This window comes from Mauremys mutica, chromosome 11 (assembly GCF_020497125.1).
Source record: "Mauremys mutica isolate MM-2020 ecotype Southern chromosome 11, ASM2049712v1, whole genome shotgun sequence".
In the NCBI taxonomy this organism is placed as follows: Eukaryota; Metazoa; Chordata; order Testudines; family Geoemydidae; genus Mauremys; species Mauremys mutica.
In genome coordinates, this window is record NC_059082.1 from 15,664,243 (window position 1) to 15,786,138 (window position 121,896).

Below are 121,896 nucleotides of genomic sequence, written 5' to 3' on the forward strand. Positions count from 1 at the left end.
AGAGCAACTAGCTAAGGACACAAAAACTAACAGCAACAAAATGTAAGTACATCAGAAGTAGAAAGCCTGCCAAATAGTCGAGGGGACCACTGAACAATCGAGCTGCCAAAGGAGCACTCAAGCAAGAGAAGGCCACCACGGGGAAGCTAAATGAATTCTTTGAATCAGTCTTCACTGCAGAGGATGTGGGGCGGATCCTCAGACCTGAGCGATTCGTTTTAGATGACAAATCTGAGGAACTCTCCCAGATTGAGGTGTGAGTAGAGGAAGTTGTGAAACAACTGATAAATTAGTTCCGAAGGAACTCATGAAATTGCAGAACTATTAACTGTAGTATGTATTCTGTCATTTAAATCAGCTTCTGTACCAAATGATTGTAGGGTAGCTAATGTAACGCCTATTTTTAAAATGGCTCCAGAGGAGTTCCTGGCAATTACAGCAGGCCAGTAACCATGTGGCAAGGGTGATTCAGTTCATATAGTGAACCTGAACTTTCAGAAAGCCTTTGACAAGGTCCCTCCCCAAAGGCTCTTAAGCAGAGTAAGCAGTCATGGGGTAAAAGGGAAGGGCCTCTCATGGCTCAGTAACTGGTTAAAAGTTAGGAAACAAAGGGTAGGAATAAATGGTCAGTTTTCACAATTTGAGAGAGGTAAATATCAGGGTCCCTCAAGGGTCTGTAGAGGGACCTGTGCAGTTCAGCATATTCATAAGTGATCTGGAAAAGGGAGTGGCAAAATTTGCAGACAATAAAAAATTACTCAAAATAGTTAAGTCCAAAGCTGACTGCAGAGAGTCACAAAGGGATCTCACTAAACAGGGTGACTGGCAACAAACTGGCAGATGAAATTCAATGTTGATAAATGCAAAGTAATGCATTTGGAAAACATAATCCCAACTATACAAACAAAATGATGGGGTCTAAATTAGCTGTTACCATTCAAGAAAGAGATCTTGGAGCAGAGGTGACCCATGGGCTTTTGAAGGTCCTAAGTGACTTCCCCCTCTAAATTAATGAAAACTATTAATACTTCAGAACCAACCTGTCTGAGAGCATAAATGATTAATTTATGTTATTGTCAAGCAAAAGACGGTTTGGTTTGCTCAGTGGTGTGCTGCCACCTGCCCGCAGCAAGCATTTCTGCATGCACAGAAATGTTCCAGCAGTATAGGAAATAACGTCACAGCAGTTATCTGTTCAGGGTTTCTGTGTCTTGTGTCTGTTTGTATGCACAGTGAGGAACAGCAACACAATGGTATTTGTGCTCACCCACTGCCTCTCAGTATAAATGATTAGGTGATTTTTTTATTCTTATTTTATTTTTATTTTTTGCATCTCTCAGGGTATTCAGTCAGTCTAGAAACCTTAAACACTTCAGTTCCAAAGTTTTGGGATGCTCATCTCCTTACATTTCTCTTCTCCTAATCTTTATGTGACAGAGAAATAGAAGAGGAAATAGCTGTAGTAGGGTAGCAGTTCTTAAGACAATTGAACCAGTTCACCAGACTGTGGGCAGGGGCCAGAATCTGTGCTGCACCTCTCAGGAGACGAAGCACAGATAGCACAGCCCGAGGGGTGGGGCTAGGGTGAGACCAAGCTACTCTTGCCCCATACATATTCTGGGATCAGGGGTGGCTCTACCTTTTTGGCCGCCCCAAGCAGTCATGCGCGGGAGGTGCCCCCGAGCCGCGGGAGCAGCGGACCTCCCACGGGCATGACTGCGGAGGGTCCGCTGGTCGCGCGGCTCGGCTGGACCTCCCGCAGCTGCGGACGGTTCGCAGGTCCGGCGGCTCTGCTTGAGCTGCCGCAGGCATGCCTGCGGGAGGTCCAGCCGAGCCGCGGGACCAGCGAACCGTCCGCAGTCATGCCTGCGGGAGGTCCACTGGAGCCGCGGGACGAGCGCCCCCTCCGCAGTCATGCCTGCGGCAGGTCCGGTCGTCCCGGGGCTCCGGTGGACCTCCCGCAGTCATGCCTGCGGCAGGTCCGCCGGCCCAGCCTGCCGCCCCCCCGGGAAAGGGCCGCCCCACGTGCGTGCTTGCCGCGCTGGGGTCTAGAGCCGGCCCTATCTGGGATAATGTGCAGGCCAATGTGGATCCCAGCATAGAGGGGCTCCTCGAATTTGTAACAGCTTCTGCACAGCTGCCATTGGGCTTCAGTGGAGCCCACTATTGCCAGGTGCTGAGCACTCTAGCCATTCCCCCTCCTGTCTCTGAAACAATCCATCTGCTCTCAGCATGCCCATACACCAAAGACTAAGGATGGGCAGTATAAGGCTATGTATGCTGCTCCTGTTCAGCCCCTGCACAAAAAGAATTCTCGTGCGGGTCCTCTTTGCACTGTCCCCTTTGCAACCTCTCTCCACCACTAGAATGGTATAAAGAGGCCAGGGCCCGGGGCTGGTGCTGGGTCTACTGCTCATTGCCTGCCACCTCCCACTAAACAGTATATAGCCTAACCCACAATGCAACTCATCTTTCTCCAAACCCAGCCTCATAATCATGAGGTGAGGCATGGCAACATACTGGGTCCCAGAACCAACATTCATCATTAAGATGGAGATGGAGATGGAGCTTGGTGTGGTTGGTAACCAGGGGACACTGTTCCGGAATGTTCCTCTATGTATGGCTTTGTCCCAAGCCCTCCCTCACCTTCCTTTCCAGATTTTTACTCAGCACTGAGCCAGTTTGAATGATCCCCTATATCTTACCAATGGTGAAACAAGCAATATACACATCTCTTCAAGCCCCCCTTGCAGTGAAGCACGACCGAAGCCCTGTTAGAGCCCTACAAATCCTCCACAAAGACTTCATGCGTCACTGGTAAAACCCTCAGGCTCCAGCCAAATTCATTTTGGTATTCTAAATACCCATCTCACCATGGCACTACATGGCAAAGGAAAAGGCTTGCAGGAATCAATGTCATTATAAGACACGTCTCATGTTGCAGCAAAGAGCAAGAGCAAATTTTTCAAACACCTCAAAGTTTTAAGATTCTTAGATCTTTAGTTTGGGTTTGGCCTATTATAAAAAAAAGGGAAATTTGGACACTTGCAAAGTTCACTTGCAAGTGGATCAATAGCATTGGTTCAGGTCTACATCTAACTATATTGCCAGCAGGGGAGAGAGAGTGTGTTATTGCAGTCTGAAATGCATTAGATCCGGGCTGCGTGCATGAGCATGAAGGTACTTTACATGGTGATTTGTCAATAGATAACTCCTGCCACATGTAAGCCCCATGCTTACCTTTAAGCATTGGGTGAGATTTTTCAAAGGCACAAATGGGAAGTAGGTGCACAATTCCCAAGAATTTTAAATGGGATTTGAGTGCCTAACTTCCTTACGTTTCTTTAAGAGTCCCAGCCACTGACTTCAGTGGGACTATTCACATATTTAAAGTAAGGCACGTGCTTGAGTATCTTGCTGAACTGGGCGTAAGATACTATTTCTATTTTTTTAGAACAGATTTAAATAGCCAATGCTAAAAACATAACTGAGTTTGAAATTTAATTTTACTTAATACTAAAAGTTTGTATATAAGTTGTAACAGCTTGTGATGGGGGATCAGCTCACCAGACCACATCCCGTAGTGATCCAAGTCCAGGGTTGGCAGTAGGGGAACCAAGGCCCTGATGCTCCACTGGGTTCCAACCCAGGGTCCTGGGGCAGGCAGTTCATGTGTGCAACCTACGTAAGGGTAGCACCCAGCCTACTCCCCCGGTCACTTCCTACTGCATCCCTGCCTCTCCAGAGTCATGGTGAAGGCCTGGCTATTGGCCCACAACATGTTCCACCAGAAAGAGGGTCAGGAGGTTCCTTCCCAACTCACAAGCAGATGTTCAACTCTCTTCTGCAATGGGCTGCAGTTCCGAGTTGAGGTCTGCTTTGGGGCAGCCTGGGGCTCCTGCTATATTCCAGCAGGAGCTACCAGGAAAGTCTTCTCCTTTCCACTGACCACCCAGACTGAGCTGTGCTGCACCCTTTTAAGCCCCGGCATGGCTGGACAGAGCCTCTTATGACCAGAGTTGCTCCTTGTTCCCCAGAGTGGGGTTTGTACACACCATCACACAGCTAGTGATTCAGAAATCAAATATCTTCCTTTAGAAGATAGAAAATATATTCTTTTAACAAATCCAGTCCTTCATCACTCTTCTATAATATCCTTTCTGTTCACAACACTATAAAGAGGGCTGTATCAATACCAGTACTTCCATTATAAATCAGTATTGATAGAGGTTCGTAGCTCATTCTTAAAGTGTGCTTGTTGGAAAAATTTTATAATCAGGGTTTCAGTCCAGGAGCTGTTTGTTTTAAATTGTCTTGAACTATTCTGAGTTATTAAAGAGCAGAAACATTCAAATGTACTATTTAGAGATACATCTTACTCTTTAACCCATCCAAATCTGTTTTAAATTTAAATTATGTTTAAAGAAATAAATCTAGAATGTGGTTTTACTAATTGTGGTATGTTGAAAATAAAGCATGTAGCATATTAAACTACATTCATGAACCCTAACTCAGAAAGTTTTCAAGAATTTTATTGCCTTCCTATATGTATCTTTGCATGAAAATATCAAGATGCTAATCTCTAATGTTTACATGCTCTTTTCAAAAACCTGTAATCTACCCAATAGATCAGAAACTGGTGAAACTACTTTGCACTTTCAATTTCTGTAACCCCTTTCTTCCTAGGGTCTCAAAGCATTTGAGGTGAAATTCACTCCACCCATATATAGTCTGAGAATTGAGGCTCTATATAAGCAGGATGAAATCCACAGAATAACTCATGATCTGGTTTGGGTTTTGTGCAGAAGAAACACATGCGGGGTAGTCTGCCCCCTGAGAGGCCACACCAGTTTGCCTCTGTGCTCCTTGCGTGTTGCAGAAATGATCTCTGCATCAGCCTCACATAAACTACTTCAGAAGGATGCTTTGGGGATGGGCCAGTGAACCCAATAGCTTATGCAACCATTATGGATATATTATTTTCAACATATAGAGATTATGCATAAATTGCTGCAAATAATAGCAAGAAATTGGCTATATATATTTGTATCCTTGTGTTTATTGTGATTTTCTGCTCTTCCAAAGAGCATGCTGTGATGGCACTCCTCTTTACCCAGGAGACGGTGAATACAAATAGCTAACTAATCTGTCTAGGTATTTATACTACACCCATCACTGTGTTATTGAGCACACAGAAATACTCTCAAGTTCATAAAAGTAAAAGATATCCTATAAAACAAGAGTGAAGCAAAACTGGTGCTTGATGCTTCGCTTACCAGTTACACAAACTAATGGGCATTCTTTAACTATAGCAAATGGAAATTTGCTTCAGAGCAAAAATCAAATGTCCTAACAGACCCTCTTTTTGTATCACTTAGCTTTGTTAGCCAAAAGGGCCCGTTCTCCCCGGAGCTTACCCAATTACACCAAGGAGGCACGGAGGATCAGAGAGACGAGTACCATTATCTTTATTGATCGGTCAGCTGAGCGGGTGCTCTCATCTCGGCTCGTGCCAAAGAGAGAGACACACCTTACATGGCCAGATGGGCCTACCTTTATACCCCGAAACAAACAACTTAGCCTACGTTTGTCTACGTCATTTGGTTGACCTGTAGAACCTGTACATGCATCTATTAGGGGATAATTGGATACGCAGGATACATATATCATTTTGTGGGGGCTACAAGAGACATACAGCTGTTGAGGATACATTTGTCATTCTGAAGGGGACACAAGATACATCCGTTGACCCTTTGTACTAGATACTTTGGATGCATACATGTGAACACAGCTGCATACACTTGGGGAGCCAACATATACTTGGGGAGCCAAACAAAACTGATAAGCGAAATAGCTGACTTAGGTAGATACACGGCCTTCAGTCTAATGAGTTCTGTAAGCTTTCCAACACAGTTTGGACAAGCATAACATAACTTTGGTTTACTCAGGCCTAATACAGAAAGGCTTCATTAGCACTATAATTTTCCAACAACTCCCCCCTTTGAGAATACTCACCAAACCTTTTGGCTGAGTTTTCTCACACTTTGAGGCCAAAAAGCAATGAAGCTCTGCAGAAATATTTACAACTGCTCTTTTAAGCTTAGTCACCCCCAACCCAGGAATGAATGCATGGACGAAAGAGTGGAACCTTGTTCATTTAACAACTAAGGGATCGGGGCACTGACTATAACTCAGGTAGGCATACTTAATGGTTTAATTTCCCAGATGCCTCGGTGAATAATTTAGTCCCATATGCATCCTCCCCATGGACCCGGCAGGATTCGGTATGTGGGAGCCCACATCCACCCTAACCGGTCCATATGCTTGGAAGGAGCACTGTAAATGTACACACTTTCATCCAGAAAGTGTCCAAATATGTTTCCATGACCACAGATCAGATGGTACTCCTGATATGTCTGTAAGGGCAGTGGGTCAAGTCTGGTGCTCAAGATCACTTCAAATGGCCATCAGCTGGTCATCGAGGAAATCCTGAAATTTTAAACATACTAGATCCCACTGCAATACCTTCCCAGCCTCAGTGATATTCAATACCATCTCTGTCAGTAACTTCTGGGTTATAGAACTAAGGGTGGAAATGACATGTAACTCACCAACTTCAGCCTATACTTGGGTTAGCTGAACTTCAGAAATAAGGCTAGTGGCCCTTTCTAGTCGGCCCAATTTCTTATTATGTTCTTGGCCTTTAAGAATATTCCAAATGGCTGCTACACTATTGGCCCCAGCCCACAGGGATCTGGTCAATTCCCTTTCCTTCTATAGGAAATAACCCAGGCTTTTTGTTGTGCTAATCTAATGGCAGCCCCTTGTGAGCAATCTGGGTATGTAAAAGTGATCTGAAAACTGGATAAAGGCAATGTCATTTAAAATCCAATTAGGGAGGGCAATACATACTAAAGGATTTATCCAAAACACAGGGCGCAGCCTGTAGAATAAACCCCAAAATTCAATTAATACCACATTTCCAAACAGGATCCCACAAGTTTCTTCCTGCCAGTGTAGAATTTTTGTTTCTTTACCAGGGTCAGTTCTCAATGTCCTTTTTAGTCAGGAATTCCTGGACTTTGGCAATGTCAGTGGAGTGAGTGTTTTTTTCTTCTTTCCCAAAACAATTGTAGTTTAGCATTTTACAGGGGAGAGATTATCAGCACATCACCCTGTAATGGTTTTTGATTCTTCTAGAAAAGTTCAAAGGCACAGTAGGTCTGTCAGCGGACAAGGGAGAGGTTAGCTAGCACGTCACCTTGTCCTTTTTCCCTGCTGTCCAGAAGCACAGTTGAACTAGAAGAAAGAATAGGCTAATCATATAGGAGAGTTCTCCTGATGTGGACGGGTCTTTTTGCAGTGAGAATCATGGGTCCAAGCAATCAGTCTTTGGCACATCACAGCGGTGTTGGTAGTCAGCAGGACTTAATAAGGGCCGTTCCAGCATGGAGCCAAAGCAGTCTTTCGCTGGAGGTCTTTCACATTGATCCGGTCTTCTCGTTCCATGGAGTGGCAGGGCTGCTAGGGTCTTCGGGTAGTGCGTCTTTACCTGTGTAAAAAGGAAACCTAACACATTGCATTAGTGTCTTTGCAGATTGTACAGCCCCCCTTTTCTGGTTGTTAGCCAAGTGTCCTTGAACGAAGTCAGTGTATCTCTTTTTTTTTTTTTTTTTTTTTTTTTTTTTTTTTTTTTTTTGGACTGAGCTTGCTAGTTAAAGTTTTTCTCATTTAACTCGTTCTTTTTCCTTTTCCCCTTTTTGGCTTCCTTTTTTAACCTACAAAGGAAACTTTTACTTTTTACTTATACACCTTTTGTTAACAATGAACACATACACATTGCTGTTATACAGTACATTAGTCTTATTATTTAATGTATGCCACATATACCCTTCTACTAAAATAACCTTATTACAGAGCTTTGGAACAACAAGCCAGGACAAGCACACCCACTTTGATGAGTTCATTTAATACAAGCTCTAGTTCAATAGCTTCCCACCATCCCCAGCCCTCTGGCTAGAAATCTGAGGTAGCCAGAAGGATCCCATGTACAATATGGGGAGTGGGTTAACTTTTTATGTCCTTGCTTCCAAAGACTGTTAGTATGCAGTTTGGCCAATGCAGTTTTTTTCTTTTACTTAAGAAAATACATAAGACTTTAGTATATCACATTTTTCTGATGTATCCAAACACTTTGTATTTTAAGTTGAACAAAACAAATATCTGCATTTCAATTCAAGCCTTCTGCTTTATTTCAAACCAGACCATCCCATGAAAATATTAATCACAACAATTTGGCTACAAGACAAACACCACAAGACAGAACATAGAACACAAAACTTAATTTTTACTCTGCCAGTAAATCACGATACGTTGAATGCTGTTCAGCTGGCATTAGTTTTCTTTGATTATCTGAAAGACCAAAACAGAGGTCTACCCCTTCTGGGCAGTCAATTATTGCTTAAAATATACAAATACCCTTGTTGATTTTAGGCAAAACAGGGGAATTACCCCATATTTTCTTGTATATGTTTTATAGGCAGCCCAGGTTTCAGTGGCTTTTACCTTATCAGTTAGATAATTTGCATTAATACAGATGCTTTCTGGCTTGCTTTTTACTTTTAACTCCTGCTTTTAAACACTGAAAGAAAACATCACCACTGATAGTGCCTTAGAGCCTAATAAATTTTCATTTACACAGCACTGTATACATTCTTTAGCTAATTCAACAAAATTGTTCATAGCCAAATGATTACAATCTAATAATTTCTTTGCCTGAATTTATTTACAAACATTTAAAAAAAACACCAAGAACTTTTCTCTTTAGCATTTTTACAAAGTTCAACTACTATTCCCTCCAGCAACTACAGAGTTAACTTTTCACTCTCCTTTAAAAATCACTTGCCCTTCCCTTAAATCACTTGCCTGTCTTCCAACAGCCACTTACCAATTCAAATCACCATTCCAAATATCATTCTGAGTATTTGAAATCCCCATGCTTACACTTACTTTCTCCTTCCTTCCACTAGACCCTCAAAAGTTTCCAACCTGTTCTCCAAGCTCTCTGTCTGTTGCCTGGCCGCCTGGGCCCGAACCCTTTTTTTTTTTTTTTTTTTTTTTTTTTTTTTTTTTTTTTTTTGGCGCTGAACCGTTTCTTTCATGGGCTTCTGCCCCCACCCTTCTGGTTTTTTTTCCTAAAACATTTTATTCACAAGACGACCCGAGTCCTCCCTCGTGAGGCTTGCCACCTGGGCAAAACGCATGGCCCACTGGCGTTAACTATTTAATTGCCTCTTGTAGCAAACACACTGCTGTTACGGCATATGCTGAGCACGAATGGTTACATTTTAACAAGTCCCTGAAGGACTGGTACTTGCTTAGCCAGGGCTTCCTTTTCTCCAACTACTCTATTGCCCAGTCCTGCTACGACTGGGGGTAGATCCTTTCACCTGCCACCCTTCCTGGTCAACCAGGGTGGAGAGAGGAATGCTAAACCCTTCTCCAGTTCTCAGACTTACTGCAGCTGAGAATGGGCACACCTTTAATTATGCAATCCTCAACATATAACACCAACAGAACCAAATAAAACAAACATAAAACAACAAGGGTAAAACAAATAGATGGTGTAAATTCTACAGGGTTCCCCCATTCTCTATTGCTCACCAAACTGTGACAAATTTCTGTTACCAATTTATGCCTCATGTCAGGTGATCAAACTGACACTGCAGGACGTTGCAGGAGGATAGAGAAAATACACCATATAACCAAATTTTAAAGCTTCATTAAAATGATAAAACAACAATGGAGAGTGTTGGGAATGCTTCCACATCACTCATAAAAAATACGAATGCCCCATACTTACACATATCCAGACTGGCCACGTCTGTATATAACATTCAGAAAAGGGGAATAGGTGGACGGGAGATTATCCTGTATATAGCTTGTTCAGAATTTCCAACATGCTTCCGCTCTTGGGAAGGCTGTTCTTTTACACCCTGGAATCTCCTGCGGTGTCTCTTTCAGAGATTCTAGTCCAGGTCAGCTACCTCTGGCTTCTCCAGTGTCACCAAGCCACACCAGCACCGGCATCCGTCACAAAGTCAGACTGTTGGATCTCACCAAACAGTTAAGCTTTGCAAATGTAATCTCAGTTCTGTAACTTGTACTGCCTTTGGTTTGCTTGACCTTGAGCATAAAACAACTTTCTCTTTTTATCTCTGGGCGAAGCTGAGTTTTAAATTAACCCGTTTCTAGACAAATTGCTCACACTGTGTCAGAGGCTTTTCTTTGGTGATTAAAAGCTCCTCTGAGATATATGATCTTATCTAGATTAAAGGTACCTTTTAATGGGCATTGTTTAGATGGATCTTCACGCGTATAAAGATTCCAATTCTCTAAATACCTGCAGGTTTTAGAACCATAATGTACGTACATATAATATGCTGGGGTACCCTTAGGGGGTGAGGTGGAATGTTTAGACTGTCCCTTACCCACACGGAAAAGAAGGGGGGGGGAGAGAAGATGGGTTCACACGCTCCTAGACCCGATTACAGTTTTGGCTTCCAGCATACCAATAGAACAAGAAACAAAAGTACCCCTACCAAAAAGAAAAGCCAGCCCTGGGGCTGCTCTAAGTCCCAGTAATTGTTCAGCACGGCCCACGGACTCGTGGAGTTAATGGAATTATTCATTAGCCGTGTCTGAACCTAGGTACCTTAACCAGAAAGCTTTTACCCACACTCACCTTCCTATTTGTGGGTTCCTTTACCATTAGGGGCCCAAGGTCCCAACCCTCACTCTTCGGGGGCGTTAATCCTCAAACCCAGGAGGTAACGCACTTACCACGCCCGGAGTGGCCACGTCTGGCAGGTGGACTCCCCTCTTCTGGTACTGTCTTGCCTCCGTGTCGTTTGGAGTTCTCTGTGGAGGGGGCGCAGCCGTCCCGGTCGATTGCGGCGACTCGGAGCTCGAGCAAACCAATAGCTCAAGGTGGCCACTCTCCTGAGCCGTCCTCGGCCGCCGGTCAGCGCCCCCAACAGGGAGAGAAGTCCCGGCGCGGAGTCGCCATTTGTTAGCCAAAAGGGCCCGTTCTCCCCGGAGCTTACCCAATTACACCAAGGAGGCACGGAGGATCAGAGAGACGAGTACCATTATCTTTATTGATCGGTCAGCTGAGCGGGTGCTCTCATCTCGGCTCGTGCCAAAGAGAGAGACACACCTTACATGGCCAGATGGGCCTACCTTTATACCCCGAAACAAACAACTTAGCCTACGTTTGTCTACGTCATTTGGTTGACCTGTAGAACCTGTACATGCATCTATTAGGGGATAATTGGATACGCAGGATACATATATCATTTTGTGGGGGCTACAAGAGACATACAGCTGTTGAGGATACATTTGTCATTCTGAAGGGGACACAAGATACATCCGTTGACCCTTTGTACTAGATACTTTGGATGCATACATGTGAACACAGCTGCATACACTTGGGGAGCCAACATATACTTGGGGAGCCAAACAAAACTGATAAGCGAAATAGCTGACTTAGGTAGATACACGGCCTTCAGTCTAATGAGTTCTGTAAGCTTTCCAACACAGTTTGGACAAGCATAACATAACTTTGGTTTACTCAGGCCTAATACAGAAAGGCTTCATTAGCACTATAATTTTCCAACAGCTTCAACGTGCATTATGTTTTTATCTATATTTGCCCATCACTTCATTTTCATATTTAGATCCCTATTCAGTTAGAAACTTAAGCACAAACCTAACTTTAAGCATTACAATAATGAGACTTAAGCATATGTTTGCATTTAAACTGAATTTGGGCCCCAGTGAACTTTTGTCCTTTAGAAAGGCTAGTACTTTAGGAGTTTTCTAGTCTTTTCAACATAACCCTGTTGTTGACTGTTACTATTATGTATTATTGTACAGTGACAGCACCTAGAGGCCTCAATCAGGGCCCCATTGTACTAGGCAATGGGCACTTCACAAATTTATATCTAAAAGGTGGTGCCTGCTCTGAACCACTTACAAGCCAAGGACATGAGCCTGTAATTCATTGCATGGGGACAGGCTGCTAAGCCCACAAAGAGCCCCATTGCCTTCAATGAATTGCAGGAGCAGGACCTTAGTGTTCACTCATTATGCCTCAATTGTGATTCATATTTAGTTATGAGTCAATTTTTAAATTGTTTTGATAAAGTATCAGCACCAAGTAATCTCAGTAGCAACAAAGGAATGGGTGATAATTTTGTAGTCCCACGTTAATCCACAAAATACCTATAAATCTTTTGCAAACCTGCCTTTGCACTGATTGGGGCTGGAATCTTTGCAGATTATGGAGGGGTAACACCAGATATTATTTTCAACAGATGGAGATTATGCATAAATTGCTGCAAATTATAGCAAGAAATTGGCTGTTTTTCCCCATGATTCCCCAGATTGTGCCTTTTATTGATTTCATCAGGAGTTTTACAGTAGATTTAGAGCCATGCAAGCTTCACAAACTCAAATCCAGATTAAGGCTGGAGTGGATTTTTGCACCTGTGCAGATTCCTTGACATCAAAAAAGCTCTGCACTGACTGACCCCGAGTGCCTGAGAGGTGCCACATTGACTTTAATAGCTCCAGCTGCCTGGGGACGAGTCCACTTGCATGGAGCTAAGTGGAGCCTAAAGTGATAGATATGTTAGAGAAAGGGACCTTAATTCAAGATCTTTTGTGTTTTCCCATATACTCCTGATTTTGCACTAAGACCACATCATGGCACAATATTATACTCAGCAGCCATGAGGAATAACATGTTCAGTGTTATCTGGTTTATTACAGCACAATCTGAAAGAACATGAATTATTGAACCAAACAGGCTTTTTTGCTATCTGGGTTGGACAGCTGTTAATCATCCAGTGAGAAAATACAGGTCTGATGTGCAACTACTCAAACAACTTAAATAATAGCATCATACTTGTTTCTTCTTTAGATTTAATTTTCCTTTGGAGATTTTACAATAAATGATAAATCTGCTTTGAAATGGAGATCTCTAATCCAAAAAACCCCTTAATTAGTTGGCTTTACATTTATCCTCTAGATATTCTTGAGCAAATAAATAAGCAGTGAAGTTCGGAGGGAAGTTTCTTTCTCTAGTTGTCTAAAGAGGCTGGAAAGTCTGATCTCAATTCTATACAATTGAGTGGGTAGGCTGAAGTACTGGAAGAGACTTGTGGTCTGAACAAAAGCTGGGCAGCCAGGAAATCTTGAGTTCTCATATCACACAATTGACTCTGGACATCTGGATTTATTCAATTGTCAGATTTCCTGCATGACTTTGAGCAAATCATTTCATCTCTCTCTGCCTCAGTTCCCCATCTACAAAATGAGAATACTAATATTTCTTTTCTTCCACCTTTGGCTGAAGTCAGTGAGGCTTCCTGGGGAGCTGGGGTGTGCCCACATGCCATCAGTTACAGAGTTGGGGCCTTGAAACTTCAGATCTTCCAGGCAGAGACTGTCCCTTACTAAGTTTGTCCATCCACTATGATGACACTATGGGACCCCAACCTCACTGGGACCTCTAGGTGCTACTATAAATATATAGAATAGACATTTCACTGAAGATGAAAGTGATATTCTTGGCATTTTTTCATATGTATACATTAAATCTCAATTTTCACCTCTGACACTGCATAGATTGCAGGTTGCTTTGCCACAGTGATGATGCAGAATTCCTCAAGGTTTCTTAGAGCAGTGGTTCTCAACCAGGGGTATGCGTACTCCTGGGGGTATGCAGAGGTCTTCCAGGGTACTTCAACTCATCTAGATATTTGCCTAGTTTTACAACAGGCTACATAAATAGCACTAGCAAAGGCAGTAGAAACTAAAATTTCATACAGTGACTTGTTTATACTGCTTTATATACTATACACTGAAATATAACTACAAATATTTATATTCCAGTTGATTTATTTTATAATTATATGGTAAAAATGAGAAAGAAAGCCATTTTTCAGTAATAGTGTACTGTGATACTTTTGTATTTTTATGTCTGATTTTGGAAGCAACTAGCTTTTAAGTTAAGTGAAACTTGGTTTATGCAGGACAAATCAGATTCCTGAAAGGGGTACAGAAGTCTGGAAAGGTTGAGAACCACTGTCTTAGAACATATGTTTTGGTTAAGACACCAAAGAAGACTGAACATTTAGAGGCACTCTGTAAGACAACCTTAACAAGCCCATCTTTTTAAATCACACTTCTTCCCTACTAAGGTTTACCAGCTGTAAAATTATTCTGTTAAACTGTGTTACAGCACTTTGAGGTGATTCATTCTCTTACATATTGAACTTTGCTCCAAGATGCTTGTTCCTATATAATAGCTACAAATATTCTTCTTCTGTTTAACCACTTATGGTTAAGACAGTTTTGTACAATCTGGAAATCTTTGTGGACCAATTTGTCCAGTGTAGCAACATCTGTTTTTGGTGCTATTTGGTAATCATGCCCTTTGCACAATAATGGTTCATATTCATTCAAGGTCAATTTATTTACTGGACAGCTCAATTGCTGTTGTTACCAAATTAATTTATTGGATAGCCTCCCAAGTTCAGTGAGAAAATGAGGTTTAATAAAATGACAGAAATCTTGACCAAAAAAGTGCACTGAACTAGGTACAAAGAGGACAGGTGATGAAAGCCCAAAGTTCAGTATTAAAAATAAAAGGTGACTTTGACAGAAGGCTGGATGTTTGAGGGAGGAGAAGAGGAGGAATGGAAAATTACAAAACAGACATAGGAGTAACAAGAGGGAAAACAGTGGGGGAACCTGCTCCATATCTTAGATGTCTATGCACAAATGCACCAAAATATCTGTTGGGAAAATAACACAAAACTCAGTATGTCCAATAAATTCTTGGAATGTGGTGGGGACAACTTGTTTCAGATGGTGGAGAAAGTAACCAGGGAAGGGTGCAGCCATTTTAGACTGGATTTTGACTAACAGGGAAGTGATTAGTTGTGAATCTGAAGGTGGAAGGAAACTTGGGTGAAAGTGATCATGAAACAATAGGCTTCATGATAATCTAACGCAAGGAAGGAGTGAAAGCAGAAGAGTAAGAACAAGGGAATTCAAAAAAGACTACTTTAACAAACTTGGAGTAGATTGGGTAGGTAAAGCCCATGGGAAGAAAATCTAAGGGAAACAGGAGTTCAGGAGAACTGGCAGTTTCTCGAAGAGACAATATTAGAGGCATAACAGCAAACTAACTGGTTGCAAAGGAAAGATGGGAAGAATAGCAAGAAACCAATATGACTACATCAGGAGCTCTTGAATGCCCTGAAAATCAAAAGGGAATGTTTTAAAAAGTGAAAAGATGGACAAACTGCTAAGGATGAGTACAAAAAAAAATACCACAAGCATGTAGGGACAAAATCAGAAAGGTTAAAGCACAAAATGAATTATACCTAGCTAGGGACATAAAAGGCAATAAGAAAAGGTTCTATAAATACATTAGGAACAAGAGAAAGATAAATGAAAGTGTAAGTCCACTACTTAGCAGGGAAGGAGAGCTAATAAAAGATGACACCAAGAAGGCTGAGGCGTTTAATTACTATTTTGCTTCAGTCTTCTCTTAAAACGTTAATTGTGAATGGATGTTTAAAACAATTAATATTAACAAGAAGCAGAAAGGAACACAGGTCAGAACAGGGAAAGAACAGGTTAAAGAATATTTAGGTAACTTAGATGTATTCAAGTTGGCATGGCCTGACGAAATTCATCCTAAGGTATTTAAGGAACTAGCTGAAGCAATCTCAAAAACATTAGTGATTATCTTCAAGAACTCACGGAGGATGGGTGAGGTCCTAGAGGAGTGGAGAAGGGAAAGCATAGTACATATATTTCAAAAGGGAAACAAAGATAATCCAGGGAATTGTAGACCAGTCAGCCTAACTTTGAAATTGGAAAGATAACGGAGCAAATTATTAAACAACCAATTTGTAAGCACCTTGTAATACAGTGATAAGTAATAGCCAATATGGGTATGTCAAGAACAAAGCATGCCAAACCTACCTAAGACAAGGAGACTGGCCTAGCAGGTGTGGTATGCATGAGGTATACAAGGTGGCTATTACTAATATGCAACTGGTTACTCTGCAAAGGAAATCTTGCTCTTTTGACTGTGATGCATTCATTCTCTGCAGATACAGAGCTGTACATCAACAATCTGTCTGATCGTCAGACCCAGCTCAGCCTTCATCTGAGTCCAAAGAAATATCTCTAAGCGTTCCCTGTTCCTTACTCCCTGCAAATTTAAGACCTAGTCCTGCAATCCCATACATACCCAGCTAGACCTGACTCATGTGACAATTCCCACTGACCTCAAAGGGTTCTTCTACACTACAGTAAAGGACCCGTGGCTGGGCCAGTTCCGGTGACTCACGCTCATAGGGCTTGGGCTACAGGGCTAACAATTGCCCGTAGACATTTGGGCTGAGGCTGGAGCCCAGGCTCTAAAACCCCATTGGAGGGGAGGGTCTCAACCTGAGCCCCAGTCTGTTGACCCAGGCTCTGAGACTTGGTGTTGTGGGTTTTTTATTGCAGTGTAGACATAGACAAGGAGTCTTCTTCTTGCAGAGTGAGTAAGGGATTGCAGCAGCAGGTCCTTATGTCATCCTCTGCATTTAAAACAAATGTATAAGTATCGCTACCATATTCTAAGAAAAATCGATCTGGTTAAGAATCCAGAGGCCCACACTGGAGGTTTTTTAGCTGTGACAAAGCTCTTCCATCATTTTAACAGGGTAGGCTTGCAGTCTGGGTGGACAAACATTTTACAACCCAGTAACACTTAGTGTGGCGCTGTCTCCTTGTCACAGGGTCCACTTGCTCCACCGAGTCCTCCAGCACCTTCGCCCCCAGGGTCTGAGTCCCCACTGTTCTGTGGTTCATCTCGGTGTTAGTCTCTGCATTAATTACTTTCCTTCCTGGAGTCTCTCTCCTTCTCCCCCGCCCCAGCCCCCTACTTTCACCTCACACTTCTCACCTGCCTCTTGGGCTTCTCCACCATTCTTTTGGGCTCCTTACAGGCCTCTGGCTCTTCTTTTCTCTCTTGGCTTGGACCCTTGTGCTTTTTCTGGATCTCTCTTTTCCCTGTGGGGATAATATCTATTTATATGGCCCTTTTCCACACACCCAAAGCAGGTCCTCCTCTGACCCAATTGCTTATTGAGTGGGACTCTCTGGGCCCTTGTCTCAGTCTTTGCCTCCTGGGAAGGCTCTTTCCTTCTCTCTAAATAGGGTCCTTCCCTTTTCAGGTGCTCCCTGCTCCCACAGCTGTAGCCCTTTGGGGTTGGGTCTCTGCCCTCCTAGTCCCAGAGCACCTTTCCCATTCCTGGCCCTTACGTCTCCTCCTGCTTCTTTCCTGCAGGATTCTGTACAGCTGCTGCTGTTGACCAGCTACCCACACCATACAGTTTTGCAAATACACATGGGATTCCCACAGCCTCTGCTGGTTCTCTGATATCTGTCCCCACATAGCACAGACCCGCCCCTGTTGGTTCTCCACTCCCCTCTGTGGGAGCAACAACTCCGGCATTCACCTTAGTAGGAGACAACTTCCGTCAGCCAAGAAACTCTGTGCTGGAGGCATTTCCATTTTCATCTTCCCTTAGGGGCTCCTTCTTTATTATGGCCCCCTGCATCAGGGTTCAACCTCCCCTTGTATCGGGGCAACCATGTGTCCGTTTCTTTACCACCTGTGACAGGCTGCTCCAATCACCTCTGGGATGGCCCCTCCTCCTGGTCGCTCTGAGGATGAGCTCTTGAGGTGGACATCCCCTTCCATGGTTTGCATGCCATCACTCCGACTCTGGTCTGCAGCTCCTCTCACTCCAGGACCTTCAGCATCTCCTTTGCCTCCCAGCTAAGTCACTCAGCATTCCCTCTCCATGGGTACAGTCCATCAGCAGTCCTAGGCAGTCTTCCCATTCGCTATCTCATTTCTATGCCACACCTTCAGTGGCTGGTAGGGGAACCCAGGCCCACCCTCTACTCCAGTGTCCAGTCCAGGGACCCTCAGCTCAGCAGTTCTGGGCTTCCTTGCTCTAACCTCACTGCTCCATCCCTGTCTCTCTCTGGATGTACCAGCTCCAAACCTTCCTCCCGCTTCTCAAGGAGTAACTATTGCTTGCCTTCCTGCAGCCTTTCCCAGCAGCTCCCTTCGGCGCTCAGCTTCTGGGCTTTATAGGCCCCACCTATTCCTGCCCCGCTGAGCCTCATTTAATCAACTCCCTGCTCCCTGGCTCCTCCTCCAAGTGCAGCCTGGGCAGTTAACGGGCCAATCTGGCTACCTTAACCCCTGCTAGTCCTGTGTAGGGTGGACACCCCATCACACTCCTTTTCCCCAACAACATTTGTTATTATACATTATTGTGACATCTTATGCATTTACACATCTTTTTTACTTTGAAGCTTACAACTGGGGTAAATTTTTAGGCCAAATTATTACAACAGACCCTCACTGACAACTGTGCAATCTCATTCTTCTTTGGCAAGTGTCACAAATTAGCATTCAGTAATCATATCTTTGGATCTGGCTGACCTGTGCTGGACACAAGTCTTAAGGCAGAGGAGAGGATGATTGTACGCCACCTTTGCATTCTCCCTCCTGATCCAATGTGAATAAGGGCAGCAGCATCTGTCCCTAAGTATCTGAGACTCATTAAGGGTTTGGTCTGCATCACTGAAGTCAATGAACATTTTGTGCTTGGCTGACTTCAATGGTGTCAGAACAAGGATTATAGCAAGGAAACTCGCTGTAAAAGCTAAAACCCCTGTCCTTTACTCCAGCCCCCTCACCATTTGCAAGCTTGTTTGAGTTGCAATGTGGTATTAAGATATTCTATAACCTCTCACTCTGAATAACTTAGCTTTGGAGCATTTAGTCAGACTCATAAACTAATTTTAATATAGTTTTATGTTTTCGATTACTTGTAGGATATATGTACATTATAGTTAGAGGAAAAAGGCAGAATGCTGACTCTCTGTAGGCCACAGCTCTTGGTCATGGATGGTCTGATGGTATCAGGAAGCATTTCCTAAGGAATTTGTTCGGACTTATCTTGAAACAAACAGCTGAGTTATCAACCTAGGAAGTGTTGATCAATAACAATCAGTTCTGGCTATTATTATGCTGGTAATTTGGTTCCATTATCCCTTTGACGTGAAGTCATGATTTTTTTCTAACTTAATGAACTAGCACATTTTTCTTTAGTGCCAACAATGGGAGATCAGGACCACTAGCTCCCAGGTGATAAGAAGACCAAGCAGCTTTACAGTCTGTTTATCCCTGGAAGAGGAAAAATCTATTAAGGGATAAAATTTCAGTGCAGGGGTTAGCCACACATCTCTTGGCAATGTTAATGGGGCTCTCACTACTAAATTCATGTGCACCATGCTAAACACTTTTGCTTAATGATCTTTGTTAAACACAGAAAAACAAACACAATTTAAACTTAAGTCCAATCTTGACATTCCCTGATTTAATTATAAAACGAATCTGGGTTAATCATCTGGGGCCAGCTCCTTGGTACAGCCGAAGGTCGCACCGCTCAAGTCTAGGTGGGTGAGTTGCACAGATAGTATAAAACTCACCTTTGCTCTTTCCCATTCCTGGATCTGTGCAGGGCTGGTCCCAAGACAGAACTTAGAGCAGCCCTAAACTACTCAGTAAAACAGTAGCAATAGACTAATGATGTATTTCAGTCATGACAGCATCACATATTCTACTGTATTTAGGAAACATTAGCTCTGTCTTAGATGTGCAATATTTTCACTACAACTCGAACATCAGCAAGGTGCCCGCATTACACTGGCCAAGAACTGCTCTGTTGCTGTCTGTCACGCTCATTACAGGTGAAGGTACCTTGCTTTGTAAAATTTTCTGCAGCCATATCTGATTAAGCTGTGAACTCTTTAGATCTCATAAGCTAATTGGACTTCACTGGGGTGTGGATGGGAGATTCCCAAAGGAAAAATACAGGAAGTGGTGCATTTTACTCTGTGAGTGGCACTCCCTCCTGTGAGTCAGAATGGTGTGAAATCAATGCCTTGATCACTGTGATGGTGAGGAGAATTAAGCCTGTGGAAGTCCCATCTTTCACATGAGCTATGGAACTTGGTCCATGAATACTTTGTGACTTTTTTTTTCAAGAATAAGCCTGATAACACTCATGTCCTGGCCAAATCCTAGTGAGGATAATTATACTATAGTCTGCCAATCTAAAATTCCCTGTAGTTTCAAATAGCTACATTGTTCTTTGCTTCCCTTCCTAACTATATTTTTGTAACACTGGTAGTGCAGAGCAGTCACCAGCTTTCCTAGCCATCATCAGTTACTTTTCAATGTGGGTAGCGTGACCCCATTATCAATCTAGACAGAACCTTGGGATCATTCAGGACAGATGGTACCATATAAATGTAAGGGATTCTTTAAAAACCTATTGTAAACACTTTTAGCATATTAGCCATAATAATAGTCTGATTGTTTTATCTGGCAATAATCCCATTCCTTTGTCCATGATACATCACTTGGCTTTTGTCCTCATAGACTAACCACTTGGGAGCTGGATTATTGGGTCATAAAATAGCACAATGGCAAAATTATGAAGGAAAACAATAATATGTTTTATGTCACTGTAATTTATAGCTGCATAACAAAGGGGGGGGGGAACGAAATTCCTGAGCCAGTAAGTATAAAGATGAGAGTTTTATTGTGGCTGTAAGTTCTGAAATGTGTATTTAATATAGAATGATCTTTAACCACCTGGCATGCTTTTTGTGTACTGGTGTAATGAAAATAAACGTGAACAAGATTTCAGTGGTGCTAAGAAAATATAGCAAGCCAATGTTTTTGTCAAGGTCGCCAGCCAGAGGAAAGTAATGCAAAACATCCTTAGTTGAAAGCAAAAATCTAAGGGCTGCAAAGAGTGATGGGGGTGCAAATAAAACACTGGCCCAAATTGTTCCCTGTTCTAGTTTCCTTGAAGTCAAAGGAGTTGGCCTGGATATTAATTTGACTCACTATATTTAAGGGGACCCTGCCAAGACAAGAACTTATATATATTGAAATAATAATGATACCCAGCTCTTACATAGCACATTTCATTAGTAGATCTCAGTGTTTTACAAATAAGGTCAGTATCATTGTCCCCATTTTACAGAGTGGGAAACTGAGGCATGGAGCTGTAAAGTGCCTGGCCCCAAAAGTGTGTTTATATGTAATACTAATTAGAACTGGCCGAATAAAAAAAAAATTATATTCACGTGTATTTGTCAAATAATTCCCCTCAGCTGCCTACAGATCTGACTGAATTTAAAAAAATATACTTTGATAAATGATTTGATTTAAAACGGAGCCATTCACACAGTAATGCCTTTGTTGAATGACATTCTATCAGGCGCAATAATTAATAATAATATAACGCTTGGTGCTCGTGCGATGTGTAGTTCCATTCAAGGCCCTCAGAAACCCTTACAAACACTGAGGGTTACACTGAGCTCTGAGGCAAAGCTCAAAGTCACTGCCCTGCCCCAGGAGTGCCCTCACAAAGGAATTCACAGTCATGCTCCCCCTTCGCCACTCTTGCTCCTGGGAAGTAAGTTAGGACAAAGGTGCTGCTTACTACCCCCTCCCATGTGGCCTGCTACTGTGGGCAGTGCACGTCTGCGTCTGCGTGTGGAATTAAAGCATCGTCCATTTTTCACCCCATCCCTGCCCAGTTGCTCATAGTGGGGCGCATCCAGAGGGCGAGGGCTGTGTTCCGTACCAGACCCAGACCCGGTCTGGAAAGGGCAGGGATGGGGGAAGTGAGGGCTTATTCCCTCTCACTCCCCTTTTTGGGTTAGTAAAACAAGGACATGGTCTAGGCCTAATTAATTAAGCCTCAGGACATTTCTGTGTTGTTTGTTCTCTTTCTACAGATGGGCAAACAGAGCACAAGATCAGGGTTTGACCACCTTGTATGTACGGAGTAGTACCTTACTCCTCCAGTAGACAGATTGATTTCAGTGGGGCCGTTCATGGAGTAAAGTGCTACTCAACATGAGTAAAGGGGGAAGAGAATCTGACCCTAAAAGTCCACTCTAATCTCTGCTGAAGTGAGAGTTGGATCAGGCTTAAGGGGGTGAGCCAGTGGCAGGATCAAGACTATCATGAGAATCCCTGATTGCCAGTCCTATGGTACAATCATTAGAGCACATTCCCTCCCGCTAGCCCAGAATCTCTCCCTCTGCACATTCCCAATAAGATTTTATCAGCCTGGAAATAATGTTTGGAGAATCTAGTTTACTTTTCACCATTCATGCTGCAGTACTGCCAGGGCCGGCTCCAGGGGTTTTGCTGCCCCAAGCAGCCAAAAAAAAAAAAAAAGCCGGGATCGCGATTGCGATCTGCGGCAATTCAGCGGGAGGTCCTTCGTGGGAGTGAGGGACCCTCCGCCGAATTGCCGCCGAATACCTTAAAGTGCTGCCCCGCTCCGGAGTTGCTGCCCCAAGCACCTGCTTGATAAGCTGGTGCCTGGAGCCGGCCCTGAGTACTGCCAGCTCCCAGCATTGCAAATATGTCAGTGCCCCTGGCCCCAAATCGTGAGATTGTTTTAAAGTAATAAAATTTGGATACTTCATATTTGCCTTCTGATTTCTGAGTCTTTAGAGTGCACTCGCTTCACGTTTTCAAACTTTTCTCTGCAACCATGGGGGCTAGAAGCTTAATAATATATCTAAATGAAAGCTGAAATTCTCATGTAAAAATCCGTTGGTTCCAGCACTTGGGGCTTGAGGAAAAACACCAAATATTGGGAGATTCATAATCGAATCACAAGACTTAACACTGATGCTGTCACTGAATTTAGACAGGTAACTTCCCCTTCCCATTTAAAGCGAGTTTCACTTTCCAGATTTATACATCTGTGCCTCTGTGTCTGGGTTTCTAAAACCATCGAAGGAAGTTTTAATCCAAAAATATAGACCATTTTCATTGACATTTTTTTCAATTGTGTAAATATTTCTGTTCATGTTGGGTGAAATTCAGAACTGGGCAGAGGCCAGCCGTAGGCTGGAAGAACTGCCTCAAGGGGACAACACAACTGGTCTGCATCCTGCCTTGGCTTGGGAGGTATTGATTTCAACTTTCCAACTGCCCTGCACTCCACCTGCATACAGCCTGGTTAATTGGGCCTTTTGCCATTAGTCAATTTCACCCATTAAATTTTGGAATTATTCCCCTTCCCCTTTTCTTTTTTGAACCTCATTTTTGAACCCAACACTATTTATTGAGCAAGGCACTCAATGGCCTGGGCCTAAGATACTTAAATCCAGGACGAAGGCTCTGGTTGACAACTCTGTTCCTCTGGCACAATGGATCTCTCTACAGTAAGGATAACGCTTGCCTGTGTAGGAGGCAGAACTTTGTTGGGTGTCCCTGACGGTGGAAGGAACTCTCCCAGGAACTGAGGACCATCACAAACCTCACCACATTCCATGCCAAGTGCAAGGTGCACTTCTTTGACCTGCCTTCCACAATATAAACACAGAACAGCATATACATTTTAAAAAAAACCAACAAAACACTCCATTGCACACACAATTCTTCCCCAGGGGAGAGGATGAGAGAACAAACTACACGTGACAGATATTAGTCATGCACTGCTGGAAGACACCCAGATACTACAGTGATGAGCAATATATAAAAACCTATGCAGAAAACAGCCTTGCCAACTCTCACCATTTTATTGCCAACTCTTGCTGTGATTTTTGTTTGTTTGTTTTTCTTAAAGCTCCTATTTCTGGAATCATATTATTATTCAAGAATCTCAGCTTTTAAAAAAAAAAGTCTCTAGCTTTCGTGCTTGTAGAAAAAGGTTAGAAAATGTGACTCAAAAACCAGAAGCAAAATAAAAAGACCCTCAAACTGTACTATTTGTAAAATAATTTGTAAGCCAATCACATGGTGTTTGGGGCCTGACTCATTATTTTTGAATCATTGGTGTCAGCAATCACGCAGTTTCCCTTTAACATCTGTATTTATGCTTGTGTAGCTTGGCTTACAACTCCTGCAATAAAACTACCGTCATTATTCAGATATATATTAAACTTTGTTTATCTTTCTTCTAGTTCTCGAGTCACTAACTGGAGAGATAATGCTCTGCAAGGCAATTTCTCAGACAGAGCAAGATTAAAACATGGAATATATTTCCTGGAGAAAAAAATATTTACATACTATCTACTGCACAAATGAAAAAGGGATGAAAGCTTAAACACATCCTGTTCTGAGTCCTTGCTACTCATAAAATAAAGTACACCTCTACCCCGATATAACGCTGTCCTCAGGCACCAAAAAATCTTACCATGTTATAGGTGAAACCGCATTATATTGAACTTGCTTTGATCTGCCGGAGTGCGCAGCCCCGCCCCCCCGGAGCGCTGCTTTACCGCGTTATATCCGAATTCATGTTATATCGGGTTGCTTTATATCGGGGTAGAGGTGTATGTGTTTGTTTTTTCTTCCTTGAAAGCAGAAAAATTGTTGGAAGACAAGGATTCAAAACAGGGGAGGGGAACTCACTGAGTGAGTTGTGGGGAAAACGTTTGTCATTCCTCTACTGTACATAATGTCTCGCTTCTATGAGGCTGTTGTACTGCAGGCCAAACATAATAACATAATGATGAATAAAATATTAAATATTTCTGAGTCTTTTATAGGGACTTTTTTATAGTTCTGTTTGGTACAGCAGCATTCTTCTAAGTACCCTGACACTGAGGCAGCTACATGGGAAAGCATCAATTCAGTAGTATACATTTTTGCAATAAACAAATACACAGTCACCTAGAGTAATTCAGCAGTAACTAAGGACTGTTAGAGCCTGGAGACTCTTTTCTCTGTACATAAATGTTCCTTGTGGTGTCCATCCAGATGTGTCCACAGCTATTACCCTGCCAACTTTCTGGAATACATTTTAAAAGTGATAAAATCTGTGTGTACATCACATTTCATCCTCTTTTGGGAAATGAGGATGTTGTTGATCTGGTAAACCTGGAAACTGCTGATCAGACTGATGTGACATTCAGACCAGCCGTAGAAAGACATGAATGCCAGCGTGGAACCAGTAGTGCACAACAGGACAGATCACCAGAACAACCCACTGACTGTTGAGGTCGTCCAAATAGAGAGAGAAGAGCCCCACAGATGAACATTTAGGGACACCTATTAATCAGTATCTAAATCTAACTTTTGGACTGGTGGATTGACTTCATATTTGTCCTTTGCTCTGTCAAGTGCCTATTCCTGTACTTTACCCTGCATTCTGTCCAAGTCTGAAGTAATACTGGTAAATGAAGGGTTTTATAGTTCTGGATAGTTTGTAATTATGTTAATTTAATACATTTTCTAAATAGCTTTCCGTAAGCCCAGTGACCTGGAGTTTCATAGTTATAACATTGATCATATAGGAAATTTTATTTCATAAGATAAGAATGATTATCTTTGGGGATTTCAGGTGTTTAGAACTGACTCTTTAGCTGGATAGTGGAACTAAAATTGCCACAGAAACTTTCAGCTTCATATGAAAGAAACTGAAGAGAGATGTAGAAGCTTCCACCATCAGTAAATTCTGACAGAAGAGAGACCCAAAGACTTGAGGACCACTTGTTATGAGCGGTGGAACTCATGGCTGACTGCTAATAAGTCAAATAGATGAGCTGTGTGCTATACTTTGTTAAAAGAAATGTCAGGTCACCATTACATTTATGAGGGGGGAGCATACAACTCATAACGGAATATCGGATTTAGATTGGCCTGTGCCCTGTCTCTTTAAGAATTGAAAGTCTGCTGAAAGGCTCAAAGGAGATAGCTCTGGTTTCAGCAACAGATTTGTGTGTATTCTAAAAGGACTAAGCAGCAATGAGGCTTGAGCAAGATGTAGTTGTTGGAGTTTTATGATAATTTAATAACACTCCAGTTTTAAAACTGTCCTCGGTCTGAGAGGGAACACTAACATAATGTATTTACTTTAATTTACTGGATTGTGTGTGCCACTCAGCATCTCACAACACACCTGTGAGGTTAGGAAATAGTATTACCTCTGTGGCAAAGAGAAATTAAGTGATTTGCCCAAGTTTACACAGAAAGTCTGCGCCAGAGCTGGAGGGAAAAATCAAGATTTCTTAGGTTCCAGTCTATTGCCTAAATGGCAAGACCATCCTTTTTCTATACCAGTGGAAAAGAGTTTATACAGGTTGTATTGTATGTGTATTTCAAGTGTCCTGGGGAAACATTAGTACATATTCTATATAGAGAAGACATAATTCTTCTTAGATCTAATTAAACTTAGACATGGACTAGTACAAGGACCATCGGTTTTTATGGTTCTCTCTGATATAACATGACTAAATATTGATTTTTTTAACTACACAAAGCTATACTCTTAATGCACAGCTTGCTATTTTATGGGTTTATATTACTCCCCACTCCTTTCTTCCAAGACCCAATATGTGCAACTGTATAATTAGGTACTTCAGCAAATTAACAGCAATGATACCAATCACTATATATATATAGAGAGAGAGAATTTCTGGGGTTTTTTACAATCTCACAGTGTGTGTACATATCTATCTATCTATCTATCTATCCATACACACACACACACACACACACACACACACACACACTACTCTGCACAGGTAGCGAGTGAAAAATAGGGAAGATGAGCACTACTATGCAGTTCTGAGCAGGGCCAGCTCCAGCTTTTTTGCCACCCCAAGCGGCGAAGAAAAAAAAACAAAAAAGAAAAGCCCGACTGAGCTGCCGCCGAAGTGCCGCCAAAGAGGAAGTGAGGCACTGAAGAACCCGCCACTGAATTGCAGCTGCAGAGACAGACATGCCACCCCAAGAACGAACGGATTGCCACCCCTTTCTATTGGCTGCACCAGGCACCTGCTTCCTTCACTGGTGCCTGGAGCCAGCCCTGGTTCTGAGAGGAAAGTATTATAGAGGAGAGTAATGTATACTGCAAAGCATATTTTATGAAATAATACTAGGGTTGTAGTATTTCCAAAAAACTTGATGTACTTGATATCCCAAAGTTCCTTCTGACTGAATGGGATAGATACACTGGAATCTATGATCTCTTCATTTAAGGTACACTGACTCCTAGTAATAAAAAGATCTAGCTTCCAGAAAAATTGAAGTGACCATTGGTTAAGAAAATGACAACCACCATGTGAAGGTGCGTGCATGAACTATGTGCCTGATAACTATTCTCATGCTATAAAATTTGCCACTTACAATTGTCACTCTACTAATTGGCAGTTTCCCAAAGCAGGGAAACTTTAGTAAGCCCATAAAATGTGCCCAGGCTTAGATCAAATGGCTCCTACTATGCAAATCAAAAAAGCCCTAGAACAGTACATTCATTTTGAAGCTTGCCAGCCAAATGAAGGAGGATATAATTATTCATCCACAGTCTCCAAAGATTTTTAAATGAAGGGATAAAGATGTGACCCTATATTAGTAAAGATAAACCTAATAAAGAAAGAAAGAAGGAAAGAAAGAGCGGAAAAATGGTCAGTGCAAACTGCAGAGGCACAAATATGCACTTGCAAAATGACTTCTGATAGAGCAAATCAGGAAACAACATATGCTGTTTAACACATGTGGGTTGTGTTACCATTTTGTTTGTGTTCATATCCCTGTTTATACAGCACACATTTCAACAAATAGATCTGCCAAATGCAAATAACTGAAGGAGAATGAAGCAAAAGAAACAATAGGAGAGAAGTAAGGGAGATGTGGCTTATTGCTAATGTCAAATCCTGGTCATCCTCTTGAGTAGAGAAAAAGATGAAAAGAGGTAGAGGGAGGCAAGCTGGGAGAGAGGATTGACTTGTCTCTCTGATGTCATAGTCCGATTGCTTATCAGTTATGTCACAATCCCGCTGCTCAACAGTGAGTAGTTCATAGGGCAGCAGAAGAAAGGAGAGGAATGTGAAAAGTGGAGAGGGAGGAACGATGAAGAGGGGGAGGGAAAGAGGGGAAGGAAGGAGAGGCCAAAAAGGTCTAGCATTCTAAGATGACTGACACACCTTATGAATCACTAGCTGTGCTATTTAGTGGTGGGGTTAAAACGTTTCATTGAGTGTGATGTTACGGAGAAGCCTATCTTCTACCATACAGTCTTCAGTGATCCCCTACCATAGTCTTCCTCAACAGTTACTTATGACGATCAGCTTGGCATATATTGTGGTGTAAGACTGGTAAGTGTTATGATATATATTATTATATTTTTCATATTGGGTGAGATTGTCAAAGGCACCTAGGAGAGTTAGGCAGTTAACTCTGTGCTGCATTAGGATGTAGCTAACACCCATGCAGGGCCTGATTCTCTGTTGTACCAAATTTCCACAAGGTGTAACAGAGACAGGATGGGTACGAGGGTGCTCAGGGAGCCACTTATAGTTCTCTGATTCTCTGCCCAGCCATGGCCCTAGCATAGGTTAGAGTAGCCTGGTGGCTGTTCTTACCAGCTGGCAATGGTCCCCAAGTGACTGGCCTCCAGCAGAGAATAAGCCATCCTCATCCCTGTCCTTCCTCTGCTTTCCCCACCCTCTGCCTTCTGCACTGGAGACTGCAGGGAGGGTGCTGTAGGATCTATTATCCACCAGCAGTTCCCTTAGGGAACGGCCGACAGGGGCGATAGGTCCAGGTTCTGTGCCTCTTGCATTGTCGCTATAGCACAGAGGTCCGTGTTGGTGGTAGAGTTAATGAATGGTTGTAAGCCTTTGAGATCGTTGGATGAAAAGTGCTACTCACATCCACATATTGGTATTAATTTTCAAAATCCATGAATTTCTTTTCTGAGCCAGACAGTGAGGGCAGCATTCCCCTCTGTCAGATCAACTATACACTTAAGGTATGTATAAGAAAACCCAAAACAGAAAGGATGTGGCAAAATAGATGGCAATTGATGGGAAAAATACACCATCATCTGGGTATATTAAAAGGCTTACCTCCAGAATTGCTAATGAGCACTCAGAAGGTCTCAAAAGCATTATAAATATCCATGGACCCATAGATATGTTCTGTTTTATGATTTTTCTCTAGTAATTCACTTTACCCCCCAGTCTTCCCCCTCCCCAAAAACCTGATAAATTGTTCATAGTGAAGATTAATTGGATTGCTTATGGAGACACTGATCAGATCTATTTTGCTGTAAAACTTTTTATTAATTGCTGTACATTTCAAGTCATTTCAACCCTCAATATTTTCTTATGGGGAGGAATTCAGGCAGTATAATTCACAAAAAGTAGATAACCACCTGGAGATTTTTGAAGAACAAACAGTTTACTTTGTGAGCAATCAGAGGGGCATTTTCGCCTGCCTAATGACCCAGTTCCATCATGAAGCTGGAGATTCTGACACAAGATAGTCCCTCTGTGGCTGCAGCAGACTCTTCTGTCATTGACGAATAGCATTTTTGAAACAGCAAGGTTAGAGGGACAATCACAGAACAAATGAGGGACACAGATTTCTTGTGTGCCCTTGGGCAAGTCATGTCGTGACTTTGTGCTTCATTTACCCATCTGTAAAATGGGCATAATAGCAGTGCCCTGGCTCACAGGGTTGAGGGAGGATAAATACATTAGAGATTGTGAGATGCTCAGATATTACCATGACAGGGGCCAGATAAGTACCTAGATAAGTGAGTAGGAATTTCAATTGAGGCCCACCTTTAGTGGGTTGAGCCTTTTTGTTAACAAACTTGAGGCAAAATGTCATGACTACTAAAGTGAAATTATGTGTAACGATAACTACCCCCATGTGAACCAAGCTCCAACTGTCCCTATTGCTCTTGTGTCCTGCTGAGCTGCAATCTCAGAGCCTGTCCAACCTGTTATATACAGCAAGTAGAGATGGCAAGCACTGAATAGACAAGGACATGACTGCACATTCTGATAGCAGTATTGAATAGACCAGTGTTTCTCAACGACCCATCTGTGGACTGGCACTGGTCCCTGAGATCTCTCTGACACAGTTTAGGAAGGCAGCAAATTGGTCCCCGGTATCAAAGAGGTTGAGAAAACACTGGATTACACAATGTTATGTATGGTAGACGATTACTCCATTTCATGGTAGCATTATAGGGCTACATGAGGCAGGTCCAGAGCCCGCTTTATGCTTACCAGATTTAGTAAGGAGCTGATTGTCTATATGTGACATATGCTAAACAAACATGCTAGCATTTTCAGGAAAACAATCAATGCTTTATATTCATATGACATAAAAGTCTCACTTTCTGGCTAATAATAGTTTTAAGATTAAAACTGGAGAAAAGAAAAGAGCAGAAATGAAAGAGGCAAACTAGGAAGATGATAGCATGCAACAGGCTGGGACTGCAAATGAGTGTAACAGAAAAGCAAAACAGAAAGATCACTCAATTGGAACGAGTGAATGACAAGGACAGAAGAGCGTGACAAGAAAGTCATACAGCAGTGATTCAGGGAATCTAGACAGAAAGCTACCAGCTGATGATGCCCAGGAAAAGAATTACATCAGAGGAAGAGGGAAAGAAATCTAGTAAAGGTTCCATCTACCCTATAGAAAAAGCCATGTTTAAGCAACAAGACTCCAACATGCTCATCTCACATGCTTCTATGTGTCCACATAGCATCATTTATCCTGATATATTTTTGTGCCAATTTTGTTGGCCAGTCCACGGCTACCATACGGCACACTGTGCAATTTGTGCAAGTATCCCATAATGCCTCAGCTACTAGTGTCAGAGGGCACAGGATTTTAGATATTCATGATAACTTGCAATCCATTTTGGGATAGCTTCCCATGCAGAGTTGGAAAGTAAAAGAACTGGTTAACCCAACTATTGTACACAGTCATAGGTGTATGGTTCCGTATGCTGATCAGAAGAAACATGTTGCAACCCAGTTGCAGCCTAATTGTGTTACAGCCCAGATAATGAACAGATTCAAAATGCAGTACATCCACACAGTTAGGAATCATGGATTAATATTTTGTGAGTAGATACGAACCATGAGGGGAATCAATTGTATCACAACCTAGTTGTAACTTTAGTTAAAGTGGGCAGTGTAATGTCTCATCTACATGTTAACTCCTCCCACGTTCAGGAAAGTTACAATACAGCAGTCTTCTGACAATGCTGAGATACAGTTGTGTCTTGCAGGATAGATGCAACAGCACTGTATTTTAACTGTGTTCCCAAATAGCGCTACAGCTCTTCAGAAGTTTGGGATTTCAGTCAATACATGTTAATACTGCAAGAGCAAATCATGTTTTAACCATGCCAGTGGGCTATTGTTTTTGTAACCAGCTCAACGCTGGAAAATAAGGAACAGTTGGCCCATTAGGGCCAGATCCTGCTAGGTTCTAAACTCCTGCCTGGTGTTGGAGCTTTTTATTTCCATTGAAATTAATGGGAGACAAGGGCATTCATCACCCGGCAGCAGGTGTTTAGTGCCACACAGGATCATGACTCCTAGTCCTAATTCACTAATGGTATTGGTTCCCTCACTGCTTGTTCTAAAATCCAGACTGTGACTAAATCCTATATCGGGTCCTCAGCAGTTCTCCTGCTTTTGCTTTCTCCACAGAGCTCATGGAGGAGCATGCTACACTCTTCCTTTTGAAAATCAAACTTGCTACTTTACCTCATTCTTGGGGAAAATAATAAAACAAAAAAAACAAACTACTCACTTGATATTTACCATCTCATCTTCAGTCTCTTGCGCCTCCTCAGCAATGTTTTAGAGAAAATAGATTTCTCTTTCCACCAGCTGTTTCAGTTGAGCCTTTGATCTTTTGCATCTTCACTGGCTGATTTCTGACCCTTTCTCAGGATTGAGAGCAGAAGGCCCCTCTCTCAGTGTTTAACAGTTTATTCTTTCCTCTGATCACAGATCCCTCTCTTTTCTCATTCTGCTTGACTTCAGGGCAGTTTTTTATACTACTGATGGCGCTATCCTTCTTTAGTTCCTCCAGTGAGAAAATTGGGGTTTTCTCTCTTGCTTTCAATCTTCCTTCTTTAATCACACCTTTCCCATTTGTAGTGGACCAAGATTTACACCTAGCCTCTATCTCCTCTGTTACTGTAAGACACTCTCCTTGGGCCTCTTCTCCACATAACTTCTCCCCTGGGGACAATTCACTACTGGCTTCAAATGCAGGCACTATCTATGAAGATGACCCACAACTGCGCATCTTCTATTCTCTCTCTATTTTCCATTTAGCTGCCTGTCTTGGCTCTGTCAGCTCCTAGCTACATGATAACTTCCTGAGTCTGAATGCTTCAAGGAGGAAAGTCCATGAGTCTTTGTCTCATGTTTCTGGCTCCGCTATCAGTATTACTGTCCTTAACTCACACATTTCTTCACTGTCAGAGCAGTTCTCATTTTGGTGTGTATGCACTGAATGGTTGGGGACAAACTTGGTACACAACTCCAGGAATGTGGCCTTCCACCCCTGAAAGTTCTGCATCATTCCAGGTTTCAGAGAATACCTACAGCAGCTGTCCAGTTTCATTCACTGCTGCCTCATCATCTACTCCTCCTCACTATTCTCATTTTCCCTGCTGCATGACCAGCCACTGTGGTGGTTCTGCAAATACAAAAGAATCAGTCATCTTGTCTCTGAAATAGACACAAGAGCTCCACTAATCTGTTCAGCATCAATATTTCTGATGGCGAGATGGTGAAGAGATTGAAAACCTGCACGAAGGAGAGTAGACTATGGGATGGACCAGAGAGAAACATGGGAATTTTAAAAACAGTTTGAAAAAGAGAAGATTATGGGATGGAACAGAAGAAATGGTGGGAACTTGACTCAAACTCCCCCAGTTCCCTAAGTTGTGCTGGTATCCCATAGTACACCACAAAAATTTCCCACAAAGTAGTGTGCCAGACAGTGGTTCAGGGGACACTGTGATGCCAACCCACAATACCATATATCTTCTGCCAATACAACCTGGCACTGTGAGGTAGCACTGCACTAGCAAAGGCCGACAAATGTGAATGCACTCTACAGCTATTTTGGCAGATGCTTGCCAGCAGACATTTTACCAAGAAAACTTTCTAGTGTAGACATGGTTTCCGATACCATGGCCAGAAACCTAGAAATCATCATTCACAAATCATCTTCATGCTGAACCTTTTTCACTTTTTGAATCTCCTCTGTCTATAAGTCTATTACTGGATCATCTGTATCTTGATTTTATCTCTTGTGAAATCTTGATCTATGTTCTGTCGCAATCCTCTCTTCATGGTGTTCCCAAATTCCTATTATCTAAACTCAGAGATTCTAAAATGCAGCAACCTGGCTAAACTTTCCCTCCAAGAACTGGAAACATGTCCTATCCATAATCACCTTCCCAGGCTTTCCCTCCATTTCTGAATCTACTTCAAAATTGTTCTTTCCCCCCCCAAAAAAAACTCCCCATGGGCTCACTTTACCTAACTTCTCTGACCCATCATCCAGCTATTCTCCTGTGTGTATCTCCAGTCTTGACCTCTTCCCCTCAATTTTCCACAGCTGAGGTTGCGTTTTTGCTTGTGCTGTTTCATCTATCTGGAATTCTCACCTCTCCTATCTGCCTTCAAGCTATTGAGTCATTCATGCTCTTTAAATCTCATTTTAAAACCTTCCTTTATGCTTTAATTTACAGCTGACTCTCTGTGTGGTTATGTGATACTGTGAACTGAAGACGCTATATAAAAATCACTATATAAAAATAAGATGTGGTATATTGTCTCAGCTCTCCATGGGAAAATAAAACTGGTGTGACATATTGCACAGAACTACAAGATATTCAAAATCTGGAGCTGACTTTTTATAGGGGAAATAAAGTAGCTAAACTAAACTAAAAGCAAGTGACCGCGAATGTATTTGATTAACGGACTGACATGACTATATACTTTTAATGTTCATAGAACAATAAAAAAGGCTACACAGTAAAATTTATCTCAGTTTAGTAAGCCAGAATCATTCTTGTAAACTCCAAACATCTTCCTATGCAGAAGTGGGTAGAGTGGAGAGCTGAAAAGATGAAACTGTGTAAAATCTTTGGAGCAGCAGTCACATAAATAAATAATTAAAGGGAAAAATACTAACAGATCATGCTGGTTTCAGTGAGCAAAATCTTTTAATCAGACTGACTTCAAAGGGGATGCCACAGGAATTCTCCTCTCTCTCCATAGAGCGCTCAGCTGCAAAGTTGTTTGAATATAAGGTTGCATGCGTCAGTGATTTAGTTGTGAAATATTCCTGGAATGGGAAGAAGCCGCACAAAGGTCTTGAAGCTCTGGTCCGAGGTAAATAATACGTCAGGAAACTTGTAACAAACAATGACACAAACCACAGAAACAGACCTGCCACCTCTAATTGATGTGGAAGGTGGTTCCATCCCTTACTCTGGACCAAGGCAGCTTTTGAAGGTAGCTTTTAAAGTGTGTGATTCTGCAATATGTAAGTTCCCGGACACATCTTTAAATAGCATCGCTTGTTTTTAACTCTCCCCATTTAGATGGTCACTGTTGGAGGCAGAGCTCTGCAGAGAAATATATGGAGGAGGGAGCACTGGTGCCCTGGATGGGGAGTTACTGAACATTTAATACATGGGGATGGGGGGGGGGGGGCATTTCCCTGACCTATCAATACATTTTTGTCTTGTGTTATTATGATTCATGTTACAGTTGCCACAAAACTGCTTCCTATTTGACACTTTGCCCCTTTCCTTCTTCTTCCTCCTTATCCCTCCTCCCCCATCTCCCCTTTCTCCTTCCTTCCTACCCATCAGCCCTACCCCCCGCCCCCCTTCCCCATCTCCTGTCCCACCCTCTTCTCACCCACACTTGCCGCTCGCCTCCCCTAAGCCTCTGCCACGCTCCCCCCTTACCTCACCTACTGCCCTGCCCCCCTCTGCTCTGCCCCCCCATCCCACGGCTGGGCCAGGCGGCTGCGGCGTGCTGGGTCGCTGTCCCTTTAACTCCCTCTCTGTCCAGCTCTGTGGTTCACGTCGCCGCCGTCCCCTGTAATAATTAGTTGCGGGAGCCGGTGCCACCCTCCCGGCTCCGCCAATCAGCGCCCGCCCGCGTCACTCTCAAGGCAACGAAACAGGAAAAAAAAAAGTTTAGTAAAGAGCGAGCGAGCGGGGCCGGCGGCGGCGGCCGGGCGGAGTGGGGGCTTCAGCGGGCCCTGGAGCCAGGTAAGAGCGGGTGCCAGGCTACGGGGGCCCGCTGGGCGGCTGTCTCGGAGGGGCCTGGAGCGTAAGGGGACCAGCGGCCCCGGCCGGGGGCGCCCTGACCGCAGCGGGGTGGGGGGCCCTGACCGCAGCGGGGTGGGGGGGTCCGGAGTGAGGGGGGGCCCTGACCGCAGCGGGGTGGGGGGGTCCGGAGTGAGGGGGGGCCCTGACCGCAGCGGGGTGGGGGGGCCCGTGTGAGGGGGGGCCTCACCGCAGCGGGGTGGGGGGGCCGGAGTGAGGGGGGGCCAGGCCGCAGCGGGGTGGGGGGGGTCCGGAGTGAGGGGGGATCCTGACCGCAGCGGGGTGGGGGGGGACCGGAGGGAGGGGGGGACAGCACCGCAGCGGGGTGGGGGGGACCGGAGTGAGGGGGGGCCCGGACCGCAGCGGGGTGGGGGGGTCCGGAGTGAGGGGGGGCCCTGACCGCAGCGGGGTGGGGGGCCCCGGAGTGAGGGGGGGCCCTGACCGCAGCGGGGTGGGGGGTCCGGAGTGAGGGGGGGCCCTGACCGCAGCGGGGTGGGGGGGTCCGGAGTGAGGGGGGGCCCCGACCGCAGCGGGGTGGGGGGCCCCGGAGTGAGGGGGGGCCCTGACCGCAGAAGGGGGGGCAGGAGTGAGGGGGGCCTTGCATCAGGGGGACCCCGGGAAGAGTAAAGGGAGGCGAGGGGTGGCTAAGGAGGGGCCCCCATAGGGGAATATGGAGAATACGGGGCAGGTGGGGCGCACCCCTCCCACACACAAACACGGGACGTGAGTCTCACTCAAGGAAGCTGCTGTTCTGTTGCCCCCACCCCAGTCCTGGATGTTTGTGTGGATGAGTCAGGTGAGCGTCCAGGAAGGAGCATCTGGCTATGTGGCTCAGCCTCTAGGACTTCCTGTAATTTGTGGGGCACGGGGAGAGGGGGATCTATGGGACTTGGACTCAGCCCATCAGGTACAGAGGACTGAAGGAGTCAAAATTGAGTTCCACACAGTGTGTTGTATTTAATTGTGGTTTCTCCCATTTTTGGGTTGTTTCTTCTCTCTCCCCCCCCCCCCCCCACCCCCAACACTAATAGTGTGAAAGCCCAAGGGCAACCTTATAAGGGTAGAATTTTTTACTAGTGTCCTTCAGTGACAATTCACCTTCCCTTGTTGTTACTCAATTTGTTTGCAGGTATCTTGGCTTCTGCTGTAGGGAGGCTGAATTTCAGAGGTGATAAGTTTCAGAGTGGTAGCCGTGTTAGTCTGTATCAGCAAAAACAACGAGGAGTCCTTGTTGCACCTTAGAGACTAACAAATTTATTTGGACATAATTGAATTGTCTCATTAGAATTGGTAAGGCAACCCCCATCTGTGTGTGTGTGTGTGTGTGTGCGCGTGTGTCTTCCTACTGTATTTTCCACTCCATGCATCTGATGAAGTGGGTTCTAGCCCATGAAAGCTTATGCCCAAATAAATTTGTTAGTCTCTAAGGTGCCACAAGTACTTCTCATTGTTTTTTCAGAGGTGATGTGATTCTTCTGTTTTGTAGAGTGTTATGTGATCTTTCCAAACAAAAGGTGCTATGTAGAGGTGGTCAGAATAGTTTGTTTAACCAATCCAAGATGCATTTTTGAGAGAATTTTCCTAAATTGTTTTTTCAACCAGCTCTTCTGTTATGTAAACACAGGGACTGCTGCTTCTGTTGTAAGGGTAAGGATTGAGTTTGTATGCTTGTGTGTTTTTATACAGCAGCCAGCACGCCATTGGGGGGTTAGGGCCTTAGGGCAGTACTATAATATAAATATTTACTACTAGGATGGCTTCAGTCCAGAACACCTGGCTGTTTTGGGAGTATGTGGATGAATTTTTGCTTACTGAACAACCTAAATTGTGGTACTAAGCTCCTAGTTGAACCAGTGTGTATGATTGACTTAGGATTTCATTTTAAAATATTACACTTTTTCTAGTCCTTACACTTGTGAAAATAACCTTCCCAATGTAACCTTGATGCAGTGCTCGCTCTCCAGTCTCTGAAAAGCCTGAAATGCTAGGCGTGAGTGGTGTGAACATCTCCTTTTGTCTCAGTGGGTTGTTAACTCTGAAAGAATGAGTTCCTACAGGTCAGCATTAATTATCTCACTGAACTGTTTTTACAGAAGCATGCAGTGAATGTATTTATGTAGTGACAGATACTCGCCAGGAGTGGTGGTGGCAGAAGCGGCTGCACCTCTTTTTCCCAGGGTTTATGGACGTGCACTACTAGATGTGTCTTGCACAGTTGCACTGAGGTCCTTTCCCTGACTCTTTGTCTGCACTTGTTCTGTGACTGAAATCTGTGCCCAAAAGGCCTGGGGGGAGTGGGTAGAGAAATTAGCTGGTGGGGTTTTTTTCATTCTGCTGAGGCTATATAATCTACTCTCAATTATTGTGTCAAACTTCTATTAACATTAGTGTATTGAGGGTAGTATATATCTGGAACTTTGTAGCCATGACCTTTAAAACTGAAATTCAGTCCTCTTCATTTAATCCAATTATTCCTTGTTATAGCCTTCTGGTTCCACCTTAAATAATTCCTTTCTTGGTGTGTTTACACTCTTTGAATTCTAGATGGTTAATCATACTCTCATTCCCTTAGATGATCAGCAGAGTTATATGTATCTAGTCCTAAACTTTCCTTAATTTCTTAACCATTTCCTTCAGGCTCCTTGATAACTTCTATCACGGCTCTTTGAATTCTCTCTAATCTATTGATATCTTTCTGGTACTGAGGTACATAGAAATGTACTTTGCACTAGAAATGGTCTCCAATGTGTCATATAGAAGGGGATGGTCCCCTTCTATCTAGTCCAGGGATTCCCAAACTTAATTGCATTGCGATTCCCTTCTGACAACAAAAATTACTGGGGGAGGGGGTGGGACGAAGCCTGAGCCTGCCCGAGGCCTGCCACCCCGGTGGAGGGGTGTGTGGGGCCAAAGCCTGACTGAAATCCAAGGGCTTCTGCCTCAGGCAGGAGCCCTGTAACCTGAGCCCTGCCACCCAGGGCTGAAGCCTTCAGGCTTCGGCCCCTGGCAGCGGAGCTCAGGATTCAGCTTCAGCCCTGGACCCCAGTAAGTCTTAAGCCAGCCCTGGCAACCCCATTAATATGGGGTGACGACCCACTTTTGGGGCCCGACCCACAGTTTGAGAACCCCTGATCTGCCTTTTTGTTCTTCCCAAAGTGTCATTGTGTGGTGTGTGTATAGTGGTTTTGGGGGTTTTTTGCTATATATCACTGCAAGCTTATATCTGATTTGATATTTACTACTGCCCCTCTATCACTTTTGGTGTGACTTCTTTTCAGTTATCTCCTTCACTATTGAACGGTTGTGATTTTTTTTCCCTCCAACTTTTCTTTTCTTTTCATTTTCTTTTCTTTATTTTTTAAAGAGAAAACCGAAACTATTTCCTGCATGTATTTATGTCTTCGGGTCCCTTTGTGGTGGTGGTATTATTTTTTTGTCTTCATAAGCAATTAGTTTGGTATATTATACATATGGAAATTGTCTTGTAGTTTGTCATATTGTTTTGCTCTTATAACTCAAGTGGTGTATGTTTGAAAATATAAGAACTTACGGTAGTTATAAATTCAGCATCTGACTACCTTAAACTCAAACAGTCTGCACAAAACCCCATACAAATAACTTTAAAAAGAGAGTGGTAAGTTATCAGTAGATGACAGAAATATTAACACAAGCTACTGAGAAGTTACTATGGTTACTGATTAGGGTACCTCCTGTTCCTGTGAAAATGTGTGCTTTCTTGTAGCAACTATATTAATCACTTCTCTTTAAATAACCGTAAGTACACTTGGCAGCTAATTGGGATAAAGTTATATGCACCTGGATCTTGAGTAGCCTTTTGGAATCAGGTGTTGAACAAATTTTGGCTTGTTCTATATAGGCTTACTGGACATGCTTATTTCAGTTGAGCGAAAAGGGCAAACATTGATATATACATATTCTTAGGCCGTTGAATTCAGCATGCTCAACCATACTGTAGGATGCTGCTGTCCCATCTGAGCGAGATGGCTGATGTCAAGGGAATGGTCTGGATCCTTCCACAGGGGCTGTAGCCAAAAGGCATGATGTATGATGTCTATCACCAGAGCTTTCACCTGTATAGTTCTATAATAGTCACTACTCTTTCCTGGTCTTATTGAATATCATAACCCTTCGGAGTGATTGAGACTTCTTGAAGCTGCAATTGTCAGAAAGATATAGCCAATACTCAACTGTTTATCTTCAGGAAATCTCTGTCACCCAGCATCTGGGTGAAAAACTGGCTGAAGCTACTCTGTCCTTTTTTTATGCTTCTAGGCAGAAGGAAGCACTGTGAGGTGCTTTCTGCCACGCTGACAATTTTGGACTATTGGAGACTTTAGGGTATCTAATGTATAGGGTCCTTCAGGATATTTTGTTATGCTTTCCTATAGCATCAGTCACAAAAACGCATTTGACCTTCTATGGCTAGCCAGGCATCTAAGGCCTGGCCTTGGTCATATGCACTTTTATTATTTCCAGACTTGATTTGTAGCAGTGCAATATATCTTGGATTGAAAGCATCAAGAAAAGCACTAGAAAGACTCAGAGGGGTAGCCATGTTAGTCTGGATCTGTAAAAAGCGACAGAGTCCTCATGCGTCTGATGAAGTGGGTATTCACCCACGAAAGCTTATGCTCCAATACGTCTGCTAGTCTATAAGGTGCCACAAGACTTTGTCACTTTTTACTAGAAAGAGTGTGAGGTTACCAAGAGCACATCTGTATACCACTCATTCTGCTGGCTTCCTGTGGAACAAATAGTTAGATTCAAGGTCTTGGTCCTAATCCTCTGGTTTTACCCTAGAATACGTGAAATACTGCTTAACCCTCCAGGTGCTTGACTGCCATTGACAGTTTTGCTCCTTTTGAATAATGGAATTGTATATCACTAAGGAGAAGCTCATCTGCACAGGGGAGAGTTTGTTCTTGGTGGTGGAATTCACACCCACAGGATCAAAGGATGAACACTAACTTCAAAACTTTCAGCTGAAAATGCAAATCTCCATTCTTTGATCTTTCCACACAGCTACTCATAACCTACTAGCATATCTGCAAAATGCAATCTCATGCAACTAACTCAGGGAGGAGCTGGTATACATAGAATACATCAGTGATGTAAATCACTCTGTCTTTTGAGGATGATGTCCAGATACCATGCCCATCACCATGGTATAAGAAAGTGAACAGAATAGTGTTTGGAATATACTTTTGAAAAATTGATATGTATGTTCATGTAGTCATGGCACTAGTGTACATGTAAGTCATCAGTTGAGAGAGTGGCTATTTTTATAGAATAATTTAAAGTATTCAGAGATAATCTGGTGATCAATAGGTATACTGTTTTCAAAATTATTAAGAATAGTAAAGTTTTTGTATATAGCAACTTCAAAAGCATAATCACTGTTTCAAAATTTATGAATATTTACACAAATTTGCCCGGAGTGGGAAAGAATTTGCAAGCTAAATAACTAGCACCGTAACTTAAAATTAAAAGGCAGATAACGGTGGAAAGCAGGCTAAAAGTTAGAGCTGCATTTCTTTAAAAAACACACCCAAGAATGAATCCCATAGTAGTACTGGCATATTGACAGTCCTGGAGGCTGAAGACTTTTTCCCACAGTGCAGGTACAGCACATGAAAGCTGTAGTTCCCTATGTTGCTTTACCATTTATTAACCTGTAGAAACCTAGAGGTAAGTGTCGTGTTTCCTAAGACTGCTTCACAAATGGCACCAATTTTTGGCAGGTTTTTGTGATTCACACATGTCCATAGGACCTGGACTGAGACTGACATGTTTTTACACAGATCACTGAACAGCCTTCAGATGAAAGCTTTTGATCACTACCATTCATTCTGTTCTGTTTGAACTGGAGACTTAAATGTAACAGGCTCAGTTCTTTTCCTGGGCTATCTATCTAGTCTCACTAACTTGCTGTATCTTTTATGTATCTTAATATTGCACCAGAAATAGACTTCTGGGTTTTCTACAATTAAAATAATCAAGTGAGACTAAGGCACCTTCTTTTCTTACTCTGGTCTCCAGTGCAAGTTACAGTAGCAGCTAAAATTTGAATTTGTCTTCAAGGTTGCTCATGCTCAGAGCTTCTCTAATTAAGTAGCAGATTGCAACTACGATGATCACATCAGTTTCACTCTGCTGTCTCTGCAGATGTTACAAGAGCAGCAGAGGCTTAACTTCCCGTCTGAGTTTGAAATAAAGTGAATTTCTCCAGACTCTGATCCAGAAAAATATAGGATGTGTGCAGAAATTAAACCTATAAAATTAGTGTCCTTCGTGCTGATTTTCAACAGTCCTGATTGTGGTTTTCTTTGAGGCTGGACAGGGATTTGAGCAACAAAATTTCAATCTGGATTTCTAACCCCCCTAAATTCAGCTGTATTCACACATGAACTTTGATATGTAATAAATAAGAATCCAAGCCAGTTATAGCCTTACCCCACTTCTCTGACTTTTGTGTGTGTGTGTGTGGGGGGGGGGGTCTGTTTACTTCACAAGGGCAGCAAACTATTCCCTGGCCCACTTAGTAAAAGTAGGGTATCCTTGGACAAAATTGTCTCCCCTTTCACTACTATGCAGTGTGCTATTTATTTGGATGTTGTAGATCATCTGATGGTGGCTGCATTTCTGTGGTGATGGATAGGTATGGATTTTTAAAGCACTCTGGGGTTCTTCAGGAAGAAAGGTACTATGTAAATACAATATAAGGTTGTATATGTAAGCAACAAAACTTGTTTTTAGGGCAGAAGATTGTTGCCTTTCCAGAGCAGGGTGGTTTTGATAGTAAGATTTTTTGACTGTAGCTATTGTTCTCACAGACCTACAACTTCATGAACTCCAAATTGAAAGTTAGAAGTTTGTCCTAGGTATCATTGTGACCCTTTACAAGTCTTACTCATGTTGCTTTATTTGCCTAAACTATGTTCTTGCCATCGATTCCTTAGATTGCGTGGCACTTTTATGATTTAATGCTGTCTTTTGCAATACAGCTGTGAAACTATATGAAGAGGATCTGAGTAACTTTATTCTTAATGTTCTGTGCATTCAAAGTACAGAACCCTCACAAAGCATCTTGGGATTAGGCCTCTGAATTGACTTTTTCAGTTAGTGTATTAGGCACTAGAATACATTGTGCAGCTGTAGAGCCTTCTTAAAGTTAGCCCCCCCCCCTTTTTTATTTAAAAAAAGCCTTTGTTAGAAAGTGGTGCATGCATTAAAATTCAGCCTAGTATTTTGCTGTAAATATTCCCCTCGAATGTGGGTAATAATTTAGTCACAGCAAAATACTATGTTATCTTGGACTTCTAAACTATTTTGCTATTGTGGATGAAAAGGGCCCATTGCTCTACAAATACAGTCTTGGAGACCCTATATAAAACAGTTATCCCTCAACACTGTTGAAACTGGCATCCATTTTGCAGTATAGCCTAGACCAGTGTTTCCCAAACTTGGGACGCCGCTTGTGTAGGGAAAGCCTCTGGCAGGCCGGGCCGGTTTGTTTACTTGCTATGACCGCAGGTCCAGCTGATCGCGGCTCCCACTGGCCGCGGTTCGCCGCTCCAGGCCAATAGGGGCTGCTGGAAGCAGCAGCCAGTACATCCCTTGGCCCACACTGCTTTCAGAAGCCCCCATTGGCCTGGAGCAGTGAACCATGGCCAGTGGGAGCCGCGATTGGCCGGACCCTGCGGTCATGGCAGGTAAACAAACCGGCCCGGCCCACCAGGGGCTTTCTTTACACAAGCGGCGTCACAAGTTTGAGAAACACTGGCCTAGACCTTAATTATTTCAGAAGGAAAGCTGCTGCAATGGAGTCTTGAGGAAAGAGGCGTGAGAACAAGAGGTCTGGGAATTGGCTGATCTCCCTGGAGATCCTTGTTTCCTCCTCCTGTTTCTCTCCCTCTAGCTTTTCCTTTTTATTAAAAAAAACCAAACACACACACACAAAAACCCCACCCTGTACCCCCCACCCCCAACAAAACCCGACAAAAAGTACAAATGTGCAGATAATTCACAGCTTGTACCATCCTGGGTAGAGTTTGAAATGGATGAAATATTAAACCCATGAAATACAACACTAACTGAGTAAACTGTGGTGGCACTAAAAGGGGGCAGGTGTCCTGTTCATCTGTCAGTCTGCAGATTACAGCATTTTCTGGGTTGAGTCAGGGAGAGGTCTTCCTGAAGTGATCTGTGCATTTGTGAGACCTAATGCGAGATGCCTCTTTATTCTGTGCAACTTTTTCCCCTTGAATGTCAGGCTTGTCAGTTAGGTAGACTTTTCTGTCAGGTGGGGAGGGAGCTGTTCAGATTTTTTTTTCCCCATTGATGCCTAAGATCTTGTTAATGCAAACTGACAGCATTTTGTATTATTCAGTTATGAAGTGTAAAGATCAGCCAAATAGAATATTTAATCATAAGCTAATTATCAGATCTAATTATTAAAATCAAGTCTTTTTAAAAAAATAGCTTTAAAATAGTGTTAGATAAACAAACAAAGATTGAATCAGCAAAAAATAAAAACCACTCACTGTCTCTGACACAGAAACATACCTAGACCCTGGTAACATCCAGATGTTGGCTTTCACACAACGGAAAACACTTTTGCTGAGTCATGTCTTAAATTAGCAGAAGAAAGCAGGTTGAAACAATTGACTGACTTCATATTTTCAAGTTTACACTACTAAATCATACCTTGAAAGTTACATATAGTGTACTTAATTTTTCAGTTAGTTTATTATGTGGTTTTTAAATAGTGAATTTATTCTTGGAGCTTGAATTAAATTTTATCCTATATTAAAAAGCAAGCAGCAGTTAAGCTTTATATAGATAGAATTCTTTCCATTTCACTTCATGAAGTTTTACCGTACATCTAGTTCTTTTGACAAATCTGATCAGTCTATTACTAAAGTATGTATTCTTTAACGTCACCTTTATGTTTCTAGATAAAACCCTATGAATCCATATGGTTTTGAGTGTTATGCTCAAGATCCGGGAGTAGCAAAATCTAGGCGTGTATTGTTCAGTTTTATGTAATGTTAATTGGTATCCAGCTAGTCAAAATAATGTAATAAAATACCTTAGGTTGGCACAACTAAAGGCTTGTGTGCTGTTTCTTTAAGAAACCAGCTTGTCCAGGGTGTTTTAACCAGATTAACCTAACATGCTAGCAAGGAAAAGTTCTTTAAATAATGGATATTAAGTTTTACCAATCACAGATACAAGTTTTAGTGAAAGGGTGGAGTTTTTTCCATATCAGCCAGTAGAACTAAAGAAGGTGGGGCTTTCTGTTCAGGTTAGGTTGCTCAGGAGTACAGCTTCCAGTGAAGTTAATCTGGGGTGAAGCAAACAGAAAATTGTGCAGATTTTCTTGGTAGGATTTTTTTGTTTGTTCTAATCTTGTTGTATTTCTTCATTTTACCTTCTAAGGCACTTATGCTTATGTGTGTGCCAAATTTTGTGATTTTTTTGTTTTCCAGTGCTGGCAGAATATTAAAATGTATGCGGGGAAGCAGAACAAAAGGGCTCTTTGGGCAGGAAATAAGCTGTTGAGAGATGCAAACTTGATTGAGTTTCTTTTATCATTTATTGCTAGTTTAAAGTTTGATATTTTTATTTGAAAAAGTCAAGTTGTACAACAGTATCTTACCTAGTTGTGTTAATTGTAAAAAATTGAGGATCATGCTGCTGTTTTCTATAATGTTGTGTAACTCCAAAAGAGCTTTATTTTTAACTCTGACTTCTCTGGTTCTGATGAGACTTGAATTAACTGAATGTGACAGTTGCTACTAGATTATACAATGATAACATTTGTTTAAAGTCATCTGCCTTAATTTTAAGTCATGTCCATGTTTGTCACTTAAGATTGATACTATTTATTTTTTGTGTTTATACATAAAAAGGAGAAGAACACTTTGTACAGATTTTGGTGTATTTGGAACAGTGTATGCAAAGAGGCTTAAAAGCTAGATTTAATGTTTTCTAAGTCCCCCCACCCCACACTCCCCTTTTCTCTTGATATTCTGGGAAGTTGTATTAAGGACTATCAGAGCTCTGATTTTAAAACAAACAAACAAAAACAAAAGGGGGCCAGGGGAGGAAATTCATTCCTCTTGTGCTTTGTTGCAGCCACGGTCCTTCCTGCTGAAGATGGAGCTTCCTTCAAAACTAATCAATACAGTACCACTCCAAATCTTATGTATTACTTGAGCATAGTGTAGTAGTTACTTGTTACTTGGGAGCAGGGAGAGGGTTATCTTCATTTCCCCCCCCCCCCCGCGCCTTTTTGGCTTTCATATTTAGGGATGAGTTTTTGTAATACCTTTTCTCAGTGTCCCAAGGGTCTTCAGGCTTGGAACATGCTATAAATTTAGTATTATGGAGAGGAGTTTCTATTGAGTATTGCAAAGTGTTTTTACTGTGAGCCCTTTGTATTCCTAGACAGAGAGATCAGATAGTGCCCAAGTCTGGGTATTTGGTTCAAATGCAAGGCATACTTTTTTTTTCTTTTTCATTTTTTTTAATATAAAAAAGCCTTCCCTAATTCTCCCCCCCCCCTTCACAAAACAGTGTCTGTATGTGCATGCACGCACAAATGTATTCATACACACCTGCTTCCGGGGATCAAAGAAATACTATGTTATGTTCTCTGACATTGATTAACATTAATGCTTAAATACCAAGTTGATGGATGCATTACAAATAGCTAAGATGCGGCAGTACCTGGAAGTTTGGGGAATAGAAGAACAGACATGAAAATCAAACCAGGATCTTCCAGGTGACAGTGCAAAGCACTTCACAAGATAATTAGACATGGTACACTTCACACATTTTCAATTTTCCATTAGTTAATTTTCTTTTAAAAAAATTTGGATCATAAATTGTTTTCATTTTTGTCTAAGAACATCCTATTACAGTGGCATCTCAGACTTGGTTCAGTATTTTATAGGCTTACATACACTTATTACATATTCTGATCTTTATTATGGAATAATTTCATTCACTTTCTAAAATTTTTTGGGAATGTGTTTTACTACTAGAAAGTATTGTTACAAAATGTGTGACCATCAAACTGGAAATATTTTTAATACTCATCAGTAGCTCTACTGGCCATTCTAACTGCCCTTGGGCCAGATGCCTCTTATTTAAATTGCTACTCTTTAATTACAGCAGAAAGGGAGTACTTCAACAAAAGTTGACTTTAAGTGCAAAGTATCACAAACATCTTTCAACTGAAGTTAGGCCTTAATTGAGTGACCAGAGTTCATGTTTCAAATGAAAAAGAAAAAATAAACTACAGGCTTATACTTGTGCAAACTAAGCATGTATTATATGTATGTATATTTAATGTACACAAGCAAAATCAGACATATTTGTGTAATATTAAATACTAATTATGCAGAATGCTTCTTTTACTTAGCTGACATTTTCAGCAGACTTTTCTAGTTTAACTTATTTCAAACCAGTCAGTGGTTGAAGCAACCATTCTTTAATTTTTCTTGTACATGATCTACTTAGCTAGTAAAGATGGGACCAGTAATTTTCCTGATGCATTAAACTTTTGAACAGGTCACTTCTGAGTCTTCACTTCATGTATATAATTCTGATTGGCCCTAAAGGATAAATGTACCACTTTGCTGGTGTGGCTGGAGAACTTCTGTATCAAGATACAACAGGCATTCTTGCCTATATTCAGAATCTGCATAGATTTGCTAGTTATTCCAACAATTTTTACTAGTAAAACATCATCTTGCACAGACAAGTCTTCTACACACAGAGGGGTGTATATTCTGTGTTTGGAGATTCATGTACATACTACTTATGTCAAGATGGAAATTTACACATCTGATGTAAGTGAAGTTTACATTCTCTTTAAGTTTAAACTCCTAACTGACACTTAGGGCTAGATCATGCTTTCTTCATCCATTCATGGAAAAGAGAGGGCAAAGGACCCATTCTTCCTCCCACCTACCTACCTTCTGAAGTCACTCCATGGAGTAGTGATTATGTGGTCCTGCATTGAGCATGGGTGTAGCTGAAGCACACTGCCCCCCCCCCCCCCACTCCCTCTTCAGCTCTATGTAAACTACAATACTTGGGAAAGATAGCCCGAAGTTGTACTGTATTGCATTTCTCATGGAACTCCCTTCATGGTGAAGCTACTGCTTTAAGGTTGTCCAAAGTAGGAAAAGTGGTGTAGTATTAATATGTTTGTTAAAACTGCCTTGTCCATACTAGAATTTTTACCACGTTTGCCATGTTAGGTGTTAGCTACCATGTGTAGCTATTTTTCTAGTGAAGACAGGGTCTAAGTGGGGATCCAAGGGGCAGCTTTGGCTGTTGGTGCTGTGCTGCCAGCAAGTGGATTACGGATAGGGTACTGGAGGTACCGAGCTCATACATAAGATCAGGGACTTCAAGTGGATATCTTTGGCTTGCCATGGTGTGGAATTTTGCTGCGGAAGAGGTTGATTATACTGTAACAAAGTTGTGTGAAAATAGTCAATCAATAAAATGACCTGTAAAGCAATAAAAAATAGCTTTGGCCCATTAAGATGTATATAACGGAGGCTTGAAAAGTTTCTTCAACATAACGTGTGTTTGGTTTTTTCTGCTTTGTTTTTTTTTACTGTAGAAATATCAGAAATGTTAAGTCCTTCTTCCCTGATTTTGTTGGATGTGTGAGGGTGTGTCTACACTTTGAGATGAAGAGGTAAACTCCAGCTCAAGGAGCCACACCCCTGGCAGTTCTGATTGAGCTAGTGTGCTAAAAATAGTGTATAGCAGCATGAGCAGTGGGAGGGACTAGGCACCCTGACTATATACCCATCCAAGACCCAGGAACGTACTTGGGCAGCTAACCCCTTGTGCTGCTGCGGCTATATTCTGTCCTTATTGAGCTAGCATGAGTGTGTCTCTTTGAGCTGGAATTTATACCTCCAACTCAAAGTGTAGACATACCCTCAGATATGTGTGGTAACTTCTCAACCCTTAACTGAAGGGTGGGGGACAGGTGATACATTTTTACAGATCTCTTATTTCAACTGTGTTTATAGGGCTTTTGAGTTAAACAGGGATTAGCAAAAACAACGTTTTAAACAGTCTAAATGAAAAGCATTGCCCTCCCTCAATCAGGCTTCACTTGCTTGTTATGCTCCTAGTTCTCTAGTTGTTCATAATATTGCAGGTAAAATGGGGTAAACAAGACATGAACTTTTAATGTTACATAAAGAGAGCTTTTTTTAAAAGGTTTTATTAAGCATGAAGAAACAAAATGAGCTAAAACCTAATTTCTTTCCCCCACCCCTTTAAGTCTGCTTCAGGCAACGTCTTGAGGCTCTTTGTCAAATAACTGAAGCCTTGAACTTAAGGGCGAGTCTTCACTAGCAACATTAAAGCGCTGTGCTCTCCCAGTGCTCTTAAAAAAACCCACCTCCACGAGGGGAATAGCTACCGGCGCTGGGAGCACAGCTACCGGCGCTGGGAGCACAGCTACCGGCGCTGGGAGCACAGCTACCGGCGCTGGGACTTTACAGAGCTAAAACTTGCAGTGCTTGGGGGTGTTTCTTCACACCCTTGAGTGAGGAAGTTGCAGCGCTGTAAAGTGCCAGTGTAGACAAGCCCTTACATGCTAAACAAGCTATAGGGATTGAAAGCTTCATATTTGCCAGAAGGTGGTGAGGAGGGGTGTAAGAGGGTGAATATTTACTTCCCATACAGTAGTTCTTAAATGGGAAATCCGTAGAAGTTACCTCTTCTGCTGTTAACCTGTCAAGATTTGCAGAACCTGAACTTGTCTCTGCATTCCGAATTTAGGCTTCCTGAGCACAGGGTGATTCCTGGTTAGCCATTTTATGTTGTACTGTGACACATTTGTATCGTGACACTGACAAATACCACATCCTGAAGGATAGCCTAATATGTAGTAATACCATGTTTGCTGGACCAAACTTTGAACAGCATGGCTGACCTGGCAGGCTCTGACAACCACCCAAACAGTTTAAGAAGCCCGTGTTTACGACAGTAATGCTATGGTGTGCCTCCTATGATTTATAGTGCTAATTTGTGTAGCCACATGAGGTGTTGGGGAGATGTATAAATACAAATTCAAAGCCACCTTACAGTAGGAGCTTAAAATTAGTATTTTTTAGGCCAAAAATTAGCTATTGCCAGCATACTTGAATGCCCTGCATTGGACTTCGGAAATTCTTTTACTCATAACTATTTTCTACCACGAATGTGTGTCTGTGCTACACTTAACTTGGGCAAAGAAAATAGACTAGATGCTTTCACTTTCTGGCTGTTGAGTACTAACACAACTTTGGACTATTGGACTATTTAAGTTTCTCCCATAAATCCTATTTTTACAGGCATTTGGGACTAAATCAAGCTGATAGTAGTAGTTGTCAAACTAAGGAGTAATTTATATATCTTAGAACTAAATGTGTTTAGAAATATGTAGATTGATTTAACCAGTTGGTCATATTGTGTATCTAGTGGCAAAAGAAATAAGGCTAAGCATCAGATTACAAACTTGGTTACTTTTTTGCATTAAACTCTTGTAGGAGGTGGAGTGAATGAAGTTGCTTTCAGAAGTACAGCCTCATGGAATTGTCCTTAATGTTGTAGTACTTTTATTGTCCAGTAGAACATGGTTTAAAGCAGCTTAGTAGGACAGGTGTGGCAATACAGTGAACCTTTCTTAACAAGAGATCTGCAGCTTTTGGATAAATTGGTGTGTCCGTTAAAGGGTGAGAATGCAAAATGAGAAGATGAAGGTGGTTTTTCCTGTCTAGCTTCTCTGAATTCAGGTAAGCAGCTTACTACGGTAGCTTTTGTTGTCAGTGCAGGGGAGTTTATATAATTCAAATTTTCTAAGAACTGCATTAGGCTTTTTATGTTGGGATACTTCTAACTATAATTGCATGATACTGCTGGATATTGGTATTAAATCTTGGAATAAAGTTTCTTTGCAGTTGTAAAGTTTGGCTGAGTAAAATTCAAAGAAAAGTTGGTCATGTAATCACTACACAGTATAAAAATCCCACTTTATTAAGAGGTAGGGTTTCCAGGAGTCCAGTTTTCGACCGGAACACCTGGTCAAAAAGGGACCCTGGCAGCTCCGGTCAGCACCACTAACTGGGCCATTAAAAGTCTAGTTGGCGCAGGGCTGGTAGGCTCCCTACCTGTCTCCATGCGGCTCTCGGTAAGTAGCGACATATCCTTTTGGCTCCTATGCATGGGGGTGGCCATGGGGGCTCCATGCACTGCCACTGCCCTGAGCGCTGACTCCGCAGCTCCCATTGGCCAGCAATTGCAGCCATTGAGAGCTGCAGGGGCTGTGCCTGCAGCTGGGGACTGCGCTCAAAGCCTCCTGGCTGTGCCTCTACCTAGGAACCGGAGATACATGCCGCTAAGGTAAGCACTGCCCACAGCCAGCACCCCTCACCTGCTCCTGCACCCCAACCTCCAGCCCTAATCCCCCTTCTGCACCCCAAACTCCTCATCCCTGGCCCCACCCCAGAGCCTGCAGCTGGAGCCCCTATCCCCTCCCTCACCCCAACCCCCTGCCACAGTCCAGAACCCCGTCCCACACCCTGAAACCCTCAACCCTGGCCCAGAGCCCCTTCTTGCACCCCAAATCCCTCAGTCCTGGCCCTACTGTAGAGCCTGCACCCCCAGCCAGATCCCTTACCCACTTCTGCACCCCAACCCCCTGTCTCAGTCCAGAACCCCCTCCCACACCCTGAACCCCTCATTTCTGGCCCTGCCCCACCCCCAGACCCCTCACACCGAGCCGGAGACCTCATCCCCTCCCGCTCCTCAAGCCCCTGCCCCAGCCCAGTGAAAATGAGCGAGTGAGGGTGGGGGAGAACGAGCGATGGAGGGATGGGCCTCAGAGAAGAGAAGGGGCAGGGGTGGGGCAAGGGTGTTCAGTTTTCTGTGGTTAGAAAGTTGGCAACCCTATTAAGAGGTAGTGAAACACAAAATGAAACATGACAGTCCAAAACGAGACTTGTGTCCACCTCGGTAGAGCAGCAGGGATTCTAAAGAGGGGGATTATGAATTATTTAATAGAACACATAAGCAACTGATTTTAAACAGTAGACTTCTATTAAAAAGACACTTTGCTGTTAATGTTACAAAGATTCTCTTTTCTTTTTAAAAATGAGCTATCAACTAATTTACAACAAATCAGTTTCCCAGTAAGATTTAGAGGTCAGGATAGAAAGGATGAAAGCTTTCATCTCACTATATTTAAGTAATTCTTGTGGTCTGGCCCAACTTTCAAATATTGATGCCTTTTCCTAGGTGTAGTACAAATTGCAAGTTTGATTTAAAACTAGGAGTTATGTACCATATTGACAGTCAACTAAATTTCTGTCTCTTGCATTTTAAAAGATAACTTGCTTCTGTTCTGTCCTTTTTATCCTTCTTAATGCCACACTGTTCTCTTAACTAATCATCATGTATCTTCCTTCAATTTCATCTGTTCTCTTTCTCTCTCCATTGTTATATCCCACCCTCTGTTTATCTTTTTCCTATATATTTAAGTAGAATTGCTCAGTATACTTTTCTAACTTGCCAGAAAAAGCAACTTGTATATGTCTACAAAACTGCATTTTAGAGATTTCAGACTGACATGGCTAATGTTTAGTTTGATTTTACTACAGCTATTAGCTTGCCATTCTGCAAAGTCACAGTGTGACCTATGGCCTAAGTTTTGTATGCACAGTACATAAACCAGTCCTTGCATGGTTCTGTTTGTTGCCCATTTATCCCCATCTCTTTCTAATTTTTACATCAATTCTTCATTGCACAATCACAGATACTGGAAGTGATATCAGCCTGTCCCCTATATTGGAGAATCCTCATGTCCCTGCCTCAGCCCTGATGACAGTTTAATTTCTCACTGTCAAGGCCCTAGAACACTGTTTATCCTGTCATAAGAATTGGTTGAAACTCTTTGGTAAGCCTTAATTGACCAGAAGGCTCCTTCCACTTGGAGTGAAATATGCCTCACAACATAGATTTTAATGGTTAAAATTGACTTTTACATCTAAATTAGCTTTTTTAAAAATTAATATTTTTCAGCAATGGTAGGTAGGTCTTTTAAATAACGAAACTTCACTTGACCTAATCATGTGATTTATCTATATGTTTCTTCAACAAGCTTGTGTCTACCTTTTTCAATCTTTTGTTACTGTACATGTTTCTAAGGAGATCCCAGTGGTTGAGGCAGAAGTACTTTTTGCTGGTGACGGCTGCAGTTGGTCAAATTGTGAAGCATTGTTGATCTTGGACATCCTGCCCTATGAAATGTTACTGTCACCATAAACACAGTATCCCATATGTTCTTTGTCCTCATCACTTACCAACAGTGAGGAAAGAGAGTACTTAGTTAGTACTGTTAATAAATACCCCAAAGGGTGCCTGACACTTTAGATACATAGACTGACAGGCCCTGTTTCAGAGGTTACAGTTTAAAAGCACAAAAGAGAAGAGAATTGAAATTTGGCATGCATATTCTTAGTTCTACAGATTTTCTTTTTCCTCCATCCCCTTTATCTGCTCCCTCTTGCCATGTGACCACATATTTTTTCTATGTAGTGTTATGGAAAGAACTCTGTACATGGGTGCCATCATATTAAGTGGGGAAACGGTGGCATCCAGCGATACTGTTTTTAGACCGTTGTGATCTTAACTTGCTGATCTAAATATTCTGGATGCTAAATGAGTAGGGTAGGTGATGGGAGGAGGAAGAGGAATTGACCTGGACTTGAATATCTAAGGCAGAAGTGGGCAAACTACACCCTGCAGGCCACATCTGGTTCGCAGGCCCGTTCTGCCCGGCCCCTGAGTTCCTGGCCCAGGAGGCTAGCCCCCAGCCCCTCCCCTGCTGTCCTCTCTCCCCGCAGCCTCAGTTCACTGCGCTGTGGGCACAATGCTCTGGGCAGCGGGGCTGTGAGCTCCTGGGGCAGCACAGCTGCAGTGCCGGCCTGACGTGGTGCTCTGTGGTGTGTGGTGCATGGCTGGCTCCAGCTGGGCGGTGCGGTTGTAGCACCGCCAGCCACCAGTGCTCCAGGCAGCGCGGTAAGGGGACAGGGAGTGGGGCTGGATAGAGGTCAGGGGGGTGGTCAGGGGCCGGGGGTGTGGATAGGGGTTGGGGCAGTCAGAGAGTGGGGAACGGGGGGGTTGAATGGGGGCGGAGGTTCCAGTGGGTGTGTCAGGGAGAAGGGGCGGTTGGATGGGGTAGGGGTCCTGGGGTGGGGCAGTCAGGAAGGAGAGGAGGGGTTGGATGGGGCAGCGGGGGGCAGTCCGGGGCAGGGGGTTCCAGGGGTGGTCAAGGAGCAGGGGGAGTGGATGGGGCAGGGGTCCTGGAGGGGGAAGGGGGGCACTAAATCGACAGCTGCTGCATCAATTGCAGCAGCGTGGGTCTCCTGGGTAGTGAAGACCAGCCCATAGCCTTAGTGTCCTTGGCTAAATGTGCTTTCCTATACCACTGTGGCATGATTTCAGTTGGCTGCCCCAGCAGTGCTCATATTTTAGCAGGGTGGTGTGTTTTGGGAACCTTCAAAAGGCAAGTCACTACATAAACGCAAACTATTGTAGATTCAATATAGTGAAGTAAACACCCCTCCCTCTGAGACAAGGTGCTGATTTGACATAACATAAATCCTGGATGGACAAGGCTGAGATCTGAGGCTGATAATGAAATCTGACCTGCCTCCCTATTCTTTGTAAATGATCCCCAAGGTACACTTCAGGGAGACTATATGCATATTCAGCGTTGTGCTCCCTGCCTAATGTATGGCAGTTGGCATTTTGGACATCTACAAGGAAACTGAGGAAGGAGGCCAACTTTCATTTCCGTGTGACTTGTGATGTGCCAGTCAGCCAGTGCCCCCATGCTTAAGTGCAAGTTGACAGCTTGTGTAATGGGCAATGAATAATTAAACTTCACTTGTGCAGATGGGATTTTGGTGAACTACACTGCATGAGACAAGGTGGTTGAGGTAATGTATTTTATTGGATCAACTTCTGTTGGTGAAAGACCACCTTTCAAGCTACATAGAGCACAAGTCTGTCTTAGGCCTGGTCTACACTAGGACTTTAATTCGAATTTAGCAGCGTTAATTCGAACTAACCGCTCAACTGTCCACACCAGGAAGCCATTTAATTCGAACTAGAGGGCTCTTTAGTTCGAATTTGGTACTCCACCCCGACAGGTGGAGTAACGCTAAATTCGACATGGCTAGCTCAAATTAGGCTAGGTGTGGATGCAAATCGAACTTAGTAGCTCCGGGAGCTATCCCACAGTGCACCACTCTGTTGACGCTCTGGACAGCAGTCGGAGCTTGGATTCTCTGACCAGCCACACAGGAAATGACCCGGGAAAATTTGAATTCATTTTCCTGTCTGGGCACTTTGAATCTGACGTCCTGGCTGGACATCGGGGCGAGCTCCACAGCACCTGCAACGATGCAGAGCTCTCCAGCAGAGGAGTCCGGCCAATCCAAGAATAGAAAGAGGTCCCCAGCATGGACAGACCGGGAAGTCCTGGATCTGATCGGTGTGTGGGGCGAGGAGTCTGTGCTGTCGGAGCTGCGCTCCAGCAAGCGGAATGCAAAGACCTTCGAGAAGGTCTCCAAAGCAATGATAGAGAAAGGATACAGCCGGGATGCAATGCAGTGCCGCGTGAAAATCAAGGACCTGAGACAAGGCTACCAAAAAGTCAGAGCGGCAAACGGACGCTCCGGAGCCCTGCCCCAGACATGCCGCTTCTACGAGGCACTGCATGCCATTCTAGGTGGGTCTGCCACCACTGCCCCACCAGTGACCGTGGACTCAGTGGATGGCATAGTGAACCTGGACAGTTCCTCCTCGATGTTCGCCGATGGGGAAGATGAGGAAGGGTCTGTGGAGGACGGCGCAGGCGACAGCCAACACAATACTGCTTTCCCTGACAGCCAGGATCTCTTCATCACCCTCACAGAGATCCCCTACCAACCCTCCCCGGCCGTTAACCCGGACTCTGAATCAGGGGAAGGATCAGGCGGTAAGTGCTATAAACATGTAAACATTTATTTTTTATAAAACAGGTATAAAAAAATAGAAATACTATATATAAAATTTTCAATGAAAAACTATATGAAAAGTAGGTCCACACATATAGGGATTGAACAATAATCCTCCAGGGACAATTCAAGAAAGGTCTCATTTAGGTCCTCGAAAAGCCTCCTCAGGAGGTTCCTGGGGAGAGGTGCCTTGTTGGGTGCTCCGTGGAAGCACACTCTTCCGCGCCAGGACATCCTTATGTAGATGGGAATCATCGCCTCCACAAGCATGGCCGCATATGGTCCTGGTCTCTGCAGGGCTTCCCTTAGCATCCGCTCTTTGTGACTCCGAGGGACCCGCATCAGGGTGATCTCGTTCATGAAATGCTGCATCTAATTAGGGCAATTAGTGTATTGTTACTGTTGTGAATGGTTGACTTTTACTTTGCATAACAATGACCCTCGCTTAACAGCCACGTGTTGTAGGCCACATAGGAAAAGCATACATTGATCTTTCCCGTGCACTGGCGGGAGTGGCTGGAAAAGGGTCAGAGTATATGATTTCCAGATTGCCTTTAGCGGGAGGGCACAGCTATCCATTAACTGATAAGCAGAATGTACTGTAAGGCTTACCAGGACTGTCTGCTAGACGGATTCAGCTGTCTCTCCCCACTTGTCCGCTCTCCTGTGCAATGCCGCAGCCAATGAGAGCGTATTCCGAAATCTCTAACTTGTCCTGAGATCTCGTGAGACTTGTTGCCCTGTATGTTCTTGTTCAGAGAAACTGACTAGACTGTGTTCACTGTTCGCAAACATGTATCTGTTCAAGGAAATCAGTTACTTTTCCCATCACACAGCTTCGGCTCTTTCCCGGACTGCCCCGGCATCCCCCTCGCAGAGGCTGGCGCAGATTAGGCGGCGAAAGAAAAAGACTAGGGACGAGATGTTCGCGGAACTGATGGCTTGCTCCAGAGCCGAGGCGGCAGAGCAGAGACAGTGGAGGGAGACCCTATGTCAACAGCATCGCACACACATCGAACGGGAGGACAGGTGGCGGCAGGAAGACCAGCAGGCGACTCAAACGCTGCTTGGGCTAATGAGGGAGCAAACGGACACGCTCCGGCGCCTTGTTGATGTTATGCAGGACCGCAGGCAGGAGGACAGAGCCCCCCTGCAGTGTATCTGCAACCGCCCTCCCCCGCCAAAAAGTCCTGCCCCCCCCTCACCCAAAAGTACAAGACGGCGGGGCGGTAGGGGCCGTGAGAACTGTCACTGCACCACTGCATAGCGGTAATGTACCACACACCTCTCATGCTATAAATTTGTAGAAGTGCTTCCCTTACAGGCTCACCCAGTCCCAAATCCAAGTTTCATCCCCCCCAGTGTGTATTAGATTATTAAAAGCTGTTTGCTGTTATTCACTGTTTCGGTCACGTCTTTCGTGTCAGAGGATTTTTTTGTGTATGGGGGGGGGAGGGGATTTATAATTGCACAGTATAGCCTACATTACCAGGGTACAGACTTGGGGGCATGATCAACTGCAGGGCACACACACACTGCAGTCAGTAGGCACCAGGGTCACTCTGTGTGGTGTATGCTGCCCCGGGTCATTCTGTGATGTGTATGCTTGTCCAGGGTCCTAGCGCCTGCCACCCCCTTAATGTTAAGGCACGCTGCCCTTACCATGCACTTCCACCATAGCAACGAGCCTCTCCGCTGCCCTGAGCCCCAACAAGAGCCCTCATCCACGGACAGATACTCACCCTTCCCCCACACCCCTCACCCCTTCCTACGCCCAAACCCGCAGCCCACTGCCGTCATCCAAACCCCTATCCAAAGAAGGCACCACTCGCCCCTTCCTGCAAACCCACCCCTTCCTGCAAACCCTCTCCTTCATGCACAACCACTTGCAACCGTCCCCCACCCCAGAGACCTATGTAGGAGCAGGAGGATGTCATTCCTCTATGGAACAAGCGGTCTGTACATCAGTGCACACCGTGCCCAGCACAGTATGCGTCCATGTTTCAACACCTGAACAGAAATGCAAAGTAAAACAAAGATTTATTAATAATGAGTGTTACAATTAATTTGCTTTAAAACGTGCTTTGGAAGTGGGGGAAACTTGGAGAACGGGGTATGTAACCGCAGATCGAAATCGACACATACAGACACAGGCCCAGGGTCAGTTTCTCTTGAAAGCAAGTGGAGAGTCATAGGTTACCCTGCTCTCCGAGGAAACTTGCTTTCAAAGCCTCCCGGATACACAGCGCTTCCCGCTGGGATATTCTCTCGGCACGGGTGTCTGGCTGAGCGTAAACTGCAGCCAGGCGATTTGCCTCAACCTCCCATCCGGACAAAAAGGTCTCGCCCTTGCTCTCACAGAGATTGTGTAGCACACAGCAAGCAGCAATAACTACGGGGATATTCTTTTCGCTGATGTCCGAGCGAGTCAGTAAGCTCCGCCATCTCCCCTTGAGACGTCCGAAAGCACACTCCACCACCATTCTGCACTTGCTCAGCCGGTAGTTGAAGAGTTCCTTCTCTCTGTCCAAGGCGCCTGTATAGGGCTTCATGAGCCAGGGCATTAGCGGGTAGGCTGGGTCCCCGAGGATGACTATAGGCATCTGCACATCCCCAACAGTTATTTTGTGGTCCGGGAAGAAAGTACCTGCCTGGAGGCGTTTAAACAGACCAGAGTTCCTGAACACACGCGTGTCATGAACTTTGCCCGCCCACCCAACGAAGATGTTGGTAAAACGTCCCCTATGGTCTACCAGTGCTTGCAGCACCATTGAAAAGTAGCCCTTTCGGTTAATGTACTCGCTGGCCTGGTGGGCTGGTGCCAGGATAGGGATGTGAGTCCCATCTATAGCCCCACCGCAGTTTGGGAATCCCATCACGGCGAAGCCATCTATGATGTCCTGGACGTTTCCGAGAGTCACTACCTTTGAGAGAAGTTGCTCAACGATTGTGTGGGCTACTTCAATCACAGCAACCCCCACGGTAGATTTGCCCACGCCAAAGTGGTTCGCTACTGACCGGTAACTGTCTGGCGTTGCAAGTTTCCAGAGGGCTATGGCCACTCGCTTCTGCACACTCAGGGCTGCTCGCCTCCGGGTGTCCTGGCGCTTCAGGGCAGGGGACAGCAAGTCACAGAGTTCAAGGAAAGTGCCCTTACGCATCCTGAAGTTTCGCAGCCACTGTGATTCATCCCAGACCTGCAGCACTATGCGGTCCCACCAGTCCGTGCTTGTTTCCCGGGCCCAGAATCGCCGTTCCACACCATGAACTTGACCCATTGCCACCATGATCTCCACGGCGCGGCGTACCCTGCTTTGTGAGAGGTCTGCGCCACTCTGTGAATTCCTGTCCTCACCGCGCTGCCGGAGCCTCCTCGCCCGATTTCTCAGCAGCTGACTGTGGAAGAGGTGGACGATAAGGTGCGAGGAGTTGACAACGGCCATAAGTGCAGCGATGATCGCAGCGGGCTCCATGCTCGCAGTGCTGTGGCGTACGCGCTGTAACCGACAAGAGAAGGGCGTGAACAGATTTCCCGCCGGAGCTTTCAGGGAGGGAGGGCGTGATTGACGGTTCAATGACAACAGTTACCCAAAAGCACCCTCGACACATTTTTCCCCCAGGAGGCATTGGGAGCTCTACCCAGCATTTCAATGGGCAGCGGGGACTGCGGGAACTGTGGGATAGCTTCCCACAGTGCACCGCTTCCAAAGTCGACGCCAGCCCCGTTACTGTGGACTCAGAAATTCGAATTAGTGTATTTACTGTGGATACACAAATTCGACTTCATAAGGTCGAATCCACAAATTCGACTTAAGTAGATTCGAAATAGTCTTGTAGTGTAGACAAGGCCTTAGCCAGCATGCAGAATCAGTACTTTTATCCTATGGTTACACTCACTTTTTACAATCATTGGAGAACAGGCTTTTAAAATGTACCTTATAAGTTACTGGATGCCCAAATACATAAATAGAGGAGCATCCTCTGAGTCAATGGATAAATTTAAGTGCATTGTAGAAAATTGGAAAAGTAATTCTTGCCACAGGGAATTGAATGCTTATATTTCTCACTATGCTGAAAATGTGTCCCTGCATATCCTCTCTACAGTTGGCAAGGCAGTAACTTTCAGCTGAGTGCCCCATGTAGCGTGTGATCACAGTGAGAATATTGTATATTCTGTACACTTAAATTAGACAGGGTGCACAACTCCAGATGGAAGCAACATAGCATACTATAGTGAGTGGTAATAGCAATAACCCTGAAAGTTAACCATATCCCCAGGTCTTGAATTGTTAACTTAAATGATACAATTTGTATTAGAGTAGCACCAAGGATTCCATTGTGCTAGTTGTTGTACAACTGCAATGCTATAAACTGACTTTCAAATTCTACACTGTACTGTTTATGCAGCAACTGCTCTTAGTTTCTGTTCTTGCTGTCAAAATTCTTTGCAACAGGTATCTTTTGAGAACTTGTGTTAAAACAGCTTTTTATCACTGCCTCTTTCCTCTAGGTTTAAATATCTGTTTAAAGTAAGTGAGGCCCTTGCTGCTTTGAGAGAGAAGGGTATGTGTACGCTGCAATTAAACAGCCATATCTGGCCCATGTCAGCTGCCTCAGGCCCATGGAGTTTGGGCAGTGGATTGTAAAATTGCAGTGTAGATGTTGAGGCTGGGACTGGAGCCCAGGCTGTGACACCCTCCTCATAGGATCTCAGAGTTTGGGCTCCAGCCTGAACTCGAATGTCTGCAGTGCAATTTTATAATCCTGCAGCCCAAGACCCACAAGACTGACTCAGTTGACATGTGCCAGCTGCGGGTGTCTAACTGCAGTGTAGGGCATACCTTTATGGGCAGTCTACACTGTGATTATTTTAAAAACCTGTAGCATTGAGTCTGAGAGCTCAGATTAGCTAGCTGACACTGGCTGCTGGGCTAAAAATAGCAGTGTAGACATTTGGACTGCAGCCCAGACTCTGAGACTCTCCCCCCTTGCAAGGGCCAAAAACCAGGGTTCTGAGCCCAAATATCTACACTGCAATTTTATAGCCCCACAGCTTCAGCCCAAGTAAGCTAACACCGGCCAGCTGCAGGTGTTTTACTTCAGTGTAGATAAATACTCCTACCCCCAATGGCTTCTGGGACCCTGGGTCCAAGCCCTGGATTAGCATGATTTGTGTGTAGACAGAAGAGGGGTTAAGCTTGACCCAGAGTTCAAACCCTGGCTTACATTGCAGTGTAGACATACCCTTAGAATATGATTCACTGAAGCTCAAAATAAACTACTAATTTTGTAAATGTTTGAATTTCCTTTGCAGAATATCATCTTGCAAAACTAGAACTGTTTTCAAACACAGGCTCTAAGACAGCTTTTGGAGTTGTGGTACTCTGCTTTACATTTTATAAATGATATTCAAAACATACCTGATCTTATCCTTCAAAATCCTAAACTAATCTAGATAGGTACCCCTTGGGTTAGCTAAACTGAATAGCAAAATTTTACACTGTGAGAACACATCCTCTCTGTTTCAGCTTCCCCCAACACTTCAGAAGTAAGACAGCGTGTCCCAGACAGTCTCTGATATCGGGTATCTTTTTCCTCCCTACCATCCCCTTTGCATCCCTTGTGTCCCTCAGTTATACCTCTCAAGTTTCCTTTATCATTCCATTGTTCCTCATGACCTCCCCCAGAAAGATGTTCACACAAGTCCCTTCAGAGATGGATAAGACAATCTCATATATAATGTCCATATTTATGGGTCTGAAATTTATTCAGAATTAGTCTTTGCTTGTACAAACAACTTTGGTTCCTGTTTTTCCTGTATTACTATTTAGTTCATACCAGTGTTCCAGCTACCTCTGCCTTCAAATTTTATTGCAAAATAAGCATGCCTACTCTGAGGATTGTTTGCTATTTGTCTAACCTATAGGCATGATTTTGCATTTTTATTTCCTGTTTTGGGGAGGTCAGCCTGAATCCAGCTCTAGCGACAAAGCTCTTATTTTCCTATGATTTGTAGCTCTATAAGTAGGGCTCGGCAGTTTAACATTCCTCTGTCATAGAAGGGGTAAAAGTAATTTAAAATGTTACAGCAGTGCCCTTTAGTCTTAAATTCTGAATGTGTCCTGATGACATTCTGGTTAGCGCACTCACCTTTGGGCCACAATGTTATGGCTTCGTCAGGACTTGTGTATAGTACTGATGCTGTACTTCAGTATTGGAAAATAGAGGTGTGCTGCTATTGGTACTGTGACTTCAGTCAAATGATAAACAGCAATTTTTCTTGCCATTTCTGGAAACTACACATTTCCTGGTTTTGCTTTAAGATTACTTCTCCAACTCTGCTTTGACAAGTTCACTGTAGGCTCTTTGGCCTTGTCTTTATTACCTTTTTCTCATAAAATCTCCCACCAGTGGGACAAGGCAAGCTGACTTGGAAAAATGTGATTTGAGATTTTTAGGGCCCCAACTTTTCAGAAATAACTTTGCAGAACTTGGAAACCAGAAATATGCACAGTTTAAATACATTAATGATGTTATGATAGACATCTGAAACACATCTTGTGATTTTTTTTATTTGTATTTCACTACTCTGAACTGAATACGTACAAACTGGGAAAGAACTCTGAGATTTTATCTTTGGACTGGGGCATTTGGTCTCCTATGCAATGCAACAGGTATGTCAGATGCTTCAGTATAAAGAAGTGGTACTCTAAAAACTATGTAAAAACCAATAGCTCTGTGTAGTTTCTGGAATTCTAACATTTTGATGAAACTCTTTTTTGTTCATGCTCTGCTTCTGTTAAATCTCTGGTGTAAACAAAATGTGATTTCTTAGTATTCAAGAAAACTGAGTGTACGTGTTATAATGCTGATATTCCTAATACTTACACATCTTTCAATGGATTTTCTCTGTCATGCTAGAGCAGCTTGATGAGAGCAGGGAAACTTTATGAAACCACCACTTCATTTTGTACAATGCAGCTTGATGTGAATACATTTTGTACAAAACGTGATTTTTTGCTTACCACTTATCCTCTGAGTGGTCATTGTATGTAATTTGCTCTAGCAGTAAGAGATGAACCAGAGTTCCTGAAGTGCCTTATTTTCAACAGCTAGGATCTTTGATTCTTAAAACAATTTTTTGCTGATCTGTTTTATGTGAACGTTGAGTGTGGCTGTAAGTATTAATTACTGTTTCAAAGTAACAGCTATTCATGGTGCAGTGTATGCAAAGACATTTGCTGAAAGCTAAATCTTCATAATCAGTGATTCTCTTGGTATTGATATAGAGAATTTGTTTCTTGTAACTTTCTTTAGATTATTATTTTGTGTAGGAGTAGTAATGAAATATATGTTCAGTAAGTCCTGATGCAATCAAATTTTGAAGAGCACGTCAGATTATGGTAGTAAGTAATGTAGGGGCAGAGAGCGTGATCTTGTTAGCTGTTGGTACAGTGCCTAGCTCAGTGATCTACTATGACTAGGTATCCTAGGTGTTATATGGTAATACTACTAATTATAGTAACTTGTGTGCTAGCCCAGGTCAGACATAATCATTGCTGATCTTTCTTCTCTTTCCTGCTCCTGCTGTCCTGTGCCCACTCATTGTTGGCATTGTGAGATTAAAGGTAAACCATCACTTGCATCCTTTCCCCCTCCTCCTACCCACTGTCCCTACCCTGTTCTTTACCTGCTGACCTTCCACTTTCATCCTTACCTCCCCGCTTGTTACTGTTCTTCCCTCCTTTTTGCAGTGTGACTGTGAACCAGGTAAGTAAGCCATTCATCTCCTCCCCTCCCCATGAACAGATCAGTGTGGTGAGATTTACTATGTTGCTGGATTTTTGGGAGGCTCCAAATGTGGACTGTATCAAAAAATAGTACTTTATTGCATTGGCTGGTTGCTAACTTTCAGATTCCAGTAAAATTACAGGAATTGGAGATTAGGAGGGAAACCAGTTAGGATTGTCTTTTCCATCCTCTGCAGAGCTCCAACTAGGATCGGTCTGATATAAATTTTGATCTTAGCTGAAAGGCCACATGTATGAAACACTGAAGAAACACATCTTTCACCAGAAAGTGGCTTTGCGATATGAAATCATAAGTGAATATCAGGTAGCTGACGTATTAAAAAGTGATTTAATAGAATACATTTTTATATAGTTTGTGGGCATTAATTTGGAACATGAAATGGTATTGTGATAATTCAAACTAAGGCAATATTCTGCTTCAGTGGTTCAACATTACCTTAAAAATTTATAAATCAATTACATTAAATGTTACAGGAAGAAAACTGAAAAGTACTGGAATAAACAAGATTTTAAAATGTACTTTAAGTAGATGTTTTTGGAGATAGGGAAGTCAGGAAGCGTGTTAAGCTGTTTGTTCCTCCCCAACTGTGTGAGTAAATATTTTAAAATGTTGTCCTACTAACCTGGATATTGAAAACTGACTTCTCTGAAACTAGGTTTAAAACATATTAAACCAGCATGATTAAACGTTAAATTCTACAAAATTTATTTTGATTTTGTCTTAACTTTCTTACGTAAAGCAGGCTCGCTCCACCTATATAGTTAGCTGATTTGTAAGAACTAAATTACATATCTCCATATTTGCCATATTTCCTGTATTAAAATTAACAAGATAGATATTTAGATCCTAGACCTTGATCTAGTATTTCACTTAAATAGCATGGCTTTGCCCAAGTTTCTTTCAGTGTACGTGAAATTCTGATTTTACCAGGGTTTAGAATTGGTCTAAGGAAAAAACCTGATTGCTGTCTTTTGTGGGATAACCCCAAATTAAGTGTTCTTGGTTTTTTTTAATATTTACAAGTTCTCTCCTGCTGTTAATCATGGGCCTATATAGTACTTCTGAGGTAACCTGTTTGTGGAGACTGATATAAATTCATATAGCTGTTTTGTCTAAACTTGCAGCATTTGTGACTTCTGTGTATGTAGTCACTGTTTCCAGCTTTGGGCTCTCTTTCCCGTTTCAAGCAAAGGAGTTTGCATCTCTTGAATGTCAAAGTAGTAACATTTTAGGCTGGTCCCCTTCACAGACCCTTGTTACTTTATTTTTTTCTTTCAATAGATGATGTGGTTGTCAATTATTAGGTTCTTGGCCTTCGGTAGACTTGGCAGTTGCCTCTTAGACCACTTAGTTTCTCCTTCTCTAGAAGACTGGGTTTTATGTAGCAACTTTACATACAGGTAGCTCCTTCCCATGATGTCTTACAACAAAAAGTGGAAAGAGCTACTACGCGTATAACTCCCATGTTTCTTAGATGAGAAAATCCAATAGACTGTTTAGGTCAAGAGAGATTACTTTGTTCTACAGTCGTCAAAGAAGTCCTGCGTACAGTTGCTCAGATGTCTTGAAGGCAGTGATATTGCTCAGGATAATGTGTACTTGTAGTGAAAATAGTGTAATATGCATATTACATGTACTGTAATGTAATATATACACTTATCATATAGTGTGTGTATATATATTATACATATATAAGACAGAAATCCTGTTTATAGATGAGAGATCCTTTTTGCTTCCTTCTCTCACTTTTTTTTTTAAACACCCCTTCACTTTTTGAAAATTCTGCACAAGTATATGTGACAGGTTCTCTCCCCCACCCCCTTTTCAGGGTGCTGCCTGGGACTGTGGTACCACTGAGCCCACCTGACCCACCAGCCTGGGCTCCCTTTACACTGTATTGCTGAGGCAAGCCAGCCACGCCCTCCCTCTAGCTTCAGGCTGCACTTAACCAGCACACATACTGGTAGGGACATACCCAGCTGCAGCTATACACACAGACGCTGAGATCAGCTCTGCATGGGAAGGCTCAGCTAAGGAACTGCTCAGTACTCAAGTGCACACCCCCCTCTGGAGTGGAAACCCAAAATTATAGCATCTTGCACTGCACAGAGAACTATACAGCATAAGCTCATGACATTCACTCCCTCCCTCAGTGTGGAGAGGGATATACACAGCTTTCTGCCCCAAGGTAGGATTTCTACACAAATTGGTTATAGACCAAACAAAAGCAAATTTATTAACTACAAAAGATAAATTTAAGTGATTATAAGGGATAGCAAACAGATCAAAGCAGGTTTCCTAGCAAATAAAACAAATACACAATCTAAGTTTAATATACTAAAGAAACTGTTTTTAAGTAACAAATTCTCACCCTAACTGTTGTTTTTAGGCAGATTGCAGAGATTCTTGAAGACGAGCTGCACTGGCTTGCAGCTTAAAACTCCAGATATTTCTTGCACAGACCAGACCCTCTCTAGCCTGGGCTCAGCCCTCCCCCCACAAGCTCAGTCTCTGTTTCTCAGGTGTTTCCAGCAGCCTTCTTTCTTGGCGGGGAGTTAATGAAGAATGAAGCACGATGATGTCACTCCCCTGCCTTAAATAGTTTTTGCATATGGTGGAATCCTTTGTCTCCTAGTGTGGTTTCCCCACCCAACCCCTCCCCCTCATTAATGGAAAAATACTAGTGTTTAATGATTTTCAGACCCTCAGGACTTACCAGATAGTAATACCTGTAGGTGCTATAAAGTGAAAACGATTTAATCATGCAGATTGTCAAACCTTGCTTCTGATGAGAGAGTACAGTATGAGTGAGCAGCACAAGTACTACCCTCAGCCACTGGGGTGGCTTAATGGGGAAGGATGTATCTGCAGTTTCTTTTCCTGTTTCATTAGCAATGGTAGAAGGTTACTATTAGCAGTTCCACAGTGGACCAGTCTAAGTGTGCTTATGGTGGTGGGGGAATAGTTTAGCTACTTAATTTATGTAAAGTCTGCATTTAATGATATTCTAGTCAGATTTCATCCCCAAGTGAAATTTGAAATGGAAGGCTCTAACAAAAGTACTGGCAATAGTCTTTGTTAACACAACAGGTACGTAGTTTAATGTAAGCTTTCTCTCCTTTATTCTCCGATCCAGTAGAGATACTGTAGTATACTGATCAACATGGTACAAATTGTATTTAGTTCTGTTATCTGTAGTTGAGGCACCAGTATATCATTCTTGTGGTCTGCTCCACCCTAGTGGTTGTGGGGGCCAAAATCTCTATAAAATATACAGGGAGCACTTGTGCAACTCAAATCTTGCTTTGGCACCTGAAGCTTGGAACTGGAAAACTGTTCATGATTTGTATGTGCTTAAGCAGAGTCAGCTGATCTGCACCTGCAGCCTCGCTACACTAAATCTTATAATAGTAATACAGTAATAGCTGCACATATGGTATACACTTACAAGTATACAAATAAGGAATAGGGGCGAGGAGACATACCTCTGTTCTGAGGAGGAATGCTGGGACAGTAAAAAGTGGAGTTTTTTGTTTGCTTTAAACCTCAGGTTTTTAATCTCCTTTTAGACTAATCCTACTAAATGCCTCTGTCACTGATCCCACTGATTGATGGGTGAAGCCTATGAACACTGACAGGTATGGAGTGTTTGAGACTGGTAGTAACTAAAAGCCCAAATGCACATACTTAATACTTTTAAAGTTATCTGGTATCATGATCCCCAATCTTTAGTTACATGAAGCATAAGCCCAATCTTTAGTTACATGAAGCATGAAATTTTAGTCTAGGGGTGGCCAAACTGTGGTTCATGAGCTGCATGTGGCTCTTTTACGGACATTGTGGCTCAAGAGCCTGCACTCTGTTGGGGGAGTGACTCCTCCCCCTCCAGGTCTGTGGGCGGCCAGTCCGCACCACTATGTCTCCGGGGATTGTCTGACATGGGGAATCAGCGGGGCGATGGGAGATGTGAGCTCGGGCCTGTGATCAGGGCTGAACAACAAACGGTTACGGAGCCCCAGCCCCTGGTCGGGGCAGGGCAGTAGAGAGTCTGAGGGGTCAGGCCTGCACTCAGGCTGAGCAGCAAACTGTGGGGCTTCCTAGCTCTGGTGGAGGGCCGACAAGTGCAGGCCTCTTGCCTAGGAGATGGGGAGACTGCTACCCACTCCACTGTGTCCCGGCCCAGGGCCCTAGCAGTGGCAGAGCAGTCCGCCACTGAGTCAGCGGGGATCCTGATAGCAACATGCTGACTCACTCACTGTCAGTGCAGCCAGATGGGTCGGCTACCCTTGGGCCACTTCCCAACTCCCCCGCAGGGTGTACTTGGCTCTGTAGAGGTCGTCCTGGTCATTGGAGAAGAGGGCCTCTGTCAGCACTTGCAGCTCCTCTGTAAATGGCTCTGATGGTCCTGGCCAGTCCTCAGCTCCCTCAGGGTCTGGCACAGCCTCCCATCTTGGGGGCTTACAGGAGACGTTTGGCTCCTTCAGCAGCTGTCTCTCAACTAAGTTCTCCTGCAGGCCTTTTGTACTTCTGGTCCCGCCCACTGACTTCCAGCGGGAGGGTTGAACATGACGTGGCTCCACCCACCAGGGTTCAATGAGGGGCTCCTCCCCCTCCAGGTCTATGGGCGGCCAATCCACCCCACTACAGAGCTGCATGTGGCTCTTTTACAGACATTGTGGCTCGCGGAGTCCTCCATCCCCCTCCCCCCATTCTCCACCTACCAGAGTTGGGGTGGGGAGAGCTTGGGACCTCTGCCTTGCAGCAGGGTGGTGGGGTGGGGCTTCTTCCCAGGGGGTCTCAGGGATTCAGCCCCATGGGGTGCACCTGCCAGGGCTTGGAGTTTCAGCAGGAGTGGGGCTGAAGCCCCAAGACCCGGCAGGTGCCTCCCGCAGTCCTGAAGCCCCAACTCCTAGCAGGTGCGCCCTGCTCTCAAACTTCTGAAGATTGTCATATGCGGCTCAGAGGGTCAGTAAATTTGGCCATCTCTGCTTTAGACTGTTGAGCTGGTTCTGAGTAAGACAATTAGTACCATTTTTAGATGTTTAGTTCTTTGCAGTGAAGAAACATTTTATTTAAAATTGATACAGTAGTCTAGGGGTGGCCAAACTGTGGTTCATGAGCTGCATGTGGCTCTTTTACGGACATTGTGGCTCAAGAGCCTGCACTCTGTTGATACCTCAGAGTTAGGAACATCTTGGGAATGGAGGTTGTTTGTAACTGAACAAAATGTTGTGGTTCTTCAAAAGTTTACAACTGAATGTTGACTTAATACAACTTTGAAACTTTACTATGCAGAAGAAAATGCGACTTTCCTTTTATTTTATTTTGTAGTAGTTTGTTTAACGTGGTACTGTACAGTATTTGCTTTTTTTGGTCTCTACTGCTGCCTGATTGTATATTTCCAGTTCCAAATGAGGTGTGTGGTTGACTGGTCAGTTCGTAACTCTGGTGTTCGTAACTCTGAGGTTGTACTGTATACAAAAAGTAAGGCAGCCTTCTCATGATAAAAATGTTGGAGACTTTATATATCTGAACTTGTAAGTTTTCCTCTGCTTCTTTAGTATCTACACAGAGTTTCAATGCATTCTAGAGCACTGGTAATACTCCTATAGTAAATAGCCACTTTTATATAGACAAACTGGTGAAAAAATCATTGACTTTGTTCTCTAGTTTCAAAGCACCTGCTATTAATGGTAAGATCATTAGTATATACTGACACTCCCTTGCTTGGAAAATGACTAGGATTGCTGAAACAGGCCTTCGATCTCATGTTTACTATATTGCCTTGCTCACTTCAAATCCACTCTGACATATCCTCCGTTCATCTTATTTATAGTTTGGCTGTGCCCCTGATGAGGAAAACTTAGGAACGTGGATTTATCTTTCATACAGCCAATATTTGCTGTACACTAAATGTCCATAGGTCTAAAGCTACTGTATCATTCTTACTTGAATTCAACTGTCAAGTCTTGACAAGCTTCCAGTGTGCAACAATATCACTTTTTGGGGTTGTGTATATTGTGTAAATTTTGAATGGACCATTGCAATGACTAGGCAAGTGGTGATCTGAGACTTCTGCTTATGCTAAATTTGTTGTTTTTTGTTACCACATCCTTCCATCCCCACCTATGTCTGTTTGTTTCATATTTGTGCCCTGTCACAAACCCAGATTTTTATTCTCCTGATTGCACAGAGTAACTCTGTTGCTTGCTTGTATAGTGCCTTGCACAAGGGGCATCTTGCTGAGTGGGGTCTCTAGGTGCTATATTAGAAGAAACAATAATGGTCTGTAAACTTCTTAAATATTAATTTAAAATATCTCTTTAGATTCGGATGGTCGGATTCACATTACTTATACTCATAATGAAAGGGCAGTTTCCCTGCACTGATATACTTATGAAAACTAAGCTGTAGAAGAAAGATGTTGTTTAGAAATTTCTACCATTAAAATTTGTGAGGCAGTATTTTAAGACCTTTGACCATGAGGGGAAAACATTTGAGCATTTGTCAGATGTTTAAGAAGCTGACGTTAAAAGATAAATTTGACTGACTCTGCTATAAGAGTATATTTCCTTTCTTCTCTAGCTGAACAAATTGTACAGTGAGAACATTTTATGGACCAAGCTTAGGCAGATGTCAGATTTGCTTAACAATTCTGTGGTATTTTGTACTTTACAGTCAGCTTGGTATTCTTTAAGGTAATCATAGAGATCATAGAATCATAGGGTTGGAAGGGACCTTAGGAGATCATCTAGTCCAACCCCCTGCTCAAAGCAGGACCAAACTCCAGACAGATTTTTACCCCAGTTCCCTAAATGGTCTCCTCAAGGATTGAACGCACAACCCTGGGTTTAGCAGGACAATGCTCAAACCACTGAGCTATCCCTCCCCCCAATGGCACATTGATATGATCTATTTGAAACTGACACTGTAGTATAGGTTAATGTTGAACTATATACTATGGTCAGCTTTGGAGGTTTGATTGAGTGTGAAGAAGACAAAGTGATTGTATTGAATTCATGTATTATGGTATAGATTCCAATAGCCTGATCTTAGAGTTGGGTCACTTGAGAACTGCTAAGGAAACTCGTCACAAAAGTTCATGATAGAGAAGGCCATCTGAGCTTTTTAGCTTGCAAGACAAATGTTCCTTGTTAATAAGGAGAGAAATAGAAATAAAAGACAGGGTAACTTGCAAAGCAACACTTACCAAATTGACTACCGCATATGATCTAAATTGTATGAAAGAATATTCCAAAAATGCAAAAATCTTGTTGGAGTTGAGGTATGGAGGAATGTATCTGTTCAAATGCTAGTCCTGACCAAAATGGTAACTTCTGAATATGAATTTATAATGTAACAGATTCCTAAATTCAGAGAAATATACTGACAATTTTTGTAGTTGCTGTTGATGATTAAATGTTGTGAAGTAAGCAGGAATATTTCCCTTCTTTAGTCTTCAGTTTATACTTTAAGAGTTTGAGTAGTGTCATGAGTACAAGCTCCAAAAAATGTGCTTTCAGGGTGTAGTCTAGGAATTAATATAGTCTCTCTGAAAGTGATAAATTACTGAATGCTCCACATGAAAGTAAAAAAAAAACCTGTATGCTTATGAAAATTTATACCCTGCTGCACATTAATTTAAAATGGCTCAGTCCTGTACAGTCTTTACCACCAAAGTCAATGGAAGATGCTCATTCTTCTGCAGTTTTATTTTTTAACCAGGGTCTTGAAATTTGGTGGTGGTTTTGTTTTTTAAAGACACTGATTTCCATGAAACAATTGTAGAGAATTTAACCCAAAGATCCTTTTTTCTAAAGCAGACTTTTGTACCTGGAATAGATGATGCCAAAGCAGTAGGAACCTTAGTATTTTAAAATGCAACAGGTGAAAATCATCTGAGTTCACTAGATCATTGGCTGTGTATGTGAATTTCAGGTTTACAGAAGAGGAAAATGGCTCAAGAAACTAACCATAGCCAAGTGCCTATGCTTTGTTCCACTGGATGCGGATTTTATGGAAACCCTCGTACAAATGGAATGTGTTCAATTTGCTATAAAGAACACCTTCAAAGGCAGAATAGTAGTAATGGTAGAATTAGCCCTCCTGGTAAGTAACACTAATAAGTATTAGATTAATATCTAACATGTTGATTCCCATTTGAGCAAACCTTGTGTGCTACATTAGAGTGAGATTCTATTCCTGACCCTGCCTCATCCTTTTGGAAGTGGGGGTTTGATTTTTTTTTTTTTCAGCAGCCGATAACACAAAAATGAGAAGGGGCAATCCACTGTACTGCTGCCAAAAAGTCTCTACTGTGTTACAGAATTTTTTTTAATCCACTTTAAAATGAAATAAACATACTGTGGATAATCTTTTTATAAGTGTAATTGTAGTTTATATTTTTGTGCCTTGCATTTATTTCTGGCAAGATATAATAAGCACTAGGTGTCCAATATCACTATAAAAATGCAAGAAATTCTCTTCAGAGAAGATTTATCAGGAATTACCGACTCTACAGAGAACAACCTGTCTGGGGCAGATGAAAAATATTTAGAACAAAATCTAAATATTAAATTCTGGAAATCATTGGTGCAATATTAAGATTGACGCTTCAAACACAACTCAGGAAGCATTGTTTTTAGAAAGGTTGCCATAGCAGTCTTTATCCTCACCTGGATTAGGACAACGCAAAGCTTGAGGTACACTTCATGTGGGCTTCCTGCACTTTGGCCCTGCTCCAGGTCAGCAGCAGAGGTCCTTCGTCCCCTGACCACTTGGAATGGGCAGCAGTTACAACTAGGGGCCTCTCCTTCCTCACCTTCAGCTGCCTAGAGGAGCTAGGAGACTCTTTCCCCTCTGAACCATTAGTATTGTGCCTCTCATTCCAAGCAGTGGTGAAAGCAGCAGCAGGGTCCCACTAGCCCCATGATATGGTGGTCTTTCATGGTGTAGCTAAACCCTGGCCTGTTCTTGTGGTGAATGTGGGGCCAGACTTTTTTCGTGACTAATGGCAGCTTCTCCTTCTGCTGGAAACTGTGTGCAGACTCTGGTAAACCTCACAGTATGGATTACATTGAGGTCACATTTTTAAGCTTTTTCACAACCACCAGGGCAAGAGATTAATTTAAATGGAAAGCTCTGGTTCTGATAGCCCATGACTCTAGGATCTGGGCCCCTAGGTGTGGACCTGTTCTAAGAGTATTTCAATGGAATCTTTGTATGTTACTGCAATTTTATGTTGCTGTATGTTCCCTCTTGTAGGAGTGTGTGTTGCTTGTTTCTGTGTGTGGCTTTTTGTGGGTTTTTTGTTTGTTTTGTTTTACAAAACCCAGGAGATCCTATAGTACTTGGCCTTAAAGAAGGTGGTTCTTCCATTTCAAAATTATTTCTATTGGCCAGACAGTGAAAATACATCCTACCTTGTGTGGCAAGAATTGTACCTCTTTCACTGGAGGTGTCGTGATTCACTACACTAAGTGATCCTGGAGGCAGTGTTTCTGGTAGTATGACTCAATGAGCTACTTGCCAGTTGGCTCAATAATAAGTTGGGTCAACACAGAGATTCCGTCCATAGTGTTCCCATGGCCTAAGTCTCTCTTTACAATTGAATAAACAAATGAAGAAATTTACGTTCTAGTACAGGCAGTCTGTTACAGACTTCTTTGGATATAGACACAGTACAATATCTTCACAGAGATACTTGTATAGTTTCTTGGCTTTAAGCCATGTCATCTTATGTACTTTTAACTACTTGTTGACTGGAAGTAGACCATGTAGAAAGCTACTAAATGTGTCATTTCATGTAGGCCCTAACATTCCATTCAGTTCAATGGCATGTTATTGCCTGATGCATTGCCAAAAGTGCAGTGGTGGATCCATAGTGAAATGGGTTAAGTAAAATGATAGCTGGATGAAACATGTCTGGGCATACAGGAGCAGTTGGATACTGGTCCCAAATATTCTAAAATATCTTCCGTGGTATTGGTCTCTTACAAAAATGTGAAGTTGAAATACCAGTTATTCATAGAAGCTTTTGAGTAATTTAAAACAGTCATGCTTTCCTTTGTTTAATGCTGCTTTTTTGAAATATGTGCAGTGTGGGCTTTCGGTGGACAAGGGTGGGAAGTGGGCAAATGTGACCAGACATAATTAATGTAAGTAATTACAATACAATATAAATCCATTAAAATGTAGGCTCTGATTCAGCAAGGAATTTCACTATATGTTAAAATAGCATGTTGAATTGTGACCAGATGCAGAAGAATCTTTGTTATGGATAAATTCTGTAACTTCAGAAGGCAGTGTAACCCATTTTACATTAGTGTCTTTCTTCCAGCAACTTCTGTCAGTAGTATAACCGAGTCTTTACCAGTACAGCACACAGAAGGCAGTGTCCCGGAAACTCAGTCAACATTAGACTCTACATCTACCCAGTCTACGCAGCCAAGGTAAATTATCTTGTCTATGCTTATTAGTCAACATTTTACATACAAACTGCTATAAACATGATTGTTTCAACTACGTCCTGAGGTTGAATAATTAGATATTAAAAATTGGGAATGAGAAATGAGCAATTTGATCTTGCATGCTTAAAAACGAGATTTCTGTACTAATTACTATTATATAAACAAGATCATCTTATAAATATATTTGAAAACAAATTTCTGGTGGTTTTCTTTTGTTTTTTTTTAATTCAAAGTCTCAGATGCCAAAATCTCTGCAGTGACACCTTTCTGGTCATAGAGAAATCCTATCTGCACTAGAAGAGCCTATGAAGCCTCATCACTCCACAACATGTTGATTTGGCTGTTGATTTTCTTAGAAATAGTAACTATTAATTATAAATACTTAAACTGGACAAGAAAGCTCTTCTAATTGCGTGTCAGTAAAGAGAACTGCAGTGTTGCATATTGAACTGTTTGCTTCATTTCATCTCATCATCTCTTCTAGAGCAGTGTTTCCCAAACTTGGAACGCTGCTTGTGTAGGGAAAGCCCATGGCGGACCATGCTGGTTTGTTTACCTGCCGCATCCGCAGGTTCAGCCAATCGCAGCTCCCACTGGCTGCGGTTCGCTGCTCCAGTCCAATGGGAGCTGCTGGAAGTGGCAGCCAGTACGTCCCTCGGCCCACGCCCAAGTTTGGGAAACACTGATCTAGAGGATAGGTTTTCAGAATAGGATATAGGAGACTTGAGTTCTGTTCCTAGCTCTGCTACTCAACTGCTGTCTCATTCACCTCTGTCTGACTTAGTAAAGGATATATGTCTTTTGCAAATCATTCCGAGATCTACAAATGAAAAGCAGTGTGTAAAAGCTGAGTATTTACTTATTTATTTTGGTCACTGCATTTCAGTGTTGAATGACATGAACTCAACAGCAGTTTAATTTTTTCAAGTGCATTGGGATCTTTTGGCATGAAAGATGCTAGACAAGCAGATTATATTAAAATTTAAAGTAAATTGACTTGCAATTTCGAACTTCATCAACCAAGCTTCTCCTTTTTAAAAATGTCTTAACATAGACTACAGTTAGGTAAGATTAGACTCCTTTGTTTATAGTTGTCTGAACACAACTAGTCCTAGTTTACAGCTTCTCAGTCAATATTTATGAAAGCTGTTAACTTGATATCCAAGTTTACAAGTATGAGTTATGAGTGCTAGCTGATCTTATGATCCTTTCACCCTTCTATTTCCAGCTTGGGTGGAAGGTTTGTACTTCACAGTAATACTGCCTTTCTACCCAGTCAAACTGCACAAAGTTCATGCCAGGTCTGGAAAAGTGTCAAAGTATTATAGGCCCAAGGGCAGAGGAAAACCCTCTGAAATGATGCAAGACACCTTTACCCTTCCTCCCCCAGATCCTGGCTAGTATCCAGAGCCAGCCTCTCTTTCCTTTCGTCAGTTCTCTGATAATATCTGGCTTGGTTGGCAGATTAGGTACTGGTCCAACAGGGCCCATGCCCAGGGTCCCCAACCAAATGAGGGGTCCTGGAAAAATGGGCACCCTAGTGCCCCAGGGTTGGAATGTGGTGGCTTGCCCCCCTCTGCCTGCTCGCCTGGTGCTCCTGCCAGGGAGTGGGGTTGTGGCGTGGGGACTTTCTCTGCTTCACCTGCTCTCCCGGCGCTCCTGCTGGGGAGCAGGGGAAGCTCCCGCGCCCAACCCTGCTCCCTGGTGGGAGGGGCAAGCCCTTGTGCCCTGACCCCATTCCCTGGCAGGAGTGCTGTGGGGGGAGGGACTGCAGGTGAAAAGGGTGGGGAGGGGCCCCCCGCTTGCTCTGGCCCAGGGCCCCTCAAAATTGTAATCCACCTCTGAGTTAGTGAATTCCTAAAAGGGAAGTGCACTGTCACCCTCAATCACTTATGCAAGTTTCAACTTCTGTTTTATTTAGAAAAGTATTAAATTTAAAATCTACCTCCTGCCCTGCACCCTAACAGCACCTGGGAGTTTTGATCTGTTCTAAGTAGTGCATCATCAGTGTGGCTGAAGGCTCAAGTCACAAAGTTGTATGGGCTTCCTTATGTAACAGGGGATGATAGAATGGAAGAGAAGAATGCAAGATGTTCTGTGGAAGTCCTAAGTATTTGAGTAGATTCCCCTATCTTCCTGGATTCAGGCTACAGCCTAATGACCACTTACAGTGACAAGCTGCAATTGTCTTACTCACGTTAAACACACCAGTATGTGAATCTGAGGTTTAGTAGTCACTACTGTTACTTCATCTAGTTGTCATTACTCTTAACTAGGCTTGTAAGTATTAGATTATCTGTAAATTTTGATAAACATTGGTTTCACTATACACACACAATCTGACAAAATATTTCTATCAGTAGTAATCAAAATTTACAGATAGGCAAAGTAAGAAAAACCTGCCTGAGAATTTATTAGGGTTTGGTTTAAGCGTATTTACTTTGTTTGTTTTGACTTGATGTTGACAATTTATGCTTTAAAGGTTATAAAGCTTTAACTAGTTGAATCTCAATTCCTAGTGTCATTAAATAATAATTTGTCTAATCTCCCCCATAATTTCTTGCAACTATGAAAATTCAAATGGGTAAAAATAAAAACCTTAAAAATAAACATCAGTATTATCAGTTAAAATAAGAAAATAAAAATTGAATTTGCCAAGCCTACTCCTAACTGAAGTGTGTGCTACGATGGAAGCTGAAAATATTTGGCTTTTCATCAGTTTTGTTTTGTTTGTTTAAACACTAACTAGTGCTGTAATCTGCCATTGAATTCCTTAACTTCTAAATTAAAAGATTTGGCACACCGCGTTGTTGTCCTATCATAATATCTGAGCAATCTTTGTGAAAATAAAGCCTGTACCTGGCTCTTACGAATTCTCAACTGTTTTCTTCCTAGTCCTGTGTCAAACCAGTCACTTTTAACAGAATCTGTAGCATCATCCCAAGCAGAAATTACAGCTGTGGACAAAACAGTACCTGAAACAGAAGATTTGCAAGGTTAGTGTCTGAATTTGCATAATTAAAGCATGTATGAAACATATATGCTGTTTTTACACCTTGACTAGTTTTATAATAAATTCTAATAATCTGCATTCTGAGCAATGTCATGACAATGTTGCTGAAAGACAATAAAACATGGTATGCATGTGCTTTTAATGGGGAACTTCAAATAAGGTTGATAAAAATGTTCACATTTCAGTTGACTTTGAATTCTAACTATATAAAATGCGGTTAAAATCAGTGTGCGCCTTAGTGCTGGGTTTTTAACTGGGGTTGGGGGAAATACGCATTTAGCTAACATTATGAATGGATTGATTATTTTTTACTAAAACATTATTAAAATCAGATGTTCACTATTGAGCGATGAAAACTTGGCGCTGTTACAAATATATATAATGGACAATGGTCTGTTTTTATCTGTCCAAACTAGATTGTGAACTTTTTGACATAGTTGGGATATTAGCTGTAAATGCTCTAGTAGTAGCATACATTGTTGTGGTGCTGATGCAGTGTGAGTAATTCTAGTGGTCTTCAATCCATTTTGAAACTGGTAATACACTGTAATACGTAATATTATCTTGTAGGTAAAAGACTGACTAATAGTACATATACATTAGATGTCCATCAATATGCATCTTATCAAAGATTAAATTATGTACACCAAACCTGCTGTAATTTTGCAGCAAGGGTTAAAATTCAGGTGCTAGAAGGAAAATGGAAAATACATGAGAAAATAACTGGCTTTTTCTGGGTAGGTGACTTTATTAATACTGCCCTAAAATCTTTATGGTTGGCACAAAGTGCATTTTTTCCACACGGTTTTCTGTTACTTACAGCAAGCTTGCACATTTAACATGATCATAAGTAAAGATATATAATAGTGTTTAAATTTTATGAGATGGGTAGGGGGAGAGAATGGAATTACCAATTCTGCGTCCCTAATTTTTCTCAGAAACTTGCAATACTTAGGCATTATCATCATCATGTGGTCCTCTACTTTCTTTTCACTGCTTCCTGGTCAGCACACTTCAGATATGGTGCAGATATCAATCTTCAGAGTTTTTACTGCTTGAGGAGGAGGATGGCTTTAGCTGTTTCAGGCAATGTTCAAATGTTCCGGACTAATTTGATATTTGCCACCACCGTGGAATGGCCCTTTCACACTATGCTGTTGATTATCTTCACCCCAGTGGCAGAGAAACTCTTGGCTGTTTCAGCTACAAGGACAGTGGAGTAAACTGTTGCAGGGCCACCTTCAGGGTCTTTATGTGATGTGAATGTATCAACCCCAAGGCATCGTGGCGAGGCCTTAAGGGTGGGATTTTTAAAACGAGCTTAGTGTTGTCTATTCTTGCTCCATTGATTTAAATTGCACCTGAGTGAGAGCAAGATTAGGGCAGTGCTGAGCACCTTTGGAAAAAAAATCTCACCCTAAATTTAGGATTACGTGGCTGGCTTTTCCACAGATACAAGACCTGCTATACCTCTAACTCATTGTTTCCCAAACTCAGGATGCCACGTGTGTAGGGAAAGCCCCTGACAGGCCGGGCCAGTTTGTTTACCTGCCGCGTCCGCAGGTCTGGCCGATCGCAGCTCCTAGTGGCCACGGTTCGCTGCTCCAGGCCAATGAGAGCTGCTGGAAGCAGCGCGGGCTGAGAGACGTACTGGCTGCCGCTTCCAGCAGCTCTCATTGGCCGAACCGCGGCCAGTGGGAGCTGCAATCGGCCGGACCTGCAGACGCGGCAGGTAAACAAACCAGCCCGACCCGCCAGGGGCTTTCCCTACACAAGCAGTGTCCCAAGTTTGAGAAACACTGCTCTAACTTAATTTACTTATTTACTAAACATTACTGAAGCTAAATTCTTATACCACACCCACCTCTGATGTCTGAACCCCACTCTTCAGATATACTCCAAAGTTTAAACTTTATCATTTTGAATACTGTTCTCCCTCTTTGAGATAGGATGGGTCACTTGGTCTTTCTGACTGACTGCTACCTATGCTAAATAGAAGAACATGGAAAATGTTCTTATATGTGGTTTCATGCTTTTTTAGTTTATGTAGTCACACCTTAGAAATATCTCTATTTTAAACTAAATTCTCACATCAAAATCCATCAGTACATAAATGAACATGTGTAAATGCATATCTCCATATTCCCATTTTACAGACAAACTGCCATGGCTTATAATTGGTAAAATATCTTACTCTTATTCATATGGAATCATAGAATCTCAGGGTTGGAAGGGACCTCAGGAGGTCATCTAGTCCAACCCCCTGCTCAAAGCAGGACCAAACCCAACTAAATCATCCCAGCCAGGGCTTTGTCAAGCCTGACCTTAAAAACCTCTAAGGAAGGAGATTCCACCACCTCCCTAGGTAACCCATTCCAGTTCTTCACCACCCTACTAGTAAAAAAGTTTTTCCTAATGTCCAACCTAAACCTCCCCCTCTGCAACTTGAGACCATTACTCCTTGTTCTGTCATCTTCTACCACTGAGAACAGTCTAGATCCATACTCTTTGGAACCCCCTTTCAGGTAGTTGAAAGGAGCTATCAAATCCCCCCTCATTCTTCTCTTCTGCAGGCTAAACAATCCCAGTTCCCTCAGCCTCTCCTCATAAGTCATGTGCTCCAGCCCCCTAATCATTTTTGTTGCCCTCCGCTGGACTCTCTCCAATTTATCCACATCCTTCTTGTAGTGTGGGGCCCAAAACTGGACACAGTACTCCAAATGAGGCCTCACCAGTGCTGAATAGAGGGGAATGATCACATCCCTTGATCTGCTGGAAATGCCCCTACTTATACAACCCAAAATGCCATTAGCCTTCTTGGCAACAAGGGCACACTGTTGACTCATATTCAGCTTTTCGTCCACCGTAACCCCTAGGTCCTTTTCTGCAGAACTGCTGCCCAGCCATTCGGTCCCTAGTCTGTAGCAGTGCATGGGATTCTTCCGTCCTAAGTGCAGGACTCTGCACTTGTCCTTGTTGAACCTCATCATATTTCTTTTGGCCCAATCCTCTAATTTGTCTAGGTCCCTCTGTATCCTATCCCTACCCTCCAGCGTATCAACCACTCCTCCCAGTTTAGTGTCATCTGCAAACTTGCTAAGGGTGCAGTCCACACCATCCTCCAGATCGTTAATGAAGATATTGAACAAAACCGGCCCCAGCACCAACCCTTGGGGCACTCCACTTGATACCGGCTGCCAACTAGACATGGAACCATTGATCACTACCCGTTGAGCCCGACCATCTAGCCAGTTTTCTATCCACCTTACTGTCCATTCATCCAGCCCATACTTCTTTAACTTGCTGGCAAGAATACTGTGGGAGACTGTATCAAAAGCTTTGCTAAAGTCCAGAAATAGCACATCCACTGCTTTCCCCTCATCCACAGAGCCGGTTATCTCATCATAGAAGGCAATTAGGTTAGTCAGGCATGACTTGCCCTTGGTGAATCCATGCTGACTGTTCCTGATCACTTTCCCCTCCTTTAAGTGGTTCAGAATTGATTCCTTGAGGACCTGTTCCATGATTTTTCCAGGGACTGACTGGCCTGTAGTTCCCTGGATCTTCCTTCTTCCCTTTTTTTAAAGATGGGTATCCCCCAAGTGAAGACTCCTCAATTTCACCTATGAAGATAAAACTTTAATATGAGATCTAAGATGCTGTGGACTGTATATTAGGAAAAAATATATTTCCATGGTCTGGTCTCCCTGCCACACAGCTGGGTTTTCCCTTCTCCTTACTGGTTCTCAGGCTGGCAAATAACTTTCCAAGATTCTCCAGTCCTATGGCTCTGGCATCCAGTGCATGCTCTGCTCTCTACTCACTTTGCTTCGTTTCAGCTTGTAGCACAGTCAAGCCATTCCATCTCTGCAGCATCTACCATCTTATTTTTACCTTCCACAGGTGAATGAAAAAGTAAGGGGTTCTTCCTCACCCGTTCTCTTCAGTGAGCTGTCCCTGCTCCATGAGGGTTTGCTGCAAGAGACCCCAACCATGGGGGTAACTTGCCAGAACTAGCAGAACCTCCACTTCTAGCTTATAACTGACTGATTCTGAGATGAGTATAGAGACCACTTACCTTTTGGTAAGGGAGCTCAGGTGGTTCCAGACTGGCTTTCCACTGTTTTCTTTGCAGTAGTCCTGGAGTGAATTGAGCGATCTCATCTGACAGTGTAGGGTTGGGTTTACCCATTTATTTCTCCTGAGAAGATCTGAGATGTACAATTCATTTCTTCCCTGGGGATGAATCTGTAATTGTCTTTCATCCTTTGTGCCTTCATTTTTAATAGGGCCAAGTCCTCAGATCTCTCTCATGACACTTTCCTACTAGCTCGTCTGAAGAGCGAGAATGTGTCCAGACTAGGAAGGAACCTGCCTGCTGAGCTTTCCTGCAGAGCCTTATCAATAGAACTGAGACTAGTTGTCAAATGTCTTTGTGGCTATGAATTGAAGATTCTGAGGGAAAATTGGTGAGGGGAATGGGATAGGAAAAGCTGGAGGCCATGCTAGTTAATTCATATATGCAAAAGAACATGGGTGGCTTGTGCCAATCCACATGCCAAATCTGCCCTCACAAAGCAATTTGAGCTCTACAAACTTTACAACAGATTCTTCAAGTGGGTGTCCCCTGAATGGACTGGGCGGTTGGGCAGATGCACTGTTTTCTAAGACAGACTAGCTCTTAAACTCTAATATCCTCAATATTGCAGATGGGAAAACACAAGGGTAGTCTAGAAAGACTCCTGACCTTGAGGCTGCTTATTTTACTTCTGCAGCAGATTCATATCTCCCATTCTGACATTGTCTGGTGTTGTGAGCTACAGTTCCTGCTCCCTACATTTCCCCAGCAGTAAAATATTAATGATATGGATCAGGTTGCTCTCCCTTTTCAGAGGGCCCTTTGCTGGGAACATCCCAGATTTCACTTTGGCCTCATGTCATCTCAGGATTTTCAGGCTTTGTGGTAGCCTTCATTTAACAAGGATTCTGTATCATTCCATTGACACAGTGCCCTAAAGGAAGTGCTTGGAGGCCAGTTTGGCGTTCTGTTTGTTCTGGAATATGGAGCTGGTAATCAGCCGATAAGAGGTTTCTCCTCCAGTCTCTAAGGCTTGCCCATCTGGATGCACTGCCAGACGACCCTGCCTCCTCCCCCAAAAGAGTGAAAAGTATATTGTTGGTTGGTTTTTGCACCAGAGGGCAGGCTCACATACATTAGAAGCCCTGATACAGTAACTCCTCGCTTAACGTTATAGTTTATGTTCTTGAAAAATGCGAGTTTAAGCGAAACAATGTTAAGCGAATCCAATTTCCCCATAAGAATTAATGTAAATAGGGGAGTTAGGTTCCAGGGACATTTTTTTTGCCAGACAAAAGACATTATATACATATACAGTATACATTTTAAACAATTTTAAACAAACAATTTAATACTGTACTCAGCAATGACGACTGTGAAGCTTGGTTGAAGTGCTGGAGTCAGAGGGTGAAAGAGGGAGGATCATCCTGCTGCTCCTCTTGCTGTTCTTTTCAAAGTGCTGGGGGGTGCTCAACCCCTGGTTCTGCCCTAGGCCTGCCCCCACTCCACCCCCTTTCCCCAAGGCCCCACCCCCACTTCCCCCCAAGTGCGCCATGTCCTCACTCCTCCCACCTCCCCTCAGCCTCCTGAATGCCATGAAACAGCTGATTGCTGTGGGTGGGAGGCGCGGGGAGGGAGGGAGAGGTTGCGTGCCGCGTCCTCATTCCTCCTCCCCCCCCCCGAGCCTCCTGAATGCCGCAAACCAGCTGATTGCTGCAGGCAAGCAACATAGGGAGGGGAGGGGGGGAATTGCTGATCTGTGGGGCTGCCGGCAGCCGGGAGGCGCTGGGGTAGGGGGGTGGACGGGAGCTGATGGGTGGGGGGGCTGCCAGCCCACCCTGGTTCCAAGCCCCCATGGTCAAACAACATTATAAGCAAATATTGCACAACTTTAAATGAATATGTTCTCTAATAGATCAGTGACGTTACAATGGGATGACGTTAAGTGAGGAGTTACTATCATGGGAATTTTCCTTTGCCTGGTGCTTGAGGAACTCTGGACGTTGTGGTCTCATGCCTCCATTTTACTGCCTGTTTCACTGTAAGGATCACCAGCATCTAGTAACTATAGGTCTAAACCATGAGGACCCAGACATGGAATTCCCTGTCACAAGCAAATTCATAACTGTTCTCCAGTGGTGGCAGTCAGCCCTCTCTCTCTCTTTTGAAGGGAGTTTCTATGCAGACCACTAACACTGTACTTTGCAAACACAAAGTTCAGTTTGTTCACTTCTAGTTTTTGCAGGTAACACTTAATTTTTTTGTTTAGACGCTTAGCAAATAAAATAATTTTTGCTTGGAGCTAGCTAGACTCTACACAAACATGTTTTCAAGCTACTGTAACAATTTTGTGTGAGATAAGATAATGTTAAAAAAAAAAAAAGGAATGAAATTCACATTCATGCTAGTAGTGTGAGGATCTATTAGTATCTCTTGGGGAATCCAAGATACTATAGATCGAACAGGTTTTTAAATTTAATATTATCACAGTGCAATTTACCAATTTTACTTACCCTAGCTTTCTAAAATTCCTGCTTCTAAGAAGCAATTCTTGCTTTGTGCATCAGAAAGTTGTACCTGTTCACCTTAAATTAAGAAAGTTTCATGTTTTGGTAGCTGCTTCAGTAGCTCCCATAAAAATAGCTTGTAATTTCTGGTTAAAGCAGTGTGGGGCATTAGTGCCAAATTGAAGCATTAATTTTTTATTGCATATAGCACTGCATCAGCTGAGAATTCAAAATGAAAATATTCTGCACAATATAATCAACATAAACCAAATATAAACATAACTCATTCAAATAAATCATTTGATGTTTACGAGTATGTTCCATACTGGTCATTTAATAAAGGTTAAAGTATGCACTAATGTTTTTTGTGGGACTCTAAATTGGTTACTATTAGATTTGTGTAACAGAACACACAAGGCTGCAATAATGGGTAGGTCTGCAGTTAAGGCAGTGTGCAGACATTGCATACCCAGCTAGCACAGGTATAAATAGCAGTGTAGACACCGAGGCACTGCTTAGGCCAGGGGTCTCCAAACTTTTTTGATCGCACACCCCATCAGAAAAAAATTTTGAGCATGCATCCCCTGCTCCCGCTCGGACTCCCGGCCGAACTGCTGGGGGGAGGGAGGGGTGGAAAGCCGCTCGGACTCCTGGCTGAACTGCCAGGGGTGGGAGTGGGGGAGTGGCGCTGCTCCGGTGGCGCTCCTCCTGCTGCGCACCCCGAAGGATCCTCTTGCGCACCCCCTGGGTGCACACACCCCACTTTGGAGACCACTGGCTTAGACAAGTAAAGAGATGCCAGAACCCTAGAATATATACCCTGGATGTCTCTCTACATGCCCAAGTAGGGTGACCAGATCACCCAGGTCAAATATCGGGACGCGGGGGGGGGGGGGCAGAGGGGGAAAAAATGGCGGCAGAGCAAAAAAAAAAAAAAATCCCCCACCCCCGATTCCTCCTCCCTCCGCAAGCGCTGGAGGGCGGCCCGGGAGACTCGGGAGCACGGGGCCGGGGTGAGTGTGAGTCCAGCCTGGCCCCGAGCAGGCAGGACTCAGGCGCGGTATCTGGAGGGAGAGTACGGAGTGGCCTGCGGGGCCAGGCAGCGGCTGTTCTCCCTACCTGGGCAGCAGGACTCGGGAGCAGCCGCTGCTGCAGCTCCCACTGCCGCGGGGGGAGGAAGCGGCCGCTGGCCAAGCTCGGCAGCTGCGGCTCTGGCGCCCACGACCCCCCCGAGCCCGGGCCTGCTGCGGGGACCCAGCGCGCACGCTGCGCATACCCAGCCCCTGGCCACTCGCATCTGGGCTGGCTGCACAGCTGGTGCAATCCTGCGGGCGGCCTCAGAGTGGGGGCAGCAGGCCCCAGGCCCCCGCATCCCGCTCGGGTCCTGCAGGGGAACGAACGGGACTGGGCTGCCGATGCCTCCGCACGGGATTGCACCAGCTGGGCAGCCAGCCCAGACGCGACTGGCCAGGGGCTGAGCGCAGTGTGCGCGCTGCCCCGCAGCAGGCCCGGGCTCGGGGGGTTCGGGCCCGGGCACCAAAGCCGCAGCCGCCGAGCGCCACGTGCTTGGCCACTTCCTCCCCCCGCAGCAGTGGGAGCTGCAGCAGCGGCTGCTCCCGAGTCCCCTGCCCAGGTGGGGGAGAACAGCCGCCACCTAGCCCCACGGGCCACCCCCCTACTCTCCCTCCAGGTACTGCGCCCGAGTCCTGCCTGCTCGGGGCCAGGCCAGACTCACACTCACCCCGGCCCCACACTCCCCTGAGTCTCCTGGGCATGGCATGCTTGGAAAGAGGCGGGGATTTGGGGAGGGAGACAATGGGGTAGTGAGGGGGCGGGGATGGGGGCGAGGATTTGGGGAAGGATCCAATGGGGGAAGGAGGGGGCGGAGTCGGGGCAGGGGAGGGCGCGAGCCCTTCAGGCTCCGGAGCCTTTGCTTGTTTGTCCAGTGTCCCGACCTAACATTGGTCGGGACGCGGGACAAACAAGCAAATATCGGGACAGTCCCGATAAAATCGGGACGTCTGGTCACCCTATGCCCAAGCTGTGTCTCCTATATCTACACTTGGTTTTTAGCAGTGTACTACCCAACTGCCAGAGCCTTTCACTGCCATATGTAGCTACACACAGCATTGTGGCTGCAGCCTGCCTTTCCCTGTAGCATGTGGCTACACATATGCTACATGCAGCTGCAAGTGTAAATGAGAGCTTGGACAAATCACACTTACTTGGTCTCTCCTAGAAGTTTAAAAAAACAAACTAGCAAACAGACACATGAAGTATTATTTGCATTTGTGCAGATATCATGTAACATGTTCAGGCAACCTAGGTAAAATTTCCAGGTTACAAATTCCCTCAGATGGCTCTGACTTGATCTAGTCTGTGTGGCTTTGCCTTTATACACCCAAGTTTGTGTTATGCCTTGCCAAACAGATCAAGGAAGAGGTAGGAAACTTCAGCAAACCTGGCTTTCAAATAGTCAGTATGTTTTACAGTTTGTTTACTCAAACTGTTTGCAGGTATTAAATACTGTAGCAAAGCTAAAGACATTGGATAACGCTAAAAGCTATTAATTGTGAACATTCTCATATCTTATGAGCATTATCCCTAATATGACAAGATAAAATGCATTAAGATAAAATCTAACTCTTTTTCCCCCCTCATGAGGTTTTTGCCCTAGAAATGTTCAGGTAAACCACTTTGCAAGTTATAGTGCTACAAACCATCCATTATCTTCATGTATGCTCCCTGCTAAATGCAGGGTAACACAGTAATTCTTCTGTTCATGTGCAGCTAAACTCTCCAATATTCTTTGACTTCTTCTGACTATAATGTAAAGGTCACTTAAGGGCATACGCAGCATAGTAGGGCTAAAGGCTGGTCAGCCTTTTTTCTTGCTTAATGGCAATATCTGCATAACTTTTAGAATGGGAGTGGGTTTCAACAAGTGGTAGGGTTGAGAGCTTTTTAATGAAACGTTCACTCAGCATGATGGTAGATACATTGGCCCGGAACAGCAAAAGATTGAGACCAAAACACCAGGCTCTCAGGCCTCCTCTGTAGATGGCCAGGAAGTAGAAATAGCTTGATTTAAGTCACTGGGCATTGTGTGCCATCATGAAACTTGACTGAGCTCAATTAAAATGAACTTGGCTAAATGTATGAAAGGTCTGTCTATCTCGTCTGACTACTGGAAGGTGCTCTCTGTTGACTTATGTCTTCGTCTGTCCAGTCCATAGGTCAATAATCTTTTGAGCTGGACTATTATTTAAAATAAAAATGGACTAACTACAGGGAACACATTGCATGCAGTATTGAATATCTTAGGTAAATGCTATGGTGCTCACTATATCTTCTGGTGTGACTGAAAGCACATGTAAGTCAATGGGAACATTTCCATAGACTTCAAAAGGCTTTGGATCAGAGCTGTGACAGAACTGCTCATATTTAGTTTGCATATATTGCCTGTAGTGCTTAAAAGAGCACTTATATTGCAAAAGGCAATGTGGAACAAAATTAAGGAAGCGCTCTAGTGGCGCCACAATTGTGAATATTTTGTGTTTTCCATTTGGAGTTGTGCTAAAATCCCTTAAACAGAAAACCTGACACTGATCATTCTAAAAATAGATCATTTCAATAAGGAGCACAAACTTGAAATTTCTAGGCCGCTGTCAGACTCCTAGGAGACTTGCTTCACCCAATATAAGATGACAACTGTCCTTTCAGGCTTTCTTGAACTCCTGTAGTTTAACAATGATAACAGTTACAGACTTCAAATTTCACACATTTTATGTTGCAGACACAGCATTACATCACCTGGGAAGACTTAAAGTATCCAAAGATAACACTACTCCATCCTGTGCTTTTTGTTTTCCTTTCTGCAGTGGAAACTGATAGAACAATCTTTGCAGTCTACTTCCATTTTACTTTCAGCTTGGCTCCATGTCTTCTGCACCCTTCCCCAGACAGTCCCTCCAGCAAAGCTCAGATTCTCAGCAGAGCTGACCGGCGTATCTCCATAACTATACCCTCCAGCGAGCTTCTCCCTGTAGCTTCCTAAACATACATCATAGTGCATTGTGTCCTCCACCCCAAGTCTCTTTTGGACCTGCTACAGTTAGCCAGTGAGACTCTCAATCTGTTGAGCTAGCCAGTGGGTTCATTGGATTAGGGCTTCTCCTTAGCAAACTGTAGGAGAATCAGATGGTGAAGTTGCTTTCGTACTAGTGTACAACCTCTGTGTCTTAAGCATAGCCTCAGATAGATCTGCACATTGTGGGGACCCTTTACCTTGCAGATTTAGGATGTACAACTGGTCCTATAGAAATTAGAAGTGGAAAAGACCTTTTGGGTTATTGCAAGTGTTCTTTTCAATATATTGTACTTCTAGCTTCATGTATTTGAATGTTATCTATCAAAACTGTTTGAGTTTCTGGGAGGAAGCGTTGGAGGCTCTTGATTTCTCTGTGTATTAATCAGGTAAAGACATTATCTGGTTACTGCATGACCCTTTTGGGCTTTGCAGTCTAAATACTTAGTACCGCACCAGCCATTTTCACTCCTTGCTCAGGTTGGTCCCCGGCCTTGTTGCATTAATATGGGATTCTCTTGTTGGACAAGCCCAATTAGGCATACAAAAACTCTCCTTTGCAACTCTAATACAGGCAGCAAGCACTGCTATGCCTCCAAAGCTCTGGTTTATGTAATTAAGATTAATAGTCATTACTCCTCTGCAAGTCAAAGATCCTTTACTTTATAGTGGGGCTGTTTTACACAAACTCAGCACCACAGTTCAGCATATTCTTGCAAGAGTTGGGTTCAGGAGGGTAGTCGAGGAGTGTTACTGTGCTACTGCAACTCTAGTGCAAGGAGGAGTTACAGGCCAGTGGGGCTAAAGTTCAAACCGCAAGAGGTTTAAAGGTGTCGGAAACATACATTATAAGGGGGCTGCTGACTTCCATGTATAATCTACCTTCATGAAGCTTTGAAACCCAAGAATAGGGAGGCTGTAACAGGGAGGATGTGCTAGCAGACAGTTGCTATGCTGCTTTTCCATTAGTAGTTTGTTTGCTTTTTTAAATAAGGATTGTCTTTGCTTCCATTGTTTTCCCAAGCTTTTTGCTACTTAGGAATTCACCCTCCCTCTAAGAAGACTGGATTACACTGGGGAGGGAAGTATAAGTGGCTTTAACACTATCTTTCCAATACCCCCCAATACTGGGAGCCACTAGGGCAGGGGTGGGCAAACTTTTTGGCCTGAGGGCCACATCAGGTTTTGGAAATCATATGGAGGGCCGGTTATGGGAGGGGGTTGGGGCCCGACCCTCACCTCCTATCTGCTGCCGCCCCCCCAGGACTCCTGCCTCATCCAACCCCCCCCCGTTCTCTGATGGCCCCTCTGTCCCATCCACACACCCCTGCTCCCTGTCCTCTGACCGCCTTCAGATCCCCTGCCCCTGACTGTTCCCTGCCAGCCCATCCACCCCCCCCTTCCTGACTGCCTACCTTGGACCCCTGCCCCCATTCAATCCCCCTGTTTCTCCCCTCCCCCCGACTGCCCCAACCCCTATCCACATACTTGCCCCCTGATCACCACCCCGAACTCCCCTGCCCTCTATCCACCCCCATCACTCCCTGCCCCCTTACCACGCTGCCTGGAGCACCTGTGGCTGGCAGCGCTAGAGCCATGCCACCCAGCTGGAGCCGGGCCACGCCGCCACCACACAGCACAGAGCACCAGGTCAGGCCAGGCTCTGCAGCTGCGCTGCCCCAGGAACTCACAGCCCCACCGCCCAGAGCATTGCCCCTGCGGTGGGGTGAGCTGAAGCTGCGGGGGAGGGGAAACAGTAGGGGAGGGGCCGGGGGCTAGCCTCCCAGGCCAGGAGCTCAGGGGCCGGGCAGGAGCGTCCCGCGGGCCGTAGTTTGCCCTCCTCTGTCCTAGGTCCTCAGTAGCCTTAGTGCTGCTGTATCACAAGTAGAAGTTAGATCAGCTTAAGTAGTACAAAGTGGAATGAAGAGGGGCAGAGGATGAGGCTCAGTATCTTGCATAAAGGAAAACTTTGGCAATGCCACTTTAAATAACTGGTAAGTGGCAAACAACATTGCCTCTTGCTTATTTCTCGCCTTCCCCTGCTTCACGCTCATCTGACCTTTCCTGTACTACTATTGCTGCAGCCAAAGAATATTTTAAGATGTCCCTTTAGCCCATCCACTGTTGAACAAGCAATATGAAATGTAGTGTTTGCAGCGATCATAGACTACCTGTCATAACTCCTGAAATGCAAGTAATTAAAACTAAATAGAAAGTGCAAACGAGTAACTTAAAATGAGCACAGATTATTGAGACATTTAAATGAAATGGATCTAAAATGTGCCAACCCAACCAACATCTGTGGACCTCACCTAGAGAATTTCAGTAGACCATATGGGAGAGGACTTGCTGATGGATATTTTAGATTTACTTCATACTACAGGGGGCTCAGAAACAGAGTACACTTACTTTATGATGCAAGCATAGAAAATAATGTAGATGATCCTGACTTCCTAGATGAAGGCTCCAGATTGAGAGGAGAGATGTATGATACAGATTTTAAACTATGTACTATAGGTTAGTGAAAGTTTTACTTATGTGTGTCATCAAATGTACAGTATTTATTAGGTCATATAAAATTCTTTGGTACAAATGTGTCGTGATGGTAATATTGCTTTATAATGGAATGGATGTCTTCATGGATGTTTCATTTATATATTTATCCTCACTAGGTTAACCTTTCAACCAAATTGATGTATTTATTTGCATTAGGTCTTTGCTGTAACAAACCTTTATTTTGCTATTTAGTGTATTGTGGCTCACTAATTTTCCTTAAACAGTAACTTTTAAGATATTAACTCACTAAAATGAGGTTTTTCCTCTCTTGCACACACCTTGCCACCATTGTACATGCTTTTGCACGTTATGCTTTGTCCCAAGTCTCTTTGAGTAAATCAGTGGAGTTGGTTACCTTAGAATTTCATCCTGTTAGTCCTAAAAGACTTAGATTCTCCTGTTTTGCATCCAAACTTACTTTCCTGTCTCTTGTAACCTTTTATTTATAGTTTTCAAAATGTCAGATTGCCAGTCTACAAAGTGGACTTCTAGTTAACAAACACTTGAAGACAGTTATAGTTGGACCATTGATAATTTCAGAGTTGTATGTACATACTAAGCACACCACAAACATTCAGATAATATTGACAGTAAAAAAAGCATGAACTGTCAAGTAAAGATGAGTCTTTAGGAGTAGCGGTGAGGTTGGTAGAGAGCTGTTAAGTGATACTTCACCGTATCTCTGACCGATTCTGCCTGGTAAGCATGGAGTTGTGCGTATATTGTCAGAAAAAGTAGCCAAGGTTCAGACAAACTTTTAGGACTACTGCTGTATCCCTTCCTTAGGAATGTATGTGATTAACCTGATTTCCGCTGGCATTCACCCAGTTACAGCCTCCTTTCATTCTTTCTCTGTCCGTTTCCTTGCACATCCTATATCTTCTGCTCACTTTCCTACACCCTAGGCAGTGCAAGCTTGTCCTGTTGTGACTTAGCAGATAGCTGGTAGTAGCGTTTGGCTTACAGACCATTTAAAACAAGGTTAATTTCCCTTGCTGTCAGTTTGTTTAAGTTTTGGATACACCAAGATGTAGAGAAGAGGGCAGCAACTGAACAAAATACCAGTCATGTTTTTCTTGGGTCAGGCAACTTGTTCAGTTGTATGTTCTCTACTCGGATTCTCCCATATGCAGCCCATATCTCACTTTCAGATGTGAGAGAAGATTAGAATTGCCTGGAAACATTACAGCTCCACCTTCCCGAAAGGATGTAGTTTTCATTTCGGGTAATTCCTTCTCCCTCAGATTTCATAATTAAATTCTTTTCTCCATTGGCAATGAATGTCTTCACTTTAGCCTCCAGTAGCTGGAAAGAGAAGCTGCATCTCAGTAGCATAAATGTGACATCCCGAAAGTTGTTTGATCCAGTATTGTTATCCTCGGCAAGATAGCATTGTGAGGCAGCATTGCGGAAGGGAGGAGTGTTTTGCTAAACTCTGATGAATTATCTGTGCTTCTCACTTGACTTGAATCAGCTTTGAATACTGCTAATTGTAACAATTTTATGGAACTGTTAAACCTTACACTTGCATCTTGCCAAACTTGGTAACTTCAGGTCCATGTTCAAATCTTGGTTTTTGAGATTTAAAAGGAACAGTGTGTGTATATTTAAACCTTGGTCTTTCTTTATCTTACTAGTTCTTATGTTTGTTTTATATGCATTTTATAACATACATTCAGCACTGTCAACTGACTTCTCTCTTGGATGAGTCAGATTGGATAATTAAATTTAGAAAGAGGGAGCTCAAGTGCACTTGTTGTGTGATGCAGAAATATTGCGAAAGCAGAGTTCCACACACGATTAGATTGTAGATTATGGAAGGAAAAATTGATTACAACAAGGTTACAAGTCCCAGAGCTTGAAGTTACAGAATTCTCTTGTAGCTCAAACAAATCTCTTGCAAGTTTTTTCCACTCTTTTTTCAGTGTTTTATCTCTTTTATATTAGCTTTAGTGTCAGAGAGTGCAGAGTCTACATCTGAAGAACAAGACAAGTCACTTGACAAACCAAAACAGAAAAAGAATCGCTGTTTCATGTGTCGGAAGAAGGTGGGACTTACTGGTAAGAGATATTTCATTTTCTTTCTTAATCCAAGACTAAGTTATGCAGTTAATATCAAAGGACCAAATTCTGCCTTCAGATTCATGTGTGGGTTAATCTGTTGACTTTGATGTATTTGAAGTAAAACTTGGCCCTAAGGTGTTTTCAACCAGTAGCTCTTATTAAGAGGACTTTTCATATGTCCTTGTGTTTAACTATTTCATTAATTAAGCAAAATGTTCTTCATTACAAATGCTTCTGTTTGGGAGCTCCTATATAATGGCCTGGGGAGCTGAGGTAAATGTAATAGTCTGCTCATTAATCAGCCTTCATAATGAAGTGGTATGATTCAGTTTAAGTATTTGAAAATCACTCGAGTCGTTCCACTGCGTGGTGACTGAAAAAAATGTCTGCAGCAAGTCTTGAGGGAGTATATTTTTGTAGTGCTGTACAGTGATGCATATTTGAAGTGAGGGCTCTTTATAATAATCACTACAACAAAGATTTATAACTTTGGTGCTTTATATGACAGCAATTTTGGCAGTAGAAACTGGCTTTGACTGACTGACTGCTGGTGGCTGAGATTAGTTGGTACCAAATGTGAATGTAGTATTTAGGATATTAAAAAAGCCAAACCTGTAGAATTAAATTGTCTTTAGTGTCTGTCTTAATAGGTCAATATTTCTGTTTACAGGGTTTGAATGCCGGTGTGGAAACGTTTACTGTGGGGTGCACCGTTATTCAGATGTACACAGTTGCTCTTACAATTACAAAGCTGATGCTGCTGAGAAAATCAGGAAAGAAAATCCTGTAGTTGTTGGGGAAAAGATTCAGAAGATCTGAACTGCTACTTCTGCTGGAATATAAAATCCCTAGACCATCTGCAGATTAAATTGACTTGAGCTTTTTCCTTAGTCATCAGGAATGTAGAGCAGTGTATCTTGCCTAGACCTTTTAATCATGCATGTCATCAGAAGAATAGATTTTTTTTGTTTTTGTTTTGAAAATGACTCTGAACATTTATTTTCATTGCAGTTTTCTGTGGCTGAAGACTTAAGTAAACTTTACAAGTATTATCCTTTAAGATCATTTAAATTTTAGTTGAGTGCAGAGGGCTTTTATAACAAACATGGAGAAAACATGGGAGGGCTGTGCTTTTCCAGTACAAAACATGCATGCATTAACTTTGCAGTTTATTTTCTTCTTGTATATAGCTTTTCTCTGCAGCACGATTTCTTTTTCGGTAATGCCTCATGGCACAACTAGTTATCAGTAACTGAATGTATTTTAATCATTATGGCTGCTTCTGGTTTTCATTAACAAGAAAGGTTATACATGTTAGCATATTAGCTTGTTTGCACCCACTACCTATTTATGTATGAATCATTTGTAATGAGAGAGCGTGTGCTGAGATTATAAGTTTGTGTGGTTTTTTAAAAAAAAATTAGATTTTGTTTTCGTGTGTGTGTGGGGGCGGGGTAGGCTAGTATGCACTTCATTGCTGACTGAAGGTTTCACTGGGATTACATTCATCAGTCTGTATGTACACAAATATGAAGAATGATCTGAAGTAACTGTGCTGTATTTATGTTTATCCACGTCTTAACTTTGATTAAATAAAATTTTAAAAAACTGGAGTATTTTGTGTTGATCACTAGTATCTGTCTCACTGATTGCTTTTCAGCCTTTTATTTCGATTTGGACCTCTTGTCTCTGGTTTCTCCAGATACAATGCTTTCAGATAGCCTTGTAGGTCTGAATAGCAATTAAGTCAACTTTTATCTGAATTTATTTTACCTACTGTTACAAGTAACACCTACCTATTGAAAGACTGGAGGGAATAAAGTCATTGTCGTCCTTAACTTGTGCATTTGAAAACACTTTGTATATAGTCAGTGATTTTTTTTCTCCCCATGTGTCTTTTGTACAGCAACAAGACACAAAAATGAACTTTAAAATAGGCAAATGTGATCATAAAAGTGACAGGGAACTCTGGGGCAAGTGAGGCACATAAAATTGTTTTTCGTCTAGCCTCTCGAAATTGAAAAAAATGTGTTTTTTCACACCTAGGCGAGAAAGTTGCAGCATTGTAAAGTGGCAGTGTAGACAAGGCCGTCTTGCAGTTGTTCTGTGACTCATAGCTGCCTTTCTTGTCAAGTCCTGGATAGTCACTCTGCCAACAGATGTTCACACCCACCTAATCACCAATGTCCATTTAAAGGCTATGTGCTATAACTATAAGAAAGTGTGTGACTTTTTTGTAACTGCACATGTAAGCTTACCCTGCATTGGATTCGTTACAAAACTTACAAATACGCAGAAATAGGACTCAAATTCCGCTCTGGATCTGATCCGCAGTTTACATTTCTCTTGGTGATTCTTACTTCCGATTAAACAGCTTTCAAATATTGTGGAACAAGTGAGATTTTGTGTGCAGTTGCTCAGCCATTCAGGATTTTGACTTTATTTTAAAAGATTAATTTTCTTTAATCAATGCTGAATGCATCCTTTAAAATTCTGAACCCTGCAGGAAAAGTGGTTGCTGACAATTACCAGATAAGAACAATACATTACACTGCAAAAAGGGTCTGACTACATCAGGTAGCATATGAGGTAATCTACAACTTCAGATGATGGAGAAAACCATTTTATACCTGCAGGAACATATCATGGAGGTTTTAACTTTGAAAATCAGATGTGGACTTTGAACCATGCACTCCTAAGGACTCCTTGGCTGTGGAACTAGGGGGGAGGGCATGAATCAAGGTCTTGCAAATCAAGATATTTCAGTGGTCCCCTAGTCTTTTTGGGTTACAGAAGATCCTCATTTATGATGTTGTGAACAGTATATCCGAGTGTCATGCATTGGCACAGCATGGTAGTCACATCGCCCTTGAGTCTTGTATTTTTCCTTGTCTTTTATATTTTTTCCACAGGTTTTGCTTACCATTTTTACCCTCCCCCACTACCCTTTCACCCAGTTCCCTTCCTCTTTTCTGGATCTTCCTTCTCAAGTTTTCAACCCCTCTCCCTTATCTTCCTCCCCCCACTGTCAGTCCCTCCCTTCATTCCTCTTTTTATTTCTTTCCCCAAAGCTTCCTTTCTCTTCCTTCATCTCTACTGTATATTTAACACAGTGACCCATTGGTGTGTTTGTGCTGCTGCAGGACTGACCAGAGAACAGGCACAACATGCATAAAGAGAAGCTGGTTGGCTTAAAAGGTACTGCTGCCTCTCTGCTCCATGGAGGAGGGAGGAGCAGGAGTCAGGCTGACATCCCTGAGTGAGGAGGAGGGAAACAAGTGCAGGGAAAGCAACTGCCTTTGGAGCTCCCATGCTCCCTTTGCTACCTGGTTCTGCACTTATGACATGCAGCAGGAACGATTGTGCCCCCAACCTCCCATATTGGGAACAACCACCCTCAAGCAGGAGGAAACTAGAACTTGGAATGCTGCTGTTCCAAAATCAGATGGGGATATTGACAAAGATTTAGAGTCAACCTTATCCAATTCCTCCTCTGTGCAAATCTATTTTGAACCAATGAAATAAGTATGCAGCCTGGCTGTTTGAGGGCATGCTGTCATTGTCTTCCAAGCTTAAAAAAAGTCCTCTAGGAGGTAAGTGCATTGTATATAATGAATAGACTTTGGACAACATCCTTCACAATTTATTAGTGCACTAAAATAGAAATAGCACACGACACTGGAGCTTGATTTGACTCTTGCTGTGCTTAATGACAGCACTATGACACTGATGCTTCACATCCTAGTAGATGGTCTGCCTGATGCTAGCGGATAAGCGTTTAATTCCCTTTATACCAGGGCATCTGTTTCATCATTAAATGTGATGCTATAAGAAATCCTAATTCTGGAGGCGTATTAAGTGCATTTCAATGAAACACATTCTCAAAACTTAATGCTTTAACTATAACTTTTGTTTTGGCATAGATAAAATCAAATCAACTATGGAAATGTTTAGCAATATATGCTGGCTACCATAATAGTGTAGGTATTCAAATGTCACAATATGCTATGATACTACTGCAGTTAAACATAGTATATAACTGCTTGAAAGCCAGTTTTTCCATGCAAAGAACATTCCTAAAATTACATGGGCCAAGGCCTCAGCTGATGTAAACTAGCATAGCACCAATGAAGTCAGCGAAGCTTTGCCACTTTAAAGTAGTTGAATCTGGTTTTACGATTGCTACATTAAAGAGCAGAGCAAATCAAAATACATCCAAGCAAATCTTTGTTCCTTTAACTAGTCTCGTCTCCCACCAAAATCAATTTAGGATAATAAGCTTTGTGGTTTGATAGCCAGGAGTTTATAAAAATCTTCATTGAAAAGGAATCTTCTCCTTCATCCTAACTCAGCTGTTCTTTTTTCTTCTTTTTAAAAGTCCTGCTTTTACATTCAGCCTTGTGTCCACATGTAGAACAGTGGTATTGGGTTCTTAACTTTTGGTCTAGGTTTTTCCCAAAAGGACCGAGGAGGGTGGAGAAAGATATGGGACAGAGTGAGGTTGTGTTTTCTGTCCTTTGCCACTGTTAGCAGATATTCACACCTCAGCAGCTGGAGCTTTATAGAAGGAATGGGCCAAATGGGGTTCTTTTGGAACTTCTAAACTGCACAAAGTCTAAATGAAAACTGTCTGCTCTCTCCATGGTATCTGAGCTGACAGCTGAGCTGCCCCTTTTGTGGCTAGGTTCTTGTAGGGTCATTTGATACTTTTATAGCCAAGTGCCCCCAACAGATGGGAAATCAATGTGTGTCTCCTGGCCCAGCAGGCACATATCTGTAGATTCTTCCAGTAATCAAGGATTCAGGAAGGGGGAACAGCCTTCCCCTCAGTAACCATGCAATATACTCCTCTACACAGGCTGTAGCCAGAAACGGTTAATGGTGCAGAGGCCCCTGCTGCTGAGTCATGCAGAACTCTGGTATTAATTAACCATCTAGCTTACAAACAGGAGCAGGGCTGAAGGGAGTGGGCTGGAGAGCGGCTTCTGGTTGGTTTGAGGCTGAAGAAGAGGGTGGGCCGACAGATCTACATTGTCTCATGCAACATGTGGAGGCTCTCTTGGTGTGATTGTAGCTGAGCTGGGAGTGTGTTTGTACAGCTTGCCCTGAGCTCAAAATGTCTTTCATCCAGATAGAAGAGAACTCAAATTTCCCTCTTCAGAACCTTCCCTATGGGGTTTTTTCTACCGAGGAGAAGGTGAGTTATCTGCTGCTTTGTCTTTGTGTTGCAAAGATTGCTGCTGTTGTGGGTGAATCTTTTGCTCTGAAGTTCAGAAACTATGAATGAGGAGAAAAGATTTTTTTTTTTTTTTCAAATGCTGTGTGATGATCCCCAGAGGCCGGGGACAGGAAAGGCTTGCCAGGCTGGGAATCTTAGGGGTTAGCTGATTGCACTAAGAAGCTTCAGCATATATACTGTCTTCTCTTAATTTGATGATGACCTGAAGGCTATTTCTTTAAAGAACAGTAATATTTTCTGTAAGTACTTTATATATATATATATATATATATGTAATATGGACTTAATATATTTTCTGCTTTTGAGTATAAAAGTCTGTATTTCTTCATGCCTCTCTGTATGCTATAAAGTTTTCACTTTTTTTCCTTACCAGCACCATTTTTATTATCTCCTTTATGGCTGAGTTTAACCCTTCCTCTTCTCTCTCTCAAAGGCCCATTTTAACTTTTATCCTATATACTACTAATCTTAGTTGTACTGTGAAATGTTCATTGTAAGCAATATGAATTGATGTATCTGAAAGCTAAATTTGATAAAAGAAATAATCACTGTGTAAAATAATTAGGCTTTCACTGTATATATTGAGATAGTTAAAGTTTTATAACCATTAAAACACACATTGTCAATATACATAGTCAATATCCTTAAATAAAATTTTAATAAGCTCTCAAGCGGCATTTTTCTTACTTTGCCTGTCAGTAAATTTTGACTATTCTTGATGAAATATTTTTGTCACTTCCTGTATATACAGTAGAATTGATGTTTACTGACATTTACTGATTAAAAATCTAATCCTTCCAAGCTAAATATCTTTTCAAGTGAGGTTCGTTTAAAACATGATAGTGGTCTACAGGGCCACAATTATAATCCTATAAATTAAGGGCCTACCCTTCATTTTTCCCTAATTAGGATTGGGAGTCAGGAGATTTGGGTTCTGTTCCTAACCCTGCAATTGACTAGCTGAGTGACTTGGGCAAGTCAGGTCTCTTCTGTATCTTCTATGTTAGTGGTTTTCAACCTGTGGTCCATGAACTCCCGGGAGTTCACAGACCTATGTCTAAAATTTCTGAAGGGGTCCACACATCCATTTGAAATTTTGTAGTAGTCTGCAAATGACTCAAGGCTGAAAACCATTGTTCTATATATTTAATGTTCCATTCAACGCATATGTGCAGGGACCACACTGTGGGACTTGTATTTTCTGAGACACAGTGGGTGAGATCCTATCTTTTATTGAACCAATTTCTGCTGATGAAAGAGAGACGTTTTCACGCTTACACTGAGCTTTTCTTCAGGTCTGAAGAAGTTGACCTGAAGAAGCTATGACCTCACCCACCTTCTCTCTCTCATATCCTGGATCCAACACAGCTACAACAACACTTATTTTCTGGCCATACAAGAAAAACATGATTAGGGTTTTGAAAGAAGCCTAATTGGGTTAATCAATGGGAACTGGGTCCCTAACTCCCTTAGACTCCTTTTGAAATCACACCACATACCTCCAATTTACTGTTCAGTGCTGCTGTTTGCAACAGATTGCTAAATGTGCATATGTGAATGTAATGAAATACAGCGGCCTCTGAAACACCCTCTTTCTCTCCCCCCCCCCCCCCCACCCCCCCCCCCCGTAAAGGAGAGAGCTGGCAAGCAGATACCTCTGAAAACAGAGAAGCTGGAGGATTATCAATGGTTAATGGACATTGCAGAGTCATCATAATGGTTCTCAGTTAGGCAAAAACAATGCTAGAGACTATCAGTAGTAGTTTAAAAATGAATTCCAGCATAATAGAGCCTTGGATCTAATTATCTAGTGTTTTGCAAAGATAAAAGCTGGATGATGAAACCAAGGGCATGTCTACACTGCAATAAAATGTTTGTAGCTGGCCCTTGTTAGCTGATTTGGGCTCTGGGTCCTCATGAGTGGGAAAGGTCCCAGAGCCCAGGCTCCAGCCTGACCCAGCTAAAATGAGCCAGCTTAACCCTATGTTGCAAATTTATAGCCCCACAGCCGGAGCCAGCTAACATGGGCCAGCCATGGGTGTTTTACTGCAGTGCTGACGTGCCCTTAACCTGTTCCCAGATGCATGTTTGTGTGTTAATGTCTCGTGCACTTTTTCCTTCCCTGGTAACTAATCTTTATTGCACAAATGTCTCAATTTTTTTAAAAAAGATGATTAATATGATTTTTATACCTTTTGGAAATTAATCTCCTATCACAATATTATAATAATCACTCAGTAAAAATAACTGATTGTATTTAGGGCTACAGGTTACAAATTAACTTGTCCAGCCCTGAGATTTTTCTGGCAGGAATGCTTGCTGAATAAACATCTGGGATTATTTTCATGCAAATCAGATTTGGGGTCTTGTTCAAAGAAAAAAGGCTAAAAGCAGTTGTTTTTTAATCTGTACTGGTTTTATTTTATTTTCATTAAGACAAAATTGAATATCTGTACTTTTTGTTTGGGATGAAACTGGTTACTATGGCTGTATTTCATTTAAATTCACTATCAGTTGGAACTTGTGTTTGTAATGCCAAAGCGTCTTTATGATTTCAGCACAGCTGTGGTAGGGAGGATGTGGTCTGTGCCGCTGCAAAGGTAGCAGTGCAAGTTCTGAACAGAGTTTGTATAGGACCTATACAGTCACAGATGAGCAGGGTTTTTTGTTTTTATTTTCATTTCTTTACACATGGAGGGAACCTTCCACACCAGCCTTTCCTTCTTCCCATGTGGAAGGATGGATCAGTGATAAGAGCACTAGCCTCGGACTTGGTTAACTCAGATTCAGTCCCCTGCTCTGCTACAAGCTTCCTTTGTGACCTTGGGCAATCACTTAGCTTCTCTCTACCTCATCTGTAAAATGGGGATAATAGCACTTCTCTACCTTGTGAGGGTGAGGGGATGAACCCACAAAGATTATGAGGCCCTCTGATACTATGGTGATTGGGGGGCAGGGAGGCATATGAGTACCATGGAGAGAGAGTCGGGGGGAAGGGCAATATCCTCCCCTTACCACACCCCTGGAAGGTTGAGGTGGAAGGATGTCCTTCCACCCTCAAAACCTGTGAGGAATTTGCCAAAAAAATAGTGCAGCTTCCCCTGCCTTCCTCCTAGATTTTAAAATCAGCAGCCTTTGTCCATTAATTATAACTATGGTAAAGGAGGCACCAATGTAGCTCCTCAACTCCTGCCCCACTTAAACGCCTTGTACTCCATTGTTTTTCCCCAGAACCCTCATAAGAGCATTATCGGCCACAAGTATAAACATTTTTTTTCCCATTGTAGCCTAGGCACAGAATTGGGGTGGCAATTGGAGACCAGGTATTGGATCTGAGTGCTATTAAACATCTGTTCAGTGGACCAGCCCTTTCCAAGCATCAGGATGTCTTTGACCAGGTATTTATCATACAGTTTGACAATGTCCATCTCTACCATGTTTTAAATGGAATGTCATATGAAATTTTAGTGACCCAGGCTCAGATCAAGAGCATTGTGGTAGCTTACAGTTGAGTGCCTGAGTTGCTGGTTTGCCCCTCCTTTTTAAAAAAAAAAAAAAAAGGGGGGGGGGGGAGGGCGGGGGGGATTGGGACTGATTAAACATTGTGGTGGTCCTGTTTTATGTCAGTGTAACTCTGCTAAATGGAATTACTGGCTTAAAACTGGAGTGTAACAGTGCTGGGTTGGCACTGTGTGCACACTGCTGCCTAGATGATTCTGCAGCAATCAGAAGCAGAGTGTTAGAAGGTCTAACTGTGGCCCCAGTTCAGCAAAGCACAGGCAGGCCTCTCCTTCCTGTGCAGAAAGGGCAGGTGTAGGGGGAGCGCGCACTTTGCTGAATTGGAACCTACATCACTTAGGAATGGAGCCACTCACAAAGAGCACCCGCAATTAAAATTTAGAAAGTAGTAAAATAAATGAGCTCTCCTAAAAGTTTCTTTCATCTGATTAAGAAGTGCACTCTGGAGTGAAATCCACCTAGTTCAGAGAGCCAATACCAAGGTTTGTACATAACTCCAGTTCCACTTAAACCCCTACAGTTCTGGCATCTTCATGAGGAGGAATCTCCAAGAGGAAACAACTTGGAATAAGTGGGATTTAAGTGGTACATAGACTTTGCGGGCTCTCTGCATGGGCGTGAATATAATTTATATCTCAGATCACAACTAGTCGTGTCATTGCAAGCTTCCATGGTATTTGAAGATATAGGTGGATGATGATTTTAAGTATTATTAGATTGATTGATTGATTTGGTTTGCAAGAGCACCTAGGTGCCTCTCTCACAGACCAGGACCCTATAGTGATAAGTGCTGTAGAAAATCGTAGTCCCTTCCCCAAAGAGATGTCTCATACTTTGATTGCAAAGAGACAACAGATGTATATTGGCTGACAAGTGGGGGAGCACAAAGAAACAATGAGACCATATTAATGATCATGATAGGCAGGGTCTCTGCGCACGGAGCTGCCTGTTACCTCAGAATTAGTAATTTAATCTCAGTACTGGTAACACAGGAGATACCTCACATGTACAGCAAATGCATCTGAGAAAACAAATGTTCTCTCTCACACATCTCTACCTTTATACTGTGTTTTAGCCAGCCCTTAATGACTTCATGGGGTTGGGCCATGAAGCTTGGAAGGAAGCTAGAATGTTTCTCCAAAAGCTACTGTCAGCCAGTGAGCCAACACTGAGAGACAACTCTGAGCTACGGAAAAGGTGAGGCATTGGGGAGCTGGAAGTGACTCAAGATTAACACTCATGGTTCCTTATCACATGTACAAAGCACTTTTATTTGGCTTTTCAGCCTTCTCAGGGTCTGTGTTTTGAGCTGGGGTGTTATTCCCAGCTGGAGGAGATATTCCCGAAGAGTTGGAGGAGAGGAGCAGAGTGGTTGCTATTATTGTTATGGCTTGGGAGCTATTGCACACAACTGTTAGAAGCTGCTGGAGTGTAAACAGAAGCAATCAGTGCATCACCTAAAGAGGTGTTCTAGCCTCACTGGCAGAGTGTCCAGTTCCCTGGAGAAGAGTAGTTGAATGTCACTGCAGTTCCAGTCTTCTCTCCCTCCCTTGATGCTTCATTTAACAGTGGCCTTGTCTAAATATTTAACATAGCCCTGGAGAGATGGATCTGTTGTTGTGTAGCTCTCAAGGCCTTTTGTAAACTTAAAAGGCACAATACAGAATCAGCATGAGGTAAACTTTCACGTGGGTTCCTTGCTGTAATGAAATCGGAGCTGGCTGCATAGATAAATATCAGTATAGTCCCATGCTGGGCCAGTGTTAGGGAAAATGGTGCCCTGGGCAAACGCAGGGGCAGCTCCCTATACAGTGACCCCCTCCCCCCACAGCTGGGGAGTGATGGGGGCAGGAAGCGGGGGAAGAGGGCATGCAGAGCTTCATGCAGCTGGGGAAGGGTCCCAGAGGTGGGTCTGACTCAGCCCTGGGAATGGCCAGTGCAGGGGAGGAGGAAGTCCTGTCCCTCTCCGCCCCGCCTGGACTAGCAAGTGGAGCCTGGTGCACCATAGGAGCTCCCGGCCAGGGTGCCCCTAACCCTTCCTGTCCCTGGCTCCGGGCCCAGCGCTTGGGGGTTAAAGAGGCCTTGAGCTGGCTGGGTGGGGGGAGGTGGGGGGAAGAGGGCGGTCGCCCGTGCGTGTGGCCAGCCCTGGTCCCATAAATCCCATGCATGCAGCATGAAAGTCAGGGTATGTCTACACTGCAATAAAACACCTGCCACTGGCCCATGTCAGCTGACTCGAGATGGGGAGGGGCCACTATAAAATTGCATTCGAGATCCTCCGGGTCCCAGAGCTCGGGCACCAGCCTGAGCCCAAACATCTGCACTGTAATTTGATAGCCCCACAGCCCGAGCCCCAGGAACCTGAGTCAGCTGTGGGTGTTTTATTGCGGTGCAGACGTACCCCCCAGAGTCCTGAAAGGTTTAGCATGTGTGAGGTCAGAAAACAAGGGTGTCTTAACACCTGTACTAAGGAGAGACCTTTTGAGCTTTACAGCTGTCATAAAGGCTGTTTCTAGGCCTCCTGCAGGAGAGCAACTGAATCTCACACCTTCCATCCAGTAGAGGGCAGTGAGGACACACATACTCGCCTGCCAGTGCATCCCAATGGATGCATTTCCTCCCATGTAGGAAAAGAGTGAGATCTCCCAGGCATGCAACCCTTCCCAGTGCTCTATTGTACATTTCCTCACAGGAGCTTGTAGAATCAGTTAACCACTTCAGTGCCATAGCAGCCTGTGCCCTCACTTTATAGACTAGGAGCTAGCGCAGGATTGCAGCAAGGCAAGATTTTTCAGAGCAGATGCCAGAATGTAGTTTGTGCAAAAAGAGACTGAACTTCATCTAAGCCAGCCCAGGGTAACACCAGTCTTTTTGGGAGTTGTAATCTTTGTTTTGTATTTTTAGAGCATTTGTACCTCAGGCCTCCACTATAATGCACCTTCCAGCTAAAATCGGTAAGTCTCCTGAACTGATATCTACACACTGAGACTCCCACATGCCCCAGATATTCCGGATGGTCAGATTGTGGCTGTGACAAGGAATGGGTATAAAGTAGATATTACAGATGATTAACTGCCGGCGCCATCTCTGATGTCACAAATAAAACGTGTGTGCGCCATATTTTAACATAGATGTAAGGTCTCCGGAAGCAACTTTTACTAACTTAATCAAATCAAGGTTCCCTAGTGCCACATAATCCCTGAAGTCAGAACTATGTCTGCAAAGGCCCATATGACCCCACTGGCTTAAAGCCCTTTTCTTTAGGCAGATGATTATCTTGACTACAGAACACTGTGTCATGTAACTACAAGTACCTTAAGGCTCAGTTGTGCCATTTAGATCCTCCCTACCAGAGCAGTGTCACGCTTGCCCAAAGAGTGAGCACTGGGCTGAATTTTGCATTGAGGTTGCAAGGTGATTCCTGGAGGTCCTGGGTTTATGGAAGCTGGGTGCCTGGGGGACTAGTAGCTCTCATTAGGTTACATTTATTAAGTCTGACAATTCTGGAAAGCACCAGAGCAACCGTTTCCATCTATTTCTATAAGGTTGTCTGTCACTATGGTATGTGAGCACACACATTATGACCTTCAGGTGAAGGAAGAGGCAAGACGTGTGTGTGTTTTATGAGGGATTGATTTTAACAGAGCTGATAAATACAAACCAAGGAAGGGAGATGGGGTGAAATCAGCCTTGTTTCTAACCAATGACCAGTTGAATTTCAAAAACTGGCTCTGCCACTGTGGCCTGCAAGTTCTGCAGTACTACCAAGCCCAAACATTCAAACAGGTCAGGCACCAGCAATCATGAGAGTTAAAAAAATAAATAAAATATTGTGGAGTTCTGTTTATTCACCTTCTGGGTTTTGAGCCTTTATGGTGCATGTGAGTCAAATTTTAAGCCTTTCTCTGCAACTATAAGGGGAAGCCTTTTTTCTTTAAATGAAAACTGAGAGTCTCACATAATCACCTGACTCCAGGAGCTGGAGCTATAACAAAATCGTATGAGACGTGATAAAATCACACAAATTGGCAACACTGTTTCTGTCAGTAACTTTGGAACTGGTGCTAGACTGGGGACCTGAAGCCATGTGTGGGCTCAACAGGTAAGAATGGAGCCAGGAAGGGGAGGAAAGTCTCTTATCTTTGGTATTCTTCATTCCCACTTCATACATTTTGAGTTCCATCAGGGCCACCAAGGTAATTGAAGTGTGAGTCAAACCATTTCCCAAAAAGGGCACCAGGGGGCAGTAGATGCCCTGTTTACAAAATCCTTTCCTTTGTTAGCAGTACGGCATTCTCAATAGCATCAGCAAAATGAAAATGACAATAGAAAATGGTTAAACTGTACAAAGCACGTGGCTTGTTCATATATTTGTAGCTAATGGGTTGAAATGATGTTTTTTCTTGCTGCTCTTCACTGCAAGTTTGAAAAGATAGATAGATAAATAACAGTTTTGTAATGTGTAACTCTTACCTCCTCGTGCCATTGGCAACCGTCCCCTCTTATAGACTATCTGCATGATTACTACAGTCTTGTGACTGCATGTTTCCAAACTCCTCTACTTCTCTCTCCTCCTCTCTCTCTCCCTTTCTCCATCCTATTCAGGGCAACAGAATGTGGAAAGTTTATGCTCCTTTGTCCTACCAGTTAAGGGTCTTTCATACAGTTGATCTATGTTTTCTGCTTTTCTTTTTCCCAGGAGACTACACTGACTTCTATTCTTCAAGGGAACATGCTACGAATGTTGGGATCATGTTCCGAGGGAAAGAGAATGCTTTGATGCCTAACTGGTTCGTAGTTCAGTTATTTGTTTTCTCATATGTCGTGTTCTACGCGTTTTGCAAAGGCCTGTATAACCTTACAGGGAAAAAAAGATTTCTAGTTAGTGTACATATAGCTCTGCTATGGGGCTATGATGATGTATACCAGCTGAGGACCTGTCCCCCCGTGTCTGAAACTCCACATCTCCATTCCCCACTATGTCTGAGCTGTGTTTAGTTGTTGTAGAAAGGAGCGACTGCGAGGAGTCAGTTGAAACAGTTTCTGATTCAGAGACTGTTTTATCTGAGAGTTGGTTCTTCGCATATAGCAAGAAACCAGTAAATAAATCTGGATGCTCCATTCAGAGGAAAAATATATTCAAAAAAGTGGTTAGATAACAGGGGAAATTTAGTAACTTACTGTAGAGTGCTTGGAGCTTCCACCGTGCATGGTTCTGGTGACTGTAATACAGCATTTAACACACAATCAATGCTTTGCTTTAACAAGGTTGCACTTACCCGTTGGTTACCATGGCCGTGCATCTTCGGTTGTGGTGTCTGGGACACCAATTCAAAGACCAGTGGGGCAGATGCGACCTGACGATGGTGAGTTCCTGGTCATGCCATTGAACTGCACTGTTCTCCTTAGTGAGCAGCATGGCATTGGAATATGTTTGGCCGCCTCTTGTCTTTTCTAGCTTCATTGTTTGTTTATTTTAGCTTCATAATGCACCTTTCTGTCTGTTTAATTCACAGCTAAACCTCCAGTGTTTGGTGCTTGCAAACTTTTGGACATTGAGTTAGAAATGGTAGGATGTATTTATTGTATTACAACTTTCCCTTTAATCAAAGAGTAAAAAGTTGAGCTTGTCCTGTTATGTTTTCATAACATCGGTTATATACAGTCTTCTAGCACCTCCCTCTGGGTGGTATATTGCCTGCTGTAGAACTTGCTTCAAAGGGGAGAATTCAATGCCTAATCATTGCATGGGAAAGACCAATTCTAGGCTAACTTCTCTCCGGTATCGTTCCAGTTCAAGGAGTATGAAAGACAGTGGCTGCATAATGGGGACTGGTAGGTAGGGTGTATTTTAGTGAGACTCTTGTAGGAAATACCGAATATATTCATTTTCTATTATCCCATGGCGTGCCCCTTAGCCAGTCTCTATGCTGATAACCTAATCAGCTGTAGCTGCAAAGGTCTAAGCAGAGGTGGCAGAGGGATGGAGAGAAGGGAAGATTCCTTGGTTAGGCAAATGGGAAGCATAAAGTTTGCTGCATAAGATTCTGTTACAGGAATTTAGAACCTCTGCACAGGGGATCATATTTCTTAATGCGCTAGCTATAGCTCTGCGCATGTGGCAGCTGCAGTTTAAATGAGAGTCCCTTTTGGCAAATTCAGGCCCTGAGTTTAATGACCGACTCTTATCAGCTCACTGCTACTCAGGTGGTTCAACCCTGCTCTCTCGCATGGGGAAAGGAAAAAGCTGTAACTCTTGTTTCATCTGCACAAGGAGATTCCAGTTAAAGTTAAGGCGGAAAGCAAGTAAAATCGCATTCTACTGTATCTGTCTTGTCTTAGCACTACCTGCAGGGGATTTGTCTTGGTGTAAACAAAGTTTTTATTTTCAAAACTTTGACTTGCTTAAAGCATTTTCTTTTCCATTTCAGGCGTTCTTTGTAGGCCCCGGAAACAAGTTTGGGGAGCCTATCCCAATCAACAAAGCTCACGAGCACATTTTTGGAATGGTCCTTATGAATGACTGGAGTGGTAATAAGTGTTACTCTGATTCCCTGGGGGAATGCTTTTTGCTGTTACATAATATTGACAGATATTGTATTTGTTTTAAATGATAGAAATATAAACTACTCAGGACACTGACGGGCCAAGGGTAGTGGGATGGAATACAGTCTACAACTTTCAGGCATTGGTTCAAATCCAGCTCAGGTCAGTAGTGACTAAGAGCTACTGCTAATGGAGGTCATCTAGCTGTCCTCGTGAAATTAGCTGATTTAAGTCTAATTCTTGCTTATCAGGGACATGACCTAAAACATTGCCACAGCTGGTGCTCCCAGCAGAGGGTAGCTGTAGATTAGAGGGGAAAGAGTTAGCGATTACAACATATTCCCTAGTGTAGACACAGGTGAACACTTTTTAGCTCGATTTAACTAATCAAGGTGGACCTTAAGATTTACTTCCATTTAACTAGTTGAAATCAAAGATGTTAACCTGTGTCTAGGCTAGGGAAAAATATTGGCTGGGTTGGAGCTAGGTAACGTGTTAACTAAACCTGAACTAACATTGGCCTCTCTTTCTAAGCTAGACCGACCCAGAGGACTTTGAACTGTGCTTTTGAGCCCTCCAGATGACTGCTTGAGGTTATGGTTGAACTATCCTGGGCAAGCGGGTGATATTTCATTGCTTGTTCTGTGGATGGTGGTGGCTGTTGGTGTGCAGAGCTCTTCATCTGGCTCTCTATCACTGGCCTGGGCGTCCATGTAACTCTCTTTGAAAATTTCATTATATTTCATTGATTTTCCTTTTTTTCAGCTCGAGACATTCAGAAGTGGGAATATGTTCCACTGGGTCCATTTCTGGGCAAGAGCTTTGGCACAACCATCTCTCCGTGGGTTGTTACTATGGAAGCTCTCATGCCATTTGTGTTGCCAAACCCCGTCCAGGTTAGCAAGAGAACAGCTGGGTCACTAGAAATGATTTGAGTGAAAATAAAATGGGGGTCTCTAGGTTCTGAGAACAAAATCGCTCGGTTGTACCAGCACCTTTCTACTGACTTCAGGGCTTGATCCTGCCTCCAAGATGTGGGATGACATCCTGGCCCCACTGAAACCAATGGGAAAATGCCCATTGTCGTCAGTCAGGCCAGGTTTTCAGTCATGGTGCGTACGGCTGCATAGCTTTGAAAACCCAAGTGCTTACAATAAATGGTAGGGATGATGGACTCTAGCTAAAATGTTCTGATCCAGAGGCAAACCTGCCCATAGTTTGAGGGTATTTGATTCTATGGTATGTAGCCATTTAATTAGACTTAATACGGTGAAGAGAGTTTACAAGTTGCTTTTCTCTGTGTGAACTAAACAGTTCAGGTCTGAAACTGCAAGCCTTCTGCAAGCTTTGAGTACACACAGTGTGCCAAATCGGGACAAAGATGCACTAAAATTCTATTTGGGTGGGTTTAACAACCATGTGAAAAATCAAGAGCACTTTTGGAGGCCAAGAGAAAAAGTGCATTTGATTAAATGAATTCCTTGGTAGTGGTATAAACATTTGTGACATAATTGTGTATGTGAAACAGTAGCTTAGGCAATTATTCATGAAGGCAAGGGGACTGGAAAAATGCGTGCCCTGAGAAAGGGACGCATGGTACTCAGCAGAGCCTTGTGAAGAGAGCTGTTACAAAATGTCCCAAGGTATGTGCTAGTCTTTTCTCTTTCCTTTTGGCCTTCAGGCTGAAATGCCTGTTATATGCTTTCAGGTTCCCAAGCCACTGCCATACCTCTGTGATGAAGAGCCCTATACTTTTGACATAAATCTCTTTGTCGCTATCAAAGGTACAGTAAATGATTTGTGGAGTTAGTGATGTACAATCCGCCATATGTTTCAGACATTTGTTCCATCAATTCTGCGATCCTGATTTCTGCATAGGGCAATACTTGCTGAGTCAGAGGAAGGTAAAAAAAAGCTCATAATGTGCCTACTCGTTAGTGCAGGGCTGTGCTATGGGAAACAGTCCCCTTGCGGTGGCTGCATATGACCATTTTACAACCTAAAGAATTATCGTAGATTTTTTTTTTATGTCCTGATAGCTCTTAGACACCCAAGCGGGCTCAGAGCTCCACTGTGCTGGTGTTCTGTGGAAACAGAGTAAAAGACACAGTCCCACCTCCAATGACTTTGCAGTCTAATTAAAACAAGATGCGGCAAGTGGGTGATAACGAATAATCGGCAGGAACAGACAGGGAAGACCAGGGAAGGAGTACTAAGAATGTGTTTTTTACTGGAGGTAAAAGATGACTGACTCCATTGGGACTTGTAGAGTAAGGTATGTCCCGAAATGAGTATAGGGATCAGAACACGACCCTCTGATGCTGTGCTTAATGTGCGGGACTATCATGGTCCTGCTGTTGAATGTGTGTCAGTAGAAGAGGAGCTCAGCACCCTAAAACCCAGTTAGGCCAGCAAGGTGGTGCAGGAGATTGTGTATCTTCCATCTCTCGACTTTCAATCTCCAACACATCCCCTTCACGGCTGCAGTTCGTGGCCTCTTGGGATGATGCAGCAAAAGTTTGATACAGTGAATCAAAGAGAGAACTGGGTTGGGCCAGTGGTTAAGACACTACCTTGTACTATGGAGTCTCAGACTCAATTCCTTGCTCTGCCACAGTTTTCCCATGCGACCTTGGGCATGTCACTTAGTCTCTCTGTGCCATTGTAAAATGGGAATGATATTCTACTGATGGGGTCCATATGAGGACTTTATCTTCAACATGATTCTAGCTTAAGTATCATGCAAATGAAAATAGCAAAGGAGATTTTCCTTTTAATAATACTATGTATTTCTGTAGATCCTGCCATTAGTATGAAATAAGCCTTGCAACTCCCCTGTAAGATAGGGAAATAATATCTCCATTTTATGGTGAGGGAATCAGAGGTAGAAGAGATTAAGTGACTTAGTCACAGGAGAAGTCTGTGGCAGAGCAGGGGATAGAAACCAGACTGTTTGTTTGACTTGTACTTGGAATTGTACTTCCTCCCCTGCAGCCCTTCATACCAGGACAGAGCATGTCATTGCTTATTCTCTACTGAGCCTGACAATGGTAATGGAAGCCTCTGTCCAGCCATAAAATGAAAATGCCATAGACGTCTTCACTGATTGCTTTTTCCCTCCTCTCCCTTTAGGAGAAGGAATGAGCAACCCAGCCACGATATGCAAATCAAACTTTAAGGTAACTTTGTTTTCCCCCTTATTATCTCCTGTGTCCCTATTGTAATTTTCCATGCCCTGCCCCCAACATCTAGCCTTCTTAAGGTATGTCTACACTGCAGTAAAAGACCCGTGGCTGGCCCGGGTCAGCTGAGTTGGACTGCGGGGCTATAAAATTGCAATTTAGACATTTGGACTCAGGCTGGAGCCTAGGCTCAGAGACCCTGTGAGGGCGTGGTCACAGAGCCTGGGCTCCACCCCAAGTCTGAACATCTGCATATAATTGTATAGCCCAAGTCAGCTGACCGGACCAACCGCAGGTCTTTTATTGCACGTAGACATACCCTTAAGGTCAACACCTGGACTTCTGTTAAGGTCACTTTTTTATACTTACCTGTGGGCTTTTCTCATCGATCTTCTTTGAACTTCATTTAAAAACCTCCTCACTAGGTTAGCGAGTCAGTGTCTAAAGAGGCTCTTTCCCTTGAAAGTCATATTAGTAACATGACTGTCTGTGCTGTACTGCCAGGTACCTGCACTGCTGACGGCCAGCTGCCCTTTAACAATTATTAGGACTGGTCAACTTGTTACACTGCACAGAAATTTCTGACTCTGGTAGCCACAAATTGCCGTTAACCCCAACATTAATGCCACGCCTTCAGGTGCTAAAATCCTTCTACGCAGGATTCCATTGACATGTGCTTATTCCTGCTGACGGGCAGATACTCATATAGAGTGGGCCTGATTGAAAGTCCGTTATGTCCTTGGAAAGGTTCCCATTGATTCCACTGAGCTTTGGACCAGGCCAGTTGGGGTATTTAATATGCTGTATGTTGTGAAAGCAGGGTCACAATAGTTGCGTCTCATCTCTTCAAACATAACCTATTTGTATTCAGGCCATACATCTGGAGACCAATCAATGAGCCAGAGGATCAATTTAAAGTAATTACAAATGTTCCATTTAGGCTGCTGAAGGCTCCTGATTAGATAAGGATGTCGTTCTTGTGGGCTAATGTTTAACAGTATGATCCAGAAAGAATGAAATGCATTTTGTACAGACTAGTGACATCTGTGAGTTATGTTTGTCCTTCACTTTCCCCCTTTTTCCAGTACATGTACTGGACCATGAAACAGCAGCTGGCTCATCACTCCATCAATGGATGCAACCTCAGACCTGGAGATCTCCTGGCATCTGGAACAATCAGTGGACCTGTAAGCATTTAACTAACAGCTGTCACTAATAACAAAGTACTCAGCCATTAGAAACTGATCAGATGTGACCTTGGCCTTAAATCCACTTTGATTTACTATGGACATCTTTGTAGTTCTTCCTCAGTCTTTTTGGAGTACTTTTTTTTTTTTTTTAAAGCCTTCCTACTGTCAGTATCCATAAAAGCCTGTTGTGGTATTTTAGAGGCAACAATATTCATGCACAAAAGTAGCCCAATCCTGCTGTGAGTTACAGCTACTATCTCATTGTTAAAAACAAACCCCACAACAACAGTATGTTGAGATCAATGGAGGACAACCTCTAGAGCAGTGGTTTTCAAACTGCAGGAATGGAAGGCACCAGGCTGTTAAAAGTCCCATCGGCGGTGCTGCCGGGCTAAGGCAGGCTGGTCCCTACCTGTTCCAACACCGCACTGTGCCCCGGAAGCGGCCAGCAGCAGGTCCAGCTCCTAGGCAGGAGGGCCACAGGGCTCCGTGTTGCCCCTGCCCCAAGCACCGGCCTAGGAGCCAGACCTGCTACTGGCTGCTTCCAGGGCACAGTGCGGTCTGTGGTGCCAGGACAGGTGGGAAGCCTGCCTCTGCACCCTGGCTGCACCGCTGACTGGGAACCACTAGAAGTGAGCCCCCTCCCGCACCCCAAACCCCTCATCCCTGGCCCCACCCCAGAGCCTGCACCCAGAGCCCTGACCCCCCACCCCGCAGCCTAATCCTCTGCCCCAGCCCTGAGCCCCTCCCACACCCCAAACCCCTCATCCCCAGCTCCATTGGGTCACAGACATCAACAATTTTCTTAAACTGGGTCACCAGAAATAGTTTGAAAACCACTGCTCTAGATAATATAAATGTTACTGTTGTTCGAAGTGTTAACACTTCCAAGTCTCTCAATTCCGTATGACCCTAGTTTCATAGTCCATTCTTTTAATTTATACTGCACTGGTGTTGCACTGTGCTTAGAAAATGCAAAACCCACTTTCTCCAATGTATTTTTTGGGGATTCACAGAGCTCTGTCTCCTAACCAGCACATTGCTGGACATTGTTCAGTGGTGGACCGAGGTGTGATGTGGTGGTTTCTTTCCTCTTGCTGAAATAGAAAATAAGGACAGGTTAAGATTTCATAACCTGGTGTCCAATAGCCTATAAAGTCATTGGGAGACTTTCCACTGGGAAACATCAGTGGGGGTTGGGTCTTGCTCCTAGTCACCTAGTGCATTGCCCTCTGTCCTATAAGGCTCTAGTAGCATGCCAGTGTAATAAAGCACGTACACCATCCTGCTAGGGTGTACACACATGTACAAGTGAAGTGCTTTTTCTCTCTAGCACATCATGCTGCAGATTTACATTAAAATCCTTTAAACATTTAACAACGTAGCATTCCTCTGCACAATGAAATGTGAATGGGACTCTGAAATGTAGCAACAGACAGATATTTGAGAGGCAGAAATACTACGTAGATTTGTCTCCATACTTCCTTGAACAGGATCCAGTTTTTCTGTATAGTGCCCACTACTAAAGCTAATGATACCAAAGAGAAGATTGCTTTAGGCAATGGTGGCCTCCAGCAAGTAAGGAGTTAAAAACCAAAGACAGGCGAGTAAGCTAGCACATCAATGAACCCGATCAATGACTGTTACTGGCAAGGTTCCATTGCACAGAATCCAACAATATATTTGTTTTCTCACTCCCAGCAGCAGGGGGGTCGGGGGTTAACGGTAGTACACACGTGTGGAATGGGTTTACAGTTCTGTTACTAACTTCTGCTTTGAAGGATCCGGAGAACTTTGGCTCCATGCTGGAGATGTCATGGAAGGGAACAAAAGTAATTGACCTTGGGAATGGACATTCTCGTAAATTTCTGCAGGATGGGGATGAAGTCATTATAACAGGTAACAATCAAATGATTATGGGTGTGTTCTCTTGGTACTGTGAGCTGGCTTAGAAGCATGGTGTGTGGCCCATAGTTGTTTTATATACAGGAACTCCTCACTTAGTCATCCCAGTTAATGTTGTTTCAATGTTAAGTTGCTGATCAATTAGGGAACATGCTTGTTTAAAGTTGTGAAATGCTCCCTTTGGCAGCCACCTGTTTTGTCCACTGCTTGCAGGAAGAGCAGCCCGTTGCAGCTAGCCGGTGGGTGGTTGGAACCAAGGGGGACCAGCAGGCCCCCATCAGCTCCCTGCTGCCCTAAGTTCCCTGTGCAGCAGCTGTCCTTCCCCCCACTGCCCTCTGCCTTGGAGCTGCCCCCAGAGACTCCTGCTTGCTGTATGGGGGAAGGGAGGAAAAAGGGGGGCTAATGTCAGGGTGTCTCCTCCTCCCCTCTGCTCCTGCACCCCACTTACCCCATCTTCCATAGAGCGGGGGGGGGGACACACAATGGAGGGAGGGAGCTTCTAGGCAGTAGCTGCTGTCTCAGGTCTCAGCAAGCTGATTTAATTAACAAGGCAGTGTACTTAAGCCTGGGGTCAGCTACTTAAAGGGGAAATGCGCATTTTTTTCCTCTCACATACAGAGAGTGTGTCTGTCTGCCATCTCTCCTTTCCTGCTGCCTTGTAGAGTATTGTGAGAATTAACCTTTGAGGGCTCAGTTAATTGCTAGTTCATTTAGCAGTAAGGCATTCCCTGGGAAATATCCCACCCTCTGACTCTTCCACCTCAACCAGGCTTCACAATCATCATCACTGTGTACCAGTATTAAATTGTTTGTTTAAAACTTATTGTGTGTGTGTGTGTGTGTGTGTAGTCTTTTTTGTCTGGTGAAAAAAATTTCCCTGGAGCCTAACCCCCTCATTTACATTAATTCTTATGGGGAAATTGGATTCGCTCAGATTTAGGGTAAATTTGTCGGCCCAATTATCACAACAGGTGCCAACTGAATTTTTCAATAGGATTTGAGTGCCTGCCTCCCTTAGGCTCCTCTGAAACTCCCAGCCAAAGCCTGCATGCACTTGAGCCATTTGTCCTGGCTGCAGGATCCAAACCCAGAATCCTAGATCTAAACTCTTTTGAATATGGGAGAGGAGGTTCCAATTCAAATTCCTGGATCCAAACCCAACTCCTGTGTGTTTTAGTTCAAGGTCAGATTCAGAACCAGAAATTACTTTTTTCCTCCTGCTTCTGATACAGGGTAAAGCCATTCTTGTGAGATTTCTTTTGGCCCAAGTTTGCAGCCATCTCCTCAGTTCCTCTGCTGGCCATTTTAGAGAACTGTTTGTTTGTGAAATTCTTCACGTCAACAAATCTCACTAGCCAGAAACCACCAATGATCTGAACAGCTTCTTCGATTCCCCGCCCACAACCGTTCTTACACACATACTAAGTGGAGTAGCCCACAGGATTTGCACAGACAATGAAGCTGCCAAAGTGATAGGAAGAATTCAGTTAATGTGACTTGAACAAGAGAAAACAACTGTGACTAAGTCATGGAAGCTGGTACATATGTCTGGTGAGAGGAACGTTGTTTGGAAAACGTGCAAGGACTATCATAGAGGGGGAAATACCTACAACACAGAGGCAAAACTAGGGTGCCTTCCCCAGCTGGGTATCTCTGCAATTAGGGAATGAGCACAAGAAAATAATTCTAGCCAAGTGAAGGAGCATCAGTGCAAGGTCTGAGCATGAAGCTAAGCAAACACTGCAGGGGCACGTCAAAGAGAGCACTGAAATAAACGAGGTGGCAAGATCCAGCACACGGTGGTGCATGCACATCAGTACAGCCCATTACCCCCCTTCGAAAGCATCAATAAGATTAACAGCTCTGACATCACAAGAGCAGGCCCTGTAATAGAACCCCTGAACCCAGAACAGGAATTACTGAAACTGACAACAGCTGCAATAAATGAGCTGAGATATCCAGAGGGGTAATGGTGACAGTATGATGGACAAGAAGGCAATGAAGATTTCCACGCAGAGATGGACGTGGAGCCTCGCCATGTATTCACTTCTCTATGGGTCTGTTGGGAGAGCACATACATGATGGAGTAGAGGCTGTGGAATTTACCATTGCACTGGGGTGACCTCTGCACACAAGTGGTGTAGATGAGGTGAATGAAGTGCAGATCCTGTAGTAGTTACATTTCAGAACTGCCTCTTGCTTTTTAAATCACTGTTGCAGCTGCCCCCACTACCACTCCCCACCACCTGCTAATAGGCAGACTCCCCTTGTCTGGGGTTACCATATGTCCTGGTTTTCCAGAACATTGCCTCCTTTTTTGAGTCTCCATCCTCTGTCCTGGCAGATTTTTCAAATAACAGGAAATGTCCTGGATTTTTGCAGAGCAGATACTGTAGCTCAAAAAGAGCCCCAGTTGGTCTGCTTCCTGATTGGTCCCTCCTCTGCATCTGCAGCTGATTGGTCCATTTTTCTGCAGCCACATCTGCCTGACTCCCAGCCCTGGGTAGGGGAGCAGGAGGCCCTGACTGATGGCTGTCGCTGCGTCCTGCTCTTGCACCAGCCGCCCTGCCACCATGGCAGGGAGCGACGCTGGCCCCACCTCCAGTGAGTACCCCTGCTGCAGGTACCACCTCCAGCACCCCCAACTGTACTCTCCTTTCCACCACCACCCCCCCCACACACCTCGCAGTGTCCTCTTCTGGGGAACCTGAAATCTGGTAACCCTACACTTGTCTCCTCTTTCTGCAGGCCAGAGCTGAGCTAGCAATACAGCACTCACGGCATTGTCTGCTTCTAAGCAGAATGTGGAACAAAGGGGAGCATTTCCCCATATCTTCCATCTCGATATGCACTGTGCATTATCTGATGTAAAACAGCTACCACTTGTGAGATTATTCTTTATTGACACAGATTCTGCCACTTAAGACAAGTCAGCTAGATCAGAAAAGTTCAAATTTCAGTGCTTGGACACTCAGTCGACACTCAGGCACTGGAATTAGTAGCCTGATTTTCAGATACCGAGTGTCTCAGATTGGTGCTCCAGTTCCCTAAAGCAGTGGTTCCCAAACGTGGGACGCCGCTTGTATAGGGAAAGCCCCTGGCGGGCCGGTTTGTTTAACTGCTGCGTCCGCAGGTCTGGCTGATCGCAGCTCCCACTGACTGCAGTTCCCTGCTCCAGGCCAATGAAGTAAATAAGATGAAATTCAATAAGGACAAATGCAAAGTACTCCATTTAGGAAGGCACAATCAGTTGCACACATACAAAATGGGAAATGATGCCTAGGAAGGAATACTGCGGAAAGGGATCTGACGGTCATAGTGGACCACAAACTAAATGAGTCAACAGTGTAACACTGTTGCAAAAAAAGCGAACACCCTTCTGGGATATCTTAGCAGGAGTGTTGTAAGCAAGACACAAGAAGTAATTTTTCCGCTCTACTCTGTGCTGATTAGGCCTCAGCCAGAGTATTGTCCAGTTCTGGGCACCACATTTTAAGGAAAGATGTGGACAAATTGGAGCGAGTCCAGAGAAGAGTGGGAAAAAATGACTAAAGGTCTAGAAAACATGACCTATGAGGGAAGATTGAAAAAATTGGGTTTGTTTAGTCTGGAAAAGAGAAGACGAGAGGGGACATAAGTTTTCAAGTACATAAAAGGTTGTTATAAGGAGGAGGGAGAAGAATTCTTTTTCTTAACCTCTGAGGATAGGACAAGAAACAATGGGCTTAAATTGCAGCAAGGGAGGATTAGGTAGGACATAAAGAAAAACTTCCTGTCAGGGTGGTTAAGCGCTTGAATAAATTGCCTAGGGAGGTTGTGGAATCTCTATCATTGGGGATTTTTAAGAGCAGGTTGAACAAACACCTGTCAGGCATGGTTTAGATAATATTTAGTCCTGGCACAAGTGCAGGGGACTGGATTAGATGACCCCTCTCGGTCCCTTCCAGTCCTATGATTCTGTGACGATTGGGAGAGCACAAAGGTGGCTTTTCCCATTGTCCCTCTGGGCTGCGAGTTCTGTGAGCCTAGCTCCAGGGAGAGTGGCCACATGACTAAACAACATTTGGACTGCACAGGCTGGTTGATAGGTGAAGCAGCTGGTGAGTTGTGCTAACATGAGTTGTAGCCTGTAGCTACATTCCCACTGCATTGCTAGCTTAAGTGTCAGCAGCTCTCAAGCTTCAGTCCACTCTCCGCCACCCCAATGGACCAGCTAGTTCTCATTTAAAGCATCACTTTACCTGAGCTAGAGATTTGTGTGTGTAGACAGGAGTCAGGTTAGGGGTAACATTGAGTTATACCTTGAGCTAACAATGCAGTAAAGACAAGCCCTCAGTAAGAAGATACAAATTATATGAATAACATTAACTCTTTCTCTGTTAATAGAAATTCAGGGACAGATGAATCACGGGAACTACTGTACCATTTAGTTACATGCAGGGAAGAATGTATCTCATTATTTTTGAAGAATCCATCTTTTGACAATAAAATTGCTCCTTAAAATAAGCTGTTCACAGGACATGTTATATCACTGTTGTCGTTCTCTTCACTAAACATTATCAGCTGAGATCTACAGTAATTCTGTTATTTCATCTCAGAATAACGTCTTCAGATATGCCTGAAGCATACGGGCTGAAATGTCTTCAGCTGACTTTCCTTTCCTGCTCTCTGGAAGCTGAACTAATGGATTGCTCTTTCCGAATACATACAGCACGTGGCAGAATGAACCAGTACTGAGGGGGGACTTGCGGCACCCACATACCTCAGGATTGTGGAATTAAACAGAATGTAGGACAGTAGGTCAGAATGTCAACTCTCACAGCTCGCATGAATATTGAGGGATCAAATCGTTCCCTAGTTCCAAATGTAATCAATGACCGGTAACATTGGCAGCAGTCGTAGACTTTCATTATCTGTTTATATAACTGAGCATAGCCGGACATTTTGGGCCAGATCCTCAGCTGGTGTCAATGGAGCTGTGCCAATACAGTTTAATGGATCTGACCATTAGTTTTTTGGGTTTTTTTAGTTGTAGTGCCCCATTGATGGTCTGGAAAGCTAAGGATTCTCCTAAGGCTGCTCTAAGCTATGCCAGGGACCAGGCCAGCATAGAACTGGGACCCACAAATATTGCCTTACAGCCCCCTCCCCACAGTGGTATCCAGTGTGTATTGGCCTGATCAAAAGCCCCTCAATGTCAATGGGAAACTTTGGGTCAATGGGGTTTGGATCACCCCAACTGAGCACAGCTAAGAAGCTAGGCCTACATCAGTGTATTTACATTCATTTCATTCCCTTTCATGTTGGTACTGCAGTTTGTACTTATTTTATTTTATTTTTTACTTGTAAAAATCCGCTAGGTGCCCCTCTGGTGACTCTCTTCCTCTCCCCATTGCAGGTCACTGCCAGGGAAATGGGTACCGCGTGGGGTTTGGCCAGTGTTCAGGAAAAGTGCTTCCAGCCATCTCTGCTCCGTGATTACCTGCACCTGGTGACTTTCCAGGAAGGGAAGAAGCCTAGCCACATCCCTGATGTAACCATTCTCTGACATAAAGAAATTAAAATCCGTGTGCGCGCGTGCACGCATTCAGTTTTAAATCAGTATTTTTGATATAAATGATTGGAGTTTCCCAAGTATATTAACTGTTATCAATAAATATCTTAATGATGCAGTGTCGGTGTCGTCGTCGTCTTATGACTGTAATACTGTCCTGGTTAAGTCCCCATAGATGTAAGTAGAGTCCTCATACACAGTCCATTAGTAGTGGGCATTCTGAGCTGGGGCACCCTGATTTTCTCCAAGTACCTTGACAGATGTAAACACCAATGAGTCAGAGGAGGAGCTTTGCATGGTACAAGACAAGAGTAGATGGATTATATTAGCAAAGAAAATGTAGACCGAACATTTTGAACCATGAATGGGGCGGGTTCTTGTAGAGTAACCTTCTGTGAGAAGTGGGGGGACACCTTATTGTTGAGACACTTAAAAGCACTACAGCAAGCAAGGAAAATAAGGGAATCTTTGCATCAGTCTTCACCACAGAGAATAATTGGGAGATACCTGCCCCAGAGTTACTCTTGCAGGCAATACAGGGGAGATAGTACTAGGGACTGAGATGTTGCCTAGATTGATAGCTTGAATGCTAAAGAGTCACCAGGATGGGATGGGAAATTCTTTCAGATTTCCTGGATTAAAGAATTAAGTGGATGAACTGCTGGCAGAAATACGGGGAGAGATTCTCCCCACCTCTACAACTTATACACTGCTCTAGCACTGAGTAGGGGCTGTACAGGTTCCCCAGGAGAGAATCCCTCTGGTGCAGGAGGAGTGCAGAGTACCCTGGTGTAGGAGGTGAGCTGGGAGCAGTAGGGTTCGTGTCCATAGTTTATACTGCCATGGACACTGGGCTGCAGAGCAGTTCACAGGCAGCCTTCATGAGGCTGCCATAAATGAAAACTGCCCCCAAGGCTGCTCTAATTTATGCTGGGGGCTGCTCCCAAAATCCAGACATAAAAGCGATCTCGGGCCGCACGGCCCAGAAGCTCAGCACAGAATCAGACCCACATGATTTACCATTTAAATCAGCAGTTCTAGTAGAGACCTAGAGCTCAGGCAGTGTCATGCTGATTATTTTTTTTAATTGCTAAGGTTGATCCTAGGAATTACAGACCAATACGCTTTGCTTCAGTAGCAGGTAAATTAGCTGAAAAACATTTAAAGCTAGGTTTAAAATCCTTAACTGAGTCTGAAGTAATATGGCAATGAACCAGCCCAGCTTCTGTACTGGAAAAAATATACCTCTAAGCTTCTGGAATTCTTTATGGAAGTCCGCAGTAGAGATAACTTCTTAAACTTTTCAAACTCACTTTGTTCAAGTCCCTGGCATGAGGCTCTTCAGGAATCTGAGGCATGATTGGGCTGAGAGAGAACGGTTTGTCCTGGGTAAGAAACTGGTTGAGGGGGAGAACAGATCTGTAATAAATGGTCTGGTTTCAGTAGAGGAGGTTTATAGCTGGGTGCCCTGAAAGTACACTATAGATCAGGGGTCAGCAACCTTTCAGAAGTGGTGTGCCGAGTCTTCATTTATTCACTCTGATGTAAGTTTTCGTGTGCCAGTAATACATGTTATCGTTTTTAGAAGGTCTCTTTCTATAAGTCTATAATATATAACTAAACTATTGTTGTATGTAAAGTAAATAAGGTTTTTAAAATGTTTAAGAAGCTTCATTTAAAAATAAATTAAAATGCAGAGCCCCCCTAACCGGTGGCTAGGACCCGGGCAGTGTGAGTGCCACTGAAAATCAACTCGCATGCCGCCTTCGGCACACATGTGCCATAGGTTGCCTACCTCTGCTATAGATATATTCTAGATCGGGGAAAGGTCAACAGTGAGGTGACAAAGTTTGCGTGTTACACTTGTGTCCCTGTCCTCTCTGCGGGACGTGAGCTGGTAGATCAGGTAAAGCCAGAGCTAACTAAGTGACTGTAGACTCGGTAGTAACGTATACTGTGTTGCTGTGCAGATTTGAGGAAGTGGAGTTTGTCAGACCTCCTGCTCCTATTACCTCTCCAGCCTTATAGAGGGCTTCCATAGGGTAAAGAAGAAGGAGAGAATGACATGCAAAGAGCAATCTCCAGCTACAGCAGGGTCCATCCACAGCAGGGATCCACAGGTGCAGATCACTCTCTGCTGGAAGTTGGAGGGTCTTAGACAATTTCCAGAACATCAAAAGTCAATGCCTCAATTCCTGTGGAAAAGCCCACAGGCTCATTAATGCCCATAAGTGGGGAAGGTCTCAGTTTTAGTCTCATGCTGTTACCCGAGAGAGGTTGCCTTTTACCATGAGTGTTTACTTGCAGTTCAGCCTGTGCTCAGGGCTGTGCTCCAGTTTTCGCGAGTGTAGGGGTAATACCAACAGTGAATATAAGAACAGCCATACTGGGTCAGACCAATGGTCCATCTAGCCCACATTCTATCTTCTGCCAGTGGCCAGTGCCAGATGCGTCAGAGGGAATGAACAGAACTGGGCGATTTCGAGTGATCCATACTCTGTCATCCAGTCCCAGCTTCTCGCAGTCAGAGATTTAAGGACACCCAGAGCATGTGGTTGCATCCCTGGCCATCTTGGCTAATAGCTGTTGATGGACTTATTCTGTATGACCGTATCTAACTCTTTTTAAAAAAAGTTATATTTTGGGGCCTTCACAACAGCCCCTGGCAACAGGTTCCACAGGTTGACCATGTGTTGGGTGAAGTACTCCCTTTTGTTTGTTTTAAACCTGC

At 43.4% G+C, this 121,896-nt stretch overlaps 2 protein-coding genes across 7 annotated transcripts; both read left to right on the forward strand.

Moving 5' to 3' along the window:
* The first annotated feature begins 28,034 nt into the window (after positions 1-28,034).
* On the forward strand, positions 28,035-93,643 carry ZFAND6 (zinc finger AN1-type containing 6). Of its 6 annotated transcripts, XM_044980364.1 has the most exons (7): positions 28,035-28,302; positions 66,826-66,894; positions 71,195-71,365; positions 73,596-73,707; positions 76,621-76,721; positions 91,914-92,027; positions 92,701-93,643. In XM_044980364.1, the coding sequence occupies exons 3-7, from the start codon at positions 71,212-71,214 to the stop codon at positions 92,847-92,849; spliced, it is 630 nt and encodes a 209-aa protein (XP_044836299.1). In that variant the 5' UTR covers positions 28,035-28,302; positions 66,826-66,894; positions 71,195-71,211; the 3' UTR covers positions 92,850-93,643. The 6 variants fall into 6 exon arrangements, with proteins under 6 accessions (XP_044836299.1, XP_044836295.1, XP_044836300.1 ...); XM_044980360.1 differs by lacking the exon at positions 66,826-66,894 and having other exon boundaries at positions 28,036-28,302; XM_044980365.1 differs by lacking the exons at positions 28,035-28,302; positions 66,826-66,894 and adding an exon at positions 34,456-34,537.
* Positions 93,644-97,056: 3,413 nt separating this feature from the next.
* Positions 97,057-119,285, forward strand: FAH (fumarylacetoacetate hydrolase). The gene is made up of 14 exons (XM_044980832.1): positions 97,057-97,227; positions 100,557-100,667; positions 101,864-101,985; positions 103,693-103,742; positions 105,488-105,578; positions 106,057-106,154; positions 106,305-106,357; positions 107,220-107,319; positions 108,100-108,230; positions 109,043-109,118; positions 110,467-110,513; positions 111,602-111,703; positions 113,488-113,605; positions 119,010-119,285. The coding sequence occupies exons 1-14, from the start codon at positions 97,147-97,149 to the stop codon at positions 119,087-119,089; spliced, it is 1,260 nt and encodes a 419-aa protein (XP_044836767.1). The 5' UTR covers positions 97,057-97,146; the 3' UTR covers positions 119,090-119,285.
* The last annotated feature ends 2,611 nt before the right edge of the window (positions 119,286-121,896 follow it).

Excerpts from the sequence above, each read along its gene's own strand:
- ZFAND6 (XM_044980364.1), top strand. The coding sequence starts at position 71,212 with ATGGCTCAAGAAACTAACCATAGCCAAGTGCCTATGCTTTGTTCCACT. Across the intron at positions 73,708-76,620 it reads ACCCAGTCTACGCAGCCAAG|TCCTGTGTCAAACCAGTCAC; the intron begins GTAAATTATCTT and ends TTTTCTTCCTAG. Across the intron at positions 92,028-92,700 it reads GAAGAAGGTGGGACTTACTG|GGTTTGAATGCCGGTGTGGA; the intron begins GTAAGAGATATT and ends TTCTGTTTACAG.
- FAH (XM_044980832.1), top strand. The coding sequence starts at position 97,147 with ATGTCTTTCATCCAGATAGAAGAGAACTCAAATTTCCCTCTTCAGAAC. Across the intron at positions 100,668-101,863 it reads ATCAGGATGTCTTTGACCAG|CCAGCCCTTAATGACTTCAT; the intron begins GTATTTATCATA and ends ACTGTGTTTTAG. Across the intron at positions 101,986-103,692 it reads AACTCTGAGCTACGGAAAAG|AGCATTTGTACCTCAGGCCT; the intron begins GTGAGGCATTGG and ends TTGTATTTTTAG.